This window comes from Patella vulgata, chromosome 4 (assembly GCF_932274485.2).
Source record: "Patella vulgata chromosome 4, xgPatVulg1.2, whole genome shotgun sequence".
Lineage (NCBI taxonomy): Eukaryota > Metazoa > Mollusca > Gastropoda > Patellidae > Patella > Patella vulgata.
The window spans coordinates 48432672-48554567 of record NC_065882.2 but is presented as its reverse complement, the minus strand read 5'-3'; the positions used below and the strand labels follow the sequence as shown (position 1 = coordinate 48554567).

The 121896-nt window shown below is 36.1% G+C and overlaps 4 protein-coding genes across 7 annotated transcripts in view; 1 reads left to right on the top strand and 3 right to left on the bottom strand.

The window, feature by feature from the left end:
* Positions 1 to 865: 865 nt before the first annotated feature.
* On the bottom strand, positions 866 to 67131 carry LOC126819050 (uncharacterized). Its single transcript, XM_050546865.2, has 4 exons — positions 67006 to 67131; positions 8083 to 8174; positions 6503 to 6552; positions 866 to 5907 (listed from the first exon to the last, which is right to left on the bottom strand). The coding sequence occupies exons 2-4, from the start codon at positions 8159 to 8161 to the stop codon at positions 4984 to 4986; spliced, it is 1053 nt and encodes a 350-aa protein (XP_050402822.1). The 5' UTR covers positions 8162 to 8174; positions 67006 to 67131; the 3' UTR covers positions 866 to 4983.
* LOC126819049 (uncharacterized) lies at positions 27596 to 44588 on the bottom strand. The gene is made up of 2 exons (XM_050546864.2): positions 44301 to 44588; positions 27596 to 31740 (listed from the first exon to the last, which is right to left on the bottom strand). The coding sequence occupies exon 2, from the start codon at positions 31735 to 31737 to the stop codon at positions 30070 to 30072; it is 1668 nt and encodes a 555-aa protein (XP_050402821.1). The 5' UTR covers positions 31738 to 31740; positions 44301 to 44588; the 3' UTR covers positions 27596 to 30069.
* On the top strand, positions 53750 to 87416 carry LOC126819048 (threonylcarbamoyladenosine tRNA methylthiotransferase). 3 transcript variants are annotated; one of them, XM_050546862.2, is made up of 15 exons: positions 53750 to 54075; positions 75795 to 75999; positions 76911 to 77012; positions 77340 to 77503; positions 78461 to 78527; positions 78756 to 78876; positions 79094 to 79197; positions 79524 to 79690; positions 80048 to 80193; positions 80415 to 80475; positions 81068 to 81187; positions 84037 to 84099; positions 84563 to 84646; positions 85930 to 86106; positions 86770 to 87416. In XM_050546862.2, the coding sequence occupies exons 2-15, from the start codon at positions 75822 to 75824 to the stop codon at positions 86881 to 86883; spliced, it is 1668 nt and encodes a 555-aa protein (XP_050402819.1). In that variant the 5' UTR covers positions 53750 to 54075; positions 75795 to 75821; the 3' UTR covers positions 86884 to 87416. The 3 variants fall into 3 exon arrangements, with proteins under 3 accessions (XP_050402819.1, XP_050402818.1, XP_050402817.1); XM_050546861.2 differs by lacking the exon at positions 53750 to 54075 and adding an exon at positions 69712 to 69773; XM_050546860.2 differs by lacking the exon at positions 53750 to 54075 and adding an exon at positions 75629 to 75664.
* Positions 87417 to 113350: 25934 nt separating this feature from the next.
* Positions 113351 to 121896, bottom strand: part of LOC126819045 (allatostatin-A receptor) — a 113517-nt gene continuing 104971 nt past the window's right edge. The window contains exons 6-7 of one of the 2 annotated variants that reach the window (XR_007679475.2): positions 117424 to 117911; positions 113351 to 116479 (exon numbers count right to left, since the gene is read on the bottom strand). Coding sequence is in view for 1 of the 2 variants with exons in the window: in XM_050546859.2 (XP_050402816.1) it covers positions 117492 to 117911 (420 nt within the window). In the remaining variant the exon portion in view is untranslated. Of the gene's footprint in view, positions 117912 to 121896 lie in introns of both variants that reach the window. The other variant, XM_050546859.2, reaches the window with a different exon arrangement.

Genomic DNA, 121896 nt, shown 5'->3' with positions numbered 1-121896 from the left:
GCCTTTTCTAGATAGTATATATTTCTTGATCCTGAAAATGTAGACACCAAGATTGCGATCCTAAGTACCCACCACAAAGTATAGTTCGTCTATATATATATATATATCGCAACCCTCTCTCTCTCTCTCTCTCTGTGTGAATAGTACGGCGGATAGAAACATGTTTTTAGTTAGTATGCTACTGCAAGTTTGTGTATCTCAACATTACACTAGTCATCCTCATACATAGTGATCTGGAGCAAAGAGATGATCATTTTTGTCTGTAGTGGAAAGCGTCCAGGAAAACGGAAAATTTGGGAAAAGTAGGAGCCGGGCAACGACACCAGAATTAACATTGAAGTCAATAGGGGAAAAAATGGGGTCTGCCACCAACACCAGCTGTGGAGTTATCTCCCTTCAACAATGACGAATAGATGCACATCAGTTATAATACCAACCCCAGAAACACCGGGAATAACTTCAAAAGCTGTACTGCCGCAATCATTATTCCCCCAGACCAGTGAAATATTTATAGTGAAATTCAGACAAGACGGGGGATTCTCAACTACCAGTCATCTATCATGGCCTTTAGACCTGTTCGATACAAGTTATTGTAGAGTATTTTAAGGCCGATTGGAAACGTCCAAAATTCACAGTAAGGGTTTGGGATAAAATTCCCGATAGATCAATTTTCCGCAAGGAAATGACCCCCAAAATTTACCATACAGGTTAAATAGACTACCAGTACCACCGGGAATGTCTTAAACCAATCAGATATCGCGATCGATTACGATACAATTCGACAATAATACGTAGTAAAACAGACAGACTCGTCTCATATTGAAATACACATTATGTATATTAAATAAAGAGACAAGAATTTAATGAAAATATTATCAACTTTAATATAACCTTGTAAGCTTTGTTATAACTTACTTACATTGAACATAATAATAGTAATAATAATAACATCAATAATAATAATAATAATAATAATAAAAATAATAGCAAAATCACAAAATAAGTGTTTATTTTAAGAAACATAAATTATTGGAATCATCGACAATATCCTGAAACATTTCATTGAAAGCATTCCTACAACTTTAATCTGTTATTTTGTTTAAACAACCAAATGCGAATTACTTGAGAATACTTAAGATCCCAATTGTACAACACTAAATTAGTCTTTTTTAAAAGCACATACTTGCTGCTTAATATAAATTGTGTCACTAAGTTAAACCATGACTTTAAAACCGTGTATAGCTTTTAACAAGCCAGCAGCGAGGCTGATGTCACCCTACGCAATACCAAAATAAATAGATGATACATACTGATTAATTACACATGTATCCTTCTGAAAAAAGTATCGAGCAATCAAACTTGTTATCTATACTAAATCTAAGCAGAAAGCATTCACCATCGAATTCAGTCAAGGTTCTAAAGTACCTGGTAGTGAAACTCTGTACTAAGTTATCTTGTCCCAAAGCATCAACCAATTAAATTGCTTAGCTCTGCTTAGCTTTAGCGGAAATGTTAATCATTGAATTCAGAGTTGTGATGCTCCAAAGTCTTGACCAATCAAATTGCTTATCGCTACTTAGCCTAAGCAAAAAACTCTCATCATCGAACTAGTCAACCGAGCTCTTAAGTCTTGACCAATTATTTAAATTGCTTATCGCTCTGCTTACGACTAGCAGAAAATGACCATTATCCAACTTAGTCAAGGTACCAGGTTTCATCTCCCTCGCTTGATCAGAATGAAAATTATCGTGTCCCAAAGCTTCAACTAATCAAATTGCTTATCTCTGTAATCTTCGAACTTCATCAAGCATTCGCCAAATAAACACCTACATGCAATGCAAATACACATATTAATATTTATTTCATTAGACACAACATATGTGATGGAGGCTTTAACAGGTTGTCACATAATTATAGTTTGTATTGTACCAAGTACACATACTGCATATTGTTAAATATGTTAAACTATTCATCGAAATTCTAATCGCATCTTTATGACCAAACAAAAAACTGTGAAAGGAGCAAATGCTTTAACTCTATAAATATTCGTCAACATTAAATATTACATTAGGCACAGTGTCATGGCGTTTCAGTAACAATAGAAGACTCATCGAAATTCTTAAATATTACATTAGGCACATCTGTATGATATAAAACAAAAAACTGTGAAAGGAGCAAAGGCATTAACTCTATAAATATTCGTCAACATTAAATATTACATTACGCACAGTGTCATGGCGTTTCAGTAACAATAGAAGACTCATCGAAATTCTTAAATATTACATTAGGCACATCTGTATGATATAACACTACTAAACAGGCATTATGCAAGAGCTAAATCTTCCTATTGCAGGTTTCTCTTTATGCCTTAAATATTATCTAAATTATTAATTAGACATCTATTAACATGACAAGCCCATAATCAACCCTCGATGTCATCGGATGGTTCCAATTTTAAGTAGATTAAACGGTTCGGCCATTTAATGATTTAATGTAAAAATGGAGACGCGAGGCTAAGACTCGAAGAACCACATATCTTGTCAAAACTCAATCTGATTAATACACAGACCCTATTTCGTTTCGTTTTTTATAGTTCCAAATTTCGTTTTACTTGTCTTTACTACACTAGGATCTGGAAGAGTTGTTATATTACCGGCGTTTTGGTTGAAGTTAGGGATAAGCCAATAAAACGGTCTGTCACGGCAACTTCTTGGCGTGCCATGCAAGGCACTGTGGGTAAACCACAAGTATGTCAACGCTGACTGATTAATCAATGTCTGATGTCATAGGGCCAAAAGCCGCTTGTACGACCTCTGACACGACCTTCGAGTACAACTTGTCAGATCGCCATGTATAGATCTGTATTTTAATCAGATTGGTCAAAACTACAACCATTGATAAATTCGTTTAAAATAAAGTAAGTTGAACGAAAATTTAGATATATTCATTTTGCATTATCTATTTTTTAAATACCTAAATCTTACATAATGCCTCTTTAATAAGCAAGCGAGTTATATCCAATTTGGGGGGGTTGGATGGCCGAATGGTTAGCACGTGCGCGCTGTATCATAAAACCTGTCATTGAGTCAACTGGAGTGGTTTCGAATCCCCGGTTGTACGTGACAAGGAGTAGGGTCGCCTGTCCAACCTCGTGGGTTTTCTCCGGGTCCTTCGGTTTCCTCCCACTGCTAAAGACCCCTACGCGCAAGCGAATTATTGAAATAAAATTAAAACCATATGTTAGTCCCGAAATGACCTAGTTTGTGTCGAGTGGACTTTAAACCCCATTTCTCTCTCTCTCTCTATATCCAATTTGATCAAAACCGTGATAATGTTTGCTTGTCAACAAAATACGGATGAACGACGAGGTTGATATTATTCAGAATGAGGGTATACAATTAGATTACAAAATTTGAAAAAAAAAAAAAAAAATCAAGATTAGTTAAGTATAACTATAATGGAAACCAATCTATTAAAAGCAGATTTAATAATTGAAAACATAGGAGATAATAACATTGGTATAACAACAATAATAATATTACATATAATAATTATAATATATAAATCCCTATAAAAATGTATTTTAAATGTCCGTATTTCTATAACAACCTAGAGCTTGGTAATACTTTCATATAATTATTGGAACGGCATATTATGCATAGACGGAATAGTTCAGAATTAGATCCAGCGGAATATTAATTAATATTCTAGGAGGGGGAATCATACAACGGCAAGGCACCTTACAAATATATATCCTCTTTGATAGGCATTTAGTAATTGACCATATTAACAAAAGGTACAATTTTATGGATACCCAACTGAGTTTACAAAGTGATGTTTCCACGAGGACATTCTCGTCTTCATCATTTGCTTGATGTAGACAAGAGTATCCTTGTCAAAACGTTCAGTATTAAACTCAGAAATTGTGTATCCATAAAATTGTACCTTGTGTAATATATATAGCCATTGAAAGTACACTCCGGATTCTTTATAAATAAGGCATATCAAAAGTGAGGAATAGAATATAACTGAAATGTAAAACATAGCTTTCTCAGACAACAAATATTTACCCACCAATAGCTTCGCCAAGGGTGACGTTCATGTTTTCCGGGTCATGGGCAATAACTATGCATAAAATTGATTAGCGAGTCTTAATTTTCCTATGATTCTAAGTTTGAAAATAAAAATCTAAACAATCTCTGACATCTTGAGGGTTTACAAGGTTTTGGTGACAGGGGCAGTAACTTTAAGAAAAATCGCTGTGCAAATGCGAATTTCGATAAGGATACGTCTCAAGTTTGAACGAAAGTCTCAAAAACACGAGCCTGTAAAGAGTCACTTTAAGGTTTCGATATTAAAGGCAGAACTCCTTTGGACTGGATGAATAATTCCAACAAGTTTTGAAAAAAATCTCAAAACTTGACTAGTAGAGCGTTTACAATATGTTTGACGGATGGACAAGGGTGCGGGGCCGAATTTACCAATAGGCATTGTAGGCCATTGGTCACGGGTATCTGGGGGCCCCGCGTGACAGCGCATAACATTGTTTCAATATTTCTATAATGATGAGATAAGCCTGGGACTCACAAGTGGGTATATCCGACCCAAAAGTAGGCATTTTGGGTCAACAGGGGTGACAAAGAGCAAGTGTACACGGGACTTCGGTTTTTCGTTCCATCCATGTCAGAATCTCTGCCCATCGAAGTGTCTATGGTTAATTTGAATAAAAATCTTGACGGCATTAATTATATAATATTATATGAAGCACACACACAGACAAGAACTACTGTCACCATCACGAGGGTTACAAATCAGATAATCTGCATATAATTGTTTAAAAATAAAAAGCACCTGTTTTGTATTTTAGAGCTGGAGCCTGATTGCACTTTATAGTCCATAAAGACCTAGATTGTGTCGAGTAGACGTTAAACTCTCTCTCTCACACAAACACAACCACCCACACCCACACACCCCCACACACAGTTAAACATAATGGACATTGTAAAATGATAGGTCACGGCTTTCGCGCCTTTTTTTGTCATGCATGTCTTTTATTATATAGCCAATGTAAAACCAATCATCACCACTGTGGGAAGTAAACAGTTGAATTTCTATTCGTGGTTTAATTGGAAAACTGGGCAGGTACATGCTGTATAGAACTTGTTGATCTGTACTCATTATCTTCATCTCGATCATCTTAGTCACACTCCTTATATAATCTTCTGTGAAGATGTACATAATGTCCGGTGTGCCAATAAACATGGCGCCCCCTACCCACACAAGATTGTTACTAACAACGTCGTGGGTTGTCAGAGATACATCGAATTCTTTCACTCCACTATACCCAATTTTAGTATGGTCAAAGTCTTTCGGTAAGTCTATTCGAAATATATGCGTTTCATACACCACAGCTCGAAAAAGCCCAATATCTAACCAACTGACGTACCGCGTATTCATTAGTTTCTCTCGAATAACTTTATTCATTAGTTCAAATTTAGCGTGCATTATGCAAGAATATTTTTCGTTTATGGTATTCGGTTTAAACTGGGGGTAATTTGGTTGGGAATATATTGATTTTATTGTTGAAGCTAAAGAAAAGGCCCATAATTTATCTCTAGCTATCAAAAATAACTTTGTCCGTTCGGCTGGAAATTTGGCGCGTAGCCTTTTGAAAATTTCAAGGACATCCTCGGAATCGGTAAACATTATCAAAGGGTTGTCAAGACGTCCAAAGACGCTCATCCAGTGTGCATATAAACCTGGTGTATATTCACCACCACCTTTGGGGAAGGATCCAATGTTGAAATAAGCTGTGACTATTGTAACTTCTGATGTTAAACTGCTATTTCCATAGAAGTCATGAATTTCTGAGAAAACTTTGTTTTTATTCCACTCCCCATAGCTTATCTGGAATAGAAAAATCAAAGTTTAACCGTATATATTTTTATTACAGAGTTAGTCTTTATGAGATTCATTCCAGACCGCTACACGGGGAATGAATGCAATTAATGAAATGGGGTTTAAAGTCCCGAAATGATTTAACTCTCTCTCTCTCTCTCTCTCGCAATAATATGGAATTGATGCGACACTTATTTACTGTTGGGAATCACGTGGCTAAGTGGGTAAGACGCTGGCTCGCTAGCCTGGAGGTCGGGTGTTCGACTCCTGCATTGGCCGAGAAAGTTCATCCACATTTTCCAGCGTGGTTTCCCCTAGTCAGTGATGCAGGACGGAGGGCCTGACAAGGACAGCTGTCTAGTCGTTCGGATGGGACGAAAAACCGAGGTCCCTTAGCAGATGGAATTCGATATAAGAGTAGGCCGTAGTGCCGCTGCCCGGGCAAAATTTCCCTCATAGCACACTGTATGGCGTATGCCCGTCTTCATTAGCCCCGTTTAGGAGCAGAACAGTAGGACGTTAAACCCCATTTCATTTCATTTCATATTTACTGTGTTTGTTAGTTGTCACAAAAAGTAAATTATATGTAATCTCATTAACATACGTTTGACATTCGCTCATTCCAAGAAGTAGGATAACATCTCCATATGCCATCTGAAAAAGAAGAAATCTTTATAAATAAAATTAATTAATTTATTAAAGGAATGTTTATCCCACAGTAGCGATTATACATACACAAGAACCGGTTATCAAACACATTCAAAATAAACGTTTACTAAAAAAACCATTAAATCTTTAAAATATAATTATTGTATGTTGGCGGTATTTTAAGGCCAAGCCCAAACAGAATAAACAGCGGGGCTGATTTCTGAAACTTCAATACCAAAATAATTAGATGACACGTTAATTAATTGCACATTTATATTTTTGTAAAGCGTCGATAAATCAACTGAACCTAATCAAAAAATACTCTAATTGAACATCGACCAATGAAATTGTTTATTTGTGCATAGCTTAAATATACAGTATGGGGGATTAGATAAAGAGCTGGCAGTTCTCACTATAATAGTTCAAACCTAGATAATGTAAAAGGAATTTGCTGGAAATTTCAGTCAAATTGATTCACTCTGAACCGAGAATTTAGCGATTGAATTTTCGGTCTCGTCTCGATCATCATTACTAAAGTCGGCACGATAAAAAACATAGTCTCGATTAAATTATGAATGAAAGTTGAGCAACAAATCGGATCCTAATCCAGTAAATATCGCAGGCTAGCGATGCCATCGAGGGTTGATTATGGTCTGGATCAGTTAATTAATGTCTAATTAATAATTTCGATAACATTTCAGGCCTAAAGAAAGACCTGAAATAGACAGGTTTAGCTCTTGTATAATGTATGTTTAAGCAGAAAATGCTCAGTCAAAGCACTCAACTAATAAACAAAATCGAGTTTGGACATTCTAGTAGAAGTGGGGTTATTGTGTCACAAAAAGTGGAAGGGAGAGACGGGACAGACGGGCGAGCGTGCTTTTTGGGGGAGGCGGGGAAATTTTTTGGCAGATATGTGTTCATTTACATCGATTTAAAAATAATTCACCGGTCACATTAAAGGACAATATTGGTGTCAGTCATTATAAAATATGTTATAGAGCTCGTTAAATACATCCCAAATATAATTTTAACACAGAGATCATTGCTACGCTAGCTGAGTAACAAGCACGTGAGGAAACGGGAAGTGACGTCAAACATATATTCGCTAGATTACGTACTTTCATAATATTGTTGTTTGCAGGGGACAAACAGTTCCTCAAATGACGTTCAGAGACTTTAAATGACCATATTTCGCCATGCAAATATTATTTGCTGTTTATTTAAGCTCATATTAGAAATTTTGATGTCATATCATTATGGGACATGAGCAAAAACATTATATTTCGAGATACTCCAAAGGAAACGTTTTAAATAAGCTTATAATTATATATATCCGCATTCCTTCAATAGTAAGTTGGTATCGTAGCATTTATTTTTTAAATAAATCCCATCGTAATACAGGCGATAACCCATTCTCTGAGTTCGTAACACAACTATATACTGTGTATTTATGTTGTTTAAATATTAAAGTAAACTGCATCTATATTGGGTTTTTTAATATCAGACAGAAATAAAGTAAAATAAAATACTTACACGTAAGATAATACACCGTAGCAACAGCAGAAATAAATAATACAATATTGGCTGGATCTACTAGGTAACCTTTTGTCATTATGCTGGTTAATCTGAAACAAACAAACAAAATATATATATATTCATGACGTGTTGCTGGCGAACAGGGTTGGCCGGTATAAACCACCCGGTTTTAACCACCAGGTAAAAACCCTGTTGCTGGCGAACAGGGTTGGCCGGTATAAACCATCCGGTTTTAACCACCAGGTAAAAACCGGTAAAAACTCAAAAGTTTCGACCACCTTTTCGTGCTCAAAACCCAATTTGATAAGGCTTCAAACTAATTGACATATTCACATTTTACTTCTGTGATAACACTGCAATATATAGGGTAACGTGGGGTAAAGCGCCCACCTTAAGGGAAACTCTTTGTCCAATTAATATTTCTCAACCTTCTGAAACCACTTCAGGATTATATCAAACTACTAAGGAGTTTAACTTATTTTTATCAGGTTATGTTTATAATTAGTATAAACTTATGAGCAAAATATGAAAGACAACAAATTGGGCGGATCACCCTACACATGGGGCAAAATGCCTTTTTAGTAGGGACCGGCCGCCCATAGTAGGCTTCCTGTCCCATCATAGTTAAAGTTTAAAGAGACAACCCTCATCTGTTTACAAATATTGCAACCCATCTTGTATGTTATTATATCATGTGCTATATTTATTTTGTACATGTGGTGTAGAATGAAAATTAATTGAAATGGGGTTTATTGTTCATTCAACAACTAAATGGGTTATATCGGGCCAAGCTCAAACCGGCGTGGTTTCGATTCCCCGTTGTACATGACAAGGAGTAGGGTCGCCCGTCTAACCTCGTGGGTTTTCTCCAGGTCCACGGGTTTAAGACCCCTACGCGCAAGCAAATTATTGAAATAAAATTGAACCATATGTTAGTCCCGAAATGACCTAGTTCGTATCGAGTGGATGTTAAGCTCTCTCTCGCTCTTCCCCCTCTCTTCTCTTTCCCTCTCTTATCCAAATTATCACTTTTCCCATAAATAAAGGGATGCGAAGCTGCCTAGTTTTCTCCTGTCACTGACTATATTTGATCAACTTTGCTTCAATTTCACCAACAGTAGGCTAGTTTAAATATCATCTGAATAAGTTACAGCTCTGTTTGCATATATTGTAGTAAGTAAAAGAAATGTAATGAAATGAAAAAGGGTTTAACGTTCTATGTTCGGCTCCCGACTGAGCCAAGGAAGACGGGCATACGCTGCAGTGTGTTGCCATATGGTTCGCCACAAATGGGACATGGCCATGCTTCAGAATCCTCGTATTATGGTTCGCCACAAATGGGACATGGCCATTCTTCAGAATCCTCGTCTTTGACATCTCGACAAACAGTTTTAAAAGGTCGCGTAGACGGTTTTGACATCTTTGGTTTTGATTTCGAAATTTTCTTTGACTTTAGTTTCTCCCCCAACTCTAACTCATATGGTGATGATGTTATTAAAGCTGTGGATTCGATCTTCCTTGTTCTAGATCGCTTGGCATTTATCTTAGGAGTCGGTGAAAGCTCTCCACGAGGTTAGACAGGCGAACCTACTACTTGTCACGTATGCAACCGGGGAATCGAAACCACGCCAGCTGACTCAATGCCAGACCTTATGATACAGCGCGCACGAGCTAACCATTCGGCCATCAACGCCCACCCACCGGTTTTATGGGAAATACGACTAACGAAATGGTAACTAGCGTAACTATATCGAGTTCACGACACATGTCGTAATGATATGGGAGCCCAAGTTACAAAGTTGAACGTTTTGAACGGTAATTATACTGTTTTTGAAGTTAAATGTTTGTTGTGGATGTGCATATTGGTTTGAATACGTGATTTGTAGGATTTTTCTTATTGAGATACATTTTCTGAACAATGACAAGAAACACATTTAACAGAAAACTAGAAAAAATGTCAGGTTTTCTGTTTTGTTCTAACTTGTTATTGTACGGCAGTTCAGGGCCCTGTTTCCTCAAAACTTAAAGATACATCATGGGAGATTAGATAAAGAGCTGGCAGTTCACTATAATAGTTAAAACTAGATAATGTAAAGGGAATTTGCTGAAAAATTCAGTATTATTGATCCACTCTGAACCGAAGTCGGTACGATAAAACATAGTCTCGATTATCCATTTTATGATTAAATCATGAATGAAAGCCGAGCAGCAAATCGGATCCTAATCCAGTAAGTATCGCAGGCTAGCGTTGACATCGAGAGTTGGTTATGGTTCAGGTAATTCAATTATTGTCTAATTTATAATTTAGATAACATTTCAGACCTAAAGAAAGACCTGCAATAGGCAGATTTAACTCTTGCATAATGTATGTTTATGGTAAAATCACTAAAATAGATTTTAACTAAAATCAAAATGAGATTTTAAATTCTATGCGTTTCACGAAGATCGATTGTAAATTATAATGCAATTTTAATAGATATTAGTTAAAATTGCTTACGCCCGCGCAGTGCACATTTCCGATGCGGGCACTTATGGTGTACGCAATCACGCTTCGAAACTGAAAACAGTTGACAGGTTGAACGGACGGGTACAATATCAATGGGGGAGAGTTTCATACGTTGTAGCAATGTTTGCTGATGGCCAGACAGCAGTCGTAGCGAGATGAAATAAATTAGTTTATTGCCTATTATTCGTTTCGAAATGTATCGGTGTGTTGGCCTTGAACTTGGCATTTGATGTAAATAATTAAATCGCTTGAATTTCGTAGTTTTATGGTATTTTGGATAACAGAAACTATGGAAAATTGTCACAAACATATATTTGTGACTCAAACGACTAATCTAGGCTGTAAATTGTCGTCGAATGTTAAAAGTATTTAACAACTTTAAAACTAATCCACGAAATAGCCAATGTTCCGACGCCTAGATTTGAAATGTCATTCCATACTGTTTTAAAAAATACATTGAAATTACCAAAGTGACACACTCTTTATTGGATAATGCCTATCTAGCTTACTTAATTAAAATGATTTTTTCCCCAAAATGGCTCCTAAAACTTCTCTAATTTATGCTGTGTTATTAACGAAAGCCTTCATTAAGAAATAATAATAAATTTATGATATTAATTTCAAATAGACATATAACATTTTTCAATAAACACATTTGAGACTACTGATTAATTATTTTACAAATCATCCTAACCCCCAAACCATATGAGTAAATCAGAGGAGTGGGGGGGGGAATGGTTAGCACGTGCGCGCTGTATCATGAGGTCTGTCATTGAGTCAACTGGCGTGGTTTCGTTTCCCCGGATGTACGTGACAATGAGTATGGTCGCCTGTCCAGCCCCGTGGGTTTTCTCCGTGTTCCTCGGTTTCCTCTCACTGCTAAAGATCCCTACGCGCAAGCGAATTATTGAAATAAAATTGAACCATGTGTTAGTTCCGAAATGTCCTAGTTGTGTCGAGTGGACGTCAAACCCCATTTCTCTCTCATATGAGTAAATACTTTGCATGTAGCATGTCTAGTATTATAGCCCCGTGGGCCTTCTAATACCTAGAAATTGGCAATTTTAAACAAACCATTGTAGGCCTACACGAAGATAATTTTTTTTAAAGATAAGAGTGCTGTTCTTTCCATGACATTAGATATGAAGAGAGTTCAGATTTTGTTTTAGTTTTTTCTGTCGTTGGTTTTTTTTTACGTCTATTAAATATTTGAAAATAGTATGCTTAAATTGCAGCAATAAAACAACACTTCAAATCACGTGATACGTTAGGTAAATTTGTCCAGTTTTAAAATATAAAATTAATCGGTATTCCTCGATTATTTCAATTTATACTCGTGATAGGGTCAATATAAAGGATGCGTGACTTGTTTCTTCATTCGGGTAGGCCCTAAATAAAGTAATGATTTAAATGATCCGCAAAATTCCAATATACACACAAACTGCAGACGAGCAATATTAGGGACAATAACAGCATTCCAAATTAATAACGCACGGTAAATAGTTAATAACGCACTTTAAATATAATATAGCAGTTCATTTGGTCGTCTGTTCATAGCACGGATGAAGCTAGTTCAGTCCTAAACGTATTAGGCCTTACGATCGCATTATAAAGGTAAATAGATCCACGTGTATTATATTCTAAAATTAGCACGGCGACATGCGCAGTTCGTATTTCCGACCATTTAATCCTGTAATCATACGCGAAAGAGTTCTTTGTAATATTTGTAAATACATTGTTATTTTGCAATTGTGTCCCCATTACTATTTAAATATGGTAATAGTATTAAATATATTATCATTTAACTGTTTTAAATCGTATTATTTATCATTGTCCATCAACACCAAGAATCTTGGTGGCGTAATCAAATGAGCCGTTAGCAGAGATAGTTTGGACTGCAAGGGAAGACAACTCTGTTTGGGAGACCATGGTCGAAGCAGCAGGCTTCACGGAGACTGATCGTTTTTTTCAAGTCAATGAAACAATTCAACTGTGAACTCTTTTATTTACTTTTATTATTGTTTACGTTTATATTTGTAAAGTAACTGCCTTCGTCATATAAAGGTTTTCAAATTTAAGACTTTATTGTTGTTAACTGATTGTCTCCTATCTAGCCATTTTGAGAATCAGACCACAATCTCTGTGATGAACCGTCGCTTATTCTAGTTGCCAAATGTTGTGTCCAATGATGCTCTGGTACCCTACTAAGTCCATGTCTACATAAAAGTAAAAAAAAAACGTCTGTGGATGTGCCATAACATTAAACAGTGAATTTTGTGAATGTGAAATCCTGGCCTTAAACAACGATCGTGATAATGTCGTGACAGACGATAATCCTGCAACTGAAGGTGACCAAATGAACAATACTGAAAATCCCGGTACTAATCAAAATGTCCCGAACGTGGCCGGTGAATATGATCATTTAAACAATGGCAATGTGATTGTTAATCAAGTTAACTAAGATAATGACTACGCAGTACGTCCTGAGGCCAGTGTATCAAACATCTTTAAAACATCTACAACAGTTTCGAAGATGTGACTCAGAAATCTACAAAAAGAAATTGAATTAAAGCTACAGCTTGCCACAATGCGAGCGCGTCATGCAATTGAAGCAGAAAAACAAATTCTACAAACAAAAACCACCAAACTCGCTCAACGACAAGAGGATATAATCATCGCAGCCAAACTACAAGCTGCGCGCGGAGTGAACGAAATGATTGCAGTGCAAACAGATTCTGAAATAACTTTCAAACCTCATACCCCTCCCCCCACAGCCTTTTAATGCCGCAGTTTTACCACAACCTGTGCCTTCTAATCCTCAAGAGTAAAGGTCGGTGACACCATTGTCACAAACCAGTGAACAATTGCCTGTGTCTATAGAATCAAGTGAAGCCAACTCATCTAAGGAACAAAATTATAATATGGCTGACTGAAATGAAATGAAATGGGGTTTAACATCCTACTGTTCTGCTCCTAAACTGGGCTAATGAAGACGGACATGCGCCATGCAGTGTGCTATGAGGGAAATTTTGCCCGGACAGCGGCACTACGGCCTACTCTTATATCAAATTCCAACTGCCAAGGGATCTTTTACGTGCACGCCAATGTGTACACGGGACCTCGGTTTTTCGTAACATCCGAACGACTATACAGCTTTCCTTGTCAGGCCCTCCACCCTGCATCACTGACAAGGGGAAACCACGCTGGAAATATGGCTGACATTTTGGGCAAGCGTATTGACAATGAGAGGGAACAAGCCCTTCCTTCACAAGGGATTAAACCATTTGATGGATCAAATGTGCTTGTTTATATAACTTTTATGCAAAACTTCAAGTACGTCGTTGAAAACAATACTAGTGATGATGCACGGAAACTTGGACTACTGATCAAATACAGATACACTACAAGTGAGCAATGCTTATCAGGAAGAATTTTTTGACTTGCCAATAACTTAAATCCAAAGTAAACTACCAGTTTCGACGAATGATGCTCCAACACAAGAGGATTTCATAAAATATGAACATTTTAAGGATCTTGTGTTACCTCAACTCGAAGGACGTTGCATTCCAAGAGTAACGCTGATGATCGGTGTAAACATGCCAACAGCCAAAACCCCGCTAGAAATTAGAACCGGTAGAATGGGCGAACCATACGCAATCATGTCCCCACTTGGATGGCTCTTTTATGGTATACTATACCCAGTAAATTACTAACATGGTGTGAATTTTTATGAAATAGACAACAGTTTAGAGGATCAGTTGCGTGGTTACTTTATCTTGAGTCCAGTGAGAAAGTAAGTGATGACACTAAATCATTATCCATCGAAGATGAATGTTTTCTCAACATAATGGACAAGTCTGTGAAATTTGTGAACAACCATTATCAAACACAACTTCCCTATCGATACCTGACTGTGATACCTGATAATAAACTACAAGAAGAACTATTTGCTTCAAAGCTAAGAAACCGACTGATAAACAATACACAGTTTTGTGACTTCATGGAAAACCTAGAAATCAAAGGCTATGCAGAAAGTGTAACGAACTCTGAATTAAATCGTGATGATGGGCGTGTCTGGTTTATTTCACATCACAACGTTTCACACCCAAAGAAACCTGACAAAACACGTGTCGTGTACAACTGTACATTGTTGTATCACAACAGGAACCAGATCTCACGAACAGAATGATTGGTGTGCTACTAAGATGGCGTCAAGAACCCATCGGAATGACTTCAGACATAGAGTCTATATTCTATCAAGTTCGTGTGGAGAAAGATAATCGTGATATGATGAGATTTCTATTGACTCATTATGATGTCCTAAGTAAGGAAAAGAAAGTTTACCAAAATCAGAGTCCAAATAAGGACGGGGGCGTGGCCAAATCCAAGATGGCGGCTGTCGATAAAAAATTGCAAATATCTCTAAAACTAATGGATTTAGACACCATAAATGTATTGCGGACAGATAGTAAGTCGGTATCAGCGAGTCCAAAAATTGCGACGTTATGTCTCTATGACGTCATGACGTCGCTGCGATGTCACAACGGCATATCAGACGTCGCATTTCTTCCAAAATTAGTCTTAACAGCAGAAACGAATGCTGATGCAGAAAAGAGTGCATGCCCATTATGTTGGGTTGATAAAGAAGAACAATGTGTTACAATTACGGAGAGGGGGTGGGCTAAAGTATAACTACTGCTGCATTGCCGATAGGTGATACTATCAGAATAGCTGCAGGAAGACGGATTCATTTCAATTGTTGCAGAAATGAAATAAAATGAGGTTATACATCCTATTGTTCTGCTCCGATTTGGCTCCCTTAGTGTGCTATGAGGTAAAATTTGCCCTGCAATGGCGCAACAACCTACTCATATATCGAATTTCATCCGCCTAGAGGTCTTTTATTGGAGAAGTAGTGCACCAAAAGGTGAATGGGTGGGACTGATCAATTTTGACATTTGCCCCAAAAATCATCAGAAAGATTTATATTTTGACACCAGTTTCGTAGATGTACCCGAGATGTGTTACAAAACCAACTTTCGCGGTAATGTGAACAGCACCCCCTGGTGCAACATGCAACATTCAATGCACTTCCACAGTACAAGCACAAAATGGGTGTCAAACATTGAGTCGCTGGGCTCCTTAATGTCGCCTTTTTTTTATCTATTTGGCCACTACATCGTTGCTCTCATTCGGCTTCATCCTTAAAATTGATTATATCGTCTTTATACTAGTTATGTTAGGCCACATAATACATTTTCTGGTTATTTATCTCAGACGTCGGTTTGAAGGTTGTTTTTTATAATAATACGACTCGCTGAATCCAAAGAGCTTGGGCACCCCCCTGCCCCAAAATGTGACGGCAAATTCCGCTAGGAAGCCAAATTCAAAATGGGACCCATTTTAAAGAGAAAATCATAAAGTCCCCTGTATAGTTTTTCGTGGTCTCCTAATTCAGGTATTAACATAAAATATGTTCCACCCAAAGGTATTCCAATATGACCACTATATTCGCATTGGCGGTCACGATTGGCGGGACATTTCGAAATGAAATGGGGTTTAACATCCTACAGTTCTGCCCCAACTGGGATAATGAAGACGTAGGGACATTTCAATGTTAATTGTAGTAATGTGATGGTGTATTACGTTAAACTGGAGGTTTTCGAGGTCGCCAAATGAATATCTGAACTGCTAAATGTAATATTTTCTTCCATGGTCTACTGAACATAGATATTTTGGCAAATTTGAGTACCATATTAGTGCTTTGTTAGGTCATGGCACATTTTGGGGTTCAGATGTTAATTTGCCTACCCCGAAAACCTACTATTTGACGTATTATGGCACCACGTTGCTAACATCGAAATTTCCCGCAAAAAAAAAGTAGCCATATTTTTACTAAAGTCGTCATATTGGAATACTAATTTGTATTGGCATCATCCGGATTCTGAATCGGCACATATTAAAGATATATAATCCATCAAAACACATTAGTTGGACTTTATTTCATGGCTCGCGACAGCGACATCCAGGCCCTGGGACAAGCAACTCGACGAAACATTTTGAAAGACACATAGTCTCTAGCGTCACTTGGCGTATATCTGGGGTAACTGGAGGTCACTTTGCTAAAGCACATTGGTTGGAAAAAGGTCCGCTTTATAGAGTATATCTTGCACATCTAACTTGCGGCAACCTTAGCAATTCATCAAAAACGACATAAATTCATGATTAAACGGGGACACCAAATTATGCAAGAACCTAAACTAGTTTTGAGAGCCCTGAAACTACTATACTCTTGTTCAACCCATCCCTAAAAAGGGAGGGGAAAGATGGGATGTTAAAACGTGTTGCAAATTTCTGCGGTACCTGATTACTTTAATCATCAGTAGAAATACGCTATATAAAATAATAATTCGTATATTATTTTACAGCTACAATAACAAAAGAAAAGTATGTTTCCGTTTCATTCAAAAAGCAATATATTGTCATTTCATACAGAAAGATATGGTGTTAAATAGTGTATGCTTTAAATTATTGTATAAATTAACACTTGGTATATTGATCGAGTATTTTACAGCGACAAGCACCTTTCCGCTTAATAGAAAATTCCAATAAACAATTTATTGTTAGTTCGAGGGGAAAGTGCTACAGATGGTAGATAATATCTAAATGTTGTTTAAATGCATATTTTTATAAACTTATTATGCAGATAGATGTTAATATGGAAGGTCCACATGGATATGAAATAATATTTTGTGTGAAATAGGCGTCTTGAATACAATACAACATAGGCGGCTTATGAAATTTTGCAGTCTAGTAGTTTATTCATCCCTTGATTCTGAGAAATAATAAAACATTTTGCCATCAAAGCTGGTTTGAATACTGTTTGATGCAAAGTGAACGTACCCTTTACTGCGGGCCCAGTTTGCAATATTTAGTATGTTTACGGCACAGAGTAAAAATACACAGAGTGGCGACTGCTTCATTTGAATACAAAGTAGGTCGCGCACTGCATCTTGGGTTTTGTCTGTAATGTCACTAAACATGTCGGCTAAAGAAGACGCTTCGCAGTTGAACAGAAGAAAATAATATAATACTATAGATAATAACAACAGCAGTATATATCATCAAAAAATTTATTTTGTAAGAGTACATATTTGGTGAAAGGTGTTTTCATATTTGATTGATTAATTGGCATTATATTGCATATTATGATATATTCCAATGTAGAGTACTGAGTACTGTAGGCATAGAAGTAGATCTATATAGGTATACGTCTTTAGGCTATCTAACTTATGATAATATGACCTCTCGCTCTAACTTGTCTAAGCTAAATCAAATCAAGGTAATTTCGGGACTAACACGGTTCAGTTTTATTTCAATAATTCAATTGATGGGTCTTTTTTTTAGCAGTGACTGAGTGAGAGGAGACTGGAGGACCCGGAGAAAAACCACGAGGTTGGACAGGGAACTAACTCTATACCTGTCGCGTACAAGCGGGCAATCGAAACCACGCCACTTGAATCCATGACATGTCATAGTCATAGGTCTAATAAACGTATTAATATCCGGTAATTTAAATTGTAGATCTTTTTTTAGTTGTTGCGCTTTCGCGGGACAAGAAGTAATTGCGCTTCGATGTAAACCAACTCTATTATCGCATGCTATCTAGTATTTTCGTAATTTCAGAATTACATGTAGTTGTGATTTTTAAAGGATCAAATTTTAAATCGTAAGCTTTACCCATTAAGTCTGTAGTTGCACATGTTCTTTTTACATTCTATATTTTGTTTATCGAAAAATGTGATTCTATGTAGGTCTATAATTTAAGTGTTAAGTATATGGTATGTTATATACCTTTCCAAATTTCATAACAAAAATATTATTTTGCTCAATTTTCAGTTGCAATAAGCTTTTAATACAGTAAGCCTAATACTGTTATGCTATTCAAAATCACATTTCCCCTTTTACTGGTAGGCCTTAATCCGACCAATAAAATATTTACTGAAGCACTGTCACTAATTTTAAACCATTCAGTAATTCAAAATAATTTTAATTTACTCTGTCATTATCTAGTAATAGTATGCTGTATGGTTAACTTCAGTTTTCATGGCAGATAATTCCATAAGTACAGAGTTTAAACTAACTTTTCTATTTCTAAATAATCAGTTGACAAAAAAAATCACAAAAATAAAAGTAACTCTGAACACAGATCAGACCTAATGTCATGGATATCTAGAGCAAACTTCAGATTTATAATAATTTAATATATTCTTGTGCAGTTGTGTAAAATGGATAATTTCATAGTATTAATATGGGGCCTATAAAGTCCGTCAAAACATTACATGACACCCAGAGCAATATGCAAAGTATTCATTCTAAAGTTGTTTGGTTTATACTGGTTTGTAAAAAGAGAAACCAATCAACTCATTGAAAAATTTTATAGGCCTATTTCAAATAGAATTTTCATATCGTTAATTATTTTATTTTTTTTTTAAAAATGAAAGCCTAACATTAATTAATAGAACAAAAATCATAAAAGCACACAACCAACGGCTCAAATTTGTTTTTTGGAAAACGTTATATGCCTATTTGAAATTCGATTTTAATATTCTTAAATTATTTTTTTATATTTTAATGAAAGTTTACTTTATTAACATAACATAAATAAGAAAATCACACAGTAATTAGCTCTAGAAGACAAAGGTAAATCATATTGATGTTGAGTAAAATAGGCCTTATCCAAAAAAGGGCGTGCCACTTTGACATTTTCAAATGGTCCATTTTAAGGTGTATGGAAATTACATTTCAAATCTAGGAATCGAAACAACAAGTATTGGGTGGATAAGTTTTAAAGTTAATAAAAACTTTTTAAAATCGACAATAATTTACGGCCTTATAGGCCAATTCATAAACCGTCACAAGTGCCGTCTCTCACTTCATTCCGGGCTGTACCACGCTTTATCTATGCTTTTTTTAAAAAATATGAATCATGTTTTATAAATTTCCGAAAAACACACACAACTAACGAATGCTTGTATGTGATAATTCTCGGTAGTTTTGTTACCGAAAATAGTATAAAACTACGAAATTAAAGAGATTTAGTTCATCGATAAAGATATCGTAACGTCGTTGAGTGAACTGTCAGTGAGTGTTTATTACAGACAATTCCCAAGATGCATTGCGCGTCGCTGTTGTCTTAAAATGCTTCTATTATAAAGGTAACAATTATTATCGTGATACATATAAATATATATATAGGTTTTATTCACGCTAGGTATATGTTTGCTAATTTCATTTTGAATTCGTGTGAGAGATTCCGCTCGGTGTATGTCTTCTCAGCCAGAAGATACTACATCTTGTGGTAACTACGTATTGTGACATTACATCTTGCGGTAACTATGCTTGACATCATTAATTAGTATGCACAGATAGTTCTTTATATATAAAAAGACAGAACTTCTTGTTTGAGTGTTATTAAAGTATTCTTATTCTTGTAGCATTGTAAATGTGCTATTTTTCTTATATTTTTAAAAACTTTTTCCACGTTTTCCCTTAAAAATGTGGTATGTGTTTTCTTGAAAATTAATAAAAAAAAAATTACCAAAAATATGTTCTTCAAATCATTCCAAATAAACAGCTTCATTCTGGCCTTTATTTCATAGAAATTGACGGAAAACTAGAGCGGCTAAGATAAAATTGATATAATATCGGCGGCCATATTTGATGACGTCATTGTGGAATAACCTACCACGTGGTGAGTGTCCACCCAAATTCAAAATATTTACTTCGGCACCCACTAAACATTTCTTCAAAAAAAATTCTCCCTACTCAAACTTTCCTACAGAACCATAGTCAGATGCTGGATTAGATACCCTGATGTTGACGAGAGCATCAAACGGAACGGGTCAGGGCTCCACGGCACTAAGGCCTGTGCAGGTGACTTATAGTTTTGAATTTAGCAATTTTTCCAAAAAAGGTGAACTGACAGAATCCGATTCTAATCTTACCAATGGAACTAGATACCCACATTCAGCAAAGTTACCCGTTTTCTTCTGCTTTACGACCAAGTAACAGTGTATTGTTTAATTACTTTATACCAACAAATGTTTTTTTAAAACATTACCATTACGCGGCATATATCCGGGACCCTCTAGAGTCCGGGCCCCTGGACAAGTGTCCCAGTTGCCCCCCCCCTCTCTTACGGGCCCTGCTTTATTTCCATCGCACGGCTTAACCTGGTGTTTGACTACCGGAGTAGTACCATTAGCCATGCTCATCCGGAAAAATACATCCCAACAGACTTTCAGCTAAAACGTAAAAAATCGGTTAGACCAGTTTTCATCTTTTTGAACTCTGTGGTATTCACTTCCTGTCAGTCCACATGAACGGGACCCCCAAAACGTAACTTTTTAAGTGTAGCTTTTAGGAACACTACCAGGGGGGGGGGGGGGGGCGCTTTTCGCATTACAGCCAAAATTGTTTTTTATTTTTTTGTAACATATCTCGAGTACACCTGTATCAAAATATGAATCCTTATGATGATTTTGGGGATTAACCTACTTCTGAGTGGCTTAAATATGAAAATTGGTCAGCCCCGCCCATTCAACCTTTAATGCACTCTCCAGTAAAAGAACCCTTTGCAGTTGGAATTCGATATAAGAGTGCTTTTGCGCCACTGCAGGGCAAAATTCCCCTCATAGCATACTGATGGAGCCCAGTTGGAGCAGAACAGTAGGACGTATGTATCACACCATTTCATTTCATTTCTTTTTATTGACGTAGGCTATTTTTCTCAACAATTAAAATGAATCTGTGTTCCTACGGCTACTGTAATAGTATCACCTTTCGACAATGCAGCCATATTTATATACTTTTAGCTTCCTTCTACGTTATTGTAACACATTGTTCTTGTTTATCAACCCATAATGGGCAAATCCTCTTCTCTGAATCAGAATTCGTTTCTAGTGCTAACATGCATAAATGGACTAATTTTGGAAGAAATGCGACGTCTGATATGCCGTTGTGACGTCACAGTAACGTCATGACGTCGTAGAGACTTCCTATCTGTCCGCAATACATTTATGGTATCTAAATCCAATAGTTTTAGAGATATTTGCACTTTTGATCGACAGCCGCCATCTTGGATTTGGCCACGCCCCCTGTCCTTATTTGGACTCCGATTTTGGTAAACTTTCTTTTCCTTACTTAGGAAATTATAATGAGTCAATAGAAAACAAAAAACCTTTTGTTGCAATTTGTTCTACGTACGACATCATTTAACCGTCGTTTGATCCGCCTAAATACCGCATGTGTGGTCATTTATTCCCCAACTTATGCGAACTATACACTACGAAAAGCTGCTAGTAGTCCACGTGACAGGCAGATATTCATTACCAATTTGATGAATTGGTTTAACTATAATTTTCAGTTAGCCTTAGGTCTAAAGTGTCCAAAATTGGTTGATGGACTTCCGGGTCACTTTGCCAAATGTTTAAAAATGGCCGCCGTTTTTTTTCTTATTATAAATAATGCGAGTCGGGGAAGCCTTCATAACTCTTCAACAATTTCACATATGGATATGTAATATAGCTCAAAATGTTCATAATATAATTCTGCATCTGCTGGTATATGACATATGTTGTTTAATCAATACTATCAGTTTTAAAATAAAAGATTAATCTGAAAAAAGCAACATTATCTATTTGGTCAACTAAAGTGATTAAATAGGTATCAGACACATTGATAATAAAAAATAATCTCTAATATGAGTGTCCCAAAATCCAAGATGGCGGAAAATCTAAATGGCGACCAAATTTCCTAATATGGCCAATTTGTCAGATAATATTCATTTCATTGTTTGATATGACATGTACTAGTATCCAATTGAAAGGGTGCTCAGTGTTGCTGAGCTTACAATTAAAGACACATTACGTAAGATTTAGATAAAGGGCTAGCCATTCTTGCTACAATAGTTCGAAAATAGATAATGTAAAATGAATAATTTGACAATTTATTCAAACTACTCTATTGCGAGCGAAGATATTAGCCTTTGAAGGTTTGACAAGACGCGTGCAATAATTTCAACCACTGTACTGGTTGTTCGAAGCTAAGTCTCGCTCCTCCATTTTTAGATTAAATCAAAATATGGCTGAACCGTTCTAATCTATTTAATATCGGAGAAATCCGATGCCATCGAGAGTTGATTATGGCCTGGATCAGTTAATTAATTTCTAATTAATAATTTAGAAAACATTTCAGGCCTAAAGAAAGACCTGCAATAGGCAGATTTAGCTCTTGCATAATGTATGTTTGAACTAAACAAAACGTTTGAAAAATCCAACATGGCGATAATTCAAAATGGCGGCCAGAATTTCCATAACATGAATGACTGTTATATATAGCTTATAATATCTCTTTTATAAAGTTTTCAGAGTCACTGAACTTGAATAAAAACTCAAAAATTAATGCTGAAAACGATGTTAATGATAATGCTAAAAATGACACATCAACAAACTGACTGTAAATGCATTTTCAATAGAAGACTTGATCTCGCCTTAACTACGTACATCTTATCAAGCCCTTCACGTAATACCCCGCATATTTTAGCACTAATTTCGATTGGGTATAAGCCCAACTTGTGATCCTATCAGATTCCTTCGTTAAAAATATGGTTACGATTATCAAGTCTCGCGCTTCTAGCTAAAATGTCTACATGTTACAATCGAGTTGCAAAGTTCAAGGTTCGATCAATGTCAAAGTTGCTGGAAATCAAGGTTGATCAACAAAGGCTGTAAACTTGTCTATTTCTTTTTCTATGGAGGCCGCCATATTTGTTTACAGTGTGTTATGTGCCACGACCTCTGATTGGACAATGCTAATTAGTCGCGTGCAAACACAACGAGCGCAAAAATTCGTGAATTGTTGAGTATTGAAGCAACGGCTAGATGTTTTAAAACTCGCGGTCGTTGCTTCAGGAACATGCTGTAAATGGTACTTCCTAGAGTATATCCTGGTGTTTTTAGCTTATGCATATATCTTAGCAATTCATTAAAAACGACGTAAATTCATGACAAGGCAAGAACTTTGGCTACTTTAGGGACCCCCGAAACTACTATACTCCTTTTGAGTGTCTATCCTTGAAAAGGGAGGCGAAAGGTATGATGTTAAAACGGGTTTCAAATCCCACATTACTTGAATACTTTAATTATCAGTAAAAATACGCCATATAAAATGATAATTCGTATATTATATAAAAAAAATGTTTCCTTTTTATCCAATAAACAATTTATTGTTAGGTCATGTAGAAAGATATGGTGCTTAAATGTGTTGCAAATTTCCGTATTACACAACTTACCATATAAACAATTGGTATTTATTTTGCAAGTATAAAAAATGTTTCCGTTTTATCGAATGAACAATTTATTGTTAATTCGCGTAGAAAGATATGATGTTAAACATGTTACAAATTAACAACTGGTATATTAGTCGAGTATTTTACAGCTACAAGAAAGTTTACGTTTAATCGAAAATTCCAATAAACAATTTATTTTTTAGGTTGAAGGGAGTATCCTACAGGTGGTAGACCATATTTAATGCTGCTGGAATGTGTATTTTCATAAACTTTGTATGTAGATAGATTATTATACTGAAGGTCCGTCTGGATAGAAAATAAGATTTTGTGTGAAACAGGTGTCCTGGAAAAAATGGGTTCACTAACATCAAATATCTTGTTCTACAAATTGTATTTGTCCCTTCTAAGCTAATACCTGTGCGGAACAAACCTTTCCGTTTCATCGAAAATCCTAATAAATAATTTATTTTTAGAGAACAATTTTAAATTCAGTGGCTACGAAAACCCTATATTATATGATATATCACAAGTCTTACCTTGCGTGATACCCACCCATCCTAACTAGAATTTCGTTTTTCGTTAAATGTTGGCGTCCATTTTGGAAATCGGACAGGACCCCGACCGAAAATGACGTCACAGAAGTGACATAATCTCAAAATTGTCTTCAGGGACAAATTTTGACACAGAAAAAACCTGTCCCCAAATATCGTTTTGATTGTGACACATTAGCTAAACGTTCACTAAGTTGGTGCCCTGCCTCGCCGACGTTCAACATTTTAAATTTGACAGTCTACTTAAGACTTTTGTTGAGTTTGAGGCCACTGCAGCTGTACAGGGAGGACCACTGGGCGTATTTATTTATGCTAAATGAATAACTTAAGAAGACCATACACATAATTTGGCTAAAATTACTCTAAACATGATTTGGTAGTAAACTTATAAAATAAATCAAATGTCAAAAGGTTGCTTTTTCCAGAATAATCTGTTGATTTGGAAAATATATGATTCATTCAACAACAAGTATCATATAGCACCAAATGTAACATTTTCTTATGAACATGCCATATCCATAGGTCAACCTGTTCAGGAGTTACCAATGTTTCTCCGATGCGCTTAATTTCAATGAAATAACGGCGGCCATTTTTAAAGATGACCGCCGAAATGGAATTTAGCAAAGTGACCCGGAAGTCCATCAACCAAATTTCAACACTTCAGCCACCAGGGTAACTGATAATCATGGTTGAATTTATTCATCAAATTGGTAATGATGCTCCAAATCCCCAGGTCTGCCACATGGACTAAAGTGGCAACGTTCATAATTACAGACCTGAGGTCATTGAAGCCATAAATAATGACTTTTACGTGTATGACTTCCTCAAATCAGTGAATAGTGAAGGTGAAGCCATTGATTTGGTTCGTGAAGTATGTGATCTTTTGAAAAGAAGTGGTTTTAATTTAACCAAGTGGGTTTCTAACAGCAGAGAATTCCTTAACACCATCCCACATATCTCTAAAGTGAATGAAGTTAAAAACTTAGATCTTACTAAGGGTAGTTTACCAGTGAAGAGAGCTTTAGGCGTGCAATGGTGCACTGAAACAAACAAATTAAAATTATGTATATCAGAAATGGAGTCAACTACTACACGTCGAAACATCGTATCTGCAATGAGCTCTGTTTACGATCTCTATCGTATTTGTTCCCCATTTGTGTAGGAATGACTTTGCCTGTGAATGATAGTCACTATTGGACAGATAGTCAACTTATTAAGATAATAAGAAAGCTCGTTACCAAGTCTATGTGGCTAATATTATCGCAATAATTCGTGATGGCTCATCGATTCTTGCTCAAGAGATCTAACCACTGCAGAACTAACCTCCACAAAGTGGCTAAAGGGATCAACTGTTCTCTGGAAGACTAAAAGTAATTGGCCGGAAAACTGTATAGAATTAGAAAACCGTTCCGATTTGGAAAGAACTGTTTATGCTGTAAAATTATCGGAACAATAAAAAAAAATGTGTCAGACAGTTATTCGAACATTATTCAAACTATAATCGCTTAAAGAGAGGTGTCGCTTGGTGGCTTAGATTGAATAACATTTTGTATTTGTTAAGCAAGAAACGTGAAATACTCAAAAGAAAAACTTATCGGCATTTTAGAATCAACTGAAATCGAAACTGCTGAAAGTGACGTATTCAAATTTGTACTAAGAGAATATTTTCCCAGTGAGTTAGAAGCTTGTGAAAAAGACAAAGTTGTAAATGTTGGTAGTGACATTTCAAATTTGAAACTTTAACCGCCACAATTTATGCGTGTTTCTGCTATTCTAGACCGTGAATTAAGCAACTTCAAAGTTTCCAATCTGTTTGCAACTGAAATCCCACCCTATGCCGAACTTAATTCCAACCATACAATCACACTTGCAGCTGCATTCACAAATAATAATCGATTCCCGAAAAATGTTGAACAAAGTAGAGTGGCTCCAGACACACCGAGCCAACATTGGACAGGGTGGATATTAAATCCCCCTGCCCACACTAAAATGTGGTCATGTATTCTCATAATCCCTGTCTGTCCGTCGCCCGGCGTCAAGAATTGCTTGTGGGCGCTCTAGAGGCTAAAGTTATCATCCTATCAATTTATGCACAGTGTTTATGTCTATGTGAAGAAGACGCCTATTCATTTTCAACGTTTTCGAATAATAACCGCCAGGTTATGATCTTACTTGTGCGCGCTCTAGATTTAAATTTATGATCAGTGTTTGAGTTCACGAGACAAAGAACCCCTTTAATTTTCAACAATTTCCGATAATTGCCGTCGGCTTTATTAACCTTGATCAATTTGAAAAAAAACCTTGTGGAACCCCGCGAGGTCAAAGTTATCATCCGATTGACCTGATATTTATATGCAGTGCTTATGTTCATTGGGTGAAGAAGCTGATAATTATTTTTGGGAGTTATTACCCTGATCATTTTTTAAACACGTGGTTTTTGTTAACAAATAGCTATACATGGTATGCAGGCTATTTAACAACAGAAGAAAAAATAAATTAATAAAAATGCCCCATTTCGGGTTAACTGAAGGTTTAGATTACGTAAGAATACCTAACAAATTCACATTTAGCTATTTTAGCCACCTTCGCCGTCCCCGAATCGATTCAACTTGTATCTCAATTTCCCAACATGTTATAACATGGCTATAAACATGTATTTCGAAACTGCAATGTTTACTTTACATCAGCCGTGATCTAGATATCTATAATAAAATATGACTATCCTGAACCACCCATAACCTTTGAGCAGCAAATATTGAACAGCTAAAGTAAATATACTTAAAAGATAACGAACCTGTTTACTTCATATCGAACCTGTCGTACCTTGGTTCAATTTTCACAGTTAACAAAAGCCAAGACATTTAACACTGAAGTCAACGGAGGACAGAACTATCCGATTCTTTGTAGTTAAAATTTCCCTTACGTATATAAATATTACAGTCAATTTTATTTATTTCTAATATAACCACTTTTCTGCAACTGGTATTTACGAATGAGTTGTATGACCTAATTATAACTTTATTAGACCAGTGCTGTAAATAAATGTGATAATTATTCTCCATTATCACATAATGAAACATGGTATTTGTTCATAGTTTATTTTCTCTGTATAGTTGACATATTAGGTACTATTATCTTCTCGTGCCCCGTTTCAACGACTGTAGAGGATATTGTTATCAGTTAACTTTGTCAATATTTACCGATCATGTCAAGGTTTTATATTTTCTTTATTAATATACAACATTAAGATATAAGGTGTAGCTCTTAACGACTGATAATAACTATGTGAAAGACTTCCTCTTTGTGAAGTATAAGATTTCTTATTAAATGTTTAGATGCGGCGATAGATGAATATATTCCAGTCAAATTCTGAGCGAATTTTTGAATATTTGAAGTTTTGACTAGCAATAGCATAAAAAGTCTCGATAATAAACCACGATAAAAAAAAAATGAAGTCTAATTATCCCGTGCTTTAATCGACAGTCTCCGTGAGTGGCGTCCATTTTACGTTTGACGAAGGTATGGTTGGCAGGGTCTAATCTACTCAATATCGTGGCCATTCAATGGTGTACAAGTTGACTATATGCTGGCCATGTGAATAAATATCTAAATAATAATTTATATAAATTTTGAAGAAAAGAGACCCGCAATGGACATATTTGTTTTAACGCTTCACATGTGAGATAAACACCCTGGTTTATGTTGACAAAGGAAACCACCTTAAAGAAATTCTCCTTCTAATGACCTTGATCTTTCTTTCACATCGAATGTCTTCTCTCTAATTTTACATTTCCAGTATAACCTTGGGAGTCATGGACTAATGCTGCCTGGGAAAATTTTAATAATTCAAAACAAAGATTTACAAGATAAATAGTCATATATGCCAATCATTTTCAAAATTATCTATAATAGCGAGGCCCGTCAGCTCTATATTTAATCTTGCTTAATGCCGCTTTAAGTTGGGTCAAACAGATAATATGTTCATATTCTTATTGTACCGCCCCATCAACACAATCTAATCGTAATAATAATAAAAAAAACATCCAAACACCCCAAAATGTGTAACTTAATTGAAACACTGAGAAATGTACAAGTGTAATAAAATATTAAAAGATAACTTGTAAGATCAGTTTTCATATTGAACCGGACGTATAAACATTATAACCCGCTATTAGCTTATCCGCTGAATTTTGAAAAATCGATGCAAAAAGTTAAAGTGTCACGTCTCCCGTTTTGTTTTAAGTAAACAACATATAGTATCAAGTGGTATTTACTATTATTGTAATAATATCTAACAATTATAGTTATGTCACGGTAAGAAAAATCCAGAGAAAATAAGTACTAAAACCTATTGGCCGTCGCAGGAAATGTGTAAATTTATACACCAAAATGAAATTTGCGAGGGTTTATTACCTATTCCTAAATTAAGTTTGTACACAATACGTAATTTATTGATCAATAGAAACACCCCAAGTGGTATTTTTTAAATATTTAATTTGAATGATAAAAGTTTGTGCATGGCTTTGAATCTAACACGGTTTTACTATTATTATCGGTTTGATTTATCTCTCAAATATTAGTTAATGCACGGCTATAAAATTTGTTTATATTTGCCTAAACTTCGTATTTAAGCTAGTCGCATGATCAATGAAATATAAATAAAACCCGAGGTTAGTTCACTGACAGATAACAGTATTATTGTCAACGATTATTAACTGTTTAACTGGCAACAGACTTACGAAATATGGGCTCGAAATACAAAGAAATTTTTCCGAGATTCAACAGTTTTGTCCAAAACTGCAGACCAGTTAAAGGAGGTGGTGATTTTTTTATTTGGGTCGATTCGGCCTTTATTAATTGGTGTTTATTTGATCTTTTAAAATGTGAACTAACATATAAACAAAATGGTATTGTCGTAATTTGGTTGATCACCCAATAATACATTCTACAGTAGATATCGCTTGTGTGATATATGTCATAATCTACTGCGATATCTCCTAAGGAGATATCGCTTTACATGAATTTGATTGGTTTGTTGAAAAAGAACTACTTTTTTTTATTTTCAAAGAACAGTTCATTTCTTATTAAAAGTAACTTTTTTTTATTAAAAATGGACTATTGTTATTCAATTGACCTTGATGGAAACACTGGGTCAATATAAAGGACTTTGCAATGGTTGAATTGCCGTCAAAAAATGATGTATCACAACGCCGTAATGTTCAGTAAAAGTGAAATCTACAGCAAAGAACTATATTTATCTATTTGTGCATGTAAGAAGGGATTGGGTGATAAATAAAATCTCCTACTCGTCTTTTTTAAATCAAAAAATATCAACACTCGTTGATAAAGTAAAAAAAACCTCGGCAGAGCCTCGTTTTTTGTTACTTTATCAACTTGTGTTGATATTTTTTGATATCAAAAAAGACTGGAAGGAGATTCTATATATGTTCCATCTGACTTTCAATGGGTTTTTTTTTCGGTTTCACAGTTTGGTTTTTCAGAAGTTTGTCCTGGAATTGAAATTTAAGGATTTTGTTGTTTACTGTTGGCATTAACATAATATCCAATGCATTTAGCTATATATACCCTGCACTTCTGAGCACGAATTTACCAATGTCACCAAACATACTTTTAGATGATAATAGGGCGTCCATATTACTAAATTCGGTTGGGTCTGGATATGTCCAATGTAAACTTAATGTCTCGTTTTTCCAGTTAAAATCCAGACCATCCAAATGACTCTTTTCTTTAAAACCTTGCAACCAACTTGGATGACATTTTCCTTCTGCGCATATCACTTGCAAATGCGGTTCCACTCGCACCAATTCAGGATGCAATTCATAGATCTTATAAGGAATGTGTATGGCATTATATGACCAATGTTTATCCAAGTAGTGCCTGTATGACTCTAAAAAGAATTGCATAAATCTGGACCCCTTTTGACCAATTAAAACACCCATATTAAATACATCTGGAAACGATCCGGTGGTTACCGTGTCGACACTGACAACAAGACCGAACTGTCTGAGTGTATCCGGAATAGTGTTCACCCACAAAACGTCCCAATCCATATAGATACCGCCATACCGAACCAGCAGATCACCTCTTAAGAAGTCACTAGCATGAGAAGCAAATGCTTCTATCTTGTTGCCGAACACAGAAGCGGGGAATTTTCGAAATATAAAGTGAACATTTGGTATTTGTTCTGCTTTCGTCCAATGTGGGCCACTTGGTTTAATATCACCGTGAATATAAACACGTTCAGCTTTTAAAACATAAACGGCACTTAACAGACTTAGATAATCGAAGAAGGTCAGAGCTCGGTCCCCTAGCCATACATAGTGCACGATCAAGGGTGATTGTTCTCCATAGGTTTGTGGTTCCCGAGAATTTTTGTGACCAAAATATATCCATCGTACCAGTTGCCCAACATCCGAACTTGTAGTGAATATATCAGCTGGAAATATTTCCTTTTCTATAAACAAGCAATCATATCTCGACACAGAGTAGAGTTCGGTATTTATACACTTTATGTCAGATATAAAGGATGATAGTATGTCTTTAATGTCATCACTTGAGGGTTTAGAATTGATTCCCAAAGAACCTTTCTTTAGCAATACCAGACCCTCTGCGTCACTTTTCAAGAAATGCGAGATTGTCTTTTTTCTGTAAGCGATCAAATCATTTGATAATATGGTTCTCTCACCAACATAAATTCCACCCCTTTGATCTAAAGTGTACAAAATCAGAGCTATTTTGTTGAAGCCTGTTCCACAACTCTGTATTGGTTCGTGTGAAAGAATCGGAATGGTTTTGGTCATCTCTGCATAAAATTGGTAATATCCATAAGAATCTAGTTCTGGTAAATGGTGGTAATGAAATATAATTCTAGTTGGTTTTAGGAATCGGTAAGAACTTAAAACACTTAAATAATTTTCAAAACTGAAATATTTCCTTTCACACCAAAAGTAATGAACGGTAAGTGTAATGTCGGACGACAACAGATGAGGGGGGTCACCTTCTCCGTTAAAACTTTCGTTCGAGATCATATATTCGGGCATTACATTTATGTAGCCGTGTCGGAATCGTTCAACAGATAATGGATCAGAAAACAAAAAGACAGAGCGGCATCCATTGTAGTAGATATATAAATTCAGGAAGGCTAGTATGAGTATGGGAAGGAACAGTATTTTTTCTTTTCTGTGGATGATATATCTGCTCCAACGCCTCCAATTCCTCGTCATGTTCTGAAGAAGAAACAAGCCTTGTTTATATTGCATGCTTCAGGCCGACAAAATGACATGTATTCATGTAAATAGATACAGCCCGATATGCATGACTACGAAGGGTCGATGGTCGATGATGCTCTATTGTGTCCGAAACTGGGAGATTACTACTAATATACTTAAAACGCTCCCTGGTACCATGTATATTGGATATTAGGATCCCATATTTTTTACGGCAAGATAACAAAATCAATTTTGATTGAAATACACCTATATTGAAATATATTTCGTGTTTTAATCTCCATTATTATGGATAATACTGAGTTAGAGTTTTAGTTCCTTGAAATTGATTTTTCAGTACATGTATAACTATTTTTAAAATTATTATAGTGATGGGATGCGTCCTCATTTTGTATAATGATAGCTATGAAGTAACCAGTGATCTAAACTATAACTCGTTCTGTTAGTTTTTCCTCACATTCGATATAAAAACTGAACGGTTATTGTATCAAATGTGAACGGCCTTTAATACATCGTCCAGCAACGGTATAATTATTGCAGATAATTAGAAGGAGGTTATTCTGTGTGTGTGTGTGTGTGTGTGTGTGTGTGTCTGTGTGTGAGGGAGAGAGAGAGAGAGGGGGGGGGGGGGGTAACGTCCACTCGGCACAACATAGTTCATTTCGGGACTAACACATGGTTCAATTTTATTTCAATAATTCGCTTGCGCGCAGCGGTCTTTAACAGTGGGAGAAAACCGGAGGACGCGGAGAAAACCCACGAGGTTGGACAGGCGATCCTTGTCACGTACAACCGAGAAATCAAAACCACGTCAGTTGACTCAATGACAGACCTTATGATACATTCGGCATCCAACCCGGCTAGAAGGCGGGTATTGTATCAAATACATCTAATACTGTTATTTACGAGTACAGCTTATGAATTACTTTTAAAAATATATATATATATATATATATATATTTGGAATCAGCATTATATTCAGATGAACAAAACTAATTATATAAAATTGAATGAAATATTAAATCAGCGTACTATAGTTGCACAACAATGATGAAAAGGGGGAAATATATTGAACATAGATTGACTTGCCTAAGTAATAAGAATACGGTTTGTTTTAATATCTCAATTAACAAAAACATGAAGTTTTCGTGTTTTGACATCCGTATCAACATATAGTTAATGACAAAGTATACTTGGTGTTTTAAAACATGCACAAAATATATTTTCTAAATATGTTACATTTGTTCATAATATTTTTGTTCGTGCGCTTTCTTACGACAACACTATTGTTATTGTTAACTTTTAGAAGAAAAAAAATAACCACGTCCAATCTTTTCGGATAATTGTATATCAAGGTCATTTACAAACTTATTGAACCATAAATGTCTCCACATTTCTCAAATACAATGTTTGAAAACTCCATTAATCTACAAATTTCAGTTTCCACTTATAGTAACATATTAAAGTAGCTACTGTCTGAACCATCGTAAATTTTAAACGGACTTCTTCGATTATGAACAAACTACTTGACTTTGGTTATTATAAATCCATTGTACAACTACATATCCCAGGGAATAAAAAAGTTCTCTCTTGCAAAATTAAACTTGGACATTGAAAAAACAAAAATGGAAGCTAATTACGTCACTTATCGGGATAGATCATTTCGTATAAGGGGGTCTCAACATGGCTTGTCTATCGTAACGGTGTTCGGTTTTTTTTTACGACAATTCAAATTTTGTGTATGAATAAGCTATTGCTCTCGAACCCAGTAATGAGTTTGGGCGTTTACAAATATAAGAGAGAGAGAGAGAGAGAGAGAGAGAGAGAGAGAGGAATGGGGTTTAACGTCCACTCGACACAAACTAGGTCATTTCGGGACTAACATATGGTTCAATTTTATTTCCATAATTCGCTTGCGCGTAGGGGTCTTTTAGCAGTGGGAGGAAACCGGAGGACCCGGAGAAAACCCACGAGGTTGGACAGGCGACCCTACTCCTTGCCACGTACAACTGGGGAATCGAAACCACGCCAGTTGACTCAATGGCAAACTTTATGATACAGTGCGCACGTGCTAACCCCCCATTTATTTTTACAAACATTAATACGCCTGTAGTCCGTTATTTTGTTTCCGTTAGAGAGTTGGGTGGAATTATTTCTTTGGAACACAGGTGCAGAACAAAAAGAACGACATTCCTTTAATATTTCCTGTCAATAATTATTAACCTCGGCAATCTGTTATGGCCGGGGTATATAAATACCAAAAATTATCATCAACAACAAATCATACCACTCATCGGTTTAATTATCGGCAGATAGTTCCATGTCTTTCTATTTCTCTTCGAATATTATTTCCGTTGTGCAAAAACTGTTCAGAATTTTGCGTCTAGGTAACACAATTAATTTCAGAAAATCCCGACTTCGGTTTGAAATTCACAGGGCAATGTATCCATACGATTGTGCTCTCAGTTATAACTACAGGCCTATATTAATCACAAGTACAACTCCATTTTGTAATCCACAGAGAATGGAATTTTCTGATGGCATTTCGTAGATCGAGATCATGCCTCAGCCAATCAACGCTTTGAATTCTATTGTATGCTACACAGATGCAGTGAAAATGGTTAAATTTAGCGCGAAACTTGCCCGAATTTTCCCCACAGTCTGCATAATTAACACACAAGACCCAATAATACACGTACACGCAATTTGCGATGCTCTTTTGACAAGTGATTTTTTGTTTTAAATACATTTTTATAAAGACGATACACGATGTTTAGACATCCCGAACTGTTCTTATCAACAATGTTTCGATTTCAGTATCCGTCGAAGTGACGTATCGTCAAATAAAGTCGTATGAAGATAAGTCACTTCGTTGGAATATGGAAATATGGAAATTATTGAGAAGCGGTGACCTTTTTTCATAGTTTTTGTGGTAATCATAAAACTTTAAAAATGGACTAATAACCACCGAGCATTGGGATTATCAATATGAAATATTATCAATTAAAATTATGAAATAAAGTGTATTTATTTATAAATGCTAGCCACAGAGTTGCATATAATTGACAGGGATGTAGGACCTAATATAATTTATTAAAATATATATAATATACAGGGTATTTACAATTATGGGGTGATGATGATGTGAAAAGCAATATTTACGAGCATTCCTGTAATCGGTGATATATTCATTGTGAATAAAATTGAGTAGACTGACAATCAATTGTTTCCAAATTAATTTTATCGGAGTGGTTATTCGCCATTCGTTTTATATAATAAACCTAACATTCTTGCAGATTGTTTTTGCATTTATTCAAAATACAGACCCAGAATCCCTTTTTAATTGTCATTTGTAGCTTCATAGTGCATATGAACACCTTCGTTCACAGCGAAGCGTCGACAGCGAAACCGACATCGTGTGTAGATGGAAGTAGTACTCTGTGAAATTTTTTATCTTTACTCATACTGCATTGAAAACGTATTTTCTTGCACTATTGTTTATCATAAATTTAGTAGATAAAATACAAACTTAATCTAATTTCATACCTGCGAAACAGCAGAGTCTTATTGAAATTGTTCTACCTGATCTGCCCGCCCGCCTACCACCCGGAGGAGTAAGCTACTCATTATTTCATTGCCAACCGCATGTTCTATCTATATACCATTCGTATATTTCATTTCCTACCACATTTCATTTCCAACTGCGTTTTATATTTCTATTTGTACCTTCGATTTCAAACTAGAGAGAGAGAGAGCTCAATGACATACCTTATGATACAGCGTGCACGTGCTAACCATTGCATTGCCCCTCCCCCCACCCCCGCCGTTTCTTTATTGGCATCCCGTAGTCATTTGCTACTCATAGCCTACATTTCTTTCTCAACCGTGTGTTTTATTGTCAAACATATAATTCATTTACATCTACTCAGTTGGGCGTACCAGCCAGGGATGAGATCGTAATTTCTTAAAATTGACTAAGTGATTAAAATTCGGCATAAAATTTAGAAAATTTAAAGTCAGTTTAATACACAGTGACATTTTTTTCTGGAATCATGAATGTTTGTTTAAGCGACCGGCTTCGAATGCCGCGTCTCTGTGTACTCTAAACGATATATTTTTTAGGCATGGTCATAATTTGTTTCGGCTATTTCCCCTTGTCAGTGGTGCAGGACGGAGGGCTTGACAAGGACAGCTGTGTAGTCGCTCGGATGGGACGAAAAACCGAGTACCCGGGTAAACATTGGGGTATCCGGGCAAAATTTCGCTCATGTGGAACTGGAATGAGAGAGAGTGGGTCATTTCGGGACTAACACATAGGATTCCATTTTTTTTATTTGAATAATTCCCTTGCGCGTGGGGGGTTGGATGGCTGAATGGTTAGCGTGCGCGCGCTGTATCATAAAGTCTGTCATTGAGTCGACTGGCGTGGTTTCGAATCCCCGGTTGTACGTGGCAAGGAGTAGGGTCGCCTGTCCAGCCTCGTGGGTTTTCTCCGGGTCCTCCGGTTTCCTCCCACTGCTAAAGACCCCTACGCGCAAGCGAATTATTGAAATAAAATTAAACCATATGTTAGTCCCGAAATGACCTAGTTTGTGTCGAGTGGACGTTAAACCCCATTTCTCTCTCTCTCTCTCTCCCTTGCGCGTAGGGTTCTTTAGACTTTAGCAGTGATAGGACCCGGAGAAAAACCATGGGGTTGGACAGGCGACCCTACTACTTGTCACATATACAGTTGAATCGAAACCAAGCCGAAACTGACTGAAATTAGAATGTTACAAACTGTTTAAGTTTGACTTGTAACAAATAGCAACTTTTATTCTACTTTGTCTTGGCTTTTTCTTCCTCAGAGAATTATTTCTGGGTCGCTTGTGCGAACAATACATATGAACATTCTAATCCAACACCGGGTATGATCATCAGACTAATTTGCTATCCGGATGACAAAGAGTATTTCGCCATCTGTTTTCGTTATCTGCCGCCCTTTTATTAAATCGATATCCTCTGTCCGTGTATCATTTTGCAAAATAGAGTAGATCATTAAGTGCTGAACCAACAAAGTGCCACACCCTTCCCATGGTAAGAAATGCAATGGGGTTTAACAACATCGATTTTTAGTCTCAACGGAACGACTATACGTCGTCCTTTGCAACCACGCCGGAAACCCCAGATGAACTTTTTCGGGCGGAATCACCAGCCAACGTCTTACTGACTGAGCCACCGTGTCCCACTTTAGCGTGCCCCAATTATGTGTGGTGAGGGGGGGGGGTTAACGAGTGCGCCTTGGGTCAGAAGGTGTTATATAGTCAAGTAGCGTGGTTTTGATTCCGTGCTTGTACGTGAACGTGACAAGGAGTAAGGCTGTCTGTCCAATCTCGTGGGTTTTCTCCTGGTCCTCCTACTGCTAAAGAGCTCTTTGCGCAAGTGAATTATTAAAATAAAACTGAGCCATATGTTAGTCCAGAAATTACCTAGTTTGTTTCGAATGGCGAACCGACTCATTTTTTTTTATCTACCCGAACCTTCCATTTTCAACCACTGTTTATTTCCAATCCATATATTTGAATAAAACTATTTTGTCTTATTTAAACCTTTCAAAGACAGGTCATAAGGTATGGTACTTTTTCGGGTAGTCACCGCTAGGCTATAAATAGACCTCCAATGGCACTGTGTCAAACAACGTTTGTTGTAGTAGTTATTTTCGCATTTTTACTGCAACGAAAATGATGTATGTGCATTTTGTAGGACGAAGTTAAACTAGTTTAAGTGGTTGGTAGCATTACCCCTTGTCTTCAGATGCCATTTTTGTTGCCCAATCTCAAACGATCAGAAAGGTCGCGCGTTGTTGTGATTGCAACACACGTGATTGTCAAAATCTGTCAACCATCGCGTAACCTCCGGCTGAACACACCTCCATCAGTTTTGTTGATCAAGGTGGAAATTAAAATCATTTGGATACGGATGATCGTTCTCAGTGAATACGCCTAAACTGTGGAACAATCTTCCAGAGATTATTGAATTATCTCAAACTCTTTCTTGCTTTAAATCAAGACTTAAAACCCATCTTGTTTTCGGGATTAATTAAACAAGCCAACAGTGGGGCTGATGTGTCCCGCCGAAATCCAAAATAAATAGATGACACATATTAATTTATCGCCCATTTATTTTTTCAAAAGTATCAATCAATCAAACTGATTATCAACTATGCATTAAGTTTCATCACTCTCTATCAGATACAATCAAAGTTATCTTGTCCCAAAGCATCGACCAGTGAAATTTCTTAGCTCTGCTTAGCTTTAGCTCGAAATGTTAATCAGTCAAGACATTCTCCTAATGAACATCTACATCAAGTTTAAACATTTCACCTTAATTAAAAGCAGAGTTGTTATGTTCCAAAGTTTTGACCAATCAAATTGCTTATCGCTCCTTAGCCTATACAGAAAATTCTCATCATCGAACTTAGTCAAGGTAATGATATAATGAATCTATACTCGGAGTTTCATCACTCTCACGTAATTAAAACCAAAGATATCGTGTCCCAAAGCATCAACTAATCAGATTGCTTATCTCTGCTTACCTTAAACAGACAATGTTTATCATCGAACTACATCAAGACATTCACCTAATGAACGCCTACACCAAGTGTGAACATTCTAGCTCAATTGGAATGAGAGTTATTGCGTTCCAAAGTCTCGACCAATAAAACTGCTTATCGCTCCGCTTACCCTGAGAAAAAAAAGCTCATTATCGAACTTAGTAAAGGTATTGATGTAATAAAACTATACACCAAATTGCATCACTCTCAGTTAATTAGAACTAAAGTTATCGTGCCCCAAAGCATCAACCAATCAAATTGCTTATCTCTGCTTACCCTAAGCAGAAAATGTTCATCTTCGAACTCCATCAAGGCATTGACCTAATAAACACCCACACCAAGTTTGAACACTCTAGCTCAATTAGAAGGAGAGTTATTGTGTCCCAAAAAGACAGACGGGCAGACGGGCGGACGGACAGACAGACAGACAGGCGGACGAACCCATTTTAATAGTCCCCTGCTTTCTTCGAAAGGCGGGGGACAATTAATTTAACTGTATGCGCAGTGAACATGCCTCAGTGCATGGAGTACGTGCGCTATATAGATGTACATATTATTATTCGTCAGGCCGAACTTATGTTTGTACCCCAGGATCCAAGATGGCGGCTGAAATCAGCTGTTCATTTTCGCGTCTTTTTCCACAAATAAAATGCCGTTTAGTAACTAATTATCCGAAAGAAACTACAATAGCATATTCCTGAATCAATGGCCCGAGCAATACCTCTCTGGCCATTGCTGGATTTACCACTGATACTTGAGTTTTAGAGGGAGTGTGTCTTTTCTTCCCGCTCAATCAAATCTCTCCTAAGTACAGCAACATGACAGCTCTTCGTTTAATCTGTGGTCTTCCCTAAACCTTTGGACAGTAATTTAAGGTATTAAAAAAGGTGACAGTATTGTTTGTCTTCTAACAGTATTGTTTACATTGTAGCCGTTTTGATAGCCTCGTTTGTCACGCAATTAGTTTTTCTGCAATATTCTGCTATGCACTGGTTAATTGGGCGTAATAAATTTCGGATTCATGACGTAATGTTATGTAAACATATTTGGAGCTCTGTTTAAACCCGAATGATATTATTGATATTGTTACGCAGTTAGGTATTGGTTGTTAAAAGGACTATTGACCACTCATAATTTGGAACAGAAATTTGCCTTCATTACGGTAGTGTTGAGTGGGATCATGTCTAATCAAACGAAACACTGCGAGGAGTATGCTACAATAGTGACCTTACGTCTATATACTATTTGTTTTTGTCTTTTTGAAATATCACTTCATTCGTTTGTCAGGTATAGACAGATGTATATGACTACTATGCTAGTATAAAATACACTATTTAGTTTTTACGATTTGCTGTTCAAAAATCCGTCATATTGCCGAATTAATGAAATGTTGAAAATTAGTTTAGACAGATTAATATTTACCAAGAACAGCTCTTTGTGGCATTTACAGCAATTAAAGTTGCAATTGCAAATTTTCAAGTTATATTTTTAAAATGTATTAAAATAAAGCCTTAAAATAGATGGTATCCATAAACAGTCCTACCTTGTTAAAAAATAATCCTATTAATCCTATAATTCGCTATTGCCAGCGGAGAAATTGGCAAAAATATCATTTTTAACTTCAAATTCCAACGTTGGAAAATGGCTGCCCCATGTTGTCAATAGCAAAACAGGGGAGGTAATTGTGTTGTTATTTCCTGTGTTATAGATTTTTAAGGGTGGAAAATAATGCCCATGATCGTATAATAGTGATTTGATAACCTATTGAGAAAAAGACATAGAAATAATTATGTTTTGACTTTCTTAGAAAATTTGAAATTCTCGCTTTAAGGTTTCCAAACTTCATGGTTTAAAAATTTTAACGGTAAAATTGTGAGCTCAGTTTTCATGATTAGACACTTATTAGATAGATAGTAGATAGCAAAGTATAGCGGTATATTTTAATTTGAAATACTTATTGGTAATAAGTATTTATAGTTTTGATAATGGAACAGATTTTAAGAGAGAGAGAGAGAGAGAGAGAGAAATGGTGTTTAACGTCCACTCGGGAACATATTTTAAAGGTGAATTATTTTATGAAAGTATATAATCCGTTTATATTTATTTGTGTATTTCTATTTCGATTACGGTTTGCTCTAAATAGACTGGAGCCCATGTTAATTTGGTTTCCAGTGCCCTGTTACACTTTTCAGTGTGTAAAGAAAGCGTTTGTTTTCGTCATTTTTGGTGAAAATCGTTATTTTTGGACAAAAACTGGAGATTATTTACTACTAAACGGTTCGAGTGCCACCGAATTCTTTTCTTGATCTTAATCCTATAGATCATTGCCTTTTCAGTCAGCATTCCAAAAAAACAGGGCTTATACCCGCAGTGAGTGAGATATATACAGGTCACAATTCTAGAATTGAGTGAGATATAGATAGAATAAAATGACATACCTAATTGAGCTATTTTGGTACCTTGCAGCACTACATGTAAGTCCCTATATCAAAACCTCTCGCAAACGCATTAATGATAAAAATGTCTTTTAATCATCTAATAAATTTAGATACCTGTGTTGAAAGGAAGTAATTACATGTGCTTTGGACAAATCTATCAAATAGCTGTCACCGTGACTCCATATAGTGTAAAAAGATTAATGTCTAAATGTGTTAACTAATAATATCCGAACAATAACAAGATTAAGATTTTGTAGTATGTGGTTACGTAAGTAAATCCTAGCAATTGGTACATACCATAACATAATAGAACACAAAATGCCATATAGTAAGTTTTAACCAGTTTGGAAAATAAAAATAAAATGAATATAAAAAAATGAGTGAAATCTAATTTGAAACAATTAGAAAGAGGGACATAAAGTATTCGGTCTAAAGATTATCTAGAACAACGGTCATCATTATCAATATCACTAAAATCATTGAAGTTCAAAAATAAAGTTTTACGTTATGATATAGATCACAATTAAATGAACGAGATTCCTTGCACTCCTGTGATTCAATTTCTGTCAGATAAAAATTTAGTATTGGCAATGAAGTTTGAAATGAAAAAAAAAAACGATTAGCTGAAATTATACATGCCCTCTGCTCTTCCACTGTGGTTACCCTCACGCTTGCTTGAAACAGGGGTCACGGTGGCTAGGTGGATAAGACGCTGGCTCAATAGACTGGAGGTCGGGTGTTCGATCCCTGCATTGGCCGAGAAAGTTCATCCAGATTTACCTGCAGGTAAAAGATTCCTTGGCAGTTGGAATTCGATATAATTCGATAAAAATTTCCCTCATAGCACACTGTATGGCGTATGCCCGTCTTCATAAGTCCAGTCTCGAAACAATCCAATCTGTTTCACAAAGGTATTACGAAAGTCTTCTAATAACTCTGTAAAGGATGACTGCTTTCAACATGTGACGCCACATCACGTGGCGTCAATCATTGTTTCAATGACGCGCTTTTACCCATTTTACATACCCATTTACACTAAATAGGAAATATTCCTTACCTACATATACTTCAAACATGTCATCCCTATCAGTGATTGTAGCGGCCTAGCGAATATTCACTGATCAGTACTGCATCAATCATCAACTGAATACTAATTAAACAGGGTCGCAGTGAAAGTCACTCGACCGTCACAATAACTGGCACGCATGACCAAGTTAATTAGGTAGCTTTTAATTAGCAATATTGATTTCTTAATCAGTTTAAATTATATCGTTAGCTATCAATTGATACAGAAATAGTCCCTCAATAAGTGACATGATATGAAATAAATTTAATGTTCTACTATTCTCTGAAAGTTATACGCAACAAAAACTCGAATGGAATGTCTATAACTCTTAAAGGACAATATTGGTGTCAGTCATTATTACATATGTGATAGAACTGGTTAAATACATTCCAAAAATAATTTTAACACAGGGATCATTGCTACGGGAGACGTGTAACAAGCACGTGAAGAAAAGGGAAGTGACGCCAAACATGACAAACACGAGTTGTCCTTCTATATAACAGACTGAAGTAACGAGCGGTAACAGACAAACGATCGAATTTCATTTCACTGATAATTCCGTTGAAGTTCAAAAGTTAATATATGGGACGGTGAGAGGGTATCTCACAATTCAAAAATAGAATTGGCTGTCACTAGATAAGATACGCGAGAAAAAGTAGAAAAATCCCGTGCATTCCCTGTTTTTATTCATTCTGTTCTTAATAAAAAAGATGGTAATGCACGGACCTTTTCTAATTTGTTTGTTATCTTTTATCTACTGACAGCCAATTCTTTTTTTGAATTGTCAGATATCCTCTCACCGTCAGATATAACAACTTTTCATCTTCAACGGAATTATCAGTGAAATGAAATTCGATCGTTTGTCTGTTACCGCTCGTTACTTCAGTCTGTTATATAGAAGGGCAACTCATGTTTGTCATGTTTGACGTCACTTCCCGTTTCTTCATGTGCTTGTTAGACATCTCCCGTAGCAATGATCTCTGTGTTAAAATTATATTTGGAATGTATTTAACGAGCTCTATCACATATTTTATAATGACTGACACTAATATTGTCCTTTAAACGCTGAATTTGTGAATCGCATTAAATAACTTTTTTACTAACACTTTTAACTACATGTATGTGGAACATTTTGGACGAACAGTTTTTAATATGTAAAGAACCCAAGAGTCCAGCTATGTGGTTTTTACTACGAGCACTTTGAGGGAAATTTTTCCCTGACAGCGTCGCTACGGCCAACTATTATTTTATATTCCAACTACTAACTGCCAATGATTCTGTTACGTGTTCGCCAACGTGTGCACGGGACCTCGGGTTTTGTTCTATCCGAACTACTAGATGGTGTTCCTTGGGAAAATCCATACGAAAGTTACGCTGTCTACATTAGCACCCTTTGAGAACAGAAATAAGATTAATGAAATGGGGTTTAACGTCCTGCTGTTCTGGCTGGGTCCTGAGAACCGAGTAGATAGTTCTCTGTGTTCAGAATGTGGAACTACCGTAGAACTTTCTTGGCGAACACCGAGAGCGTATCCGAGACCAGCTGGTGAGCGAGCCACCGCGACTCCCTGTCGAATCATGGTCAACGTTAATGACCACATCCCAAGCGAAAATTATTTCTATTGACTCAACGACTATCAAAACTATTGAAAATAAATAATTCATTTTGTGTCAAAAACCAATTCAATAAAAGTCATTTACGGCGTCAACGACATTTAATGGTAGTGAGGTTTCCAACTACAGCCTGATTTTACACCCACAAATAAATGAATTATCAATATTTATCATAATTGTCTTTTATATTGTATTTAAGAAGTCTATTAAAGATCAGAGCTTTTAAGGTATTGGTTAAATAAGACGGGGTTTTACGTCCTACTGATCCGACTAGAATATAGATCAGTGGTTCTCAACCTTTTTTCTTAACGGGCACCTTGGAACATATGAAAAAAATAGCGGCACACCTGGCTAAATATATATGAAAAATATTTGAATTTTGCAAAATAAAAACATGGCATAGACGGCATACAGCTGTAGTCATAGACACATAGAATGACTCAAACTAAATAAAGAAAAACACAGCTATGAACTTACCAGTAGATTAATGAAGACGGGCATACGTCATACAGTGTGCTACGTGGGAAAATTTGCCCGGATAGCGGCGCTAGGGCCTAGTCATATATCGAATTCCAACTGCCAAGGGATCTTTTTCGTGCACGCTAAGTGTATATAAAATATAAAGCTACATGTCGCAACCATTATATGTAATGTAAATGCATGTCACACACCAATTCCAGGGTATTTGATTATAGAAGTTGTTTTAATTCTCTGATTCATTTGTGGCATTTATTGAAATATGGTATGTGTCAAAATAAATAATTATTCTTTCAAGTTCTGTAAGAATGTAAAATATGAACTTAACATTAAAAGAATTATTCTATATAAAGTAAGTAAAAAAGGTATTCACCGTAATAGTTGGCTTAGTTAGTCCTTTTAATCAACGATTACTTCCTTTTAATCAACGATTTCTTTAATTTAATATCGTAATGTTGACTGGATGGCGCTAGCTAATGTGGTTATTATTAACAGTTCGACAATCTGTTTGAACTCGGTTATCTTAAGTAATTCAAACGTAGAACAAACGTCACTAAGCAATTTATAAACTGTGCTTTCATTGGCTGGTATCAACAACTCGCTGTACACCTTGAACAGCCCCCAAACGCATTCTGAAAACTTATTTGTCGTCCACTCAAATCCCTCGTTTCTTCGATACAGTGAATATGAGGATTAGTATTCACACAATCCGATATTGCAACACAAAGATGAGAAAACGTTTGCGCCAACCGAAAAACTTTGTGTCCTTTTTGATTGTATTGTCGTTCTTATTATTATCTGTGTCTGTTGCAATCCAGTGCTATTTTTGTCGAGCAACATACAATCTTCATAATCCGTATATTTTACCAAGAGAGTCTTTGGTGTCAGAGGACATTTACAAAACATTGTCAACAGGAGCTCACAAAACTGGTTTGGCAGAACAAACATCGTTTATTAGTGTACATTATATGTGGTGCATGGAGAACTATTTTACATTTAAACACTACCTTAGTATCATGGGCATCATGAAGATCATTCAACCTGATGAAATCATATTTCACTATGTACGACTACCGACAAAACGTGAGCATAACTCTGCCACCTGGATTGAAGACTTACAACGAGAAGTGACTATTTTGACCTTTGAACCAAAACCAGACGTACAACTGTGCCAACAGTTCTACGCCGATAGAAGTTTTACTGACACCCACATATCGGGTTTATTTATAGCTCATAATATTGTTATCAGTAATCTTTCGCGCGGGCATGTAGTGGATAAATTAAAATACACATGTAACAACCACGATGAATCAACGTGTAACAAACATTACAGAAACCCACCTACCAAACAAATAAAAATAAAAGCGTCACAAACATCACAGAAACAAAATAATCACCATAGGAACACGGAAGTTATTAACTGTCCAACAATAGCGGGATTTTACCGTTCACGGAATTTATTTTCGTGTGTTGCAATTATGAATGATATTAACGTTGATGATATACTTTATGGTGATGCGCATTTTGTTAAATTAGCCAGGAGTATTTTATATGGCAGTGAAAACCCCGTAGAGCCCATTTCGTCCATTGATAATCTTATACCCTTGAATGGACACGTTATCGCAGAGAGGTTCTCCTTTCTCACTTTTGTTAGCATCTATAGTGCTGTTAAAATCGGTGGTTTCAAATCTATATTTTTTCATGGAAAATATATGCCAAAGAGTCAATTCTGGGACAAATTGCAGACGTTAGATGCCCAAATTGTGTTTGTAGCGGTGGACTTCGAGCAATTTCCCACGTCCACGCACAGCTTGCTTCAATACAGTTTTTATTTGTTGTTACAATATGGTGGCGTTGTTTTTCGCGAAAATGTCATCTGGCTCAAACCCCTAACGATTGAAATTCGGAAATACGACACAGTTGCGAGCTTAAGGAATCCTACTGAAATATCTACAGGTGGGCAAGTCAATTTCAATATACTGATGGCAAAGACCGGGTCAAAGTTCCTACAAGGTCTTATTCCATTACACCAACAGTTATCGTGTGATGTCTCTAAAACGGAAACAGATTTCGGACTTGACGCGTACCATTTATATGAACAGCAACCAGGTACTATATTTTGGTTTGAAGACTTAATGTATACCATGAACTGTGATCAAAATGAATGTTTCTCAGAACCCGATAACCCAAGAAAAAATGATAAATTGGCAGTTTTTCTACAGTTCTCTCCCAGTAAAACACAACTAAATTTTAACGTCCAACACCTTGGAAAATATAGGCAATTAGACTCTGGAATTAATATTATTTTAAATGGTGTATGAAGTGCCTAATTATACATGAATAATATATCAATAAAAAATAAGGAAATAAATGAAATGAAATGAGGTTTAATGTCCTACTGTTCTGTTCCGAACTGGGCTAATGAAGACGGGCACACGCCATACAGTATGCTATGGGGGAAATTTGGCCCGGATAGCTGCACTACGGCCTACTCTTATGTCGAATTCCAACTGTCAAGGGATCTTTTACGTGCCGGCCAATGTGTACACGGGACCTCGGTTTTTCGTTCTATCCGAACGACTAGACAGCTGTCCTTGTCAGACTCTCCTGCATCACTGACATGTGGGAACCACGCCGGAAAACATGGATGAACTTTCTCAGCCATTGCTTGGATCGAACACCCGACCTTCAGACTAGCGAGCCAGCGTCTTACCCACTTAGCCACCGTGATTCTTTTAGAGTAAAATATGTTTTTTACTTCATAAAGTTTTACAAGTTGTTGCGGCGATGCGTTTTTGATTCGATAGCCTAATAATTTCTGTGCTGGATTGCATAATATTATATAATTAAATATGATGTGTTACATATGTCTTTATGTTAAAGTTGGATAATCTTTAATCCAAACGTCTACAGGACACAAATGATTTTAATTCTTCTTTAATTACTTGTCATTCATTGTTAAGTATACCACACTTATTAATATTAAGTAGTTAAAGGGGGATTATTATGCAAGAGTTAAATTTGCCCCTTGTGAGTCTTTTTCGTGGCTTCAAAGGTTATATTAAGACATTTATTCACATGCCAAGCCCATAATCAACCCTCTAGACAATCGCATGGCTTATATATTGAAGTGGATTAGACAGTTCCATTAAATTTAATTCGAATGTATTAATATAATCGTGTAAACACTGGTAAATAAAACTGCCCGGGAATGGAGTGGGTTAAAAATCCTATCAACACAATACTTCGGTGATTTTGAGACTGGGATAATTATGAAACGTTATATTTCTGTGATCATAAGAGAGGACATCTCCTGCCTTTTGGACAATTCTTCTCCGATTTCTAAATGTTAAGTTTGTTTTACGCACACGTCCATCTGCACACGGGGTAACTGTGTGGGTTTTGGTTGTCTTCGATTTGAGAACAGCCATGGGCAATAACTTAAAAGCACTAGACAATCAAATCGGGGGGGGGGGGGGCGAATGGTTAGCACGCTCTCGCTGTATCATAAGGCCTGGCATTGAGTCAACTGGCGTGTTTTCGAATCCCCGGTTGTACGTGACAAGGAGTAGGATCGCCTGTCCAACCTCGTGGGTTTTCTCCGGGTCCTCCGGTTTCCTCGCACTGCTAAAGACCCCTACGCACAAGCGAATTATTGAAATAAAATTAAACCATATGTTAGTCCCGAAATGACATAGTTTGTGTCAAGTGGACGTTAAACCCCATTTCTCTCTCTCTCACACAATCAAATCGTGTAGAATTATATTAAAGTGCACATTAGGTCACCAGACGAAATTTTCTGTACTTATAGCCAGTGGTCACTTTATACACTTTACAGCAATCTTGATTAAATTATTCGAAATATTAGCATTTTAGTATCGGACACCCGAAAACGCTTTTCAATTTTTCAATTACAGTCTTTACCCGGTTTATTGGCCGATGACGTCACAGGGACCACACATACAATATACACTATTATAGTCCGGTGGCGGACGGGGTGGGGTGGGGGGAGGGAATCGCCACCCGAGTTGTGAATTTATGAGACCATGTTTTCGAGATATGGGGGGTTCAATGTCTACAATTGGGGGAAAATGGCATTATGTTGATATAAATGATGATCATGTTATATAGTAATAAAACATAAATTTTTAGGACTGTCCATCTCTAAAGAAGTGTATATGATGCCCCTGGACAATTGTTTTGATTTGTGGGGAAATGGGGTACGGGTAGCAGGTGTGTGTGTATGGAGGTGGGGGGGGGGGTAAATTGGCGGGAAATGAGTTCACGTAGATTTAAATGATGATTTTCTTAGAGCTTGGTAAAAAACCATTAATTTTTAATTCCGCTGTACATCTCTAATTATGTGGGCAAGATTCCCTTTGTATGGGGCGGGGCGGGGGGGGGGGACAAAATGTAATTTTTGGGACAGAAACCATTAAGTTCAAAATTGACCTAAAAAGTGTTTTCTCTTTAGCTTTTTCGTTCAATCTGATTAAAACACAGATGCTATTTCGTTTCGTTTTTCATAGTTCAAAATTTCGTTTTACTTGTCTTCACAACACTAGGATCTGGAAGAGTTATTATATAACAGGCGGTCTAGTTGATGTGAGGAATTAGTCAATGAAACTGTCTGTTACGGCGAGTTCTTGACGTGCTCTGCACGGAACTGTGGGTAAACCCCTAGGCACGTCAACGCTCATTGATTAATCAATGTCTGACGTCATAGGTCAAAAGCCGCTCGAATGACCCCTGACGTGACCTTCCAAGTCAACTGGTCAGATCTTCATGTAGTGTAGGCCATCGAAAGTATAAAAAACACGAAACGAAATATACATCTGTATTTTAATCAGATTGCTTTTTCGTTCAGTACCAATTTCGTCATTCCAAATAATAATATTAAATTATAATGGTACTTTTAAAGAGATCTGAAAATGTACATAAAAAACACAGTAAATTAGAGACATGTTTAGGTATTAGTTAATTCTTAGTCTTCATCAGAAGATTCAAAATCAAAGTTCATAATATGAGCGGGATAGATATCTTCTTTATGGCTAATCAATAGCTTGCACATATCCTTTGGATATGCTTCAGATACCCATTCACATTGTAAATCTTCATTTCAGTCTTGTATCGCAGGGTCATCTTGTTCGACTATTTGTGTTCCAGCCTGTCTCCATATTTTTAAAACATAATTGTTGCGTTTAATGTGCTGCAAAAGACTACTTAGGCAAGATGGTAATAAAGAAAGAAAGGTTTGTTATTTTTCATCACAACTAAAATTCCCCCAGAAAATCTTTTTTCCAGTTTCGCCGTACATGGTACAAACAATTTTTTCTAAACAAGTAATTATGTCATCAGAAACATCATTTGTCTGTCCCAGCTCTTTAAAAATTCTCGACACTTTCAATACTAATCTTGATTGGATCAAAAAATATATCAAGATTAGTATGAAAGTGTCGAGAATATCCTAGAGCTGACAACAAAGCACGAGGACACCAAAATAGCTTACCTACTCCTCTACGCATTGCAAATTAATGGAAGCGCTGAAACAAATTGTATTTTGCGTTTTTGCTCGGGCGAAATAGACATCCTTACCATTTTAAGGTCAATTTTGAACCAAATGATTTCTTTAAACAAAAAGACATGCTACCCCCCCCCCCCCCCCCCCGCGGGCACCCATTGTACCCCCCATATCTCGAAAACGCCCCCCTAACGCCCGATCACTACCCAGATTCGGAATCTACGCAAAAAACTGGTCTAGGGGATTGTTATTTATTATTATTATTATTACAACATATTTATAGCGCGCCCTTTAATATAACATGTTCAGGGGCACTTTACAAAGTGACAATATAATCATAAATAAACAACAAGAGAGAGAGAGAGACAGAGACAGAGAGAAATGGGGTTAAACGTCCACTCGACACAAACTAGATCATTTCGGGACTAACATATGGTTTAATTTTATTTCAATAATTCGCTTGCGCGTAAGGGTCTTTAGCAGTGGGAGGAAACCGGAGGACCCAGAGAAAACCCACGAGGTTGGACAGGCGACCCTACTCCTTGTTACGTACAACCGGGGATTCGAAACCACGCCAGTTGACTCAATGACAGGCTTTATGATACAGCGCGCACGTGCTAACCATTCGCCCCCCCCCCCTCCCAAATAAACAACAAGATTATGGACATGTTAACATTGTATACAGAGTCAGATAAAAGCCTGATTAAATAAATGTGTTAAGCTGTTTTTAAAAGAACATAGAGATGTACAACATCTTAAACTTAATGGTAGATTATTCCATAAAACAGGTGCTTGATAACTAAAAGAGCGCTGACAATAAGAGACTATTTAAACAGTTTTGGGCTTTAAAAATAGTTTATCTGATGCATGTAATGTTCGGCCAGGTGTATAAAGTTCTAACAGATCTGAGAGGTAAACAGGAGCTAAATTATTTAAACATTTAAAAGTAAGTAATAAAATCTTAAAATCAATTCGATATTTAACAGGTAACCAGTGTAAATTATATAAAACAGGAGTTGTGGGGTCGCATTTCTTAGTTAAAGTGTAGCTGTAGTATTCTGTATTTTTTGTAATTTATCTATAAGCTTTAGACCAACTAAAAGTGAATTAAAGTTATCTAATCGATAAGTGACCAGAGAATTAACAAGTGACTTAGTGGCCTCTACAGTTACAAATTTACGTATTTTACCTATATTTCTGATATTAAAATAGCACAATTTACAAATATTATTTACTTAAGCTCCCAGAAGCATAAAAATATCAAAAATTACGCCAATATTACGAGCAGAATAAGCAAATATTCGGTTTTATCATCATTCAATTTTAGTATGTTCTTTGACATCCATTTTCTAATTTCACTAATACAGTTCTCAAGTTGAAAGAAGACGGACAATTAGGTGTAAATGAAATATAAAATGGAGTAGCATCGGCATACAAATAAAAGCCGAGACCATATTTTCTGACAATATCACCTAATGGTGACGTATAAAGGGTAAATAAAATCGGACCAAGAACGGAACCGTGAGGAACCCCAGATGACAAAAAAGATTCAGACGACGATTTACAATATACACTGTTTTCTACCCACAAGATAGCTCTCTAAAAGTTCCAAGAACGGAACCGTGAGGAACCCCAGATGACAAAAGAGATTCAGACGACGATTTACAATATACACTGTTTTCTACCCACAAGATAGCTCTCTAAAAGATTTAAAGCGGAGCCGCAAATACCGAATTTAAAATGAAGTCTACGTAATAGAATAGAATGATCCACCGTGTCGAAAGCAGCAGATAAATCTAATAAAATTAAAAATGTACATTTTCTATTATCAATTTCCATTAAAATATCATTTGAAACCCTGGTTAAAGCTGTTTCGGTACTGTGAATTTTTTTATAAGCACTTTGAAATGGTTCATAAAAACAGTTATCATCTAGATGGGCCTTTATCTGAGAAGCAATACATTTCTCCAATATTTTATAAATAAAACTTAAGTTTGAGACAAGTCTGTAATTTTTAAAAACATTAGGATCCAGTGTAGACTTTTTAATTAAAGGGGTAACATAAGCTTGTTTGAAATTGTTGGGAATAGTAGAGGATGATATACAAGAATTAATAATATTGGTAAAAACTGGAATAACTTCGTCTAGACAGTCCTTAAGAGTGTTTTCGATAATCGGCAAAGTCTTTTTTACGGGAGGTCTATATTTGCGACTTCGAGTGAAGATAGCTGATTTTATAATAAAACATGTTGATATTTATGAAACCCAAGCTCGATTCGACAATCCACCGAGAGTGTACCTTTTGACCCATATTATCACGAAAGATAACTGCTTTGAAAAATTCTGAGACATGGGGACTGGGAGTGTAGGAAATCCCCCCCCCCCCACACACACACCTCCCCCCGCCTTCCCCAAAAATCAAAAGTAAAAAGTAAATCCAAAATGTAAATTAAAATCAAAACACAAATGAAAACTAAAATCATTTTTAAAAATAATTTAAAATGTAAAACAGTGGGACGTTAAACCCCATTGAATTTCATTTATCTTTGGCATGAGTGTAGCCTTGGTTATGAAACGCAGCAGGTTTACATGTTGTATCTACTTTAGCGGTGGACACACTAGTCGAATCATTCGACCGAATCAAACGACATCGAAATTCGCCTAGGTCCAGTGTCATTCGGTCGAATTTCTATTCGCCCGAATCAAACACGTTTGATATACACTGAAAAAAAACTTGTGTTGGATCTCAACACAAGTACTTGTGTGAAAATTATTCTACACAAGTTATGTGTTGTTTTGCATTGCATTAACACAAACTTGTGTTCTTTTTAATGCATTAACACAAATCTTGTGTTTTTTCCATATAATTAACACAAGTAATGTGTACCGTCAACAAATATTTTTTTTTTTAAATTTGAACTCCATACAAAGTCTTAATCCGGGGGTCCACAAGTAAGAGAAAGGTATTTTTTACTCAGACAATATAGCCAGACAGACTTGAATGCTAATTGGTGTTAAGATGTCTGTAGTTAAAATAAAGTTGGGCCCAATAAACTGGTAGATCAAAGGCCTGTTGAGCGCTCATGCCCGGTGTGATTTTAACAATTGACTCCAAATGCGTTGACAAGAAAATAAGTAAAACTGTTATTGAATGTGATTGGTTGATAAAATCAACGTACTATAGGCTACATTTTGTCTGCGATATCATCTCGGTGGAAGCGGACATTAAATGAAGTGATTTCACACAATTAATTTAACATTTAACAACGTGCTGAAATGATTTTGGAGCAGTGATATGTTTGACAAATGTAAGCTAATGGTCACATAGAATACAAGACCGCAGGTTTGTGAATATTTATATAAAAAAAATAATACCATGTATGTAATTTAGCATCGATATTGTTTCTCTGTGTCAAAATTTTTGCCCCGATTTTGCCTCGTTGTAACGAGGTAAAAAAAATACCTCGTTTCTCTGGAGTTCCAAAACGTGTTTTTTTTTTTAAATTGCCCTGTTTTTGGAACGAGGTATTTTGTTCAGAACGAGGCTGGGTAAAATTGCCTCGTTTACTAAACGAGGTATTTTATCCAAGATAATTATTAGCGGTATTTGCTGTCGACAAATAGAGCCATACAAATAATGTTCGGACCATCATGTGACCAATTGCAGATCTACAAATTAGATTATTTATTTGGGACATGATATTGTTCATAGTTATGGCTTACTACACTGGAGTTCTATTATGTATAATAAACGCTTCCCGAGCGAAACAAAACATAACAATGTCACGTGACAATATTACATATGGCGGATACAAGCGTTCTTTGATTACATGCTGTTTGGTTTGATTATTAAATAATACGGCAATCTGTATATATGGGAAAAGGAGAATAAATTTCCCCAAATCCAAAACTAGATGACTGGAATATTTATTGAATGGAAAGTAAATATTTTATAAACAAAAATATTCGGATTTGCGGTATCCTAGCTTGGATGGATTTGTGATTTGAATCTCGAACTCAGTGTTTTATACATTTTATTATAAAATTGTAATAAATGTTTTACATGAATGAATAAAATCTACAATTTAAAACAGTACAATAACATTGTGATTTGACGCTCTACAAATCATTAAGAGTATAACAATTGCTTGTTGAAAAAGCGTTAATAATATGTTTTTTTCCATTTATTATTTTTTAAAAATATATTCAAAAAGAATGCGTCTTTTACAGATTTCAATATAACCACAAATGGTTGATTGTTTTAATGCTAAGATAAATATTAATGGTTTGTATTTGAAAATCAAATTATATAAGCGAAAAATAGTAAGATACATTATGTATATCTTAAAACACGCCCTTCTCAGTTACTACTTCGGCGAATATCGTTTGATAATTTAGATGATCAGAATTAAACACCGTTTTGCTATGTTATTATTTTTTTATGATTGGGTGGGGGTATACTTAATTAGGGGATTGGATTGAAAGATTATAGCTACCATCTTATGGAGACATAATGTGTGGTGCATTTACGGTCTTATAAAGCTCTATTCTTACATAAAGAATTCTTGATTCGCACGGAAGTGTTTTAGCCGTGATCATTTTAAGACATGCTTATGCCAAGATCTGGGTAAGTGTTAATTTAACTAGATATCAGAAAAGTACCACGTTTTCATAAATGTACTCTTTAGATAAATTGTACAATATTTATCAGTTCACTAGTTACAATAAAATCATGCATTATAGCTATTTTTATTTATTTATCCCTGGTGCTTCAAATTCAATTTAGGGTGCCTCAACATATTTAAAAATATGTTTTAAAGCTTTAGGTCATTTTATTATATCTTTCTACCATAAATAATAGCCCGAATTTAGGTATACCAAAAGTTAAAGAAATATAAACAGTTTTTGAGTCATTCAGATATGACTGCCAAAATTGTCACCAACACACATGTCGTGTTAAGGCTAAAATCTAACCAGAAAAGTATTGTCAATACATAATAAAATATATATTGCATTAATCAATTCCATTCCGCAATTGGTTTGTCTTAAACTCGTCATTTGTGTTCATGGGCATCAGGGTCGAGATGGCAACGTTATATGTTTTATTCGTCTAATTTACTATAAAACATCATTCGGTTTGCCTCACGGGTTAACGGCATATTAATAGCTTTATTCACTGAGATGGTTCCTTTACTTATAGTTTATTTTTCGAATTGCTTTTTGTATTTATTTAAATGGAAATATTAACAACATTCTATAAGTCAATCCACGAACATACCCAATTTCAATATTTGCGTGTTGACCTTTAACATCACACTTAGATCCTGTACGCTTTGTGTCTTACAGTCAATACATGTCATGAAGAACTCTTTAGACATAATTTCGTTTATAATACTTTTCTCGTTTCTATTGAGTTGTTTAGCAGAAGTAACCCATGACAACAATATGTTGAGACGACTACGTAACAGAATAGGACGATTCAATGTTATTAAAATGACACAATGACAATTTTAATTTTATTACCAACCCTTTCACAATATTTGAATGAAATATCTCACACAGGATGTTAATCTGTTTTCAGTTTCTATTCCAATTCAATAAAACATTTAATACATTTCTTGGCTTGATTCATTATTTACAATTTAATACGTTAATCGTGTATTTTAAATAATACAGTTCAAGAGATCAAAACATTTCCGAATTTATACATTCAACATTACACGTAGACCTAAATGTATTTTTCAAATACGTGTATAAACATTTATATGAAATATATTATAAACAGATATGCTATGACCAGAGTTGCCATTATCTTTATTATTCGACTGGAAAACTCCTGTCATTCACTCTGTCGTTCGACTGATCCATCATTCACGTTGTCATTTCCGAGTCTGAAATTTGGGGTATAGGGGTAGCTCGGACCGGGGAGTAACATATGCCAGTTGGCGTTAGTCTACCACTTCCGGTTTCGGAGTTATGACCCCCGAGCGAAGCCGGGCATTCTTCTAGTATATAAATAAATATATAAATAAATCATCTTCATGGTCATCATCATCGTCATCGTCATCATCACTATTTAACACCAATCATCGTCGCCTGACAATTACCTTATCTATTCAAAGCGCTTGTTTAGTTTTAAATACTTGTGAACTTTACTAAAACTCACTTTGTTGAACGGGTTACTTTCGTTGGTATCGCCATATAGGAACGCTTTTGTATTTATGGATTTAAATGGGAGGGTATTTAATGTTGAGATACGCTGAGACGAATAATTTGGGCAGTGCAGAAAATAATGGTCGCTGTCTTCTTGAGTATGACCACAACTGCATGTCGGGTTATGTGAAATATGCATTAAAAATCTATGGAAGTTTAGAGCACTTTTACAATTATTACGAAGTCTGGAATGTATAATCTGAAATTTACGTTCTCCATAGTAACATCTTACTGACATCAATAAATACAAAAATATGACTAAGTCGAAAGTCAACAAGACGGTATACAAGCCAAAATGCAAGTCGAAAATAAGAAATTAGGAAAAAAAACGAGGGGCGCTATTATCGCAGTGTATTATTTCTTGATTTCCTATTTTCGAGTCGATTTTGGCTTGTATAGCGTTGCTGTCGCCTCACATTTTGTCGTAACTGCTACTTTTCGACTTTCGTGTTTTAGAGGGCGAAAAGTAGAAATTAAGAATGGTAGGCTTCTATAGTTAGGCGTTTGTATATATGACTGTATACTTGACACATGTACGACCTGAATGGCTGAATGGCCGGTAACCAAATATGTTATTGTGAGTGTTAAACGACATCGTAATTATTTTATATTTTGCAAAAAAAAACAAACAACAAAAAACAAAACAAAAAAACACAAGCCGTGATTGCCATTACTACAATGAGTGTTAAACGACATCGTAATTATTTTATATTTTGCAAAAAAAAACAAACAACAAAAAACAAAACAAAAAAACACAAGCCGTGATTGCCATTACTACAATACGGATTACTAAATATACTTTGTGTTCAATTTTATATTTTAATACTGAAGAAAGGGCCGGACTATAAATGAACAAGGCGGATCCTTTTGGCTTATATTGAGTAATTATTGCAACGTGTTACAGTTGAAAGTTCCAAAGCATTTTCACATTCCATGTCCGATAAATTTAATCATCATGCAACTACTGATTGGTGGGTCGTCGAAACATTTAGATGCATACATCACAGCACCGTGGTTTAGACAACTTGCAATTGAACTAGTTTTATTGTTGTACACATAATGAAAGAAACTGTGTTATTTCACAGCTGAATTCTATGGTAAGAACCGTAGAACCACCTTGTAGGGAATAACTTTTAAACTTTAACACCCTATACACACTCTGCCAGCGGCATCTTTGACCCACACTCTCTTAACATTAATCCAAACTTTAAATCTTTCAACGGTTTAACAAGAAGGTGACTTTCCCTTGCTTATGAAATGAAATACGGTTTAGTATCCTACTTTTCTGTGTTCTTAGAGTGATTCTGCCCTACACCCTACTCTTATATCAAATATTTCAACTGTCAAGGGTTCTTTAATGGGAACCCGGGGGGGGGGGGCAATGATTAACACGCACACATTTGATCAGGAAGTCTGTCATTGAGTCAAATAATTCAATTGTCAAGGCTTCTTCTAAGTGAACGCAGTGGGGATGGTTTCGATTCCGGGAATGGGGGAGGGGGTGGTGGATGGCCGAATGGTAAGCATGTGCGTGCGGTATCATACGGCCTGTCATTGAGTCAACTGGCGTGGTTTCGAATCCCCGGTTGTACGTGACAAGGAGTAGGGTCGCCTGTCCAATCTTGTGGGTTTTCTACGGGACCTACTGTTTCCTCCCACTGCTAAAGACCCCTATGCGCAACGAATTATTGAAATAAAATTAAACCATATGTTAATCCCGAAATGACCTAGTTTGTGTCAAGTGGACGTTAAACCCCATTTCTCTCTCGCTCTCTTTCGATTCCGGGCTTGTACCCAATTATCCCTTGCCATATCCAAGACTACTGACAAGTGGGAACTATGCCGGAAAATCCAGTTGAAATTTCTCGGCCAACACCTTATACTCACTGAACCACTGTGGCTTATGACTTGTGGGGTGTGTGTGTGTGTGTGTGGGGGGGGGGGGCATTATATATAACACAATATAATAAGTATTAGAATTCTCTGTTTTTCTGTTAAAATTTCAAATATCTATTTAGTTTTGATGTATTAATTTACCTTTTCCTATGATTTTATGAATAAATAATAATCTTACAAAAACAAAAACAAATTTTGTTTCCTTCTTTTATCAAACTTTACAGGTCTAACAGAGCAAAGAGATGGGTCCTGCATAAAAAGGTTGCTATACTGTATATAAATTGGGGAAAAACACAACACAAGTTTTTGTGGATGGTTATACACAAGTTTGTATGAAACCACACAAGTTTCAGAAATTTCAACACAAGTTTCAGAAATTTTAACACAAGTTTCAGAAATTTCAACACAAGTTTCAAAAATTTCAACACAAGTTTCAAAAATTTCAACACAAGTATTGTGTAGATTTTCACACAAGTTTCAACACAAGTTTGTGTTGTTTGATAAATTTAACACAAGTTTTGTGTTGTTTCAACATTTAACACAAGTTTTGTGTTGTTTCAACATTTAACACAAGTTTTGTGTTGTTTCAACACAAGTTTGTGTTGTTAAATAGAGACACCTTACTTGTGTTGAAAACAACACAAGTTTGTGTTGTTTCAACACAAGTTTTTTTTCAGTGTATCAGACCGAATGAAAGTTATATTCGCCTGGTGTGTCCGCTTCGGCGAAGCATTCCCCCAACTGTAGTATTCATTAGCCATGATTACGTGATTGTTTGCAGACATGGTCGCTGTCATGCTTAATCATGTGGCGTGATAGGAGATGCAAATGACTGGTGAATCGGCCGAAGGAATCGCCTATAGTGTCCACTCATTCGGCCAAATTAATCAGCTGCAATTCGGCGTCGATTGATTCGACCGATTGATCCAACGACTTGACCAAATGATTCGCCTACAGCTAGTGTGTCCACCGCTTAAAGGTTCAATACCACTCTTGTTGTAACTGAATAATACGTCCCAATCTTTATTCTGGTCAACAAATTGTACTATTTTACAATATTCCAAGTAATTGACGATACAAATTTCATCTTAACACACCTTATTTAAAAATTTTGAAAAATCCAACATAATGGTTTGAAACGTCTTACGTAAACCTTTTCAAATGAAACTTCGATTTAAAAATATTTTCGAACCCTTTGGACAAGTAAAATAGGATGTAATGGATAATTTAGACAACAGGTAGGACACTTAAACATCTAGTACTTAGATAGAGATATTATTTATTTTCTGGAGCTTTCAAGCCAGCAAGAGTGTTATTGTCCCTTTAACAATAGTTGCTTGTGGTATATAGGCCTCACTAAATCGGACAGCCACGGTGACTCAGCGAGTAAGGGGTTAGGTCGTTAACCTAGAGTTCCCGTGTCCAATCCCTGCCTTGACCGAGAAAGTTCATATCCAAAATTGTACGACAGCCAAAGATAACTGACTGGGCTAATGATTGGTCTAATGAAGACGGGCATACGTCATATAGTGTGCTATGAGGGAAATTTTACGTGCACGCCAATGTGAATGTGTTCTTCGTCCCATCTGAACAAGTATACCTCTGTCCTGCAACATTGACAAGGGGGGGGGGGGGTGACCACGCCTGGAAGTCCCGATAAACTTCTCGGACAACGCAGGGATCGAACACGAAACCTCCAGGTTAGCGAGCTAACGCCTTACTCACTGATCCACCGTGGCTCCCTCCAAAGTTAAACAAGCCAACAGTGAGGCTGACGCCCCCCGCCGAAATCCGGGAATACAGTGCTAGGACTATCTAGGAAAAAGTGCTAAATTTTGGATGTTTGGGTTTGGTCCGGTTCACTGATTTTAATTGCTTGGTATGCTGATCTAAACAACATGTCTGTCTTGAGTAGCATTGCCCTAATATAAATTACATAAGCGTTGACAACTATGAACCGGCCAGTTGCAGTATCAAATAACTTAACATTTTAATTTCTAAAATAAAAATCTCATTTTATATAAAGTCTTTGATATCAGTTGTTTAGTCTTCCAAAAACCAAGTTTTATCATGCTGAGCTATTTTTGTACGCCCATAGTTTCAAGTGGACGTGTATTGAGTTGCCTCTGTCAGCCCACAATTTATTTGTGGACACGCGGTTCCTTTCGATATTGGCATTTTATCCAATATTAAAAGCTGTTCTAACATATCACCATTCCACCCTAATGATGGTTGAGTTCGAATTTCATGAAAATCGGATCGAAACTGCCCGCTCCTCGTTCGCAAATAGTGTAAAAGTATATAATACCAAGGTTGTGGACACTGTAGAAGTCACAATTTTTTTATCCGATTTTGATCAAACTTAAAATATATGTCTATATTCCACGGATTTTTGTTTCTTTCCATATTCGCACATATCGGTCCGTAACCTCCTAGATTATGGACCCTGGGTGTACCAAAAATTACAGTTTATACCCGATTTTAAAAACCGTTTAAATATACACCGTTACACCCTGGGTTTGAATTTCGTGATAATCGGATCGAAGGCTGTGGTCCCTCTAACGATTTGTATCCGGTTTTGAAAAAAACTTAATATTATATGTTTATGTATCAAAGATCTCGGTTTGATGTTCGCGTATATCAGGACTAACTTCTTGCCTTGTGGCCCCTATTGTACGAGAAATTGTAAGAATAATACTAGGAGTTCTTGATGTGGAAATTTACACGGAAATATTTATATTTATGGCTAGGGATATGATATCATATCTTTCTTATCTAAATTACATCCTGCTTATATATCAACAATAAGCAGGATGTAATTTACATCCCATAAATAAATATTTCCGTGTAAATTTCCACATCAAGAACTCTGTGGTGACAGAGAATATAAGTAATATTGTTATAATACGTTATTAAAGGTGTACTGTTTTGTTGGCATTGACAATAAATTCGCGTTAACAAAATAGTTTATAAAGTCTAGTATTGATGGCGATATTAGCGACCTTTGATGTTGGCTTGCTGTCGTACTGTTGTCTTTTCGCCTCGGAAGTTGATGTAGTCTCTACTTTCAAGGTCACTTTTCGACTTTTGAAGGGGCGAAAAGTAGAAATTATGAATGGTAGTTATAGGCTTCCATAAAATTGTAAGACAAAATAAACATTTTACCATTGGTTCACGAATGCCTTTAAGTGCCATTTATAACAAGGGACTCGAAGAACGGGGCTAGATATATTCCACAAGTAACTCAAACGGTTACGTCATATTCCTATCTGGAGAGCATGCGCAATAAATACTAAATCAGTTTATGTACATTCATATTACATTATTATTTGTGTTGCGAACCATTTGTGTCAATTTCTAGGTCCTAAATATTAGCGATTTAGCTCCTTTAAATAACAAATACATGTAGATTGTTTTGGGGTGACCTTTTCCCTGTATGTAAATAATCAGTAAATGTTCATATTTTTGCACCAAAATAGATAATTTTGGATCAAATTTTCTTTTACTGATAATTGATAAGTTCGTAAATAGTATTGTACGATGGATCAATAGGCCATTAATATTTCGATATTGACCCCTTTCTATAGAAATCAATATATAATTGGCAAGAGTTATACAATCGTAATGTGCTCAACAACCCTTGTTTTACTTATGAATATTTATCTCCACAAGAAAAAGTTCCAAAATCATTTAATTGGTTAACATCAAATTGGTCAATATCAAAGTATATGAGTAAAATAATGTAAGATATTTTATACCCTTGCTTAGACAAGCTGCTGTAGATATTACATCAAATTAATAAGCTTATTATTACATTATGTAATATTTGAATCATTTTTTTTTATTTTATTAAATTGTTATTAAATTTGTTTATTTCTGTGTTTAATTTGATTAGTTTTTCTTATTCTCTTATTCAAATTTCATAGAATCTGATTCCAAACCCATCTAGCTTTAGTTTTACATTCTAAATATAGAGCAGTGTAATATGACACTTATACAATACACCATCTGAATAGATAATAATTGGGCTACAATTTATTGTCTTTGAGAGGATGATGACAGGATTCTCTTCAACAAACCTTTGAGGTCACATTCCCAAACTGGCTGATTTCTAGTTGGTCTTAAGACTGAATAAATATATGACACATATTAAAGATACATTATGGGAGATTAGATAAAGAGTTGGCGGTTCTCACTATAATAAGTTTTCCTGTTAACACCTCGAGTTTTGGGAGTATTTTTTGTTTCAAAATGGGACGATAAGAGAATGAATGAACCCTATCGTTTATTCGTTGATCAGTTGATAGTTTTCCTTTTTAACAAATCTAAAGTATTTCTTTTAATTTTTAGGGACTTTATTCAAATTTTGTTTGAGCATTGGGTCCACGCGTGCTCCACAACGTGAAGACACTATGATGCCGTTTCGGGAAAACTGTAGATATGGGGACATTATCATATGTTGTCAAGATCTCGATAATATTAACGCGAGTTTTGAGAAATTTACACAGTATGTCAATATCTCGAGAGCATTAACTCGAATTTTCGAGATCTTTAACATAGGATGAAGCATCTCTGGAAAATTATTAGGGGATATCGAGAACAATAAATTGGGATCTTGAGAAAATATCATGTGATCACGGTATTTCGAGAAAGTATCACAAGATCGCAGGACCTCGAGATCTTCTAAAAAAATTTGCATGAGCCCTATACGCTTATGTACATACGCTTCAGTACTATTTTACTTTTGATTTTGACTTTGTTTTTCATTTTCATTTCGTTTTATTTATGTCTTTTAAAAAAAAAATTGTTATATTCCTGAATCATAGCGAAAGCCACCATATCCCTCCCCAAATTTCTCAATTGTGATTGATCGATAAATTTTTCCGATGGGCGCATGTCTGGCGTTGCCATATTAGTTACCGCATACGGATGTTTCATAGAGATGGTTTATTGCCAGGGCGTAAATGTGGGGGGGTGGGTTGACCTACCCCAGCGAAAAAAATAGTCGGTCGCAAAATAAATGCAGTCGGTCGCAAAATAAGTGCAGTCGATCTCAAAATAAGTGCTCACTGAATTAATACAAACAATGCCAAAATAGAAGGAAAAATCCCAAATTTTATGTCTTTGCGTGAATCCGTGCACCTAAATTGCATACGTCACGCTACTCACCCAAAACCTTAGTATAAAATAACCTTGTCAACTTATCATATTTGAAAAAATGTCTTTTACCCTTATTCTGTTTTGAGTTGCTTTAAGTAAAATAATTTCCCCCCAGCGAGAAAAATTGTCGGTCGCAAAACCTTTCCCCAGATCCCGAAGTCCCGTAAATAGCATTTCAGAGACCAAGTAAGCGCCCCCGTGAGACAAAGTCCCCTCAGACCCAAGCTCAGTTACATAACCTAATTTTTTCTCGCGCCTACGGCGCTCAATTCTATTGTCATTATTCTTCAACTCCTCTGTCTTATACAATCTCATTACTATCATATTCACAGTTCCAATGAATCGCCCAGTTAGTAGTACCACTAGTGAGTGGGGCGACAGACTTTGGAATTGTTATTTCTACTCTCACAAAACAGGCCTCAAGATTATGCCCCATTTAGAATTTGATCCCATTTGTCATGATATTGACTATAATTTTTCAGGCCCAGTCCCTAAAAATTAAAAGGTCAGTTACATATCTGAAATTTTTTGCGCTTGTGCCGCTAGATTCCATTATGGCATCATTTTTCCACTCCTCTATGGTCTTATACTGCCCCAGCACTGTCATATTCACGGTTATAGTGAACTGCCAAGTTAGTAGTACCGCTGGTGCGTGGGGCGCCAGACTGTAAAAATGTTCTGACAACTCTGGCAAAACAAGCGGAATTGACAGGGGCAGATTTCGAGATTCTGTCCTATTGACTCCTATTTCTGGTTCTCTTGTTCACAAGAATTTGCTCCCAGCAATGACCTCAAGTGCCAGGATATTGGTTCAATTTTTCAAAATTTTCTCAGGTTGCTCATTGTTATAGCTACTGCCCCTAAGGTTCACATAAATCTAATTACAAAATCAATAACAATCATCATATTATATGACATATACTTTATGTCAACTTGAATAAAACTGCTTTCCGACGAGATAACGATCGGCGAAGAACTATAGGCAATATAATCTATGTTCTACCGGGACGCCCAGTGTTATAGCCAGTATTTTGTTGACATTCATTGTGGGGTGTGATTGTTGATGGCGCCCTAGATTTGGAACCGCCCCACCCCACCCCTTATTCCCAGCTTCCAGATCAGCTACTGGCTCATAGAAAACTATCATCTGTGGTGCTCGGTCCCTGACTGCGTCACTCGTATTAGGGACATGTGCATCAGTCGGTCGCATTTTTGCTTAACACCCTCCCAAACAAAATCTTTATGTATGCCCCTGTTTATTGCAGGGGTGTATTATAATTAATATATGCAAATATAGAAAAGGGATGTAGTAAATGGCCGTTGAGTAAACAAAACTGTATTCCACCAGTTAGCCATTCTGAAATAATCGATTTTAATTAGTTTATTCCGATTAAAATCTTTATAACCTTTTAACTGAAACCTGAATCTAAATGCTAAATCTATAGAGTGATCATTAATGGTTTATAATTAGAGAAAATCAATTTTACTAATTATACCTTGAAACCCCAACCAACTAAAGATCTTGTCAAATTTGAATATCTAAAAGAAATATCAGTCCAAAAATAATCTAATATAATATACTATACTAGCGGATGACCCGGCGCTGCACGGCTTAAAAGTAGTATTACCCCAAAACCGGAAACGGTAGTCCAACGCCACCTGGCCCATGTTACTCCCCGGTCCGAGCTATCCCTCCCTATACACTAAATTTCAGCCTCTGGACAGCCCTAGTAACCGCCAACTCTGAACAGGCAAACTGAAGTCACAAATATCAGTACAGATAATAATAATGATGTGAGGAATTAAAATATTCGACACATCCTCTCCAGACGATATAAACTAGACCTGATCAAAACGGCCAAACAATGTTCAAATTTGTATGTAATTATCAGCTGTGACCATAAACAATAGTCTAATGTACATTTAGCGTATATATATATACTCTTCAAAAAAGTAGGGAATATTCAGATGCAAATACCTATCAGGTTGTGATATGATAAATAGTCATGGACACTTGATATGCTTTGAGAGTATGTTCACAGATGAAGAACTTATCGCCCCAACCGAACCAATGAGCTAAGGTGTTCATTGTCAAATTTGACACTTCAAGGAAGGGTTGATGAAAACTGCCGCGTGCTGGTTTATCCTATCCATGTTTGCTTTCCTATCGGTTCTCGCATAAGATTTACTGTTTAGCGTATCTTTGCTTTAGTGTGTTACGTTTAATTTGCAATGAGACGTCTTCAACATGATGAACGTATATTTACTATTGGCACGCTCCAAATGGGTTCTACACAGCGAGCAGTAGCCAACATGCTTAATGTGTCACAGTCTGTGATCAGCAGACTGTGGAACCGGTACCAACAAACACACAATGTTGATGATAGACCTCGTTCAGGTCGTCTTAGAGCCACTACACAAGCCCAGGATCGATACATTCGTACACAGGTCCTGCGAAATCGAGGACAAACGGCCAATCAGCTTTCTGTAAACTTGTACCAAGTTACAGGAATTCGAGTTACACCCCAAACAAATAGAAATCGGCTACATGCAGCCCATTTGCATGCGTGACGACCGCGCCAGCACATGGCAAACAACGTCAATGGTGTAGGCAGGGTAGAAATTGGGGTAATCGTCGATGGGCGCGTGTAATGTTCTCAGATGAGTTCAGATTTACTCAGGATTTCACCGATAGGCATGCTCGCGTTTGGAGGCGTGTAAATGAGCGTCATGCTAACGTTAACGCCAGACAGCATGACAGATTCGGGCGTGGGTCTGTTATGGTGTGGGGAGGAATCAACATGACTGGCAGAACGGATTTGCATATTGTTCAAGAAAGGTACACTGGTATGTACTACCGTGACCACACCCTGGCACCGATAGCTCTGCCCTTTGCTTAACGTGCAGGTCGACGTTTCATCTTTCAAGATGATAATGCTCGTGCCCACCGGGCTCGTGTTGTGAATGACTACCTCCAGCGTTACCATATTGTCCATATTCCTTGGCTGCCATGAGTCCTGACCTTTCCCCTATAGAGCATGTCTGGGGCATGATCGGGAGACGTGTTCGTCTACGTCAACGTCAACCGACAACACTGCAAGAATTGGCCGTGGCACTGCAAGAGGAATGGGTCAGATTGCTCCAAATCGTGACTGGACGGTTGATTAGGAGCATACCACGACGAATTGCTGAATGTCTGAGGATTGGTGGAGTAATTATACTCATTATTAAGAAAAACATAAAAAACGTCCATTTTCACTTTTGACAGTGTATCTCTTTGCGAGTGAAATGGGGCCGTCAGATAAGCCGCCCATATGAACTGTTTATGTTCATGTGTAGGCAATTGACCTGTTAATAACATACACTGGTTACCTCTAATAAAAACAGCAGTGCATTACCGCAGTTTTGTATTGTTTCTGAGTATCCCCTACTTTTTTTAAAGAGTATATATATGATGTCTGTACCATAAACCATTAGTACACAATAATGGCTGAATGCACAGTGTCGTACAACTGGTGGACGTCACACTTGATTCACCATGCTCGCCCCAGACATGCTCGTTTACGTCTTAAGGCTAAGGGTGGGGTGGGGCTAATGCTTATGTCGATCTTGCAACTGCAAGCAACTGCAAGCAACCGGCGTTTCAACTGAATGCAACTGAAAAGTGTCGACCTGGGCTCCGATTACAACTCTTTGCCGTCAGTTGCACATGTTCAACTTTCTGCAACTAGTTGCAGTCGACATGAGCGGTCTTGCAACAGGTGTCAACTCGTTCCCATTGGAAATAACATTACACGATAAAAGAAATGTGTCATGTGATTTTATAAATAAGCAAATGGAAGCGAACGAAGTCACCAACTTTTGTTGATGAATGATGTCGACAGTAATATATTAGTAGAATTGTGACAGGAACCTGTGTTTTAAAACAACTGAGCAAAGTCGATGATTATGACAAGGTTCAAAAACTTCAGTGCGTGTAAGAAATGTTTATGACAGTGTCAGAAATATTATACACCTTGGCTGAAGGCTCCCTAGATCTTGGGGCCCTAATCCGGTAAATCCGGCGCTGGATATCATATAATGTACGTTTGCTGCAATAACGACTGTATTCGTTTAACTGGTCGTTTTAAATATTTAAATATCCATTATGATATGACTATAAAGTTATAATGGTCGTTTTGATAAAAATAAAAATTGTTTTAGCCCCTGGTTTAAAGCTACAATTTCATATTTTTAAAATTTATTAAAATAAAGCCTTAAAATAGATGGTATCCATAAACCGTCCTACCTTGTTAGCGAATAATCCTATTAATCCTATAATTCACTATTGCCAGCTGAGAAATTGGCAAAAATATCATTTTCAACTTCAAATTCCAACGTTTGAAGGTAGCTAATGCATGGAGGCAATAGGAAAACAAGGGAAGTAATTGTGTTATTATTCCCTGTGTCAGTGGTATAATAGTGAGTTAATAACCTATTGAGCAAAAGACATATAAATAATTATGTTTTGACTTTCTTAGAAAATATGAAATTGTAACTTTAAGGCTAGTGCATTTATAACCAATACTAACAGATCAGCGCCACCTATCAATCCGCGACTTTGATTAGGCTAATTAATAAATAAATGAATAGGTTTGCAGTATCTGCACCTGGGCAAAATAAACTACAATGTATTTAAAATGGGTAGTTTAACCGCGACATGCGTTGGTATACATTTAGATTTGATAACACCCAAACAAAATGAATACGGGAATTGTATTAGTATATATCCATTCCCCGGTTATCGTTTGTAATGGTGTTAAAATGACAATGTCTTCATGTGGAAAATTACATTATCAATTAAATTGTTCTTGTATAGATAATCTCGGAAAGTATATAATTTGCCAGAAAAGGTCAAACGTTATCACCGTGACTGAAACAAAATATAGTATTCAACTACCAATCGACATGGTTATTACGATAAAATAAAATTGCTCTATCTCGTCTTCATTATCCCGGTGGTTGCAGAAAAGTAGGACGTTAAAACCCCATTGTGAATTAATCCTTTGTGTACATTATAAACTTTTGTTAAATTTATTTAGATCTACCTTATATACTTTAATTGTGGTGTTACATGTTGACTTAGGTGAACCATGGATAAGTGTTGTATTATGAGTTAACCTAAAACAAGGGCAAAGCTTGAGCTTGAAATATCACACTCACATGCAACATAAATATCATATCACATATTATTACATTTTTTGTTATTTTATAGAGTGAATGTGAAATTGTTTTAAACAATGGTGAAGTCTGTTTGTGACCGGTAGTAAACTATAAGCTGTATAACGATGACACTAACGACTGGTGACTATAAGTATATGGTTGTAACATGTTACGGAAGCTCAAATACGAATTATTTTTGTTTTTGTTTTTTTAATTCCTATTTTTATTTTTAATTTTGAAAAATAATTTCTCATTTTAATTTTAATTTTCGATTTTGTAGAATAACTGTTATATATTTTTGTAATTTTTTATTTCCTTTTTTGTTTTTTATTTTTTAATTTGGAAAAATAATTTTTAATTTGGAAAAATAATTTTTAATTTGGAAAAATAATTTTTAATTTTGAAAAATAATTTTTCGAGGGGTTATTTCACAATTAAGCTTATAGGTCTGATAATCTGATAATCTTGGCGTAGTGAGCCCGGTGTCACAAATCACGCGGTTTGGATAGGTCACGCCTATGTATTTATTTGGTTCAGCGGTAAATTGGACCCAAGTTGAGTCCAACATGGCCGCCGTATATAATTATTAGAATTCTAACTGTACCCTAAAGTTTAAAATAGACAAATTAATGCGGAGCGGCCATATTGGACTCAACTGGGGTCCAATCCACCCTTTGCCTATTTATTTGGTTCCCCCGTTTTCATATGACACCTTTGCTTTTTTAAACAGCCAATAGTTGATTTACCTTTTCCTTGCAAAATTTGTGATAAAGTTAGGTATTGAATGAAACTGGGTACCGCGGTACCGAACCAAATCGTCATCCCGGACAAATCACTAAGCAATTAACTAACGTGGATAATTCAACGAAATGTCCTTTTCTCTTTACTTACTACGCAGCAGATATTGTAAAACTAAGTGACATTTTGGGTAGATATTTTTAATTGCAAATGACGTTTTGGGTTATTTTTAAGTGGAATAATCAGTCCCGAATTAAGGGAAAAGGGGGGGGGGGGGCTGACTGACACAGCCAGGGGCTTTAATATTAAAGGGGTCCCCTAATTAGTTTAGTACCATAAATATCATGCTATTTAATTATGTATAATAATGTTTATGCCAAATAGATCCATCCATCTACCATACTGACCTACAAATTGCATTTGTGTGAATGTGGCAGACAATATCCCGAATATGCCCCCTTTTTACTCAATACTGTTGATGCAAAGGTCCCGTTACATTTTCATCCAGGGCCCTCATGGATTTTGTAGTCTCACAATTAATTCAGCGCATTAATAAATGTCTGATGCATCATGCTGATCTGCACTGACTTGACTTCTTTCGTTTTGTGTATCCATCCACACAACTACACAATTATACAAAAATTGCCATTATTTATGTAGTATCTGTTATTTTCGGCGTGGTTTCCCCTTGTTAGTGATCCAGGAAGGAGGGCCTGACAAGGACAGCTGTCTAGTTGATCGGATGGAACAAAAAACCGGGTCCCGTGTATACATTGGCGTGCACGAAAAAGATCTCTTGCCAGTTGGAATTCGATATAAGAGTAGGCCATAGTGTCGCTACCCGGCCAAAATTTCCTTCATAGCATACTGTATGGCGTATACCCGTTTTCATTAGCACAGCCAGAGCAGTAGGACATTAAACCCAAGAAGCTTTAATGGAAGTTACTTGGTTAAACCCCATTTCATTTCATTTCAATAGTATCTATCAATTATTGTCCAAATGGAGTCTGATCCCTAAAAACACACAAAAGAGTTGTCTTCCATGACAATTTCTCTCAGACTGGAGTAAAGAATAACATATACTTCCGTTCCACATGTTTACATTAAATTTTATTAGTGAGTGATATAGTCTTCAGCCTTATTATGTTACTATTTATTATAACAAAATATATTATAGAAAATTTGTATCATATATGTATAATATATTCTATCAGGAGCATTCTATGATTCTATAAGGAGCTCACATTTTCACGGTAAAATACAACATCAATATTTACTATGGAACAATACTCAGTCAATACTGAATTCTTAATTTTCTAGTTTGTGCTATTTGCCTTATTTTTAACTTTTACTTTTGAATATTGTGGAATATTGAGTTAGAGCTACATTAGTTCAGCTCTGAACGTAGGTCTCATTACACTCGCCCAGTACGTTCAGGAACTGCCCTATTGAATCTCATACATGTAGCACACTGTACGGTACAGCGTATGCCCGTCTTCATTAGCCCACCTCAGAGCAGAACAGTAGGATGTTAAACTCCATTTCATTCCCTATTGTATCCTTGTCGAAAAACTTTAGAACCCCAGCCAATTTTACTGGGCAACTTTTTACTGCTAAACGGTCGCGTGTCAGTCCCTGTGAACGCCTGTACATACTATTAAAAATATGTCCACTTCTGCTAAACAACTTGGCAGAAAGGGATGTATTTAAACAGCATGTTGTCTCGCACATACTGATTCTAGCAAGGTAAGCAAGGTCTTATTTTCTCACTAAAATTTTCCTTTACATTAAAGACCAAAATGCCCGCCCCTTGTACGCAAATTCAATAAACTTCACATAAGTCAGATCTAAGTGGACTGACCAATTTTATCCGATTTAAGCGAAGATCCAAGTTAACCGAAGACTGAAATTCAGTCTTAGCTCGATTAGAAATAAACTGCAAGAGCTGGATAATAATTGATTCAAAGGCACATTTCAAGCTTTTGTTTGTATGTGCGAGTAGATAACTTCCGATTTGTTACCATCTTTGAAAAATGTCCCAAATTTTCTCGTACAGCAGACAGCAAGTTTCGAATATTCCGGGAAGATTCTATTATTATGTCATGTCAAATCAGCTGATTTGAGTCAAAATCATGAGGGAAAGTATTTTGGGGCTCTGTGCATGGAATACCTAACCGCCTTTTTGACCATCGGGACAAAACTGAATTTGTCAAATTCTGAACATACCACCAATCCGACTTGGGCGAAGGAAAAAAGCCTGAATTAGATCAAATAGACCAAACATTTTAATCCGAGTTGAGCAAAGATTAAACTTAGGAAATCTGACTTACATGTACGCACAGGAATTAGAAAATTAAGAATTCAGTATTGTTCCATTTTTCATATTGATTATGTTATTTTATCATGAAAATCTGGGCTTTTGATATAATGCACCACACAGCCAAAAATTGGTTCTAATTAAAGTGGAACTAGATTGATTGAAAGATTATTACGGACAGGATCACAATATTCATATTGATCAAAATAAGGACCAAAACAATTTAATGGTGTTTGTGTACCTACATGTACATGTATGGATAATGTGTGACATGGATAAGAATGACCACTTAGTTATTGAAGCCCCCCCAAAAAATAAAACATAAATGGAATCATAAAAATTTGATTCAGCCTCTCGCAATTCATTAAAAGGAAACATCGATTAAACGATATATCATGTCAGCACTATCGGATGGACCTTAGTTATTTTACATAGTCAAAATTGCTGACCCTGAACAGTTTCTCCTCATTTCTAAGATCCTATCAATCTGAATTGTCAAAGAAATTTCAGTTTTATATCGCAATATTCATATGGATCAGTATAAGTTAATGGTGTTTGTGTACCTATCGGATAATGAGAAAGCAGCCCATATTCACCATCATATCACATTAATTACTACCATATCAGCACATTTCTATGTGGGCCTATAAATATGTAGTTATTTATACATTTTATACATGGACATGGGCATACATACATGTACATACATGTACGCTACCAACATATTTTGTTTCCCAAACATACATTCACATGTATTTCTTACTCGATTTGTTATTATATTTGAATTTTATTCGTAGGCCTATGTTTATTTCCTGCCTTTGTGTTTCATTTTCCATCCGTTTTGAATTCTGAAATTTTGGACACAATAAAACTGATAGTGTGGCTTTGAATTTGATGAAAAGTTAACAAAGCTCAGTAATGGACGAAATTTTATGTTGACTTCCACACAGATAATTCAATTATGCAAAGACGCTTTCAGCTGGTGCTCTTAATGTTCATTTTGGATATGTTTAACTGTGCCCAGGACAATGTTCATTGTGGAACAGTTTACCAAAAATCTTATATGAAAGTGCGTCATTTAGTTTATTCATTTTATTTAAGGACATATCTGTTTTAAAAACAAAAATTAGATGTATTTAGAGTAAAACTCAGTCAATATATAGTTTCAGAAATAGCTTTTAGTTCTGACAAAGCACTGCAGAAGACAATGGATAATAATGTTTTCAGTATTTACAGCTGCTCATTTCTAGATTTGATTTGAAATGACACTTGAAAATACAGCTGTAAATGATTGTTTAACGCATGCTTCGTTTTGGTGTCAAGTAGATGTGTAATATTTACATTTATGTATTGAATAAATATACAACTTAAGTGTTCTGTTATTGTCCCCCACTTTTCGAAGAAAGCAGTTGACTATTAAATTGGGTTCGTCTGTCGGTTGGTCTGTCGGTCCGTCCGTCTGTCCGTCACACATTTTGGGACACAATAACTCCTTCTAATTGAGATAGAATGTTCAAATTTGGTGTAGGTGTTTATTAGGTCCATGCCTTGATGGAGTTTGAAGATGAGCATTTTCTGCTTAGGGTAAGCAGAGATACATGTAAGCAATTTGAGTGGTTAATGCTTTGGGACACTATAACTTTAGTTACAGTGATGAAACTTGGTTTATAGTTTCATTACATCAATATCTTGACTAAGTTCGATAAAGAGCATTTTCTGCTCAGGGTAAGCAGAGCGATAAGCATTTTGATTGGCCAAGACTTTGGAACACAAAAACTCTCCTAATTGAGCTAGAATGTTCAACCATGGTGTAGGTATTCATTAGGAGAATGCCTTGATGGAGTTCGAAGATGAGCATTTTCTGCCTAGGGTAAGCAGAGATAAGCAATTTGAATGGGTGATGCTTTGGGGCACAATAGCTTTAGTTCTAATTAAGTGACAGTGATGAAACTTGGTGTATAGTTTCATTACATCAATACCTTGACTAAGTTCGATAATGAGCATTTTCTGCTCAGTGTAAGCAGAGCAATAAGCAATTTGATTAATCAAGACTTTGGAACACAATAACTCTCCTAATTGAGGTAGAATGTTCAATACCTTGACCAAATTCGATTATGAACATTTTATGCTGAGGGTAAGCAGAGCAATAAGCAATTTGATTGATCGAGACTTTGGAACACAATAACTCTCCTTCTAATTGAGGTAGAATGTTCAAACTTGGTGTAGGCGTTCATTAGGTGAATGCCTTGGTGTAGATTGATGATGAGCATTGTCTGCTTACGTAAGCAGAGATAAGCAATCTCATTGGTTAATGCTTTGGTTATAATAAAGTGAAAGCGATGAAACTCCGAATATAGATTCATTATATCATTACCTTGACTAAGTTCGATGGTGAGGATTTTCTGCATAGGCTAAGGAGCGATAAGCAATTTGATTGGTCAAGACTTTTGAACATAACAACTCTGCTTTTAATTGAGGTAGAATGTTCAAACTTGATGTAGATGTTCATTAAGTTAATGTCTTGACTGTGTTCAATGATTAACATTTCGAACTGAAGGTAAGCAGAGCTAATAAATTTCATTGGTTGATGCTTTGGAACAAGATAATCTTGATTCTATCTGATAGAGAGCGATGAAACTTAGTGTATAGTTTGATTGCTTGATACTTTTGAAAAAATTAAATGTGCTATTAATTAATATGTGTCATCTATTTAATTTGGGATTTCGGCAGGGGACATCAGCCTCACCGTTGGCTTGTATTATATTTTCCACAAACATGTAATTCCATGGATGACAAAATTAAACTGAGTTTAACAAACGATAAAATTGGATTTACCCCATTATTTTTATATCCATATAATAATTGTATAGTTTTTATACGCCCACATTTTCATGTGGACGTATTATGCCGTCGCCCCTGTCCGTCCGGAATTGTTTGTGGACTCTCTACAGGTCACAGTTCTTATCCGATTTCGACGAAACTTGAAATATAGGCTTATCCCCAAAAGATCTTGGCTGCTTTCGATATTGGCATATATCGGATCAAAACTTCATGGATTATGGCCCCTGTTTGTACGAAAAATCACGTTTTTAGCTTGTGGACCCTATAGAGGTCACAATTTTTATCCGATTTTGTTGAAACTTGAAATGTAAGTTTATAACCCAAAGATCTCAGTTCCTTTCGATATTTGCGCATATCGGACAGTAACTTTCTGAATTATGGCCCCTGATTGTACGAAAAATCGCGTTTTTAGCTTGTGGACCCTATAGAAGTCATAATTTTTATCCGATTTAAAAAAACGTTCTATTATATCACCGTTACACCCTAAGGATGACTGAGTTCAAATTTCATGAAAATCGGCCTTAAATTGACAGACAAAATGGCCGTCGTTCGTTCCCAAATAGCGTAAGAATATGGTATATCAAGGTTGTGGACCCTATAGGGGTCACAATTTTTATCCGATTTTGTTGAAACTTGAAATGTAAGTTTATAACCCAAAGATCTCGGTTCCTTTCGATATTCGTGCATATCGGACCGTAACTTCCTGAATTATGACCCCTGATTGTACGAAAAATCACGTTTTTAGCTTGTGGATCCTATAGAAATTATAATTTTTACCCGATTTAAAAAAACGTATTATTATATCACCGTTACACCCTAGGGACGACTGAATTCGAATTTCGTGAAAATCGGCCCAAAATTGACAGACAAAATGGCCTCCATTCGTTCTCAAATAGCGTAAGAAAATGGTATATCAAGGTTGTGGACCCTATAGAGGTCACAATTTTTATCCGATTTTGTTGAAACTTGAAATGTAAGTCTATAACCCAAAGATCTCGGTTCCTTTCGATATTCGCGCATATCGGACTGTAATTTCCTGAATTATGGCCCCTGATTGTACGAAAAATCGCGTTTTTAGCTTGTGGGCCCTATAGAGGTCATAATTTTTATCCGATTTAATAAAACGTATTATTATATCACCGTTACACCCTAAGGACGAATGAGTTTGAATTTCATGAAAATCTGCCCAAAATTGACAGACAAAATGCTGCCGTTCATTCTCAAATAGCGTAAAAATATGGTATATCAAGGTTGTGGACCCTATAGAGGTCACAATTTTTATCCAATTTTGTTGAAACTTGAAATATAATTTTATAACCCAAAGATCTCGGTTCCTTTCAATATTTGCCCATATCGGACCGTAACTTCCTGAATTATGGCCCCTGATTGTACGAAAAATCATGTTTTTAGCTTGTGGACCCATTAGAGGTCATAATTTTTATCCGATTTAAAAAAACGTATTATTATATTACCGTTCCACCCTAATTGAAAATCGACTCAAAATTGACAGACAAAATGGCCGCCGTTCGTTCTCAAATAGCGTAAAAATATGGTATATCAAGGTTGTGGACCCTATAGAGGTCACAATTTTTATCCGATTTTGTTGAAACTTGAAATGTAAGTTTATAACACAAAGATCTCAGTTCCTTTCGATATATGCGCATATCGAATTGTAATTTCCTGAATTATGGCCCTTGATTGTAGGAAAAATCACTTTCTTGTGAGCTTGTTCTCTATCCATCTCTCGAAAATGTGGGCGTATCCTGCCTGGCAGCCGCTAATGTAGTAGTTTTGTCATTTTCTAGAAAAATAATGTTGGTTTGACATCGGAAACAAAGGTACTAATAAGGTGTGTTTTTTTTGTAAAATACATAACTGTAACTTCAAAGCAAATTTCTGAATAGAAGTCAACAATAAACAATTATTATTATTTTCAGCTTTGTTGTCATGTTTTAATCTTCTGATTTTCATCTATACAGGTTGACAGCTGAATATAGAATAAAAAGATGCCGACAGATTGTGAGAAATCTCTAGATGACATTGAAGACATTGTCTCTGTCAATGATGTCACTGTAGAAGATCGAGTTAAAGCGAAAAAACATATAGTACCTCGAGCCCGGAAACATAAAAAAGAAAAGGAAACTACTACTAGAGATAAATTCCTGGCAGACAGTTACATACCTGGTAATGTCTTAAGCCATTTAACACAAGACTCTAGAGAGACATGGTTGTCTTCTTGGCCTCCACCTTTCGAAGAGAACCGGGGATTATTTAAATTGGTTCATCTGTCTCTCCATATGTCATTCTTTTTGAGAAACAATAACTTGTTGTAGGTCTTATTAATATTAGGTGAATGTCTTGATGTATGACAGTTATTGAAAAAAATCCATACTGTATGTTAGTCCTGAAATGACATAGGAAGTTTTCAGTGGATTGTAAACCTTTTTTCATTCTGCCTCTTATCTAAAAAGTCACTGGAGATTTTTTGAGGTTTTCCGATTTAAGGTGTGACAATTTTTTAAAAGCAGCTAAAATGCGGACTAAATCACATGCTAAAATCAACATGTTTTTGGTATATTTCTCTAAATTGTTTTTGAGAACCAATGTACATGTATGTTCTAACTTTTCTTCACAACTAATTAAGTGGGAAAGGTTAATCTCAAAAGTGGAGTAACCCCAAACAAATTGCCAAAAAAAACCCAATGCAGTTGGGTTCAATCTTAATTATACTAGACAACATCATATTCAAATTCGACCGAAGTCAGCCAAGGCGAAATGACGTAATTAGCATAATTCAACATGAGGGTCCCCAGGACGTTTCTGAGAGCGATGTCCCGTAACCAGTGCATTTCAGTGGTAGAACAATAAATAGATTTTTTTAAATTCTTACACTACGTACAGAAAAAAACATGTTTGACCAAATGTATATTCAACATGGTACCGGCCATTTCTCAAAATGACTGCCAAATGGCATTGTCTCCATATATAACTATTGACTATCTTGTAAGATATGTCTTTTACATGGTTTTCAATATATCTGGATTTAAGTAAATTCAACCAGTAATTGAATAATTAATGTGTGTTTTATTTTTCAGGCATTCAGTCTATATATGTTAAAACATGGGGGTGCTCTCACAATAATTCTGACAGTGAATATATGGCTGGTCAGTTGGCAACATATGGCTTTAAAATAACAGGTAGGTTCAAATAACAATATTTAAAATTAAATTATTGCTTATAATCAGCAAACCTGAGAACTTCAAAATCTTAACGATTTTCTAAAAGATATATATATTTAATCTAGATTCAATACTGTATTTGTGTTGTGTTGTGTTCTTGCTTGCGTATATTAAACAGCCAATGAAAACGCAGTTCTTCCAATCACGTCAAGACATAGTCCTCTGATCTATCATAAGGTCACTGATATTAATAATATGCCGATTTATAAAGACTATATATCCACAAATATTAAACCCAACTGTTCTTTATCTCATATTTATCTGTGCCTTGAAAATATATTTCAGAAGAAAAAGATGAAGCTGATTTATGGTTATTAAATAGTTGTACAGTAAAAAGTCCAGCAGAAGACCATTTCCGAAACGAAATTAACTTGGCTAATAAATTAGATAAATATATTGTTTTAGCAGGATGTGTACCACAAGGTCATCAAAGGTCAGAATATATGCAGGTATAAAATTATGTTTATGACTTTTGCAATTGTAACAATTTGACAAAATTGGTTATTGGATCACCTCACACCGTTTTATTTTTATGTTATTTAATATCGTATAGAATTTTTGATTATTGTCCCTGAATAAAACTTTCAATTGCACTTATTTATACGCCAATATTTTCATGTGGACATATATTGTTGTCGCCTCTGTCCGTCAGTGTATGTCTGTTCACATTTTGTTTGTTGACCTCTACTAGTCACAATTTTTTTTATCAGATTTTAATGAAACTTGAGATATAGGTTTATATCCCAAAGATCTTGGTTTCTTTCGATATTGGCATGTATCGGACAATAGCTTCGTGGATTATGGCCCCTGTTTGTACAAAAAAATCACATTTTTAGCTTGTTAACTCTCTAGAGGTCACAATTTTTATCAGATTTTAAAAACCGTTCAAACAAATCACTGTTACACCATAATAACAGTTGAGTTCGAATTTTGTGAAAATAGGACGGCGACTGTCGGACAAAATGGTCGCTCCCCATACACAAATAATGTTAAAGTATGTAATACCAAGGTTGTGGACCCTTTTAATGAAACTAATATATGTTTATATCCAAAAAACCATGGTTCCTTTCAATTTTGACGCATGTTGGACTGTAAGATCCTGAATTATGACCCCTTATTGTTCGAAAAATCCTTTATTTTTTAGCTTACTATCTGTCAGTCTCTTGAAAAATGTGAGAGTATCTTGCATGGCAACCAGCAGTATCTTTTTAAAACGTTTGTACTCCTGGGGCCTGTTGATTGTATCACAATATGCAATTAGTTAGCTAGCATATAGAAATAAAAACTAGTCATGTGACTACACTTGTTGAAACCCGAGACAATTAGGCTGCCAGTAGGCATAGACCATGTTTTTAAAACCTATATGAGCATGCTATAGAAAAGCTATTTATATATGTATGTTTTAGGGTTTAAGTGTGATAGGTGTACAACAAATAGATCGAGTTGTAGAGGTCGTAGAAGAAACGTTAAAAGGTTTGTTAATTTGATTACATCATAATCAATACCTTGGATGAAGTTTGATAAAGAGCATTTTCACCTCAGGTTAAGCAGGATTAAAAGTAGTTTGATCGGTTGATGTTTTATAAAATGAAAATGTTCATGTAATTAAATAAACAGTGTCATCTATTTATTTTGGAATTGAGGCAGGGAACATCAGCCTCACTATTATTCTTATATTTAGAGTATATTCCATTATTTCAGGAAATACAGTAAGATTATTTAGTCAGAAAAAACAGGGTGGGAAAAAAACAGGAGGTGCAACATTAGATCTACCCAAAATACGCAAGAATCCTCTCATCGAAATAATTGCTATTAATACAGGGTAAGATAATTTGATTATGGATGACATAATGCTCATGCTCTTTTATAAATTAAAAAAAAGCAAGCACACTTTTTTTTCTAGGCCTTACATCTGTGCTAAATTTGACACCAAATAACTATCTTTAGAATAAAATGAACATTGTCTAAAGCGAAAATTAACAAGATGCTGCTATATAGAATATTCTCGCCTTACATTTTATTTATTATTTATTTTTCAGTTGTTTAAATCAGTGTACATATTGTAAAACGAAACATGCTCGTGGTGAATTAGGTAGTTATAAACCTCAAGATATAGTTGATAGAGCTAAACAGTCATTCAAAGGTAAGCCTTCTTAATATTTCGGAAAATATTTGACAAAATTTATTCAGATATCCTTTAGAAACATTAGTTCTTCTGAGTTCTTGCTAAAATGAAGACATGGATTTTATTTGCGGTGACTGTTACATCAGGGATGTTCAAATTAGATTACCTACAAAATTTGAGACAAATAATGAAAGGCATTTTTACTGATTTTCAAGGAATTATGCAACCTTTTATTATACAGATGTTACTAAGACCTAATTACTTAAGAAATACCAATGTTCCATGTTGTGTTTTCAAATACACTGAGAAACTAATCAAAATATTCCTATTTATTTAAATGACAGAAGGTGTAGTAGAATTATGGTTAACATCAGAAGATCTTGGTGCCTATGGTCATGACATTGGTGTCACATTACCTGAATTGCTATGGCAACTTGTTAAAGTCATTCCTGAAGGTGCCATGATGAGACTAGGAATGACAAATCCACCATACATCTTAGAACATTTAGAGGCAAGTAACCTATTATCGATTCACCTGTATCGTGGTATTGTTTCCTTTTTAACCCTTCAATCCCAAAAGCTTACGTTCATCATCCATACTGACAATTGGCAGAACTAATCATTCTTATCATTGTCTCCTAAACCACTTAATGGATTTGAACAAAATTTTGTAGGTAATACTGCCTGGGCGGTGCTTGTTCAGATTTGTTAATTCAAAGTTGCTTGAGACAGGGTTGCTTGATTAGACACTATTATTATTTTACATTGGACTGTAGAGACTGAAATCAAGAGTGAATTGTCTCGCGGTCAACAAATTCAGAAATGTCCCTTTAAAATGTTAACAATGCCAATTATTTTTTATCTTCAGGAAATGGCTAAAATATTAGATCATCCTCGAGTTTATTCATTTCTTCATGTTCCTATCCAGTCAGCCTCGGATAGTGTTTTAATGGATATGAAGAGAGAATACTGTTTAGCAGATTTTAAACAAGTTGTTAATACTCTCAAAAAAGGGTATGTTAGATTAATGTTATCTGTGAAAGAGTCATGGATATTTGAAAAATTATTGGTTGGAAATTTGGATAACATAGACATTATACATGGTAAATACCTTTTCACAGCCACTGGTACAATATTTTAATTATTTAAGCTTTTGCTACATTTATAACATAGAAGGCTTTTGATTCTGAGTAGTAATTTGAGTCTAAAGTATAATATTTCATCTTATTTTTCAGAGTACCAGATGTAAATATAGCAACAGATTTAATTTGTGGTTTTCCAACAGAAACAGAGGAGGTAATCTAGATTTTGAAGATCATTAAAATTACTATTTATGTACTCGTTATTTCTAATAGGCCCTGTGTAGCATCTGTGGGACTGGTAAATCGGTTTGGTGGCACCAAAAACCCAAGTTTATTCATGTATTCATTGAGTTGCATGAAAAAGAACCCATGACATAATGCAATGAAATTGGAAGATAAGTAGATAAATTTCACATAGGCTTTTGATTTCTTCTAGATCTTCACTGTGATATCAAACGTTAAACTACCAGTAGATAGATATATTGTCATATGTACATTGTCTGCAATATCGTGAAAGCAGATGTTAAACAACCAAGGAATTGATATACAGATTGTCATACATTGTTTGCAATAGTACTATTATGGAAGTTAACAACCAAGAGAGAATTGAAACATTGCATAAAATTCTCCTCTCTTGCAGTGAATAAAACAAAAGAGTCGGTAAGACATTTCATTTTGACTTCTGTTGAAAGTAGGGCAGATTTTAGTTTATGTTTCTAATACATCTGGTTTCAGGATTAATGAAATGTAGGCTTCTTATTTATTGAATTGTCAGGATCAATTAATCAAAAATATTCAATTTTCAGGATTTTCAAGAAACTATGGATTTAGTTGAAGAGTATAAATTTGCCAGTTTATTTATAAATCAATTTTTTCCACGTCCAGGAACTCCAGCTGCAAAAATCCAACGAGTAGACCCACAACATGTATGTGTTTGTCATTTGTTTTTTTTATTGCCCTGGCCACAAAAAGTCACTGGACCCTTACATCTAACCAAAATATGGCCTTCTTGGTCTTGAAAATTAATCAAAATGTTATTGTCTTGTCTTTTACGATAATTGCTGATTAAATGGAATTTATTATTATAATGCATTGACAGTTGACACATTAAAACACACTCTAAATAATTTTTTAAGGTTTTTATACGCCTACATTTTCATGTGGACGTATATATTGTCGTCGCCCCTGTTCGTCCGTCTGTCCGTCCACAATTGTTTGTGGACACTCTACAGGTCACAATTTTTATCCGATTTCAATGTAACTTGAAATATAGGTTTATCTCCCTAAGATCTCGGTTCCTGTCGACATTCGCATGTATCAGACCGTAACTTCATGGATTATGGCCCTTGATTGTATGAAAAATCGCGATTTTAGCTTGTGGGCCCTATAGAGGTCACAATTTTTATCTGATTTTGGTTCCTTTCGATATTCGCACAATCTAATTAAAATATAGATCTATATTTCGTTTCGTTTTTTATACTTTCGATGGCCTACACTACATGTAGATCTAACAAGTTATAGTGGGAGTTCAAATTCTATGACGTCAGGTACCAAGCAAGCGACATTTGACTCGACAACGTCAGTCATTCGATTAACCAATTAGCGACCGCCATGCTTTTTTAAATCTTCTTTTGCTTTGTTTTGATTTCTATCGCTGGTAATGTCTACCCACAGTTCCGCACAAAAAAGGTCAAACGCTCGATTCAACAGACCATTTGATTGGCTGACCCCTCATTTCAAGCAGAACACAAGTTAAATAACAAGTCTTCCAGATCCAAGTGTAGTAAAGATAAGTATAAACGAAATTTTGAACTATAAAAAACGAAACGAAATTGGATCTGTGTTTTAATCAGATTGATATTCGCGCATATCGGACCGTAACTTCCTGAACTATGGCCCCTGATTGTGCGAAAAATCACATTTTTTAGCTTGTGGACCCTATGGAGGTTACAATTTTATTCGGATTTAAAAAACTGTTTGAATGTATCACCATTACACCTTAATGACAGGTGAGTTCAAATTTCGCAAAAATCGGACCAAAACTGCCGGACAAAATGAAACTTTTGATGAAACTTGAAATACATGTTTATAACCCAAAGATCTTGGTTCGTGTCGATATTTAGGCATATCGGATTGTAACTTCCTGAATTATGGCCCTTGATGTTACAAAAAATCGCTTTTTGTTTAGCTTGTTCTCTATCCATCTCTTGATAAATGTTTTGCGTATCCTGCCTGGCAGCCGCTGGTTGTTTGATTTATCACATTTTGAACCCGCACCTAAATTAGCCTGGAGTAACGGTGGTCAGTAAGGTCCTGCCTTGGTAATGATAAGGTCAGTGATGGGATTTCAAAATTTTTCTTGTCAGACATTTTTACCGAAAATAAAAGAACATAACTCTTATCATTATTTAAGCAGGCAGTTTTAGATCGCACACAAAAATCACATGTCAACAAAATATTTAAATTCGTACGTAATAAAAGAATAGGTGCACCTTGTTATTTTTCATATTTAATTCCTGTAATGTCAGTAATATACATACAAAATTACATGATGTCATAATACGATAGAATGAAAGCATGCCGACTACTTCCGACCCATACCTGTTTTAAATTCCTCCAAAATTACCGTATTTCTCGGGTCATAAGTCGATACATTTTTCAGCAGAAGTCTGGCATTCGTCTTGTACTCCGTTTTGACTTATTTTATTTGGCAGTAAACGTTGCTCTACCACAACGAGTGAGTGACACCATCTGCTAAATAATCGTATTCGACTCTAGCAATCGCTATCGTCTAAAACAATTAACTACTTTTCTCCGACATTAGACGTGTGAAATTTGTCACATATTCATTTCATAATTTCACACCTCTTGCAAGATTTCTACTTCCATTTCAGTTATTGTACTATAACCGTGTGCGATCAGAAACAGAGCTTGCATTGTCTAGTATTTTTCTGATATGTGTGTGTGTGTGTGAAATAGCTTTATTTAATGCTTGCTTCCACTGAAGTGATATGGCAGATGAGTTATCGGATACAATGTATGTTGATTTGGGGTGTTATATACTATTAGGATATTGACATTTATGACTAATTTCTAAGTGTTGTCGGCCGACATCAAGGTGATTAAAACGTTCGAATATTGAGAAATCACGGGTCAGTCACGTAGATTAAGTTTATACTCACTCTTATTGGATTAATACATAGTCCGACATTGGAGAAGCAATGACTTATCTTCAGGATTTCCGATAAAGGATTAAGTCAGCCAATCAAGGCAGATTAACTAGTTAATCAAGGTAGGTGTATAGGCGGTATAACACGATAAGTACGTTGATCACTTAATTACCTAATCAATCCATACTATTATCAATGATAATTGGGTTGAGTGATAGATTACACTCAGTACACTATATTAATTTTGGAATTTTGAATATTATTAACCATACTCTGGCTGATGTCCGATTGGACAATTTAGGACGTTTTGAAAATAGTGTTGGACATGTCTGGAATATACGGGGCGAAATCCCATCACTGCATAAAGTCCATGGTTCGATCCTGGTGTTGGCCGAGAAAGTTCCCCCAAATTTTCAAGTCACCTGACAATTGGAATTCAATTGCTGTTCAGTCAAAATGTCCCTCATAACACACTGTATGGGGTATGCTTGTCTTCATTAGCTCGGTTGGTGTAGAAAAGTAGGACCTTGAATCTCATTTCATTTCAATCATTCACTCATATTAGCCTTATTCATTAAATTATTATTGAATAAAAAATATTTCAGGTTAAACAAAGAACTAAACGGGTATCTGAGTTATTTCAATCTTATCAACCCTACAGTCATAAGGTGATTATTACATATTATTCATGTGTTATTACATATTATTCATGTGTTATTACATGTAAATGTTTCTATATGAATATTTTTTTTTCCACTCCTGATTTCAATACACAGTACATTATTTGGCAACATTAGTGAGGTTGTACATTGGGACAATAGGGACGAATCCCATCGAATTTCCAAATTTTAGGATCCACAATAAATTTTGACTGATTATAATGTGCCATCAGTCAAGCTTGTGAATGATATATAGGAAATAGTTCTCAATGGAAATTTTGAATTATTTTTACTGCAAACCACAAATATATCACTTGTGAATGCCAGACATACAAGGAATATAAGGAAGGACAATATTGTAGTTTGCAAGCGATTAACACCACCTCAAATGATGTTCAGAGACTTTAAAGATAAAGTTACTATATATACTGTAGTTTTCACCTTAATTTATGTACTAAAAATTATATTACAGTTAGGTCAAGTTCAGTCTGTATTAGTAACAGAGATATCACACGATGGTCAGTACTATGTAGCACATAATAAATGTTATGATCAGGTTAGTTTATATAAAATTTGTTTCTAAGACCGAGACAGTTTCCCAGGATTTTCAAGCGTGGTTTCACTCTTGTCAGTGGTGCAGGAGGGAGGGTCTGTCAAGGAAAAGTATCTAGTTGTGCGGGTCGGACAAAAAACAAGGTCTTGTGTACACGTTGGCATGCACTTATGGGAAATCTTGACAACTGGAATTCAGTTGCTGTCCAGATAAAATTAGCCCGGTTGGTGCAAAAAAGTAAAATCTGATTCAATTCATTGGAAGTTATTGTACAGTGAAAACCCATAGTTTGGATTGAAACATCCTTGGTATGCTTGATTGTGAGCTTAAAACTGCACTTGAGTGACACTAAATTCAATCCGGTCACAGTCTTTTCGATCCCGATAACTATTCGTTGTATGGCAACATCAATTTGTTCCTACTTAGTAACTGAATAAAGTGGAAGTAAGGCGACACTTCTCATGCCGCCGGTTCCACAAAGTCCATGTCTCCTATACAGAGTTATTAGATATTCTATTTCAGTCGCGGATAGGTTTAGATCCATTTTGGAGGATATAAAAGTACTCAAAATGACAGACGAAGACATATTTATTCATGAATTCTGATACGACGTCATACACCATATGACATTGTCTAATATAACGCAATTTGATTGGCCATTGCCACAAGTCCATCATATGAAAATAGAGCTGGTCCTATCCATAAAACAAGGTGTCCATCTGACCATTTGTCTGATGATTTGGTCGGATGCGACCTTTGCATCTAACGGTATCGTGTAAACGCCGCTTAAATGTTTTGTATACTAAACGTTAGCATGGGGCAGAACTAGAATCCAAATAAATTTTAATGACTTTATGATACTTACTTGATGAGTTGTTACTCTTAATCAGATTTTAGTGTATTATAAATGTTTTACTACCGACGACTTAGCTTATGTTTTGTTGCCTGGCAACCTATCTTTTAATTGATTGTCACTCTTTTTGTAGGATTGAGAGGATACAATTCCAGGATATCCAATCAAATACGCCAATTGTTACTATTAAATATGACCTTTTTGATTTGGGTCTAAAATAAATTGTTTATTCTATTTGATTTCACATGTCCATTTCTTTAATGGGTTGACAACCTTCCTCTGTTGCAAATTTTACATCCACACAGGAAGTTAGAATTTAAAACTAAATTACTTCATAAGGGGACTTCCACTTAATCTTTCAAAATGAAAATTATAATATTATATAGCTTATCTCATCACTAAACTCCTATTTGATTTACATTTCTTTATTTAGGTTTTAGTTCCCAAAGAAGAAGATTTAATGGGTAAAATGTTAGAGGTAGAAATAATAGAAACTGGAAAACATTTTTTGAAAGGGAGGTTACTATCGCGAGGTAAACGACCACTTGATGTTCCCCCACCGTTAAAGAAAGGAGAAGTATCTGGTGCACCTGTAGTATCTTATAGTGAGGTGAGAAATATTCTGGTTATATATTACACACCTACTATTAGTTTTCTCTAAGTCAACAATTTGTGGGCTTTGTTGTGAATATTAATTTTGCAATGAAAGGGAAATAACTGCTGATTAATTTGGACGCAGACCACGATTAATTTCACCTGCTTACTGTAATGCTAATTATGGTTCTTTTAGCCGACTCCAACTTTCCCAAATTTTCATTGGGCTGAACCCTTTCCACAACAGTAGGGGGCAGCATTTGGTCATGTCTTTTCTCCAAAGTTTGTATGTAATTGACCACTGCAATTTCGAGATACACAAACTTGAAGTAGCATACTATAAAAATGTAACTATCTGCCATACATGTCACAAACTTCTTAGCTATTATTCTACCACCTCCTATAAACTGTTGTTTGTTCCATCTATTAGTCACACCTCCTATGAACTGTCCCATCAATTAGTCATGTTTATCAAGTGACTCCTCCTATAAAATGTTTGTCCCATCAACTAGTCGTGTTTATTAATTCACTTCTGCTATAAACTGTTTGTCCCATCAATTGATTGAGATGATACTTTCAGGCATCGTAATTAGGCTATTAACTTACATTTGATTTGAACACTTGAATGAAAGACTTGGAATTGCTTTTATTTTTTAACATCTATATTATTTTATTTCAGACATCAATTACAGAATGTGTTTCTAATCCAGTATTTTGGTTCAGTATATCAGTTATAGTTATGGCTGCTCTGTGGAGAATCTTCTCTCTTATTATGGGGTATACGGGTCGTTGATTGGACAAGGACACGCCTCTGTACAGTCAATCTCGTTTTTAACTTATTTGTGATTAAAGCCTTGGCACATGAAGGATTATTTATTGCCGACAGTCTGATTTCTCTTCAACAATTTTTCTGTCTGTCAAAACATTCAGTGCACACCAGACGTTTAGTATGTGATAGTATGTCCTACACAATAATTCTTCATACTTTTCATGGCAATATGACAATACAAAACTAAACATAGTGGCCTTAGAAACAATCTCCTTTATAACAGTGTTCATTTTTAAATCAGATTTTATGAACCCGAATGAAATGTCTGCCAGAATTGCACATATAAGAATAAAATATCAGGATGTATAACTTACCGCTGCCTAGTAATTCACAGTCCTTGAAAGGGCACATATTTTAGAGTGTATATTTCATTTTAAATAAATTCCATGAAATTTATTGTTTAAGAATTACAATAAAGCCCAAAAACAAAAAAATTGTCTGGTTGTCAAATAATCCTGCATCACTTAAAAAGACTGCATGACTCATTTCTATTTCAAAAAATAAATATACTATTCAAAAAAAGTAGGGGATATTTGATTTTTAAGTGTTATTAAAGTCACCTAATGAAACTGACGAAGAAACAAATGACAAAATGAAATGAAGTTCACATTCATCGATTTATTCCAAATGATCGTTAGACTAAGTAAGGCACAGACTGACCATTATAAGGGTAAAATGATACCCGGGGTCAAACAGCAAAGTTACCACAGCATCACAACCAAGTCAGTAACGGGTAAATCCTCCTCTGTTTGCCAAACAAGCATTGATCCGACGTGGCAAACTCCTAATGAGACGTCTAAGGTCATTTTGGTCCAGATTGTCCCATTCCTGTTGCAACGCAGCAGCAAGTTCTTGGACATTGGCGGGACGTTGTTGACGTTGACGTAACCTCTGTCCAAGCATGTCCCAGACATGCTCGATGGGGGAGAGGTCGGGACTCAGTGCTGGCCAAGGTAATGTGGTGATGTTCTGTTGTTGGAGGTAACCTGTAACGATCCTGGCCCTGTGACATCTTGCGTTGTCATCCTGGAAGATGAAACGGCGGCCATGACGTCGTGCGAACGGCACAACATGGACTGCCAAGATGTTGTCCCGGTAGTACTGGCCTGTAACACGCCCTGCAACAACATGTAAAGCCGTTCTTCCAGCAACAGTGATGCCTCCCCACACCATAACAGAACCACCCCCAAATCGATCATGTCTGGTGACGTTAACGTCTTCGAAGCGCTCGTTTCAACGACGCCACACCCTCCTACGTCTGTCCAAAAAATCAACAGTGAACCTTGACTCATCTGAAAACATCACATTGCTCCAGCGTCGATTATCCCAGTGTTGACGATCCCTACACCAACGACGTCTTGCCTGAATGTGATGATCTCTCAAACAAGGGATCACGCGAGGACGTCGGGCGCGAAGGTGACCCCTATGCAGTCGATTCCGAATCGTCTGGCCACTCACTCTCACACCAGTGTCTGTTTGAAGACGAGCGCTGATCTGATTTGCTGTGATGACACGATTTCTCAAGGCCAAGGTACGGATAAATCGATCCTGGGCTTGAGTTGTCGCCCTTGGTCGACCTGAGCGTGGTCTGTCCTGTACAGATTGTGTATCACGGTATCTGGACCATAGCCTGCTTTTGACAGACTGAGAAACATTCATCGTCCGCGCCACAACCGCCTGTGTTGTGCCGATCTGTAGCATGCCAAGGGCACGTAACCTTTCATTTTGGGTAAGCAGACGCATATCAAAATTTGTTTTCTGGTCACTAAAACAATTAAACTGATGTTTCCACCCTGGAATTCAATGCCACAATGACTGTAACATTCAAAGTCAGAGTCGTGCAAATCTTGGGTTGGACCCCCATGATGATCCCAAGCATCACCTGCATTCCATGCGGTAGCTATTGGTGCGTTTGGGCGTCACATGTAACTGGAAATGTTTCTTCTGTTAGGTTCTATAGTGACTTTTTTCGTAGTCATTTGCATATTTTAGTATTATGCCCCCAAAATCAAATATCCCCTACTTTTTTTGAATAGTATAATTTACCCAGATAATAGAAAGTAACTCTATTAAAAAATTGAAATGAATCCAGAAATGTGCAGTAGGCTCATTTATCAAGTACACAACCCTGATAAATGTTACAGATATTCATGAATAATACTAGATAATCATACATTCCTATACCATGATGAGGTAAATGTAGTGCCTTGAAATGTGACACTATTAAAAGTCATTTTGCCCAGTGGTGATCCTTTGGCAAAATATAAACTCAAAATAAAAACCTCCCTCTTAAATCAGAACCGGGGTATTTGGGTTGTTTTTGTATGGCCTAAAGGTTATTTCTGTCACAGGCTACTCAATGTAGTCCAATGTAGTCCAAATTCATATTTTGCAAGATCTGTAGTCAAAAAGAAAATGGGCTCTAGATTTTGAGGTGGGGTGGATGTTGGAATCTTTCGATCCTGGGCTAGCACAAAATATTTAATGAACCGATGTAAATCACGATACTTGACATTCCTATTTTGTTTTTCTACGCCCACATTTTCATGTGGATGTATTATGCCCCGTCCAGCCGTCCGGCCACGATTGGTTTGTGGACACTCTAAAGGTCACAAATTTTATCTGATTTCGACGAAACTTAAAATATAGGTCTATCTCCCAAAGATCTCGGTTCCTGTCAATATTGGCATATATCGGACGAAAAATCGCGTTTTTAGGTTGTGGACACTCAAGAGGTCACAATTTTCATCTGATTTTGATGAAACTTGAAATGCATGTTTATAATCCAAAGATCTTGGTTCCTTTCGATATTTGCGCATAACTTGTGGTCAATCTAGAGGACACAATTATTATCCGATTTAAAAAAAAACCTTCAAATATATCACCGATATACCAAAATGTTGGTTGAGTTCTCCTTTCTTGAAAATCGGATTAAATCTACCGGACAAAATGGCCACTTCTTGTGTAAAAATATGCTGTATCAAGGTTTTGGACTCTTAAGAGGTCACAATTTTGATGAAACTTGAAATACATGTTTATAACACAAAGGTCTTGGTTTCTGTCGATATTCACATATATCGGATCATAACTTCCTGAATTATGGCCCTCGATTGTATTTGGTTCCTCTAGAGGTCACAATTTTTATCCGATTTAAAAAAAACGGTGTGAAAATATCACCATTACACCCTTATGATGGTTGAATTTGAATTTCATGAAAATGGGATCAAAATGTTGGTTGAGTTCTCATTTCATGAAAATCAAACCAAATCTACCGGACAAAATGGACGCCCCTCGTGTAAAAGTATGGTATATCAAGGTTGTGGAGCCTCTAAAGGTCACAATTTTGATCTGATTTTGATGAGACTTGAAATATATGTTTATAACCCAAAGATCTTGGTTCCTTTCGATATTCGCGCATATTGATTGTAACTTCCTGAATTATGGCCATTGCATTTTTAGCTTGAGGTCCTTCTAAAGGCCACAATTATTATCCGATTTAAAAACCGTTTGAATATATCACCATTACACCCTAATGATGGTTGAGTTCAAATTTTGTGAAAAGTGACAGACCAAATGTGGACGCTCTAGAGGCCACAATTTTGATCCGATTTTGATCAAACTTATATCACAAAGATTTTGGTTCCTTTCGATAATCGTACATATCCAAATGTATCTTCCTGGATGATGGCCCCTGATTTTTCGAAAAATCACATTTTTAGCTTTTGGACCTGCTTGTAGTCACAATTTGTATTCAATTTTAAAAAATGCTTAAATACATCACCGTTACACATCAATGAAGGTTAAGTTCAAATTTCATAAAAATCTGACCTAAACTGATGGACAAAATGGACGCTCCTTGTACACAAAGAATGTGAAAGTATATAATACCAAAGTTGTGCACATTCTAGAAGTTATATTTTTTATCCGATTTTGATGAAATGTATGATTATAATCCAAAATCCAAAGATCGGACTGTAACTTCCTGGATTATGGCTCCTGTTTGTACGTATAAACCTTTTTATATGCCCTAATTTGTTTGTGGACACTCTACAGGTCACAATTTTTATCCAATTTTAACAAAACTTAAAATATAGGTCTATCTCCCAAAGATCGCGGTTCCTTTCGATATTGGCATATATCGGATGATAACTTCATGAATTATGGCTTGTGGACACTCTAGAGGTCACAATTTTCATCTGATTTTGATGAAACTTGAAATGCATGTTTATAACCGAAAGATCTTGGTTCCTTTCAATATTCACGCATATCGGATCATAAGTTTCTGAATTATGGCCCCTGATTTTACGAAAAATCGCTTTTTGTTTAGCTTGTTCTCTATCCATCTCTTGCAAAATGTGGGCGTATCCTGCGTGGTAGCCACAGGTTTTATAGCTTGTTCTCTATCCATCTTTTGTAAAATGTGGGCGTATCTTGCCTGGCAACGGTTGGTTGACTTAGTAACTTGTATTGTGGTAACAGTATCCATTTTAAACACTTCCACAAAAGAAGTTTCATAGTTATTGCACAAGCTAATATGAATATGAATGTTATAGGACAACAATTCTTAGCCTCGATCAATGTTATTTTTGAAAGAGGTTTTCCATATTACAGGACAAGGTGTAGGGTCGCCTGTCCAACCTTGTGGGTTTTCTCCGGGTCCACCGGTATCCTCCCACAGCTAAAGACCCCTAAGCGCAAGCGAACTATTGAAATAAAATTGAACCATGTATTAGTCCCGAAATGACCTAGTTTGTGTTGAGTGGACATTAAACCCCATTTCTCTCCCCCACCACCCATATTACAGGCACCTCTGGGCGGAACTAGCAGAAGTCTATCAAATTTCATGGATTGTTGCCATTGATCAGTGTTTAATGTCTTGTAAATGATTCCATTACCAACTATAAATACAAATGCGACAGCCTTTTTGGACATATCAGACTTAGTTGCTATGAGCATATGTTTTATTACCTGGCAACCTATCTTCATACATACTGTAGTATGACTATTGTCACATCCCTAGCACTATTCTTCATCTCCAAAACAATTATCTGTCAAACAAATCAGTCTATGACTAGTTGTGCCCAGGAAAGAGTAAAACAAAAATTCATACTCATTCCAATCTTAAATCAAATATTTGAAATATTATTTTTTTTGGATGTTAACTGATAAAATTTTTAAAATAGATATGATAAATTATGTCTTTTATCTAGTTTATTTGATAATAAAAACAATTATGTGTCAAATATTTTAAATCACCCGTATTTTTTGAATGGAGGAACTTCTGTTGAATCGTTAATGAAGTCCTGTTATTGATGCCCTGTGTTATGGTCTTCGGTTCATATTGAAAATAAAGGTTTGCCTTTACCCCATTCTTTATTACATTGTCTACTAAATTTGGTAGGTGAAGACAGAAATACAAAACTTTAATACAATCCAATATGGATTAAAGATTTAGGCTATTGATGTGTTGTCCAGTCACATTGGTTGTTGCTTAGCATCGGTTATTTTAGTTCCTTCTGTTTGATTTGGACCTGCCTTTGGGCTTAACCGAGAATGTCCCATAAAAGGATGTCACAGCACTATATAATGTTGTGGGATTTTGTGCTACCCAAGGGCTGTGTTATACATTAAGACAGCTTGCTTGCCCGGCAAGGTAGCAGACGACCACCACCAGCTCCATCGACCTTTCGTCTAATGTTTAACCCTTTTATTTATATGGAGTGGAATTCACGACATAATTCTAACTCTTTAATTAGTAATGCTTTATAATCTTACTTCAATGCAGGTAACTTCTTACTGATATAATGGTAAATTGCCCATTGACACCCATACATAATTCTCAAGCTATACTAGTAACTTTGGTCAGTTGACGACCAAAGACTATTAAATCAATATTGGAAGATTTTTACATACACGCTACACACCATTTGCAAGACAATTTGCTGTATAGCGGTATATTAGATTCAAAATTCTAACGTGCTATAGTCTAATTCTAACTTCTATTCATTTTATTTTTAACTTCTATTCCTGTTATTTCTAAATTAAGACAATGTATAATCCAACTTCGTATTTGTTCAGTGTAAATTTTAATTCTATTTCATCTTATTTCTATTATTTAGAGGAAAAACCTCTTCTTCATTGACGCTTTACACGTTTAGCATGATAGCATACACATTGAAAAAATTTAGAATTTTTACCCTTCTACCTAACAACCATCATTATGAAGTCATTTGGTGTCGCCACTGCGTGCTCATTTGGTGATTGAGCATCTGGTCGGGGCCATTACGTTGATATAAACAACTCGCTCTTCTCTGGTTGGACGGAATGCTGAAATTGAAAACAACATCGAACGTGATATGGTTGGCAAATACTATTTCAAATATAAACCTCGCAAGTTCATTTTGATACGCTCACGTTGAAATATGGTCGTATATTGTCGTCGACCCCGTCCGTCCATTGTGAACACTCTAGAGGCTAAAGTTAATATCCGTATCCGATTGACTTTAAATTTATACACAGTGTTTAAGGTCATGAGATGAAGAAACCTATAACATCAATAGTGCCAGTGGTGACAAGTACCTTTGCTCAGAACTATAAATTATTATAGTGAGAATTAAAGCAACAAGGTGATATGAAATTGTCGATTTCGACGAATCTTTTGAAATCGTTGAATTCACCTGAGGGACTATTTTAGCTGTACCCGTCCTTGACGCAAGTAAAGTGCGTACCTAACAACAGTGCATGGTCTGTGGAAACTAAATGGGGTTTACTGTCCTGTGCCATGTACGGTGCTTTGAGGGGAAATTTTGCCAGTAAAAGCAGTGCTAGGACCTATTCTTATTTCGAATTTCAATTCTCAAGAATACACGGACCTCGGTTTTTCCTCACATCCGAACGACTAGGTGCTGCCATTTCTTGCAACTTCCTTGCAACTTCCTCCATCCTACACTAAGTACTGAGAAGGGAAAACCACTCCGAAAATCCAGAGAAAATCTCTCGGCTAACATCGGGATCGAACTCAGAACCTCCAGGTTAACGAACTAGACATGTGCTGTGAACAATGGCCTTTCCATTTGAACTCATGCGTGTGGGTAGATTACAAAATGTTGACATTTTTTTCTGAGTAGGTCTTCATAGTATGGGAGGCCATTATTTGAGGGTAGCCATTTTGCGATAATATTCCAACTTATTTTTTTATTTTCACCTTATTTATAATGTTATCGACATATCAACTGTGATTTGGCAATGTATTAATATTGGCAGGGTTCATGACTATACTTCAGATTGTTTTCCATCATTTCATGATGATATTTCCAAGATGGCGACCATTTTTGGCGGGAAAATCGGACGATGTGCTGATTTCGATTAAGTAGTACTGTTTAGTGTCAATATATATGTTTTCGGGGTCACAGATTCCATTCCTGACATTTACAACCTTGTAAAATGATCACATGTTCAAATACTTAGCATATTTCTAAGATGGCGGTCATTTTTGGCGGGAAAATAGGACGATGTGCTGATATTGATTAAGTAGTCGTTGGTGTCAATATATATGTTTTCAGGAGCACAGAATCCATTTCAGTCAGTAACAACTGTGTAAAATGATTATTTTGCACATTTACAATATGACGGCCATTTTTGGCGGGAAAATGGAACGAGAGAGAGACAGACAGATGGGTTTTAACGTCCACTCGACACAAACTAGGTCATTTCGGGACTAACATATGGTTCAATTTTATTTCAATAATTCGCTTGCGCGTAGGGGTCTTTAGCAGTGGGAGGAAACCAGAGGACCCGGAGAAAACCCACTGTGTTGGACAGGCGACCCTACTCCTTGTCACGTACAACCGGGGATTCGAAACCACGCCAGTTGACTCAATGACGGACCGTATGATACAGCGCGCGCGTGCTAACCATTCCCCCCCCCCCCCCAAAGAGTAGATTTATTTCATCTACTTGGCAAAATAAAGTGCCCGAAATCTAATAAAAAAAACCCTAATTTTATAGCAGTAAAACGCGTTTGCGGCCGTCAAATAATCCAAAATTTTCTTGGAGGGTCCATACAAGGTCAGCTCCGCTTCTTCGCCTCTCAAAGAAAACCGGTGCCGCTGTCTATAAACCCGAAATGTTTCGGGCATTGCTAGCTTTGCTTCCCTAACTGTCATCGAGCCCTAATAAAACACTAATTTTACTTTTCTTGTAATTGAATATCACGAATTTGTTGACTATTGATTAAAACATTTTGTCTGGAGCCACTCTGCTTTGTGCGACATTTTTCGGGCATCGATTATTATTTGTGAATGCAGATGCAACAGTCTGATTGGATGGTTGTGTTATAGTGACTGATTTTACATTTCATGATCAGACCAGCCTCCAAAGGATTAGCAATTAACTATAACGACTTAATCCCTAGGATATCAGTTAATTATGAAGTATTGACTGAGTTATCTCTTTAATCTTTTCATAGATAAGAATACATTATTCTATACGTTTAATTAGCTTATATACATGGTAACCAAAACCAGTATATATACCCCAGTCATCCAGAATACGATATCACTTCTATTCTGGACATTAAATACTTCATATCAGTTAACTGTGTTCCTGTACTATTTTAGATGAGTCACTCCCATGTACTAATTTTACTATTCACTATAGCTATTCGAAGTAAGCATTTAATGTGTTCGCCCGTTAATCATATGGGACATACAATTTCTCAGTACTAGGTAATTATTGAATTATAATATATATCATGTAAAATATATTGTGTAATATATATACATATAACTATTTCATTTATAATTGTATGTTAATATGTATGTAGATATCACTTCTATTCTGGACATTAAATACTTCATATCAGTTAACTGTGTTCCTGTACTATTTTAGGAACCCCTGCTTACGTGAGGACTCTGACTAATAGCTTGCGAGTTACAGTTAGGCACCAGTAAAGTGCATGTCCTCAGTTGTAATACAGAGTGGGATTTCAGTTACAAAACCATTGGATACTTTTGGAGTTGCTTACACGGGCTAGAATAGCAGAAAACGCATTTGCGGTGATTAAATTTTCAAAATTTTCTCCGGGAGGGTGAGGCCCCCATACCGCGCGACGTAGGCTATATTGGTAGGCTATATTAGACCACTTTGAAGTTGCTTTGTTCACCGGCTGAAATAGCAGGAAAACGCGTTTGCGGCAGTTAAATTTTCAAAATTTTCTCCTAACGGTCCCGTCTTCGAGGACTGTAAACGATTGAATGGAATTCGAGTCAGCCACCTTAATTAGTCTATATTCGACCACTTTGAAGTTGCTTTGTTCACCGACTGAAATAGCAGGAAAACGTGTCCATACACGGTAAGCTCCGCTTCTTCGCCTCTCCAGGAAAACCGGCGCCCGCTGTCTGTAAACCCGAAATTTTTTCGAGCACTTCGGGTTCTGCCCCCCTAACTGTCATCCAGCCCGTACGCCTATGTAAATATATAGAGGATATTTGTCGTTTTAGAGTGAATAACATATTTTATTTCATCGAGAAGTTTTCTTGCTTAGAGATGACATAAAATATGTTATTCACGACAAAACGACAAATGTTCTATTTATTTTATGATTTTACAATCATTTTAGGTAAAAACAACTAGCCAGTGGAATAACACTTTTATTTCACTGATAAAACGCGGTATTCCACTACTGATCATAGAATAAAAAGTGGTATGCAAAGAAATAAAAACAAGGACTGCAAATGCAGTAGTAATACTTGTTATAAGAAACCTTTATGGCATAGGTTATATTATCAACTGACCCCAAGATTCCTTTTTTAAGGAATCGTTCAGAGGATTGCTGTTGTGTTGGGAAAACAAACTATATCACCATTTAAACGACGCCGTGACCCGTTATTTAGGACATCTCTGCCATCTCCACTGGCAGTGATGTCAAAGTAGCCAGCCACGTTGTTGTGTAAGTGGTGACATACTTTATGTTTCCAAAGCAATATCATTCCAAATGCTCGTTCTAAATATCTATGCTATGAGGGCTTCTTAGCAAGTATTTCATTTACAGCCACGTCCCCAGGCAGGCAGGAACGAAGCTCCTGGCCATATGCTTGCTACGCTGTTACGACCTTCATGTATATATAGGGAAGATACTGAGCCTCGCCCATCAGCTCCAGTCCAGCACCCAAAGAGGATATCTCAAGAAAACTATGAAATTTTCTTGATTGCTTGACTTTTGGTTGTTCTCTGCTTTGAAAGTGAATGAGGACGAGTGAGCATGGCGCAGTCTCTATAGGCGTGGCGAGAGAACGCCTTACGCCTGGAGGCACGTCACTGGAGTGTGGTGAGAAAGTATCCCGGTCTGACTAGTAACCGCGAGATCATGGTGGGGAACATATTTTGCGCAGGAAGAGTTTGGCCATGAGCGTAGTAAGATCTTGTAGTAAGCGCTTGGTCGTGGCAGGCGCATGATGGGCACGTGGCGTAAGCACGACGCTGCCGCTATGCTCTTTTTGCCTTCAGGCCAGGAATAGGCCTTGCTTTCCCAGGAAAATCGATGATAAATAAATGATAAAAATGTGTTTAGAAAACGTTCCAACATCTTGGAAATATGCTAAATAGGTGAACATACGACCATTTTACGTAGTTGTATATGACAGAAATCGAATCTGCCTCCCCGAAAACATATATATTGTCACCAAAGACAAGTACTTAATCGAAATCAACCCATCGTCCGAGTTTCCCGCCACAAGTGGCAGCAATATTGGAAATATACTAAATATGTGAACATGTGATCATTTTACAAAGTTGTAAATGTCAGAAATTGATTCTGCGCCCCCGTAAACATATAATCATTGACACCAAACACTACCACTTAATAAAAATCTGCACATCGTCTCATTTTCCCGCCAAAAATGCCCGCCATCTTGGTAATATGCTAAGTATATGACAATGTGATCATTTTACAGGGTTGTAAATGTCAGGAATGGAATCTGTGACCCCAAAAACATATATATTGACACCAATACTTAATCGAAATCAGCGCATCGACCGATTTTCCCGCTAAAAATGGGCGCCATTTTGGAAATATCATCATGAAATGGTGAAAAACAATCTGAAATATAGTCATGAATTCTGCCATAATTAATACATTGCCAAATCACAGTTGATATATTAAATGGCAACCCTCAAATAATGGCCTCCCATACGATGAAGACCTACTCAAAAAAATGTCAACCCTCAAATAATGGCCTCCCATACGATGAAGACCTACTCAAAAAAATGTCAACATTGGTTTTTTGTAATCAAATATCAAAACCTACAAAATAAAGCTTATTCCACGATTTCTACCCGAAAAGCCGACGGATTTACATTAACGATCCGACTATAACGCCTGTGTATAGCATATTTGCCCGAACCCACCATATATATATATTCTTCAAAAAAAGTAGGGGATATTCAGAAACAATACAAAACTGCGGAAATGCACTGCTGTTTTTATTAGTGGTAACCAGTGACCAATGTATGTTAATAACAGGCCAATTGCCTACACATGAAGGCGGCTTATCTGACGGCCCCATTTCACTCGGAAAGAGATACATCGTCAAAAGTGAAAATGGACGTTTCTGTTTTTTGTCTTATTAATGAGTAATTGCTCCACCAATCCTCAGACATTCAGCAATTCGTCGTGTCATGCTCCTAATCAACCGTCCAATCACGATTTGGGGCAATCTAACCCACTCCTCTTGCAGTGCCACGGCGAGTTCTTGTAGTGTTGTCGGTTGACGTCGACGAACACGTCTCCCGATCAAATTAAACGTAACACACTAAAGCAAAGATACGCTAAACAGTAAATATTATGCAAGAACCGATAGGAAAGCAAACATGCATAGATAAACCAGCACGCGGCAGTTTTCACCAACCCTTCCTTGAAGTGTCAAATTTGACAATGAACTCCTCCCACGTGTATGGCGCTATTGCGTGTCGCATGTGCAGCATAGGTATTTGCATTTCAATATCCCCTACTTGTTTTGAAGAGTATGTATCTAAAAGTATTTGGAAGCCAATTATTTGTTTTGTAGTGCCATAGACTATATAAATAAATGCATAGGCGTACGGGCTGGATGACAGTTAGGGGGGCAGAACCCGAAGTGCCCGAAAAAATTTCGGGTTTACAGACAGCGGGCGCCGGTTTTCCTGGAGAGGCGAAGAAGCGGAGCTTACCGTGTATGGACCCCCCACCCCACCCCAAAGAAAATTTTGGAAGATTTGACGGCTGCAAACACGTTTTCCTGCTATTTCAGTCGGTGAACAAAGCAACTTCAAAGTGGTCGAATATAGACTAATTAAGGTGGCTGACTCGAATTCCATTCAATCGTTTACAGTCCTCGAAGACGGGACCGTTAGGAGAAAATTTTGAAAATTTAACTGCCGCAAACGCGTTTTCCTGCTATTTCAGCCGGTGAGCAAAGCAACTTCAAAGTGGTCTAATGTAGCCTAATTAAGGCGGCTGACTCGAATTCCAATCAATCGTTTACAGTCAACGAAGACGGGACTTTTGGGCGAAAATTTTGAAAATTTAACTGCCGCAAACGCGTTTTCCTGCTATTCCAGCCTGTGAATACAGCAACTTCAATTTGATCCAATATAGCCTACCAATATAGCCTACGTCGTGCGGTATGAGGGCCTCACCCTCCCGGAGAAAATTTTGAAAATTTAATCACCGCAAATGCGTTTTCTGCTATTCTAGGACGTGTAAGCAACTCCAAAAGTATCCAATGGTTTTGTAACTGAAATCCCACTCTGTATTACAACCATCCAATCAGACTGTTGCATCTGCATTCACAAATAATAATCGATGCCCGAAAAATGTCGCACAAAGCAGAGTGGCTCCAGACAAAATGTTTTAATCCATAGTCAACAAATTCGTGATATTCAATTACAAGAAAAGTAAAATTAGTGTTTTATTAGGGCTCGATGACAGTTAGGGAAGCAAAACTAACAATGCCGGTTTTCTTTGAGAGGCGAAGAAGTGGAGCTGACCTTGTATGGACCCCCCCCAAGAAAATTTTGGATTATTTGACGGCCGCAAACGCGTTTTACTGCTATAAAATTAGTTTTTTTATTAGATTTCGGGCACTTTATTTTGCCAAGTAGATGAAATAATTTTTTTTTTCACTTTACCCGTCTGCCCGAAAAGTCAGCTTACCCCCCTATGAATAAATGGCATGGACTGTCATTAATTAATTTCCTTGGATGTCTTAAAGCCGATAATTATTCTGTCGGAGATGTTTGATTTATGATTACATTAAGTTTATATATACGCCCAGGTTGTAATGTGGTTGTATATTGCCGGTCCACAATTTACCGTGAACACTCTATAGACTGTATTCGCCAATCGCCACCCGGTCTTTCATATCCTTGCCATCAGTCACAATATGAATCTTTTTATTTTACTTCTATTATTGCCCTAGCTGAGTTATAAGAACCCAGTAAAGGTTATTTAAACTTACATTTAGCATTATATAGAGAATCTCCTACCAGTCTTTTTTGATATCAAAAAATATCAACACAAAGTAACAAAAAGTAATAAAGTAACAAAAAACGAGTAGGAGATTTTATTTATTACCCAATCCCTTCTTACATGCACAAATGGATAAATATATAATTCTTTGCTGTAGATTTCACTTTTACTGAACATTACGTCGTAGTGATACATCATTTTTTGACAGCAATTCAACCATTGCAAAGTCCTTTATATTGACCCAGTGTTTCCATCAAGGTAAATTGAATAACAATAGTTCATTTTTAATAAAAAAAAAGTTACTTTTAATAAGAAATGAACTGTTCTTTGAAAATAAAAAAAAAGAAGTTCCTTTTCAACTGACCAATCAAATTCATGTAAAGCGATATCTTCTAAGTAGATTATGAAATATATCACACAAGCGATATCTACTGTAGAATGTATTATTGGGTGATAAAGTGTAATTGAAAACAACTACTTGCGTTATTGCCCATCCGTCGTCTACAATGTCTTGTAAAAACTCTAGAGATGGCATATACCACCCGATCTTTAAAATTGTATTGTTCACATTAATGACAAGAGAAAGTCTATTGAATTTCGGATATTACTTTCCACAGTCAATCATTGCTCACTTTGTAGAATCTCGTGAAAGCATTATGTCATACGAATTGTTCAGATTAGTGCAATCTGATTAAATACATATCTATATTTCGTTTCGTTTTTCAATACTTTCGATGGCCTACACTACATGAAGATCTGAACAGTTTTACTGAAAGGTCGCGTCAGGGGTCGTACGAGCGGCTTTTGACGCTATGACGCCAGACAGTGATAATCAGTTCGCTTTGACGTTTCTAGTGGTTTACCCACAGTTCCGTGCATGGTACGCCAAGAAGTCGCCGTAACAGATGGTTTCATTGGCTAATACCTCATGGCATCCAGAACGCATGTTACCATTTTGCCTATACCCCCTTTTTTTAGGACTTTGATTTTTGTCTAATGGTTTGGATTGTTCGTACTTGGTTTTATTTTATATATATATATATATATATAGCAACTCTTCCAGATCCTAGTATAGTACAGACAAATAAAACGAAATTTAAAACTTGTGAGATGAAGATGGCCATCAAATTTCAAAGACTACAGTTAATTTATACCACCACACGAGTCATTGCCCAATTTCACTGGCATATTCTTGATAACGCACTGGAGGCAAAAGGAATCGCCAAATCTGCCTGAAATTGACGTGGATGATTCAACTTAGTGGTACGAAGAATCCTATCAAATTTCAACCATTCCATTAATTACTTCTAGAATTATTGCTCTTGCTGAATATCGAATTTCATCTATTCCATTAATCACTTCTAGAATTATTGTTCTTGCTGAATATCAAATTTAATCTATTCCATTAATTACTTCTAGAATTATTGCTCTTGCTGACTTTCTATCTTAAAGGAGCTAAGTCGCTAATATTTGGGACCTAGAAATTGACACAAATGGGTCGCAACGCATACAATAATGTAATATGAATGTATATAAATTGATTTACATTCAATCGTTTCTGTTTTTATTTTAAGTTCTAATCAGTTAGGTTCGGCGACATACGCCAGTATTCTCAATCGAATTTCAATCTTAAGCTTCTGGTTATTCCAGTCTACGCCGATAGTATTTATTGGACATGCTCTCCAGATAAGAATATAGCGTCACCGTTTGACATGACTTGTGGAATATGCCTAGCCTCGTTTTTCGAGTCCCTTATTACACATAGCGCTGAAACGCATTATGGTACACGATTCGTGTACCAATTGTAAAATGTTTATTTTGTCTTAAATATTGGATATCAGAGGGCCATCTTTTCCCGGTAAGATCACAACATCAATGTCGAAGATTTTGGATGATATTGAGTTAGAGACTTAGCTACTTTAACTGAAATTTGTATTCAATGAATCGGTTATTGGGACCAATAAGCCTACCCAATAAAAACAATTTCTGATAATTTCTCATAGTGTTATTGCCTTTGATTGTGTTGTATATTGTTTTGGTTATTTCTTTTTTTTTTTTTTTTTTTTTTTTACCTAATGTAGCATAGTCCGACATGTCGGAACGATTTGGTTGCTTTGGCAAACTCTGATTAAAAACTGCAACAGGCACTTTCGACTGAATGCCTTGAATATAATTCTTGTATTAAAACCAGGATCAAAATGGCATAGACTGAATTTCTTTGATACCATGAAATTAATCCTTTTTTTATATACGAAAATTAAAGATAATATTATTCAAAATCATAAGTGATCGGTGAGTCGAGACAAAATCTTTGATACTTTGTATTATTTTAAATACATTCTGTCACATACGTTTTGATCAAAGATGGTTCTTCTATTGACTAACGCTTACACGGATATCAGATTTATTTGTGGGTGGCCTACTCATTCACTTTGAAACCGTTTAGACCTTATATTATTAAATTCACCCATGGGAAGAATTCGATATGTATCATGGCAGTTTGTTGTATTTCAGTAAAAACCAGACAATATAATAATTTGCTTAGAGTGTAAGCATGAGGTGGATGACCTCAAGAATCCGTGTCGAACAAACCTCAAAGCAGCACCATCTGTGTATAAAAAACCTTAAAAATTATGTAGCAATGTCTATCAAAGTTATTAGCCGTGATCCCTTAGAAGTTATTTTACTTGAAATGTATACACATTTAAGTTCATGAAAGGATAGCACCCATAATGATTTCAAATTGATATGCAGTGTATCGGTTCATGCACAATTATGGTATTTAAACGATTTCTGATAATTACCTCGAATGTGTTCAACCCCAGATGTTTGTGTGTTGTGTGTGTTATTTATAAAATCGTAACGATTTCTGATAATTAGAAGGGTTTTTGCCCGTGGTCATATTTTGGTGTCATATAAATGCTCTAAATCTATAAAGGAATCACTATGTGACAACCTTTGTATACATTGCTCTGACGACTCGTTGTCTATGGTTCGTTGTATGAAAACCTTTTTATTTTTAACTACATGTAGGTACGGTGTCCATATAATGTATATCGCTTCAATCAGTTAGATATTTTACTTAGCACACAATTTGGAACTTCCATCTCTTGACACATTCTTAATGTTGTTTCTTCGTTCATCAACTGCGGGAACATGCCTGAAGTAGCCCAAAAGTCATAACCTCTACTAATTGGCCGCCTGTGGGTTCTGCGTATTTCATTGATTCATTGAGGAAACGGCGTAGTCGCCATTGACTTCCGGTATATAGTACTAACTAGCAATTTTTTTAAGTTACTATAGTGTAACTCGTTACCTTGAGACTGAAACTCTGCAGTATTGCCATAAAGACTGGAATTTACTACAATAGACCAACCACAGTTCATCGGAAACTTTGTTATGCCCACCAGTTTATTAAGGCTTTTTGTAATAACTACAGAACAAACAACTCACGAGTTGAAACCCCAAGGAATTAGGCAGCCAGATATTAAGACGGCACCATAATGTTTATACTATTCTATTAAGATTTAACGAAACTAATACCTTTTCATTTCTCAAAAAATAAATCGGCATTCATTTGAATTAATTCTTGCTGAGCTTTTCAATTATAGACCATAGACAATTGTCTCGGTTTGGGTATTCTTGTTTTGCTCTATTTTATCTGTAAAACAGTTTGACTCTGCTTGGAATATGCTCCGAATCTTAATTATGTGTTACTTACATAGCGGTATAATGCTGTGGCCCAATAGATTATGACCAGATTGTAGATAGCACAAGAGATGAACGCATAACCCCACATTAATTACTTCCATTCAGATATTAACGAAATAAATATCATATAAACTTCTTGATCCTAAACATAAAAATGTATGCGTTTTAAGGAGTATAAAATGTGTTCAAGGTATTGACTTAGAAAATATTAAAAAATTTATTATGATTTGTATTTTCCGAAAAATATCAAATCTATCACGGCTTATTCCACGCAAATATGTACTTAGATTGATTATTTAACAGTTAATTAAGAAACCAGCGGCTACCAGGCAGGATACGCCCACATTTTGCAAGAGATGGATAGAGAACAAGCTAAAAACAAAAACGAGTTTTTGTACAGTCAGGGGTCATAATCCAGAAAGTTATGGTCTGAAATGCGCAAATATCAAAAGGGACTGAGATTTTTGGAATATAAAGATATGTTTTAAGTTCCATCAAAATTGGATAAAAATTGTGACCTCTAGAGGGTCCATAAACTTTGAATTACATACTTATTATACAATTTGCATACAAAGAGCAGCCATTTTGTCGGCAGTTTCATTTCGATTTCCCAAAATTCCAATTCAACCTTCATTATGGTGGAATAGTGATCTAAACGGTTTTTAAAATCGAAAAAAAAATTGTGACCTCTAGAGAATCCACAAGCTAAGTGGGTAAGACGCTGGCTGGCTAGCCTGGAGGTCGGGTGTTCGATCCCTGCATTGGCCGAGAAAGTTCATCCAGATTTTCCGGCGTGGTTCCCCCTTGTCAGTGATGCAGAACGGAGGGCCTGACAAGGACAGTTGTCTAGTCCTTCGGATGAGACGAAAAACCGAGGTCCCGTGTATACATTGGAATGCACGTAAAAGATCCCTTGGCAGTTGGAATTCGATATAAGAGTAGGCGATAGTGCCGCTTCCCGGGCAAAATTTCCCTCATAGCACATTGTATGACGTATGCCCGTCTTCATTATCCCAGTATAGGAGCAGAACAGTATAGGACGTTAAACCCCATTTCATTTCATTTCATTTCGACCAATCAGGGACCATAATCCAGGAAGTTATTATCCGATATGCGCGAATATCGACAGGGACCAAGATCTTTGGGTTATAAACATGCATTTCAAGTTTGATCAAAATCGGATCAAAATTGTAACGTCTAGAGTGTCCACAAGCTAAAAATGCGATTTTTCGTACAATCAGGGGCCATAATTCATGAAGTTTCGATCCAATATGCGCGAATATCCAAAACAACCAAGATCTTTGGTTATAAACATGCATTTAAAGTTTCATCCGAATCGGCACAAAATTGTGACATCCAGAGGGTCCACAACCTTGATATACCAGATATTTACACTATTTGCGTACGAGGGGCGTCCATTTTCTTGGTCAGTTTTGGTCCGATTTTTACGAAATTCTAACTCAACCTTCATTACTGTGTAACGGTGATATAATCAAACGTTTTATGAAATCGGATAATAATTGTGACCTTCAGAGGGACCATAAGCTAAAAAAGGGTGATTTTTCGTACAATCAGGGGCCATAATTCAGGAAGTTACGATTCGATATGCGCAAATATCAAAAGGAACCAAGATCTTTGGGTTATAAACATGCATTTCAAGTTTCATCAAAATCGGATTAAAATTGGGACCTCTACAGGGTCCACAGCCTTAATATACCATATTTTTACACTATTCGCGTACAAGCGGCGGCCATTTTGTCCGTCAGTTTTGGTCCGATTTTCACGAAATTCGAACTCAACCTCTATTACGGTGTAACGGTGATATACTAAAACGTTTTTTTAAATTTGGAGGGACCACAAGCCAAAAACGCGATTTTTCGTACAATCAGGGCCATAACTCAGGAAGTTACGATCCGATATGCGCGAATATCGAAAGGAATCAAGATCTTTGGGTTATAAACATGCATTTCTAGTTTCATCAAAATTGTGACTTCTAGAGTGTCCACAAGCTAAAAACGCGACTTTTCGTACAATCAGGGGCCATAATCCATGAAGTTATGGTCTGATACATGCCAATATCGAAAGGAACCGAGATCCTAGGGAGATAAAGCTATATTTCAAGTTTCGTTGAAATCGGATAAAAATTGTGACCTTTAGAGTGTCCACAAAAAAAATGTGGACGGACGGACGGACGGACAAACAGGGGCGACGACAACGTCCACATGTAAATGTGGGCGTATAAAAAATAACAATGTCAACGCTAGATAATCTCATAGCTTGGATTCAGTCGGATTAAAGACAGACCCATCAATTAGATTTCGAGAAAACATAAAGATGGCGATGGACGTGTTGTAATACCATGACTTTTTCCGACAATGAAAAGATTTGTAACTAATAATTACCGTAGATTGCAAAGTGGCGGAGAGTTTAACTTCGAAGTAATGTAGAACTGTTGACAGAAGAAAGAAAAGTAGAAAAAATAAAGTGTAACATAATATTGGAGGTAGCATAGTTGGGTGAAATTTTATTTCGTCATATATTTGTAAATACTGTATGGATCTGCACCATTTTGGACTTGTATTCCTATTGGAGATTCATCTTTCACAATATTGTAGTTTGCAAGGGGTTCCTATATATCGCCGCCTGTCCAACCTCGTGGGGTTTCTCCGGGTCCTCCGGTTTCCTCCCACTGCTAAAGACCCCTACGCGCAAGCGAATTTTTGAAATAAAATTAAAACCATATGTTAGTCCCGAATTGACCTAGTTTGTGTCGAGTGGACGTTAAACCCCATTTCTCTCTCTCTCTCCCTATATATCGCTTTAAGCAATTTGTCTGAACTATTATTTTAGTGCTATCTATCATCTGGAAACAATTATTATTATAACGATTATGCAGTCGATACATTAGTAGGAGTAATTAAAACATCATTTTACATTTTACATTAATAAGAATATCAGTTACAAAAAGTAAAGATAACCTTTATTTTCCCCAACAAAACAAATTATTTATAATTTGTTCTATATAAGATTATGGTGATAACACTGTCTATTTTATTAGCTTACGATAAATGACAATTTCTAGAAACTGTAATTGGAAATATATTCAGGCTGTAGCGCCACTTTCTGGGTAAAATTTCATGTAAGAACGACCCAAAACATTGCATGATTGGTCCTGTGCATCGATTCACAAACTTTTATTTTTGATATGGTCGCAATGACTTTATGCCCGTTCATTGTTCATACTACGTTCGATATCCGGCAAGAATATCTTTCCCTGTGGGTTTACCAATTCCGATTGATGGGTTATATTTAATTTGTCCGTGCTCGACACTAGAAAACAAACAATATAATATGATATATATACTTTGTTGGAGCTCTGCACTAGAACAAACAATATAATATAATATATATATACCCTGGTTATGAACTATTCAATCTAAATGTCTGGCCAAGTGATGTAGTTAATATGATTATATAACATTATCAAGTTACATGTACTTCGACAGAATTTGCTTTATTATAAATAACAATGTAACTTTGAGCGTATGGTGTTCGGTCACCAACGTTTTGCTGAAGACAACGGTGTCCTCAAGAAGGAAGATTCCTATATATTCTAACTAAATGGATTAAATAGAATATACACAAATTAATATGAAGTTTTGTAGTTTATTTTTCATTTACAATCTTACCATGAAACAACGTTGCTGTCATGCAAAATTTACGCCTTCTAGCAAAAGCAAAGTGTTTACCCGCCTGCTTTTGTCATTTTCAAATTTACGCTAAAGATTTGGGCGGTAAGGAATTTTCGTTGTCGTAATTCCGTCCAATGTCCAGCATTTAAAGGGGCACTATGGACGATTAGATAAAGTGCTGGCAGTTCTCACTATAATAGTTAAAAGCTAGATAATGTAAAGGTAATATGATGAAAGTTTCAGTCAATTTGCTCCACTCTGAACAGACATAATCGCGTTTGAATTTTAGACCTAGTCTCGATCATCATTACTAAAGTCGGTACGATAGTCTCGATTATCCAGTTTTATACGCCCACGTGTTCATGTTGACGTAAATTGTCGTCGCCCCTGTCCGTCCGTTCGTCCACAATTTGTTTGTGGACACTCTACAGGTCACAATTTTCGATTTTGACGAAACTTAAAATATAGGTCTATCTCCCAAAGATCTCTGTTTTTTTCGATATTAGAATATATTGGACCATAACTTCATGGGTTATGGCCCCTGATTGTGCGAAAAATCACGTTTTCAGCTTGTGGACACTCTAGAGATCACAATTTTCATCTGATTTAGATGAAACTTGAAATGCATGTTTATAACCAACAGATCTTGGTAAGTTTCGATATTTGCACATATCGGATCGTAACTTCCTGAATTATGGACCCTGATTGTACAAAAAAAATCGTGTTTTTAGCTTGTGGTCCCTCGCAATTTTTATCCCATTTAAAAAACCGTTTGAAGATATTACCGTTACACGGTAATGATGGTTGAGTTCGAATTTCGTGAAAATCGGACCAAAACTGCCGGACGAAATGACCGCCCCTCGTCGGCAAATAGTGTAAATATATGGTATATGATCCGATTTTGATGAAACTTGAAATATGTGTTTATAACCCAAAGATCTTGGTTCCTTTCAATATTCGCGCATATCGTAACTTGCTGAATTATGGCCCTTGACTGTACGGAAAGTTGCGTTTTTAGCTTGTGGTCCCCTTAGAGGTCACAATTTTTATCCGATTAAAAAAAAAACAAACAAAAAGACCTTTGAATATATCACCGTAACACCCTATTGATGGTTGAGTTTGAATTTCGTGCAAATCGGACCAAAACTGCTAGACAAAATAGCCGCCTCTCGCACACAAATAGTGTAAATATGTGGTATATCAAGATTGTGGACTCTCTAGAGGCCACAATTTTGATCCGATTTTGATGAAACTTGAAATACATATTGTAACCCAAAGATCTTGGTTCCTTTCGAAATTCGTGCATATCGGATCATAACTTTCTGAATTATGGCCCTTACGAAAAGTCGCGTTTTTAGCTTGTGATCCCTCTAGAGTCAGAATTTTTATCCGATTTAAAAAAAAAAACGTTTGAATATATCACTTTTGCACCCTAATGATAGTTGAGTCCGAATTTCGTACAAATCGGACCAAAACTGCCGGACAAAATGACTGCAAATATTGTTAATATATGATATTTCAAGATTGTGGACCCTCCAGAGGACAAAATTTTAATCCGATTTAGATGAACTTGAAATACATATTGTAACCCAATGATCTAGGTTCCTTTCAATATTCACGCATATCGGATCGTAACCTCCCGAATTGTACGAAAAATCGCTTCTTTTTTTGAGCTTGTTCTCTGTCCATCTCTTGCAAAATGTGGGCGTATCTTGCATGGCAACCGCTTGTTGGATTAAATCATCAGTGGGCTTTAAGCAGCAAATCGGATTCAAATCCAGTGAAAATCCGACACATAAGATGGCATCGAGAGTTGATTAAGGTCTTTTCATGTTAATGAATATCTAATTAATAGTTTATATAACATTTCAAACCCAAAGAAAAACCTACAATAGGCAGATTTAGCTCTTGTGCATAATGTATGTTTAAATTAAGGGATGCATACTTATTCTTCACTTGGCTGGCTTAAGAATGAAATGACCGAAAAGCTCTTAGATTTGCTCGAAGTAATAATATTATTTGTTTTCCTATAGTAATCTGGCTACATAAATAAAGTTGATTTTAAGATGGCGTAGTTTAGATGTTTGAAGCTTTATGTGGATTACAAATAATATGTGTACCAAGGGGTGGATACAGGATTTGGAAAAAACGCGGGTTTGGGTAGGGGAGGGTAGGGGAGGGAAGGGGGGCGGGGGTCCGAACCAAAATCTTTCTTACTTTATTTGTTTGTGATTTTTTTCGAGAAAAAAAATACTTAAACAAGAAGACTTCAAGGTGATAATGGCGTATGCGTAGCTATGAATTCTCATGGAAGAGTGCGAAGGTGCCTATAGTTTCTATATGAGTGACGAAAGAAATTAATTGGGATATTGAAAGTAGACACTTTAATAATGATACATATTATGTAAACAGTGTTAATACCGAGCTGTGTTCTTATAATAAAGACATATCAAAAAGAAAACTGCGAAAAGAACAGCAGGGGACTGCCGCCCACTCTTGTATCCGCGCCTGGTGTACTTGTATTCAATCCAGATAATTGGACCTACTACCCATAGATCTGATTGATTGTCTTGAATAAATTTGTATAGACTGACTGACCGCGATCTTTAACCAGGATCACGATGCCGCATTCTATATAGAAATATTTCTTTTACTAATCAAACGATGATGATGGCTGATGACACGAGAATTTAAACATGGCAATGTGAACAAGATCTTATTACCTCTATTTCGTGATTACGAGTAACTTAATCAGTGTACGTATTATTTGTATTTAAAGGCCAGATCATATTTTAATATTAAAACTATTTCTTCTGGAGGAACAATCAATACAGTATTAGTTCATCATGTCACATCACCCATTTGTCGTCTACAGTAGGCCAGATGCGGGGCTTTGCGACAGAAGATTTATCGGGAGCACATTAAAGATACATGTACATTATGTAAGATTCAGATAAAGAGCCGCTGTTGTTGTTTTTAGTATTTAACGTCCGCTTCCACTGAGGGTGATATCGCAGACAAGTTGTCTTTTCACTTTTATTATTTTTATTTCCTGTGGGAAGAAACCGGAGTAATCCCACCAGGTTGAGAAGGCGCCCCTATCTCCACCAGGGATTGAAACCACGACCGCAAGCCAGAAGAGACCGACCAGCTAGAGCTCGAAGCGTGGCACTCTAGAACACTAGGCAAATGGTGTAAAAGTGTGGTATATCAAGGTTTTGGACCCTCTAGAGGTCACAATCTTGATCCGATTTTGATGAAACTTAACAAACATGTGTATGACGCAAGGGCCAAGGACCGCGGTTCCTTTCGATATTCGCGCATATCGAATCCTAACTTCCTGAATTATGGCTCCTGATTGTACGAAAAATCGCGTTTTTAGCTTGTGGTCCCTCTAGAGGTAACATTTTTTTATCCGATTTTAAAAAACCGTTGGAAGATATATCACCGTTATACCCTAATGACAAAATGGTCGCGCCTTGTACGCAAAGAGTGTAAATATATGCTATATCAAGGTTGTTGACCCTCTAGAGGCCACAATTTTGATCTAGTTTTGGTTAAACTTTAAATTTATGTTTATATCACAAAGATCTTGGTTCCGTTCGATAATTGCGCTTATCCGGACGTATCTTCCTTAATTATGGCCCCTGATTGTTCGGAAAAAAAAGCATTTTTAGCTTGTTTACCCGCTAGAAATTATAATTTCTATTCAACCCATTTAATTATATATCTGTTACCCATCAATGACGGTTGAGTTCAAATTTCGCAAAAATCTGAACCTCTAGAGGTCACAATTTTTATCCCATTTAAAAAACAACAACAAACGTTTGAATGTATTATGGTTACACCCAATGATGACCGCTCCATGTACGCAATAGTGTAAAAGTATGTAATAGCCTGATTGTGGACTCTCTAGAAGTCACAATAATTTTTATCCGATTTTGATGAAACATAAACTATTTCTTTATATCCCAAATATCTCAGTCCATTTCGATATTCGTGCATTTCAGACCATAACTTCTGGGACCATGGCCCCTGATTGTACGAAAAATCGCCTTTTTTTTTAGCTTGTTCTCTTGCAAAATGTAGGCGTATCTTGCATGGCAACCGCTGGTTAAATTAAATCATTCGAGGTTCATACCAAACACTTTCAAACTTGTTGAAATTATCCCCCTATCAGTACAAATCTATCATTTATTAATCCATCAATTCGCTTACTTTAACTAAGCTATTCCTTGAGATAAACCTACTTTAGTTTATGGAATACCAAACAGCTCTTTATTCAATGTTCTTAATTCTTATTTCTTCATTTGTTGTCGTATTTTTACATTTGTAAACTAAAATTAACATTTGTATCTTAAAATCAATATTTTTTTTTACAAATAAGACATTTGTCATATCAGATTTGTAAAATGTAATTTTGTTTAATTTAATTTTATTTTAATTTAAAGATAAAATTTATTTTAGTAAATCAAAAAATAATCTACATTTACATTTCGTCATAGACATACAACGAAAAACAAATCTCGAACAACAAATTTCTAAATACAAATACAAATACGACAACAAGTGAAGAAATAAGAATTAAGGACTATGAATTAAAAAATAAGAACTCAGAACACTGAATAAAGAGCTGTTTGGTCTTCCATATTAGTTATCTTCTCTAGATCAGTCTTAATTTCGGAGGTACAGCAGAAATGGGAATAGGTAAGGACTGGTGGCATGTTGAAGTGACACATGACAATTATTTAGGGAATTCAAATAAAATCATGTCCCATCTCTCTCCAGGGAGTGACACTACAGAGTTAAAATGTTGTAACAAATCCCACGATTCCTGTGAAATGAGATTTTCGTTCCCGATTCTGTAACTTGAAATGACTATTGGTATGTTCTATCTATAAGGTTTACATCTTGTTTGATTTTTTTTTTAAATCACAGTTCCAGTGAACAGACATGATGGATGATTATTGAATTCCCTTAAAACAGTAAAAACAACAAAAACAGATTGTGGACTCGTTAGTTGTTGAATAAGAAGGAACATGAAGAATATAACTGTGGGTCTATGTTTCGTTGTTTGTTTTTTAGTTGAAATTCAGTTCCGTACGACTTGACTACTGTGCCCCGTTTTTAATCAGGACACTTTAGACCATAAAAGCAACGCTACCTTTCTGACAAACTGAAGTCTTTAACCAGTTTTTACATGTAAATTCCTGTGCACTTTCGTCAATTGTTCGGTGGCATTAGTTCGATTTCGGGACAACTCATGCTTTGAGAAAGACCAATTCATTTCCAAAATTTACAGATGAACACTATAGCTCACCTACATTTGATTCACGCTGCAAATACATGTGCGGAGATAATAGTTAACAATAATATCTTTTATAAAATCAACAGTTAAATTTCCAGCCCCTCTAGCTACAATAGTATTTAACACAAAGTTTTAAACACAAAGATGATTAAACGGAAATAAGGATATCGTGATAAAAGAACTAATAGGAAATCACAATTTCCATCCCTATGTTTAGATTTGCCATTGAATTTTATTGTTGACTGTGTGCAAGCTACATAATCTGATCTTTATATGTACAGTGTCTATAAGCGTGGATGTTGTATACATCACCAAAATTTAAGATATGGGATCCGGAGGTGGATCAGAGAGTAATGCACCGACTCGATAATCTCGAGTGCCCGGGTTCGCAAGGGGTGTTAGTTGAGAAAATTCCCTGGAAGTTGTGTCTAACGTAGGGCATGGCAAGGAACAGCGTCTAGTCGTTCGGATGAGACACGCTACACATTGGCAGTTGGAATCTTTGTCAGATGGAATTCGAAATAAGAGTAGGCCGTAGCGCCGCTGTCCAGGCAAAATTTCACTCTAAGCACAATGTCCGTCTTCATTTGCAGAAATTCACCCGTATTTCATTCCATTTGAGGTTAAAGTATTCTCAGTGCTGTGTCGAAATCCCACAATTCCTACTTAACTGCTCCTACCGAGTTAAAGCGAGAATTTCATATTTTCTAAGAAAGTCAAAACATAATTATTTCTATGTCTTTTGCTCAATAGGTTATCAACCTACTATTATACGATCATAGGTTTCATTCTCACACTTAAAACTCATTTACACAGGAAATAACAACACAATTACCTCCCTTGTTTTCATATTGAAAACAATGGTCAGCCATTTCCTCAACGTTGGAATTTGAAGTTGAAAATTATATTTTTGCCAAGTTCTCAGCTGGCAATAGTGAATTATAGGATTAAAAGGATTATTCTTTAACAAGGTAAGACTGTTTATGGATACCATCCATTTTAAGGCTTTATTTTAATAAATTTTAAAAATATAACTTAAAAATTTGAAATTTTCGCTTTAATAAAGAAGGGCACACGCCATGCAGTGTGCTATTTCTGAAATTTTTGCCCGGACAGCAAATTGAATTCCAACTGCCAAGGGTTCTTTTATGTGCAAGCAAAAGTGTATACCTGAACTGACTAGTACAATCCGAATGACTAGAAGCTACTTATCGTCAGCCCCAACCCTCCCTGCACAGGAAACCACACCTCAACTTTATCAGTCAACACCGGGATCGAACCCGGGAACTCCAGGTTAGTGGGCCAGTCGGTTACTCACTGAGTCACAATAGCCTTAAACATACATTATGTAAGAGCTAAATCTGCCTACTGCAGGTCTTTCTTTAGGCCTGAAATGTTATCTAAATTATTAATTACACATTAATTAACTTATCTAGACCATAATCAACTCTCGATGGCATCGCTAGTCTGCGAACTGTAGTGGATTATGATCCAATTTACTGCATAACTTTCCTTCACGATTTAATGATTAAATGGTTAATCGAGACTATGATTTTTGTCGTACTGACTTTAGTAATGGTGATCGAGGCTAGGCGGAAATTTCAATCGCCTAATTCTTGGTTCATAGTGGATCAATTTCAATGAAATTTTCAGCAAATTGCCTTTACATTATCTAAATTTTAACTAGTATAGTGAGAACTTCCGTTATCTAATCTCCCATAATGTATCTTTAAAACAATGGAAATTAACATGAAACGCAACGTTTATTATTTTGAAACGCTATAATGGTAATGATGATATTAATAGTTATAATGATAGGCCCTAATAGTAATACAATTTATGAAGATAATATTAATAGTAATACTAGTTATAAAGATAACAATAATAGTAGTAATAAGAAGAGTTGTGCTCAGAATACGCAAGTAACTAATTAATAAATAGAATGACAAAGACAATAAATGGCAAAACTAATAAATGGCCACCACAATACTAAATAACATTTAATAATAAACGGCAATAATATGTTCATGTTTTATACATACAAATAGCTTATAGGCAATTAAATAGAATACATAAATCAAATACCAACTGTCGTCTTATAATCTATCACATCCGTAAAAATATGCGTTTAACTTGTTAACAATAATATTTCGTCTCTCGCCATTTACAGTCATGGAAGTGTCAATATTTTAACAGTTGGTTGGTGCCCGTCATCTTAAAAATTGTCTTCTACACCGGAAATACACTTAATGGAGTACTGGTTAAATGTTTGGTGATCAAGCATCAAAGCTATATGTTTATAGCACACTATATTGCTTTCAATACATTCGATTAAATAGCACGTCAACACGGTTTCACGACTTAGTAGACCGTCGGACCTATATTCTTAATTGTATTTTTTATTGTAAAGAGCTACAACACTAAAAAGTTTGGGTGGCTTTCCCTTTCGTCGATATATCATTATTTGTATCATTTAAAATTACCAAGTATCTCATTAGCGACAAAAGTAGAGGATTGACGTCAAAATAAATAACATGGACGAAAAAAGATGATTCTAAACAGGTGCGATGTGAAACTGAATATTACGTGCGCCTGCAAGATTTTTTGTAAATGTCTATCGGTTAACCTATAAATAGCTACGGGGTATACGTTTCTAAGCATACATTTTTTTCGGTATATGGTGAATAAATGTGATAATTTCGATACAACCAGGCTAAATTAAAATAAACAAGAATACAAAAATATGGCCGTTCAAGTTATTAAGCGGGTGACAACAACGTACATGTACAGTCACATTCTAATTTGTATATAGTCTGGGGTTTTTTTTATACGGGCCCACGAACATTTGGACGGGGGAGTGCGAAAGACATGAAACCAACTTCTAAAGCGCCCATTTCTGACACCGCCTTCTTCCCAAATACCACGATATTTATCTTAAAAGTTGTGTGATTCTTTTTAGGTATGCGAACCTGACTTCCTGACCGAAAACTCACTGAATTTGCCACCCCTCCTTAATACTTATGTTACCTAATAATTTAAGGGATATTTACTGAAATTATTCACGACGTCAAACGATATCGGTTAAATGCATTATTAATATATATACACATATGTCCCAGGGCACCCACTTCCCAGCAGTCAGCAAATGATATTATCATTCTACGAATCTAGCCGTCACTATCTATATTAATAATTTATAAATATATCTCTCTACGAAGCTTTATATGCTATGGCATTAACTATCGTCAACCTCAGTGGGACACGTTGAGTGAATTTTTAATTATTTGGTATACATAAAAATTTGAACACTTGATACAGCTCTAATAACACCGTCGAATCGCCCTGTAAAACAAAATATAATATTATGCAATAAATTTTCATCAATGGTTATTGTTCATAAAACAATTACCCTGTTTCATAATAGTACAGATATATACATGTAATGGTTGAAAACCAAACCCAAACAAGCACCATATCATAATCATTTAGATCAATGTAAACAATCAATTTACATATTCATTCAAACAATTTTCCGAATTAGTAATTGCGGTGTTCTGTACTCAACATATTTTCACAGAACAAACTACAGTTTTATCCTTTTTTCTTCAAATAATTCAGTAATGAACCCATGGCCCGCCCACATTATCAAAATATACAAGATAAAGACATCCGAAAGTACATGCAAGTAATTTTTTTGAAATTATGGATAATTAACTGGATTCTTCATCTTATAAACACAAACATTGTCAATCGGGTGATCAGAATGCGCTAAAAAAACAATATGAATCTCATGATCACAAACACTGTAATTCTGGACAACGTACCGACAATAAAGGACCCCATTCTAATGTGGGCGTATTAAAATAATATCGGCATACAATAGGTATACTACCAAAAGAATTCGACTTATCACCACGGATAAATAACCATTAGTGTGCCCTGATCATATGGAGATGAAAGTCAATTCTTTCGTGAAAAGTTAATCATGCTAAGCTTTAATTACACAATTGTTTCCATAAGCTTCTTGAAATTGGTTTTCGCACAAATGACATTAAGCTACGGGAACTGGTGTGAAAAAATGTCGTCTGCTTGTCTGAACTCTGCTATAGAAAAACGTTAACGAGGCATTACATGAAGGCTTCTGTGAATTAGGGAACCCAAGATAACAATGCAAAATAAAATGACAATCCTTGCTTTTATTCGTGACACCAGGTGATAATAATTATTCAATTATTTGACATTGTGTTAATGATAACACAGTCGTTTATCTACTTCAGAACACTCACCAACGACGTTCGACATTGATCGTTTAAAGGTCTCAGTAGCCTATATAAAAATCATCATTTGGTGGTTTTCAAATTTTTTTGAGTTCCATGTCTTCTTGTGGAGATTGCGCAGTGGTCTCTGATAACATAGCCGTGTTCGTGTCCTTTTCGCTACTCAACTTCGAGCGGCCATTTTGTGTGTGTATGGTGGATGTCCGTGTCACAACAGAACGACTGAATGTATACGCACGTACAAAAGCACGTCCTTTGATACAAGCACAAATGGCGAAAATGAAACTCTGCCGAAAGTTCTTGGAGAGAAACGCGTACACAATGGGGTTAACGCAGCTGTTGACGTAAGACAACAAAAAGAACGCCATACGCATCGGTTTCAGATATCCAATATGTAGTTCCTCCAGGTATCCAAACGCCACCAATAGGTTGTTGAAGAGAATAGGTGCCCAACAAATCGTAAATAAAAACACGACTACCATCAACATTATCACAACCTGAAAAAAGTCAAAATAAGAAAAGATAAAGTCAAATCCAAGATTCAAGAATTATATATTTTGGAGGGCATGCGCACTATCTCTAAAACATAATTTTAAATGGGACAATTAATCATGGCTCAGCCATGTATAACTGCTATCTCACATACGAGGAGATCACGGTGGCTATGTGGGTAAGACGCTATCTCGCTAGCCTGGAGGTCGGGTGTTCACCGAGAAAGTTCATCCAGATTTCCCGGCGTGGTTCTTCCTTGTCAGTGAGGGCCTGACAAGGACAGCTGTCTAGTCGTTCGGATGGTACAAAAACCGAGGTTCCGTGTACACATTGGCGTGCACGTAAAAGATCCCTTGACAGTTGGAATTCGATATAAGAGTAGGCCGTAGTGCTGCTGTCCGGGCAAAATTTCCCTCATAGCACACTGTATGGCGTATGCCCGTCTTCATTAGCCCAGTTCGGAGCAGAACAGTAGGACGTTTAACCCCATTTCATTTCATTTCATTTTCTAGCATACCACTTCGTATTTCTGCCCAATCCTTCAAATGGTATGGCCGATAATCAAATTCCTGAACGGGTATGGATAAAGTATGAATTAGATCTCCAAAAGCCACAACAAAATGTCAAGGCCGTAGTATAATGTCGAAACATTAAAGATATCAGCGAAAATGCTTTTCGGAATGACTTTGTAAATTTGCCCTTGATGACAAACACTCTAGATGTTGATGGGCTAGCTGGGCGGTTAATATTCAACTCTAGCTCAGCTAAATTAAGCAAATCTATTGTATGAATGTAACTCTGTGTACAGATCCAAACATGGTACAGAGCTAGCCTTGAATTGTAGTACATGCCTCAACAGAAGGGAAATTCTAGTTCATCTGGATTTCAAAGCAGTGTTCCGTACGACCCACCACTCTTTAAGACCGGAACTGATGGACACTGGCTTTGGTATAACGGGTACTTAAAGTATTTTGATTTATGCATATCACTAGCAACCAAAACATTATGTGGCGTTACCCAAGTGTACACGAAGCACTTTGGGCATCTTCTCGAATCTCTCTCAATCAAGCATCATTTCTATATTTATGGATCACAACTCTTTTTATCCCTGGCACAAATCAGACAGAAAAAAGCATAAAATGAAAGCTCGCATACAGAATGTAAAAACATAGATAATATGAAATGGGGTATAAAGTCCCAATGTTCTGCTCCGACGAGGCTAATGAAGACAGGCATACGCCATACAGTGTGCTTTGGGGGACATTTTCCCCGGACAGCGGCGCCACGACCTACTCTTATATCGAATGTGTACACGGCAATGTGTACACGGCACTTTGGTTTTTCGTCCTGACAAGGGGAAACCACACCGGAAAATCTCGATGAACATTCTCGGCCAAAAACATAGATGAACTCGAGCAAACAAAAACAGGCCTACAATCACGGTTCAACTACATAATAAACTATTCGCTTTCAATCAACAATGATATCACCCACTGTCTCCGTTCGTTGGTATATTGAAAAAATTCCAGTTAAACCCCGGTTACTGTGTTAATGATCTTTGTAAAAAGTGGTAATTTCACCTCATGAGTATCATTCTCATTTTTTATCTCCTTACTGAAGACGCAGCTCTAGCTATTTTCTAGAATTATGTGTGTGTGTGTGTGTGTAAAATAGCTTTATTTTACGTCCGCTACCACCGAATTTTACGTTCTATCTTGGCAGTTAAGGCCAATTACTCAGAAAAAAAGTTATGTCCTTCGGTGGAAGTTAAGTCTCTTGGTGGTCATTCTTTCCAAGTAGCTGTTTCCATAAAGTGAAATAAACCCAAACCACCACCGAAATCTAACACTCACTCACTTTAAATCTGAATTACAAACTTATCGGTTTTAATTATATTATTAGACATGATGTTTTATACGAAATGTGAACGTTTTGTGGATTTAGCGCTTTGTAAATGAGGATAGTAAATTATTATTATTTTTACTGTTATTATATAACCAAAAGGTTATGACCGTAATCTGCTTTATCTATTTTCGTATCATCTGCTATACAAAACAACACATAAACAGAAGAGTATTCATTAATAAACTACCGATTATTTTCACAATAAGTTTATTCATTGGCTTTGAAAACCTATCAATTTTCCTTCTACAAAAAAAAAAAAAATTAATTTTCTCTGGCTGATGACTGATATTTGAAACGTAAGATTTAGATAACATATACCCACTGTATGTAATATGAATCTAGTATTAAGCCAATAGTAAGATGTGTGTGCAAAAATAACACATTTTTTCACTAAAGATAAAAACTCTAATGAAAATAAGATAGTGACAGTAGTTTAATTTGAACATATCACTGCATCCTATTCTAACCAACATGCAAAAGCAGCTTCCTTATCTTATTTATTAGGGATAATATTTAAACCAAACGCCCGTTCTTGAAAGATGAGGCTATAAAAACAGCGTTCAAATTATCCAATTGACGAAAGATGCGTAAAACGTATAATATAAAAGACGTAACTGTTACTTATGCTCTTAGTTTTTCTTCGATTTCATGCTGTAGTTTGACAGATTTGTTGGGTTGTTAGACAGATTGATTGACAAGGTGAATAAAGGTGTGTTGATTTCAGATAATTGCTTGTGATGAATATTATCAAAAAGTCTAGTCTTAATATTAGTCTGCTGATTAATTAATAAACAGAGAATCTTTTGGTAAAGGATTAACGGCAAATATGTCTACCGTTGATTACTCTTAAAATAGAACTCTATAAATGAACGAAAGAATGAAACGAAACGAGGTTTAACGACCCACTATTCTGACAGGCATACGCCATACACGTACGTAACTAACGTACGAAAATTAAATGGTAGCTGGCTTTTTTTTTTTCGCAAGTATACAATGAATGGCCATTTTGCTCAGTAATCCCAGCCAGAATTTGGCTATTTTTTTAAAATTGCGTTAAAGTTTAAAATTTTTGTTTAGAACTGAAATAAATTAGTCAATCCCCACGCTAAAAACATTAACAGAATTGATTGTGTAATATCTGAAATAGACACGACCGAAGCACAAAAAAGTGCCAATATGCCGACGTCAAATCTAGAGTTGTAGATGATGTAATTTTTAGTGAAAAATCATTGGAAGAAGCGATAAGACGTTCTGTACGGATTATACAGTCCTAAAGGCTGCAAGAAGGCTATTGTTTACAATGTAACATTGTATCTTGTAATGTTGATAATGATCATAATGATGGTGTTTACATTTGTTTGTTGATGTGACCTCATGACCTGTGCCGTTTAGATAACGTCATATGGATATCATGGCTATTCACTGTGTCAGAGTCACTTCTCTGCAGGTAGGGTGAGTCTGTCGTTCAGATTGACGCCATACAGTGTGCTATGAGGGAAATTTTGCCCCATCCAGAAATGGAAAAGAGTAAAGAGTGCGTGGTTTTGTATAAGAGCAAAAGAATACTTCTTCCAATGCGCGACCGTATTTAATTTATTGGTTCCCCAAAAGTAAATATGTAATTGGATAATCGTTATTGCTGTATTCGCAGGGTATGCTTAATATTCCTACAACACTTTAGAAAAATAGTTCAGATAGTTAGCAATGTTTTGGAGGATATTTCTGTATTTTAACCGCTTGACTGGTGACTCTGGTATTCACCTTTCCAGAGCTAAGCCTCTATCTTCAGCCTAAATATCACCCAGTAGTGACTGTTTTCATGTGCACCCCCCCCCCCAAAAAAAACAAAACAAAAACAAAAAAAAACAATTAACAAGAACAAAAGGCCGTATTCTATGGAAGCCTATAACTACCATTCATAATTTCTACTTTTCGCCTCTTCAGAACGCGAAAATCGGAACGTCGAAAAGTAGAAGTTACGACAAAATGTGAGGCGACAAGACGGTATACAAGCCAAAATCAACTCGAAAATAGGAAATTAAGAAATAACACACAGCGATAATAGCGCCCCTCGTTTTTTCCTTA

Coding starts and splice junctions, on each gene's coding strand:
- LOC126819050 (XM_050546865.2), bottom strand. CDS start 8,161: ATGACAAAAGGTTACCTAGTAGATCCAGCCAATATTGTATTATTTATT. Junction 6,553..8,082: donor TACGGTGTATTATCTTACGT/GTAAGTATTTTA, acceptor CTTCTTTTTCAG/ATGGCATATGGAGATGTTAT. Junction 5,908..6,502: donor GGAATGAGCGAATGTCAAAC/GTATGTTAATGA, acceptor TTTCTATTCCAG/ATAAGCTATGGGGAGTGGAA.
- LOC126819049 (XM_050546864.2), bottom strand. CDS start 31,737: ATGACGAGGAATTGGAGGCGTTGGAGCAGATATATCATCCACAGAAAA.
- LOC126819048 (XM_050546862.2), top strand. CDS start 75,822: ATGCCGACAGATTGTGAGAAATCTCTAGATGACATTGAAGACATTGTC. Junction 78,877..79,093: donor ATAATTGCTATTAATACAGG/GTAAGATAATTT, acceptor TTTATTTTTCAG/TTGTTTAAATCAGTGTACAT. Junction 80,476..81,067: donor TTCCAACAGAAACAGAGGAG/GTAATCTAGATT, acceptor TTCAATTTTCAG/GATTTTCAAGAAACTATGGA.